General features: G+C 41.1%; 3 protein-coding genes across 3 annotated transcripts; all 3 read left to right on the forward strand.

The window, feature by feature from the left end:
• Window positions 1-3,476: 3,476 nt before the first annotated feature.
• On the forward strand, window positions 3,477-84,998 carry grm5b (glutamate receptor, metabotropic 5b). Its single transcript, XM_085371581.1, has 17 exons — window positions 3,477-3,632; window positions 4,175-4,603; window positions 4,804-4,918; window positions 12,608-12,682; window positions 13,102-13,276; window positions 67,393-67,628; window positions 68,405-68,526; window positions 70,332-70,456; window positions 70,549-70,717; window positions 71,017-71,143; window positions 73,943-74,060; window positions 74,159-74,345; window positions 74,520-74,678; window positions 75,363-75,488; window positions 76,199-76,381; window positions 76,955-77,121; window positions 83,909-84,998. Exons 1-17 carry the CDS (start codon window positions 3,477-3,479, stop codon window positions 84,996-84,998), a joined length of 3,759 nt encoding a protein of 1,252 aa, XP_085227707.1.
• Window positions 84,999-99,914: 14,916 nt separating this feature from the next.
• On the forward strand, window positions 99,915-108,677 carry ctsc (cathepsin C). The gene is made up of 8 exons (XM_085371687.1): window positions 99,915-100,243; window positions 100,585-100,730; window positions 101,442-101,596; window positions 103,052-103,207; window positions 104,225-104,343; window positions 105,966-106,097; window positions 106,699-106,931; window positions 107,449-108,677. The coding sequence occupies exons 1-8, from the start codon at window positions 100,084-100,086 to the stop codon at window positions 107,713-107,715; spliced, it is 1,368 nt and encodes a 455-aa protein (XP_085227813.1). The 5' UTR covers window positions 99,915-100,083; the 3' UTR covers window positions 107,716-108,677.
• Window positions 108,678-110,209: 1,532 nt separating this feature from the next.
• On the forward strand, window positions 110,210-115,879 carry rab38a (RAB38a, member RAS oncogene family). The gene is made up of 3 exons (XM_085371688.1): window positions 110,210-110,411; window positions 113,488-113,768; window positions 115,724-115,879. Exons 1-3 carry the CDS (start codon window positions 110,210-110,212, stop codon window positions 115,877-115,879), a joined length of 639 nt encoding a protein of 212 aa, XP_085227814.1.
• Window positions 115,880-144,179: the final 28,300 nt, after the last annotated feature.

A 144,179-nucleotide genomic window follows, 5' to 3' on the forward strand; every position in this document is an offset into this window, starting at 1 on the left:
AATGATGAAATGAACGTGGTGAAGCGGTTTTGGTGTGGGGGTAATGTGTGTCTGCTGTGCAGTGAAATTCTAGGGAGAGATTCTTCTATGAGGATTCTTCATCTTCATCTTTGTATTAACGTGTCAGTAGAAAGACAAAAGAGGAGGCCAAGAAAGAGACAGAGTTGCGTCACTGATGGAGAGGGAGCGCATGTGAGACAGAGCAGAGTTTTGTTTGATTTGTTCATTACTGGAGCAGCAGTTAGCCCTGTTGCCATCCTGACACTGTCACGTTAATTACGTACAGAGAGACTCTGTCCCCTGGTGCCTCTTTTTTTAATCGTTCATGCCTTCTTCTTCTATCCCCTACTCTGTCTTTGTCTTCCTCTACCTTCTTCAGCATACACTGTGTTTCTTCCTCCTCATTTCCTCTCCTTGCAGTGTTCCTCCATCTGCCTTTTTTGTTCGCTCGTTTTCTCTCTCTTCCCCCAAACAGCAGTCTGCTAACCGCCCGACATCCCTGCCACGACCTTGATCCTGTTTTGCATAAGCAGTGGATGCCATCCTCTGCTGAACTGTCCCAGCTCCCCTGCTGTTTACGGTCAATTAAATTTCTCAGTTGCAGTGAAGGAAAGTATTTGTGCAGCTTCGGGGTTAGGCAAATTACAAGTCTTACCCATTAATGCAGAGGGATGGCTACTTGAAAGTTTACCCAAAGGATGAAACTGATGTCCCCGCACTTGGCTGACTGTTAAACACAGGGCGCTTGGTGTACATCGCTTAGCTAGATATGTCCCATATGCTGTTTTGAATCATCCACTTAGTAGCTGACTTGCCCACGTCTTGCAAATAGGAATTCTTTACTGTTGCCTAAACTCTGCACTTCATTAAAGGAATCCTTTCTATAATTTATAATAACAAGACACATGGAGTACTCAGCGTTCTTTGCCAGAACAAAAGGAATACAAAATACCCCTGAAAGCACTGCTTTTTTGCCAGAAGGATGTATAGCAGTCTTGGTACAGTTCGAAAACAATTTAAATTGTAATGATAAAAACACAACAGGGGCTTAGTTTAGAGAGAACACCCAAAATTCACAATTAGAGTAATACCATTAAAGCAGCAAGAGAATTAGCTATAACATGCCCTCAAATTTGATTTGGAGAGAGTCGGGGGGCAGACACTTGAGAATTGACTTGTGGTATGCCATGTTAATGGTTTTACTTGGTACTCATCATTGGTTTCAAACAGTGCTGCTAATCTTCAAGGACCAAAAACATAAAAAGGAATTAAAGAGAAAAAAGGGACCTCTAATGGGTTTATGTACACTTGTTGGCATTGTGGTTGTTGTGCACTGTGTAAAACACCTCACAGCAGCTGTGAGGTGTGACACAGCTGCTGGCAAATGCAATGATCAATATTTTGATTTTATTTGCACAATTTGCATTTATATTAGCGACTAAATGATTAGACTGACAAAAAGTGAGGTAGAAAATACAACCTTAGGTGCTAATGTCCTGTTTTCTGGACTTTCCAAACAGTAGCTGAAAAAAAGCAGCAGCATCACTTAATATGATTCAAAAAATGCACTATTCAATCTGAGTTCTAGGGCGCCGAGCCAGTACTTGCATGTTCAGTGCTGTGAAAATTTGACCCCTTCCTGATTTCTCACGTTTTTGCTTATCTCACTTATATATTTTAGATCATCAACCTAATTTTTTATTAGACAAAGATAACCAGAGTAAATACAAAATACAGTAAATCATGATTCACCTGGCTCTGTGTAAAAAATAAAGTAATTGTCTCCCTATGTTAAATCGTAATTACATACCTTGAAAAGTTTAAATTCACAAGCCACACCAAGGCTTTTCCAGGCATCTGTTGGTCTGGAAAGGGTTACAAAGCCATTTCTAAGGCTGAATACTAACTTAAAATAACCATAGTGGGAGCTGTTATCCAAAATTGGAAGAAACTTGGAATAGTGGCGAGCCTTCCCAGGAGTGCCTGGATGACCAACATTACTCCCATAACTCATGCAGGAGGTCACAAAAGAACCCAGAACAACATCTAAAGAACTACAGGCCTCACTTGCTTAGGTTAAGGTCAGACTTATGGTTTAATAACAAGAAAGACATTGGATAAAATGGCATCCATGGAAGAGTTCCAAGGAGAAAACCATTGCTGACCAAGAAGAGCACAAAGGCTCGACTCACATTTATCAAATAACATCTTGAAGATCTCCAACACCTTTGTGAAAATATTCTGTGGACAGACGAGACAAAAACGGAACTTTTCTGAAGGTTTAAGTCCTGTTACATCTGGATAAAACTAAAATCATTTAATAAAAGAATACCATACCAGCTGTCAAAGACGGTGGGGGTAGTGTGATGGTCTGGGCCTGCTTTGCTGCTTCAAGATCCAGACAACAAGCCATAATTATGCTCTCTACCAGAAAACCCTGAAGAAGAATGTCTGGGTTATGTAGCAGAACATGGATCTAAAATATACGACCAAGTCCACCGTTCATTGGGTAACGCCCCCCCAGACATAACAAAGATTTTTGAGTCCAGACTTAGATCAGCTTGAGATGGTTTGGCATAACCTTAAACACGGTGTTCATGCCTGCCTTAGTTTTTAGGTTTAGAGGGGAATTACTTTTTGATATGGCTGTAGGTAGCTTTGGATGGCTTATTCCTTTTAATAAATCCAATCGTATATGTTACAAAGAAATGGTGCTGTCGTAAAGCAAAGAAATGTGTCGGCAGAGCTCCTTGGCCTAACCATTGTTATTTAGTGAAGTATGGCAAGTGTGGAGTAATGTATGTGTAATGTGTTTGCCAGTAAGAAGGCTGTAAAACCGACAATGATTCAGATCTCTAGGGTGAAATAAACAGTTCGGGCAACCACTCTCATGATGTGAAGCATTCTTCACTTTAACACAGTGCTTCCTGGTACAGTGAAAAGCTGCTATTTCTGTCCTTCTTCTGTGCAGTTTTCTCACTTTGCAAAACTATCCATTTGTACCAGGTTGGACCATTTTTGTCACCGCTGTTGTACTTTTATTTAACCACAAGTTTTATGAATACATATTAAAGACCCAGGTTATTATACGTGATGCTAAATTTCTAGCTAAATGTTATGACCATAGCTTTACATAAACATGTCTGTCTATCACCGATTCCTCTGCCTTTTAATTTGACGATCCAGGAGTTATTACAGTCAGTGGGATTTAACCCGAATTTTCTTTTACATTTCCCAGGTTGCACCGCTGCACCTATACCAGCCATTGCAGTGATGGTCCCACCTTGAAATCCAGACGGAGCAAAAACGAGTCAAAAGAAAGGATCGTTCTGAGATCTTCAGTTTTCGAAAACTCCTCTGTGCCATAAGCTCATGCCATGGCCAGGAAAACAGTTTCTCGGAAAAGTAGTTCCCTGTGACGGATCCACAATACAAAGTTGAGGTCTGCTTCTTCTTAGTAACCCAAAAGGACCAAGATGATGTTTTGGCTGCTGCTAGTTCTGTCCATTTGGCTGGGTCCCAATCAAGCCGACTCTGCTCAGTCCAATGAACGGCGAGTTGTAGCACACATGCCTGGTGACATAATCATCGGAGCATTGTTCTCTGTACATCACCAGCCTCCTGCTGATAAGGTAAACTGAAGTGGTTGTGTGGTTAATACTGGTATAAATGAATCATGTGTAGCTAAATTGATTACATTTTACTTCAACTGACCTTGTGTAATTATTGCTGGATTTCAGACAAACACCATGAAATGATATAGAAATTAATACTTTTAACACAGCGACAGAAAATTTATACATTTTGTCCAATCTCCTGTACCAAAGGTTATAATGTTGCTCTGGTTCTGAGACCCAAAGAATGCTTTCAATTTGTAGAATGGGTAGCTCTCTGTGAGTCCGTCGACATTTAAGTTCCATTAGCTGCCCCGGGAACCAGAAGTCACCCACTGACATTTAAGCTTTTTCCATCTCATTAAAGATAATTGCAAACAGGAAAAATCAGAACAAGGCAGCTATGTGAATACAAAACCAATATTATTCCAACAGTGAAGCACCTGTGTATTAAAAAGCACGGTCTCTTGCATTCATATGGGTAAAAATAACCATTTATAATAATCTAAATGTCACTTCACTTTGGCTTGATTCCTATCTCCTTTGTGTTGTCTAATCAGGTGCATGAACGCAAATGTGGTGCGGTGCGAGAGCAGTATGGCATCCAAAGGGTGGAGGCCATGATGCATACACTGGACCGCATTAATGCTGACCCGCACATCCTTCCCAACATCAGCCTGGGCTGTGAGATCAGGGACTCCTGCTGGCACTCGGCTGTGGCTCTGGAGCAGAGCATCGAGTTCATACGCGACTCGCTGGTCTCCTCTGATGAGGCCGAGGAGTGGGGCGGCGGAACTTCTTGGGGAGGCGGAGGAGGGACGCTAAAGTGCTCAGACCCCTCTGCCACTCCAATGCGGGGGAAGAAACCTATTGTGGGTTTAATTGGACCTGGCTCAAGCTCAGTGGCCATCCAGGTCCAGAACCTGCTACAGCTATTCAACATACCACAGATTGCCTACTCTGCCACCAGTATGGACCTCAGCGATAAGGTGAGCTCTGTTCCTTGTAGACGAATGCTACTGAAGCTCTACAGTTGCATACAAATAAATATTATATAAGAATCAATTACAGAGAAAATCTATTACTGCCACTTTTAATTATGCGAAGTTATTCATTACTCACCGAGTTGAATGCCCTGCATGCTCCTGCAAAACACAGCTTGACGCTCCTTTTGTTTCTGTTGTTCCAGAGCCTTTACAAATACTTTATGCGGGTGGTGCCTTCAGATGCCCAGCAGGCAAGAGCTATGGTGGACATTGTCAAGAGATACAACTGGAGCTACGTGTCTGCAATACACACAGAAGGTACGGTCACCCACGCGGACTCTTATGTTTTTCTTTTGTCCTTTTCTCTCTTTTTCTCTGTGTTTGCCTCATTATACTGTGTTCTTGGCTCCTCTTTATATTTATTTGCCTGAAATACCTTCGAACGCAGCCATGTCCAAGCTGAAAGACATCTGAAATCTGTGATGCCTCAATAAAAAAATAACAAAAAACCAGAACTTTCTCATAAATTCCAGCTAAAAAGAAAAAGAGGTAAAATTGTCTTTGAAACAAGGCAAGGAGTCTTATGAGCACAAGGATGTGAAGGAAGAGGGGAGTTGCAAATACAACTGACGAGATCAGCCACGGCGTAGCAACGCTGCAGCAGAGAGCGAAGGAGAAGTGGTTATTACAGAGATGAGGTTTCGGCTTATGAAAGGAAATGCGTTAAAATGGAATTACTGTAGATGGGTTAAAGCTACCTCTATGCCAAGAAGCTGATGGAGAGTAGATCAGAAGGTGATGACTGGAGGACAAAAGGGTCGTGAGAACTAAAAATTATGCTAGAGATCGAACTCTCAAAATAAATGCCTCCATCCTCAATGGAAAACAACAAGGGAAAAGCATGTGAAAACCCGGAGGAGGATTGTGTAGTACAGACAGAGAGAGTACTTGCAGGATTTGCGTGACTCATTCATTCACTCTCTCACCCTGAAGTTATCGGTGAGTTGAGTCACTTGGTTCACTGGTGGAAGATGCTGAAGATAGTGCAACAGCTACCTGAACTGCAGGACAATGAGTACCTCTGTGCCCGTTGAGAGAACAGCTATTGAACCTGAAAGTGTACGATAAAGAGCGATAAGCACACACACAAACACATATCAAGGACTGTTGATCCGGGCCTCTGGCTTTGCCTCCAGCTGCTGCAAGAGCTTTTGAATTTAGGTGTAATGAGTCTGTGTGTGTGCGCGTAGGTGTGTGTGTTAGTGGTGTGCAATTATCTAAGAGTATATATGTGTATATGCATATAGGTTTGTGTGTATAAGAGAAAAAAGTTTATGTGTGTATGTGAGAAACAGCAGATCTGTTCATTTGAAGAAATAAGGCTGCTGAGTGTTTTGTACCCTGAGATTTGCTAATAAGAGTGCCACAAGTCAGCACGAAGTAATTTGCGCTAGTGCACCCAAATGATTTTCATACACTATAAATTTCTCTCACAAACGCTTTCACTGTAGAGCTGTGCGATAATAAATGTTTAGTTAAAACTGATTGAGCGTGAGTGAGCATATGACTCACTGAACCCTGGTAACATGGATTGATTCTAGTAAAACGTTGTGAAATTAAATCCTTATTTGCTTTAATCCTCCTCCGGTGAAACTGAGAAAGGGATTTGTTCACAGATGTTGAGACATATTTATAAATTTTGTCTGAATTTGTTTATTTAAATGAAGAGCTACAGAAAGAACAATATAGTGCATATGTGTGACATTTTTGTTTTCTTTGTAATAAGAGTGTGCCTGTGGGCTTACCTATAATGTTATAACAGCATGTATACAGAACAGCTACAACATTAAAACCACTGTTGGTTGGATCCCTGGCTGTTCTGCATGCTTAATATCCTTGTGCAAGTCAAAAAGCACTAAAACATAGAAAAAAGTGCTCGTTTGGCTGTGAATGGATGATTGAGGAACATAAAGTAGGAAATTACTGTCTAAGCACTGTTTTGTGCAGAAGCCTTAGGTCCTGACATTCACATGGACATTATTTAGGTGTGTACAACTTGGCAGACTATACAAGAGCCTCTGATGGCAATGGTCTTCTCCAGCAGGACAGTGTGTGTCTCCACTCTTAAGCACAAGGCAGGGAATCCAACAAAATTCCAGCAAAACATTTATAAAACCTTCAAACTGCCTACACCCTGGATTTATCTAGAATCTACTGAATGGACTGTAATAAACCCACTTCACAGAAGCTCGACTGCGTGTTCCACAGGACCCAAAAGATTTTCTTCTGGCATCCTGGTGCCATACGATGCATGACACCACCAGAGTCCTGACACTTCTAGCAGCACATGAGAAATGTGCACGATATTATCAACATTTCTACAGAAATGTATGCCTTAGAGTATTTGTATTAGCTTAAATGTGCAGAAAATAGTGGTCTTTTCAATTACAAAGACTCAGCTTAACCTTGAAACAGGTTTTCAAGGTCAGATTCTGCCTTGTCAAATGCAAAACATGACAAAAACAATTAGTGTGACAGAGAGAATGAATTAAGATGAAATGTAATGGATGGAAAAGAAGTGGAGACTGAAGGGAGAGGACATATAAGGTGGGGGTGGGGAGAGAACTGTAGGAAAAAATAAGGGAAATGAAGGATTATTTTTTTTATTTATTATTTTTTTTAAAAGGACCAAGATAAATTGGGAATGGGGAACAAGGAGAGAAGAGAGAATGCAGGGAACCGATGATAATAATGCCAGAAAACGATAGAAGACAGAGTACAAGGTGTGTCTGTGTGTGTATTAGGATGTGGAGTGCTTGCAGTAGATAAGAGAGCGTACAGGAGCTGAAGATTCGGAACAAGATTGGTAGTGGTGGTGGTGCTGCTGCTGCTTCTGCTGCTGCTGGTGGTGGGGGGTGTTACAGAGACTCATTAATTCTCTGCATTAAAATTTTGCATCTGGAGGCAAAAGACGGGGGAAAGTGATATGCAAGATACTGGAATACATGGAATATCAGCAAAGTCATTACACTGAAGTAATGAAATACTGTATTTTTTTTTCACCAGGAGGATATAAGGTACATGCATGCAATATGTTGACGTTATTACTGTTTCTTGGTTGTGTAACGCAGACTGTCTGGGCCTGACAGAATATTTTTTCAGCTGTGAATGCTAAAATCAATGCCTGAGATGGACGTAAGAACTCTCGAGCCAAGCACTTTCTCACAACCTTTAATGCAAAGTAACAGGTTCTCTCTGTAACTCAGTTTTAATGGGTGCTTGTTCTTTCGTGAATATGTCAATGTCTAATCCTCAAACTTCAAACGTCACAGTACCTTATCAAAGGTCGATTTAAATGTATCACATAGGCCACTACTATTAACAGAGAATAAGTAGAATATCATTATATAGCCTTCCTTTGGTCACTTTAACCACAGACGCTGAAGGTGAATTATGGCAGGAACTGTAACGTAACACCTCAGATATATCGTGTTCCAAGACATTTGATAAAATAGCATCAAGAGAATTGAAAGGTCAGTTGCATGGAGCATATATATAAAAAAAAAAAATCATAAATGACCTTTTAATTTAGGTGATGTCTGTGGGACAGTGGCAGAAACACTGACAGTTCTTGGAATGAAGCCTTTGTAGAGCACCTTGGAGAGACCTGCTTGTAGCTGAGTATACTTATCTGCATCACTAAATGCTGTGGAGGGAAAGGGACCCTCTCTTTACCGTCAGCATTTTCCTAATGCACCATCACATGTGTTTCTACCACACGGTCTCACGCGATGATCACAATAGGTTGCGAGTCCAACAACTCACTTACTGTTCATTGTGTGACTTTAATCAGCCAGAATCATCATTATCATCCTCCACCACACCGAGTTTACCATTTCTTTGTTTCACTCTCTCTCTGTGGCCTTCCTCCCCCATTTCTCTCTGTGTTCCTCTGTTCACCTCAATCCAATTCAGCTGAATGGGATTTATTGGCATGATATTTGACATGTGTCACCCCAGCACGCTGAAACAGAAGTTGATCAATGTTTTAATAAATCAAGATGTCAACTTTCCCTCCACACTACCGTTTTGTCTTTTCTCATTTCTTTCTCCTGTTGGTCTTTATTGACTCATTTGATCCTAGCACTGCAGATTCTCCCTCTGCCTCTCATCCTCTGCGTTTTGTCTTCCTCTCTGTTCTCGTCGTCCTCCTTTCTGCCATTGTGTCTCACACTCAGACTCTGGGACAAAACATGGTCCTTGTCTATTTAACTCCTGTGCCTTTTTAGGATTGAGGAAGATGAAAGTAGGAGGGGTTAGAAAGGGCAGCGTAGAGAAAGGTTTAATGAATGGACAAGAAGGGAAAAAAGTGTTGCCTAAGGGTGAAGATTCAAAGAAGGACAGTTTCTGGATGGGTCCCCAAACAACAACAATGGCTTGTGGTTTAATGAGCATGGGGTCACAAGACTGCATCTCCTCAAATTGGCTTGTCCTCAGGTTTCAGAACTCATGTTCGGGGAATCAATTTAATGGCTTCTGTTAAGACAGATAGTAGTTTGCCAAACATCCTTCAGACCAGGCGCTAGAGGGACTAACTGCATGGTCATTATTATAGGGGAGACATGTCTGACCTATTGTTATGCTTTTAATGGGAATTAATGATTGTTATGTATGCAACAAAATGAAGCTGTGTATGAGGAAAAAGATGCATAACATTTCCACTGACCACAGGCAGACCTGCAGACCCAGATTCCTGATGAGAACAGCTTTTCCGCTTTCCTAGGTCGATTTTAAATGAGCTTTGGTTCTGAGAAAACACCAGTGTTCCTGGTTCATGTTCACATGTGGTTTCTTCTTTGCATTATAGAGCTTTAACCTGGAGTGTGGATGCCACAGTGAATTGTGTTCAGACAATGATTTCTGGAATGTTCCATAACAGAATCATCCCTGTTTTTAATGCAGTGGTGCCTGAGGGCCCAAAGATTATGAGCATTAAATATGGATTTTGAGGGGGTTTGTCCCTTGTGCACAGAGATTTCTTCAGATTCCTGGAATCTTTTGATGATATTATATGCTGTAGATGATGAGATATTATAAGTTTGTACAGATTTACTACTACTGTATATAGTATTTTATTTTATTCTATTCTGTACAGTTGTGTACTGTATTTATTCTTATTGTATTCTAATTTTTGCCTCATAACTTTTGCACTGTCCACTTCCTGCTGTGACAAAACAAATTTCCCACATGTGGGACTAATAAAGGTTATCTTATCTTATCTTATTTATATTGAAGATTATTATTCACAGTAGGCACAGCTGTTTGCAGATTGATGATCCTCTGCCCATCTTTACATCTGAGAAACCCTGCCTCTCTAAGATGCATTTTAATACCCGATCATGTTACTGAACTGTTGACAGTTAACACAAATTTTTTTTTTGCACTATACAATTTTTTGTTGCCTCTGTCCAAATTTGTGTTGCTGCTATCAAACATAAGCTCCATCACTCCATCAGAAGTGATGCTAGGCTTGGAATCAAAATGCATGCCAGTGATGGCCAGAAAGTGAACCAGTACAGAGGAAGAGAAGACTGCTACCAGTTGCAGCCCTTTTAAGCGTGTGGGCTGGCTTTTGTTTAGGAATGGTGGGAGCAAAAGTGTGTTTGTTTGACAGTGTGTTAGCATTGTTGAGTAGAACCGAGAGAGTGAGAGGCAGAAAAAGAGAGCTAAAGAGAACCACGGCAACTTTACTGAAAGAGAAAAAGTGAGAGAGGGCGAGATGTCTCACACAGAAATCCCTGTTGAGTCCTGAGTGAAGTAGGTTACAAGCTTTATCGATTTTGATGATGGTAGCTGTGTGTGTTTGTGCGTGTGTGTGTGTGTGTGCGTGCATGCGTGCGTGCGTGTGTCTGTGTGTGTGTCAAAGGATGGTCTGCACCATCTGTCTCCCACTCCTCTCACTGAGACACTAATTACAGGACTTTACACTTCACTCCACCACACTGACTGGCCTGACTGTAGACAGAAACACACACACACACACACACACACACACACACACACACACACACACACACACACACACACACACACACACACACACACAGAGCAAGATCCACAGTGGTCTGGGACTGTGGGACCGCTTCTAATTTCTGTATAATTTTTCTCTTCCTCATTTCTCCCTTGACCTCTTCTTTTTTCCTCCTCATCAATTTATGTGCTGCACAGATCAATGATGCGTAATTAGGTTGCATTCTGTTACAAACACACCGGAAGAAACAAACATTAGATAAAAAGAGGGGGGGTTTGATCTTTTCTTCAATCAACATTGAGAAGGGAAGGAGATAAGAGGGAAGAGGAGGAAAAATTAGAGAGGGGAATCCTATCATGTTCTTTGCCAGTGTGTACAACCCTTCATTAGCATAAATTCCAGGTCACCCACTTTCTCTGGCAAAGAAAGGGGTTCCACAGTGGGGAGATGCTTTCTCTGACACAAATTTCAGCATGCAGGCATCTATCTGTCTACAGTTAAGTCCACAATTTGTTGGACAAAGGCAATTGTTGTGATTTTGACTTTGTACACCACCACAGTGGATTTTAAATGCGACAATCAAGTTGTGAATGACAAAAGTGAAACTGTTTTTAATCAGGATGTAGCATCAGGCCAGTTAAACTAATGCAATATTTATCTGGTCAGTTAAGAAGGAGGGATAATTACTTTCAGCTGTTGGTGTTAATGAAATTAAGAGCAGGTACACTAGAGGGGCAACGGTGAGACAACCCCTAAAACAGAAAAGGTGTTACAGCTGGAGGCCACAGATGTTTTTTCCCCTGCACCTCTTTTTGGACTGGTTTATCACTAGTTTTAGCTTTTAGCTAGAGTCAGTGTCACTACTGGTATCACAAGGCAATACCTGGACGCTACAGAGGTTGCACAGGTAGTACAACAAAATGTCTTTGACCAACGAATCAGAAACGGACTTCATCCTTTAGGGAGCCCTGTACTCACTGACTGGCACTGTGGAGTTTGATTACCATTTGCATAGAATACCAGAAATGGCAGGTCCACCGCTGGTGCCCTGTGCTTTTCAAAGATGAGAGGAGGTTCACCCTGAGCCAGGGAGAAGTCGTGGAGAGCGTAACACCGTTCAGCATTGATGGTATATCAGTGATGGTCTGGGGAGGCATATCCATGGAGGGACGCACAAAACCTTTTCTAGCTAGGCAACGCTACCCTGGCTACCATTAGGTATTGGGATGAAATGCCTAGATCCATCGTCAGACCCTATGGTGGTGTAGCAGGTCCAGGGTTCCTCCTGGTGCACAACAATGCCCGGCCTCATATGGTGAGAGTATACAGGCAGTTCCTTGGGAAACCGTTGCTATTGACTAGCCCCCATGATTGCCTGACCTAAATCAATGTTTCAGTCTATTCAGTACCACTGGACTGGACCTCAGACTGGAACAGGGCACCAGTGATGCCATTATTAGTCTAAAAAGCCCAAAATAAACCCATCGGATAGACAGGAAAAACTTAATGAGTGGGAAAAATCAATAATCTGGTACATTTTTAAACAGAGGGAATGAAATGGCCAGCTCAGCAACATCAGGTCTGAAAGGTGCCAAACTCTGTCTTTCTGCTATTGAATCCGATATTAAGTGATCTTTAATCATCATTGATCTGCCAATTCCCTACCACAAAATCTGTGTGATGGCTTACTCTGTCCATGCAACCCATTATTTCACTTGGATTTCCAGTAGAGAGAAACTATCAGAAGTGGACTCTCAACTGCTGTGAGATAAATGTGAGAAAGGGCAACTTTGGGCAATGTCTAGACTTGATTCTCCTGACATTTTCCCAAGTTCCTGTGTGGAGTAGTTCATCTATCTCTCTATGTGCTTCCATCTGTCGACACAGAGACATTTTCCTCTCCTTTTGAAAAAGTTAAGTAATTCTGCCTCAAAACTGAACTAATTAAAAATGTCACCTTTTTTGTGTGTTTCTAGGGAACTATGGTGAAAGTGGGATGGGGGCGTTCAAGGACATGGCAGCCAAGGAGGGCATCTGTATCGCCCACTCTGGTAAGAGACGCAGGTCAAAAAAACCACAGTGAAGTCAACTGTATGAGTCATAAACATTGTTTAAAATATATTAGATCGGAAAAGGCTTGCTGGAATTTTAGTTAGTAAATAGTTTAGTACTGATTCAAAAGCAATAGAGCAGAAGTGCATTACCCACATAAAGTGCTGCTTAGCATTAGGAAGGGCATTACCATCTCTACTGTGTCGTACACCTAATGCTGTCAACACAAATAGCCTGTTAAACAAAAGTTAAAATTACTTTAAAGTACAGCTTAATTCTAAATAAACAGGAATAGTATTTTTTTAAAGAAGGTGAGATTGTAAGTCATTGTGTTGTTCATTTTTTAATTTCTTCTAAAATGCTTACATTGTGAGTACCACATGAGAATCACAGAACTGTGTTTCGATTTGTGTGACAGGGAAAATCTGGAGCAATGCCGGAGAGCAGAGCTTTGATCGGCTGCTGGAGAGACTGAGGGCCCATCTGCCTAAGGCCAGAGTAGTGGCATGTTTCTGTGAAGGCATGACTGTCCGAAATATCCTCATGGCTATGAGGCGCCAGGGACTGGTTGGAGAGTTTCTTCTCATCGGCAGGTTAGTGGGGCTAAATATGTACTCTATAACATGCAACTCCTCTGTGTTTTTGGTACTGGAGGTTTCAATTTGTGCGGTTTGTATGAAAATAAAAGCCTTAGGCCACAATGCAAGCTCAAATGAGAGTGATATTGTTTTTCATAGGCCTTTTAGGTTTATTTGCATTCACAAACTAACCAGTAGACTGATGAGGAATTTGTGAAAGAACTACAGGAAGGCTTAAAAAAGTATCTGTTTTCAGTCAGCAGAGTAGCCAATGGGTTTGCAGATTGCAGTGTTATTAAATCAATTAAAAAACATTAGCTGGAAAATAATGAAAAAAATCTGTCCTTACAAGGCAGATGCTGTGGCTTAGTGCTCTTCTCTAAACTAACCCTCTCAGTCTTTGAGAATTGCAGACACAGCTATTTAGTTGATCAGTCGATAACTGGATCAATGTTTATTTAAACATTTTGTTAAAAATAATATTTTAAGCACTTCTTTCTGGAAAAATGCTTAAAGTCTGTTTTTCATGAATTTGTTTCGTCTGCTGGTAAAAGAAGACATTTAGTGATTTCATGTTGCACTGTTGGATGGTTTTGAGATGGTTTTTGCATGTTTGGAGGTCAACTGACTGATGTAACTGAAACTAAAAAAAATAATCAGAAATGTAAGTGTCAATAACAACCATTATAGCCACACTTATGAACATTTAATAAGAACCCATCTGGTAAATATATACTTTCAGCTAGTCTCTGCTCTGTTTTTTGTTTTTGTTTTTTTGCATAAAATGTCCATGCTGCTGATGAATAGACTTCAAAGCCCAGTCTGTGCTTCAAAGTAGCTGGTTTTTGACTAGCAGTGCTGCACACATCCCCAGCTGGTTGTGACTGATTGAACTGTATTTGTTGGATATATCTATAATAATAATATTAATAATGATAATAATAATAATAAATGAATGTGTCTTTTGCAAACATAAGCTTAATGGACACACCAATTGCTGTAAACGGCTGAGCTGAGTTGGACAGATAAAGACTTCGTTATAAAATTCTAGAAACTGAAATAAAAACTGATGCATTTCATAAATGGAGATCTGTCTCTGCCACAGACGGGGGTGAAGGCTGCAGGAAATGATTAGATAATGTAACAATCATTTTCTAAGTCTTGTTTGAGGTATTCCTTAGAAAAGCTGCCTTAATTTTTAAATAAAATAATATCCGCAGTTAATAATGAATGAACGGACAAACTCAAAAAGCCAGTTTATGGAAAAGCTACATTTTTTGCATCAGGAGTGGTGATAAACACTCAGTATTACAACTAGAGACATTGTCGTGGTAGAGTATGCACTAACATTTGGTTATATGAGGTCGTTTTCACATAAAGCTCCATTTCTGTGTGGATGAATTGATATGCAGAAAGAAAAACTTTCCAAATCAACAGTTTTTACCTACATCTGTGTATATATGTGTGTGTGTGTGCGTGTGTGTGTGTGTGGCTACATACGTCTGTATGAAAGTTGCTTCTAAGCCTCTCGAGTTACGGTTGCCATGCCAACTGTTGATTAACATAAGATGAATAATGATTTTAGCACCTATGCCAGCCAGCATGCGAAGAGGAAAAACAATAGCTTTTTGCATATACTGGAAACAACATGATGGGATTGCCTCTAAAATGGCACAAGTGTGACTGGTTCCAATTCTGTTCTACTTTTCCCCCCAGTGATCTCTGCTGTTTCACTAAATCATCATGCCCTGCATCATATTTGTTGTCATCACCACCTTGATGCTCATTACCATCTTACTCATCATCATCATTATCCTCCTCATCAACATCATCATCATCATCGCTGTCTATATGAGGTAAAGTCTACTGTACTCAGTCTGCAATTAGAGATTGAAGTGAGAGAGAGAGAGAACGATCATGAAGTAGGCAGACATTTTCTGTCCTCACAGAATTAAAGGACTTAATCAGTCGTAACTTTGATGCACTGTCAGGGGAGAAGTTCTTTGTTAGGTCTGACTATGTATGATATAAAGAGTTTAATGGATAATTTCAACAGAACATCCAGGGGAAAAAATAAAATTAACAGTGACAAAAGGCCTCATTCACAAACTGTGCATGTGAACGTTTTACATACAAATTTGTGATTGATCCATGTTTCCTTGCCTGAATTTGGTCACACTCTGCTGGATATCATGAGTATTCACAAATGATAAAGTCAAGCTGATTCACGAAAAAGGCCTGAATTAAACCACCTTGTTACTAGTGCATTAAATAACAATGAAAATGACCCATTAATCCTAGCGGGATGTTGTGATTGTGACTATAAGATTTTGACAAATACCTGCTTACTGATGTTTGTCCAGTAACTGAAGAGATTCTGTTGTTTTTTTCCTGCATTGCGTTCTTTTTTCCTCATCTGTTTAAGTTTACTTTGATTCTTTTGTTTGGACTTGATTCACTGACATACAAATGGTGGTAAGAAGAAAATCATCTGGTGTGCACATGTCACAAATTTGCAGGTATTTTATGTACAAAAAACATATTTCTTTCCACATTAGTGAATGAGACCCATCAATTGCAATGCATAATGAAGTGTAGGAAAAAAGTCAGCTGTGGGACATCACTATGGTGTCACAATTACATCGTCGTCATCTCCGTTTTAGTAACGAAAACAGAAGAGTTATTCTTCACTCAGCAGAAGTTATCAGGACTAAAAATCAGCCAGTCTGTTTTGATTTGGTCAATTAATTAAAAACCAGCTTTCCTTAGGAATCACTATCATAAATGAACTGTAGTTGTAAATTGGAGATGGTCACGGGTGGGCGCCCTGCTAACTGGAGGTCTGTGAAAGGAGCTTCTGATTAATCCAGTTGGGGAGACAGGTGTATAATGCAGGATAATTAGATTACCGCAGAATCACAAAGATGATGATAAAGCAGGTTTATGGAGGGCAAATGAGCATGGAATACCACAAGATCTCTGGATCTCCAGGGTCCATATTTATACTGTTTAAATAAGCCAAGTGCCACATGAAATACAAGCATTTAATCTGAGTAAATTGGTGGTCTGTAATTTATCCCTCACTGTGCCCTTCACATTTTAAGACTATTCTACATCTAGGCTCAGCTCCTACATTAACAGTGTAACAGTGTTGCACGTGACATTGTATTTGTTACAAACTCCTCAGTTCTGTAGTTTTGCAACAACTTGAAATTTAGATTTTGCCGATTTTATGAACCCTCAATGGTTGCTTTGTTTAAGTGCTTTTCTGATTTTATATTTTTTATCTTCTTCCCTCTTGAAATAATCTTAACACCCAAATCAGGTCCTGGGGCTCACTATCACATCGCAAGAAAACTAATGTCTTACACACATACACCATAGGCAGCATAATGTAGACCCAGAGATTCTCCTTCCTGCATCTGAATATGTTTATTGCTTCTCTTCTATAATTCCTTATGGTGCCAGAGGGCTACAAGCCCATTAATGAATAGCTGGGCTGAGATAAATATCTATATCCACACGGGACACGTAGATACCCCCGCACACTCAGTGCAATAACATAAATGCAGGTTCTGTCATAGCATCAGTTTTTCTCTCTGTCAACTTAGTAGCCTCCTATTTGTCTTCAAGTGAAACACCATCTTCTTTATGAAGTCTGATGAAGTCTTTTTAGTGACAGCGAGAGATAAATCAGTTTCAGCCGCCACTTTAGTGAGATTTTCTGCATTTTATGGTCGGCTATTATACTTTGATATGTCTCCTGCTCAAGCACTGCTTCTCAGTTACCTGTTACGCCGCATTTCAGGGAAGTGTTAGTAACAATGTGCACATTATTTCTCACAAAGTAAATGTATTAAAACAGATAGAGAACATTGGTTAGAAAGTAAAAAATGCAAATGCTTCAACTACAAAATGTGTTTAAAACCAGTAGATGGAAATTTTTGAAGGCTTGCGGTGCTGCAGGGAATTACTGTGTCAGCCAACGTGTAACCAGTGCTGGTTTGTCTGTATTTCCATAAGAGGCAGACTCTCTGACTCTGCTGAAGAGACTCATATACTGCTGAATGAATTGAAAGTGAATAGTTTGAATCAAAAAGTCAAAAAGCAGAGTCTCTCTGGAGATCATCCCGCATGAGTCTGCACCCCTTCTGCCTGCTGTTGCCATGGAAATATCCCCAGCCATATTTGGATGAATCCAGCATAGCAGCTGGGGTGATATGTGGCGCAGGCGCATGTGTTTATGTGAATGGCTATGTGATTGCGTGGGTGCATCTATATATGTGTGTGTGTTTTGTGTGTGTGTTTGACTGTCAGTAAATGTGTTTGTATTCTGAGGTTTTCTGTGGCCTGACATCATCTCTGTTGGATGAAGGGCTTATATATATGTATTTATGGCTAATTTAGTTAATTTCTTACACACAATGCTTTGACTTCCATACATCTTTTGTCCAGATCTGTCCCCACAGGTCTAAATACTCTTTCTCCTTTCTTATCATCTCTCCATTCACTTATGACTCTATCTTGTCATCTCTCGCTCTCTGCTGCTTTCTTTTCTTCCCATGAATCCAGCTGCTTGCATTTTTCAGAGATTAACAGCGTGATGTATACCTGTCAAGCACAGCATTGTAACCACCTGCCCAATATTGTGTACCTCCCACTAGAGAACAACACTGACAGTGGTATCCTTTGATATCCAGCACCAGGATGTTGTGAGAGGCGTGCATGGTCTGCAGTCAGGTTTAGTTGGGTGCTGCATGGCGCTGGTAACACCAGGACCCAAGCTTTCAAAGCAGAACATTGCTTTGTAACAACATGATCAACTATAAAAAGGTTTCAGTGATTTTTATGTTGTGGCTTATCAGTGCATGGAGGCCCTGCAGTGTCGCACTTCACACCCCAGCTGTGGGTTAAGGCCCAACATGCCTGTGTTTTAGACTGAGAAAAATTGGAGAAAAAAAAATCTCATGGTAAAACGTTTGAGTGACTCAAAGCAGCCTGCCTTCAGAATTGGTTTTTAGTGGGTTGTGCACCTGTATAGTCATGAGATGAGGCCAAAGACATAGTGAGGGCAGAGAAAGAAATCAGACCGAGGAGGGGAAGAAGTAATTCAGAAAGAAGAAGGGAGACTGTGATTGAAGAGAGGAGAGATTAGCAGATCAGGGCAGAGAGCAGACAGTGTGTGTGTCACATTCGCATATCAGGGTATAAAAGATTTGTTGTCGCACATAAGAAGCAAACCTCTCAGTAGGAATGTAATTTACGCATCACTGCTGTGCTTTGGATACATCCGCACACATTTACATGTGGACACCCGCAGGTGCTGATCCTCACACTCATACCGTACAAGTGCAGGTTTCAGTCTGTTAGTGGTCATGGAGCTGTGTAATGTTTTCTAGTATCATGTTAATTAACCCTTGATTAAAACAAGAGCCGTTTCATGTAATTTAATTGGCGAAATGATAGAAATGAATTCTGCTGTTTCTTTTTAAAGCTTTGCAATAAAAGACGGATGACAATTAGGCACGAGGGAATATGTCGTAATGAATGATCGAAGGATGAAAATGGGGAGAGGGAGAGAAAGAGGGACCTTTTGTTTTTTCGTGTGATTATGCGTCGTTAGTGTTTATTTTCCTCCGCTGCGTGTAAATGTGCATGCGTGCAGCTGCGTGTGACAGTGAGTGATCTCAGTGTGGTGTACTGACGGTTTCCAGAGGTTCACTGATAGATGCATTTTAACTGAATATAACCCAGTGTAAACTGTTGGCATGGGTGCAAATTGGATTTAAAAATTTAACACTGGAAAGCTGTGCTAATGACTCAACATTCGAGGCATCAGGAGCATCTAGCTTTGAATTAATCTCTATCAGACACTTTTAATTAAAAAAATAAACTGTTCCTTGGAGCAGTGAAGAAGTCCATCTGTATAGGGCTGCTCAATTAATCGAATTTTAATCACGATTACGATCTGGGCTTTCAACGATCATTAAAAATGACTGAGCCGATTATTAGCCCCTCCCTCATTTATCCGCGACACCTTAAAGGCCGGTCCGTGAAAATATTGTCGGGCATAAACCGTCCGTGGCGCAAAAAAGGGTGGAGACCGCTGATTAAGAGGACCCGAGGGAAGCTCAGAAAGCTAAGCAGAAGTTATTTGGAGAGTGACTGCCGTTGGTTGAAAAGAGTTAAAAAAAAAACAAAAACTTCAGTGGTGTTGCACACTATTTTATATTATTTTTTTAAAGTCATTGTTAACCCTTTAAAGCCGGTCAGAGCAGCACGCTCCGTTTTGCGTAACTATTTTTAAATCCCTGTAGAACCTGAACCGTGTAAGCTAGCGCAATAATTTGTTTTGCATATGAAACCGGAGGAGTTGTACTTACATCTGATGCCATCAGCTTGTCCTCGGTCACGGTTTCGTTCCACATATAGCTTTGCAAAAACTGCATAAAAAGCGCTTGCAGGAACAAAAGCATAATATTCCAGAAACACGCTTTGCCGTTCCTATCAGCTGTTCGTAACACTTCCCACAGTGAAATGATGCACATGCTGTTTTCTTTGCAAATTTGCATCATAGGATTGTTTTTTGTTTTTCCTGCAGTATATAAAAATTGCTGTATCTCCAAAATAAAACTATGAAGACACTCAAAATAAATTTCCTGTGGTGGGAAACTATTTTTTGCAACTTTATTGTATTTAAAGTTTTGAGGGATAAACCTCTTAAATTTCTCCAAGTAGAAATATATGTAAACAAAACAAAAGCGATTTTCAATTTTTTTTGTAGTTTATTGCACTTTTTTGCAATTTATGTAATTACTATGCACTTAATGCATACATATTATTAAAATATGAGCTATAACAGTTGTATTGATGTATAGCAACTTGAAATGCTCCCACAAATGGCACTACAACATGTAAAAAAAATAAATAAAAATAATATAAGCTCTGGTGGACTTGGTTCTATAGTAGGTCTTAAAGGGTTAAATAAATATCGTCAAATAATCGTGATCTCAATTTCAGTGAAAATAATCGTGATTATCATTTTTGCCATAATCGAGCAGCCCTACATCTGTATATGAAATGTGAATCTTTAACCAGTGCTCTAATTTCAGTCATTTGAATTTGCAGAAAACACTAAAAACTTGTCTGTAGAGAGCTGAGGCCTGGTTCTCTCTTCCATTAATTTGTTATTTTATGCAGTTTGTTCTTGCTGAACATTCAGTTCAATAGGTTTTCTTAAAAAAAAAACAAAAAATCTGTGCATACAGTAATGTGTAAAAGTCTTGAGCCACCTTTCATTTCTTTATATTTTGCTAGGAAAACGAGAAATGGTTGCAGTGATTCATTGAAATACAGTAGATAAAGCAAAATAGAGATGTGGAATTCTAATGAGCTTGAAAGTCAATATTTGGTATGAACTTTTGTTAGACTTGGGAACATGGCGTTGTTTTTGTAGCCATTTTTCTAGTTTTAAGGTTTTAAAAGTGGCAGTTTTGATTTTCGTAAACGAGACGCTCTCATGACTCATGGAGTGACGCTACTGACCAGCCAATCGGTGGCATGCAGTCTGATGACATCACATTTTAGAACCCGTCACCTGTTGCCTACTGATGGTGGTCAGAGGGCCCGGTGGAACCAGTGTCCAACAGCCTTGCCTCTGTCAGTGCGCCCCAGGGCAGCTGTGGCTACAATGTAGCTTTCCATCACCAGTGTGTGAATGTGTGTGTGAATGGGTGGATGACTGAATGTAGTGTGAAGTGCTTTGGGGTCCTTAGGGACTAAGTAAAGTGCTAGATGCATTTTCTGTCCAGTTCTCGTGTAATGTGGCATAACTCAGTCTTTTCTCCCTGTTTCCCTTCCTTAAGAATGGCTTCTTGACAGCCACCCTTCCACTGAGAAGAAGTGGGAACAAATGAGGTGTTTTTGCAACAGGCTGCTAATAACAAACCTAAAGATATTATTTAATTTTTTTCCTCAGTTGTTTGTTATGTGCAGACATAACCCTGCTTCACCCCTCATGTCAGGTGCCTATTGTATTAAGAAAAAACTGCTGTCTTTGTGGCTTAACAAACTTTTACATTAACAGTAGCTAGCAATGGTTCAGGTCTAGCTAACAGGTATTCCTTTAATACCGCTTAAAAAAGGAATAACAACAATAATCCACACAGCTTGTTATTGGACAAATATGCACATTTGTAGAAACATCCTTCACGATATTTGAATTTTTTAAACAAGCACCCTGTTTTCATCACTGCTCCTGACATTCTTTTGTTGTACCACATCAAAAGTTTCCTTGTGAATTTGACAATGGAAGAAATTCACAAAGCAAAGAGCCTTGGATCTTTTCATTCAGTGGTGTCAAAAATGTCAACTACATATCAAAGAGCTCTGGCAGAAGGTGTATGACTTCACTTTATAAACTCCAATAAAACTCTGCCTTAGCTTCCATTTTCTGTTGTCAGTTTGGGTGAAGTCCGCTAAGACAGCCGATCAAAAGGCTGTTGCATGAAACTACCCGACATCACAGAATTCTTTATTCAGCTCACACACTGTTCCCTGTCTTTATCTGTCTGTCTCTACCTGCTTCTTCCCTTGGCCGACTTGCTTCCTTCCCTCTTTGTCATGCTCCTCACTTTTTGACACTTTCTTTGTGCCCTGCTTTTATATTCTCTGTCTGGGTCTTTCTCATGAATGAATTTTGTGAGTTGAGTAGAAACACTTAAAGCCATATCAGGGACAGCAGCTTCATTGTTGTTCAGTATGATGCTTGAAATTGAAAACCTACCATTCTAGGGACATTTTGCAGCCACAGACACACCCAGCCTATTTGCAGTTATTCGGCTGTGATGCAGGGTGATGCTTCTACAAAAACAAACTTGACAAGACTGAATTTTTACTCGTGAACTAATTCTGATTAGTGACAATCTACACTTTCTGCTTTTACCATTTCACCCACTGAAAATTACAGTCTGCACCTGCTAAAATCGAAAGCTGTCTGAAGACTTTGCACATCGCTAATAACAGGAAAAAACAGAAATTTACCACACTAGCTGATTTTCCAGCCAATGTGTCAAAACAGGTTAATTTACTTCTGCATACATTTTCACACTAACATTCAAATGTACAAAATTCTTGAAGTGTATAGCACAGGTGTCTCCAACAGAAAGAGAGAAAATATAGTGACATACCCTGAACGCACAACGTGTCTAACCTTGATGCAGGTGGACTAAACCAGCGGAAGACCACACCAAGTGCCCTTCCTATCAGTTAGAGGAATTGGATTAATTCAATAATGCAGACTATAATTCACACGGTCTCACCAAAATTAGACAATAGAAGATTGGAAAAATGTTGTCCTATCTGATGAGACTAAATTTCTGCTGCAGCATTCAGATGGTATGGTCAAAATGTGGTGTAAACAACATTAAAGCAGGTATCCATGCTGCGTTGTATGAACAGTTCAGGCTGCTGGTGGTTTAATTGTTTGGGGGTTTCTTGGCACCTTTTGGCCTGGTCTGTTCCAGCTAAGCATTGTTCAAACACCACAGCTATACAAGCAAATTTCTGGGGACCTTGTTGAATCTATGCCAAGAAGAATTAAATCAGTCCTGATTATAAAAGGTGGTCCAACCCAGTACCAGCAAGGTGTAACTAATAAAGTGTCCAGTGAGAATAAACTAATCAGAAATAAGAGCAAGACTAAAACCACAAAAACCCTTTAAAGGATCCCCAAGAGAGAAGAGGAAGTGAAAGAGGAAAAAGACCAAAGGAAGCAGCTTTTAGAATAGAATAGAATAGAATAGAATTCAACTTTATTGTCATTGCACATGTCACAGGTACAGGGCAACGAAATGCAGTTTGCATCCATCCATGATGGATCCATGCTTTAGCCATGATATAGATATATTACAATATATATTAGCAATAATATAGATATTGCAGAAATGGGTCTATTATGGTATGTTATAATGTACACAGTATGAAGTATGTTATGAATATTCTATAACTATAAGTATGTACAGGCTATGAACAGGATAAAAATATGAAAAACTATACAGAAATCTGAGATATACTGCTATACAAAAATGTGAACTATGCAAGTTATAAACAGTTGTAGGATTAAAAATTATTGTATGTACAGAATGATTATTTACACAGAGCTATACAGTAGTGCAGTTAAGATAAGTGAGATATGTGGATAATTTCTACAGAGGCTATATAAAGTGCTAGTGGTTGTGAGTGGTAGTTCAGTCCATGTTATTATTGTGTGTTTGAGGGTACAGTTGTCCATTGTGTGTGTAGGTGGTTGTGGGTGTGTGTATGGTGGGTGTGTGTATGTTCAGTCCATGTGTTAACGTGGGTCAGATGTCAGGAGGCAGAGTTCAGGAGTCTGACAGCTGTGGGGAAGAAGCTGTTCCGGTACCTGGTGGTCTTAGTCCGGAGGCTCCTGTAGCGCCTCCCAGAGGGCAGGAGGGTGAAGACTCCATGTGATGGGTGACTGGGGTCTCTGATGATTTTCCCAGCCCTTTTCAGACACCGCTTCCTGTAGATGTCCTTTATGGCAGGAAGTGGTGCTCCGGCGATGCGCTGGGCAGTTTTCACGACCCTCTGCAACGCCTTCCGGTCCGAGGCAGAGCAGTTCCCGTAACAGACTGTTATACAGTTGGTCAGGATGCTCTCGATGGTGCAGCGATAGAAGTTCACCAGGATGTCTGAGGACAGGTGGTTCTTCCTCAGAGTCCTCAAGAAGAAGAGGCGCTGGTGAGCCTTCTTGATCAGCTTGGAGCAGTTGGTCGTCCAGATGAGATCCTCGGAAATGTGGACTCCCAGGAACTTGAAGCTGCTCACACGCTCCACAGCCGTCCCCTTAATGTGGATGGGTGGATGTGGGCCAGCATTCCTCCTGTAGTCCATGATGAGCTCCTTAGTCTTCTCAGTGTTAAGCAGCAGGTTGTTTGTGTCGCACCACTCAGCCAGACGATCCACCTCCTCCGTGTAGGCGGCCTCATCGTTGTCACTGATGAGGCCAATCACCGTGGTATCATCTGCAAACTTAATGATGGTGTTGGAACCATCAGCAGGTCTGCAGTCGTGGGTGAAGAGGGAGTAGAGGAAGGGGCTCATCACACAGCCTTGTGGTACACCGGTGTTTATTGTGATTGTAGATGAGCAGCGGTTATTCAGCCGGACAGGTTGGGGGCGGTTGGTCAGGTTTTATTCATTTGTGGTAATAATCCATAAACATAAACCACATATTTAATGCATTAATTTAAAAATAGTAGTCTCTGACATTTCATCCAATTTAAAAGATACATAAGAGCGTGTTATGGGATTTGAGTAGAACATGGCAGCAGTTCTTCGTGGCAGTGTGACGGTATGAGGGATTAACATAATAGCAACTTGTTATTACCAGTAATAAAGAATTGAGTATCTGTGACTTCTGCATATGTTTCAGTTTTAGTGCAGCATTCATAGGCATTGGTGCTATTGGCACAGCTGTTATTGTGCTCACTCCCTTCAGGTCAGAGCCTGCAGTTAGATTTTAATTGTGAATTCTTCTTGATGTGATGTCGAGTTTGCTGAAATAGCATTACATCATGCATCACCAAAACCTGGTGCTACGTCTAATGCTGCACTGACCTTGTACCAGTGGTCCATGGCAATTTAGCAGTAGGTTATTTTTAGCAACAGAATTTACGGTGGCCCCTAGAGACAAAGCACGTACAAACTCCAAAACACTTACAAATTCCAAATAGCACGCACAAACTCCAAAACACGTACAAAATCCAAAACACATGCAAACTCCAAAACACGTACAAAATCCAAAACACGTGCAAAATCCAAAACACGTGCAAGCTCCAAAACACGTACAAAATATAAAACACGTGCAAAATCCAAAACACGTGCAAAATCCAAAACACGTGCAAAATACAAAACACTTACAAAATCCAAAACACGTACAAAATCCAAAACACGTGCAAAATACAAAACACGTACAAAATACAAAACACGTACAAAATCCAAAACACATGCAAACTCCAAAACACGTACAAAATCCAAAACACGTGCAAAATCCAAAACACGTGCAAGCTCCAAAACACTTACAAAATCCAAAACACGTGCAAAATCCAAAACACGTGCAAAATCCAAAACACATGCAAAATACAAAACACTTGCAAAATTGTTTTGGATTTGGGGTCTGCAGCCTTAAAGGCCGCATTTTAAGGCCGATTATGTCACAGCGACGCGACGAAGACTGTCCCAATTCAAAGGCTGCTCTACATGCGGCCCTCAAATGCGTCCTTAATTTCCCTGAATTTTAAGGATGGGTCGGTGTAGCCTTCATGGCCCAACATATCCCAGACTTCATAGCTCGGCGGTGGTGTGGATAATTTAAAAAACAGCGGAAGCGGAGCGGACGAAGAGTAAACTTTCAGAAGTAAGTACTGAATATTATGTCACTTATTTATGTGCAAATGTTTTTATAATGAAGAACATTAAACCATTATTGTTGGCCACATGTCGGGAAAGTTATGTGACATTAGTGACGTTTGTACTAACTTGGTTTTAAAGCCTTTACTTCAAAATATTCGCCGTTCAATAGCTGAGCTTAATCTTACAGAGAATGTGATGATTTTATGCATAATTAAAGTCAGTCATGTCAGTCAGCTGACGGTTCACTCGTTAAGCTGAAAGAAAGATGCTTTAATCACAGGAGTCATACGTGTCCACTGTACCATCTGGGAATTCTTCTTGTTTAGCACTCGTAATAACACAAACACTAAATCCTCCTTCTCGTGTGCTGTTTGTAGCAGTGTGTACACCTGAGACTTTCACCTGTCTGTCTGTCCTGCACTCGCTCTCTGTTTCTTTCTCTCTGATTGTGGAATAAAAGTATGAACATGTGTTTATAAGTTACACTTGTGTTTGAATCCTGCAGCTTATCACACATTTGATTTCTATGTGTGACAACTGCAAGTGTCCAGTGAGGACAGACTGAGGGACCCACTGCTGCACATCATCTGTGAGGCTTTGCACCCCTGATGATCCACCAGGACAAACTCAGCAGTGTGTGAGGAAGAGGAGGAGGAAGAGCCAGCAGCAGCTGACAGATGGAGAGAATAGACAGACTGTTCCCTGTTTGTGAAGGACTGCTAAAAAAGTTTAACATAACTAATTGTCTGTCCTGAATCAGTCTTATTAGGTAATGTTCAAATAATTGTATCATTCCAGTGTTTCCAGTGTGGGAGAAAGTACTCAGGACCTTCAAGTTACACACTATGAAAGGAAGCAACAAGTTTAATGTTCAGAAAAATAAAGTATGTATCAGCAGCAGAATGGAGCTAAAAATAAATGTTTGTTTCAGTTCTATGAAGCTTTGAGTATTTTGGATTAGTAGTACTGCTGTGTTTGTTGCATCATATTGCTGTAATTGTTTATATGCTTTATATATTCTGAGGTAAGTTGATCTATAGTGTTACATCATATTCTATCAGGATGTTATGTGTTTGTATACTTTCTGCCCAGTTTGACCCATTTAGCAGAATTCAGCCTGTTTAAGGCTCTGATATCTATTCTGTGTGACTTAAAGCAGTTATGACATGGTCTGATTTTCTCACCCAATAAAGGAATGTTTAATATATCAGTCTACTCTTCATTTTATCAGAAACAGTTATCACAGCTTGTACATTTTCTTTTTACACATGTATGTAAGCATTGAGCCAAATTTAGTAATGCCAACATACTGAAGGAACAACATTTGTCTCTTATATATGATACACCTATATATGCACTGTCAATATACATTTTGAACCAGCTGCAGATGTCAGAGTAACAACTGACGGACCCCCACATAAAGGGCGTTACAGTAGTCCACAGGGGAAGAAATAAAAGCATGGATCACGGTTTCAAAGTGCTGCCTAGGAAGAAAAGATTTCACTCTTGCCAGTCGCCTTAAATGATAAAAATGGACTGGTTCAACTTAAAACCAAGAGCAGTAACAACAGGTTTAAAATAAACTTCCAGGGGTTCCAAATGAAAAGAAGAGGACTCACAGGAGCCACTGGGTCCAAACACCAACAAATCTGTTTTCTTTTCATTCAAATTTAAAAAGTTTAGAGCCAACCAAGCTTTAATGTCATCTAGGCATGTCAAGAGAGGTTTTATTCAGATGCCATCCTTCTGCTTCAGTGGCAAATAAATTTGGCAGTCATTCCTATATACTTGTCTTTGAGTGAAAATTTAAGGTGGTAAGACATGTAAATAACTGCAACTTGAATCTGTACTGAAGCTCAGTATTTGACACAGAGTTCATGTTCACTGCTGTAATAGCTAATAATGACTAATATAATAACCATAATATTGGCCATATTATATTTACATTACCAAAGTGATATGACTTTAGTCTCATGAACAACATTAGCTAATTGTTATTTACTAGCTAATCTTAAATGACTGTTCAGTACAGAAATGAAGCCCAAAAATCATGTTTTACTGTCCTGTGGTCTCAGCCTCAGATACTTATCAAATCACACAAAGCTCTTGTAGAAACAAACAAACAAGTGAAAAAAATATGTTCTCCTTCATTTCTGTCAAACAAAGTTGTATGACCCGTTTCCAGCTATTAGTATCATGGTTGCTAGGCAACCTGGGAAGCACGACGGAGACTAGAGCCCATGTGTTTGCAACAAACTTGCCGTTTATTTTGCAAATCGAGCTCAACACTGCCCCTAGCGTCCTGGAGCACTTCCGTTGTGATTTGGAGTTTGCATGTGTTTTGGAGTTTGCATGTGTTTTGGATTTTGTACGTGTTTTGGATTTTGTACGTGTTTTGGATTTTGTACGTGTTTTGGAGTTTGCATGTGTTTTGGATTTTGTACGCGTTTTGGAGTTTGCATGTGTTTTGTATTTTGTACGTGTTTTGGATTTTGCATGTGTTTTGTATTTTGTATGTGTTTTGGAGTTTGCATGTGTTTTGGATTTTGCACGTGTTTTGGATTTTGCACGTGTTTTGGATTTTGCACGTGTTTTGGAGTTTGCATGTGTTTTGAATTTTCTACGTGTTTTAGAGTTTGCATGTGTTTTGGATTTTGTACGTGTTTTGGAGTTTGCATGTGTTTTGTATTTTGTACGTGTTTTGTATTTTGCATGTGTTTTGGATTTTGTATGTGTTTTGGAGTTTGCATGTGTTTTGGATTTTGTATGTGTTTTGGATTTTGTATGTGTTTTGGAGTTTGCACGTGTTTTGAATTTTGTACGTGTTTTGTATTTTGCATGTGTTTTGTATTTTGTACCTGTTTTGGATTTTGTACCTGTTTTGGAGTTTGCATGTGTTTTGGATTTTGTACGTGTTTTGGAGTTTGTGCGTGCTATTTGGAATTTGTACGTGTTTTGGAGTTTGTGCGTGCTATTTGGAATTTGTAAGTGTCTTGGAGTTTGTACATGCTTTGTCTCTAGGGGCCACCGTAAGAATTAAACTCCAACAACAGTAGGGAACAATGGGTGTAACATCAGAATCAGAATCAGAAACTTTATTGTCATTGTCACGAGAACAACGAAATGAAGAATGGTCCCCGCTCATTGCATCATCCCTAGCAATATCAAAATATAAATAAAACAATAAAATTCAATAAATAAAATAGATAGAATACTTAAAATACTAATAAGATGTAACAGTAAAACATTCACATACATTCCCACACACATGCTTCAGGCCGTGCATAGATTAACACAAGAGTAGCGTGATGGACATTTTTTTGTAGTATTCAGATGTGTTATTGCAGTTGGATAACAGCTGTGTTTGAGTCTATTAGTCCTTGCTCTGATTCAAATTCAAATTCAAATTTTATTTGTCACGTACACAGTCATACACAGTACGATATGTAGTGAAATGCTTGGACAACTGCTCGTGACCTAAAGAAAACAAAAAAGGAAAAGGCTATGAATAAGATAGGAAATAAATATGAAAAATTAAAAAGGGTGAATTTAACTAGGAAGGAATAAAATATAAATTAAGGTTAAAAATGAAATAACTGTACAACACAAATTAGAATGAAGGGTAAATTTAACTGGGAGAATAAGATAAAATATATAAATTAAAGTTGAAAATAAAATAACTGTACAACAAAATACACAATATAGAACTATATAAGAATGTATGAAGAAATATAAATAAATATATACACAATAACAGCAGCATATACACAATAACAGCAGCGTGATTTAAGTAATGAAGTGAAACAATGTCCAGAATGTCCAGTGTGTGTAAGAACTGTATGTGTGGGTCAGTACTGTGTGGTGGTGTGATTGAGAGAGATTGCCCTGTACCGTCTGCCTGAGGGCAACAGTTCGAACAGGGAGTGGCCAGGATGTGAGGTGTCTTTTATGATGTTTTGGGCCTTTTTAAAACAGTGGGCATTGTGTAGAACTTCTAGTGTGGGGAGAGGGCAGCCAGTGATCTTTTGGGCGGTGTTAATGATCCCTTGGAGTGCTTTCCTCTGAGCCCCTGTGCAGCTAGTGTACCAAATACATATGCAGTAAGTTAGAACACTCTCAATGGTGGCTCTGTAGAAGGACACCAGCAGTTTCTGTGTGATGTTATTCCTCCTGAGAATTCTCAGGATGTACAGTCTCTGTTGGGCCTTTTTCAGCAGCTCGGAGGTGTTCACACTCCAGGAAAGGTTCTCCTCTATATTGACTCCCAGGAAGCGGAAGCTTGCCACCCTTTCTACACAGTCCCCATTTATGAATAGTGGTTGGATCTCTGCTTTTTTCCTTCTGAAATCTATTATGAGTTCTTTGGTTTTTGAAGTGTTGAGGAGGAGGTTATTGGCCTTACACCATGACGTCAGCTGCTCCACCTCGTCTCTGTACGTAGACTCGTCTCCCTTGGAAATGAGCCCCACCACTGTGGTGTCATCTGCAAATTTCACAAAGATGTTGCTGTGGTGGCGAGGAGTGCAGTCGTGTGTGTAGAGAGAGTAGAGCAGTGGACTGAGCACACAGCCCTGGGGTGAGCCAGTGCTGAGACTCAGGGCTGAGGATGTGTGATGGCCAACTCTGACTCTCTGTCTACGGCCCGAGAGGAAGCTGTTGATCCACATGCAGGTGCTGTCTGGAAGCCCCAGGTCTTGTAGCTTGGCCACCAGTTTGTGTGGAAGGATGGTGTTAAAAGCTGAGCAGTAATCCACGAAGAGCATCCGCACATAGCTACCATGCTCTTCCAGGTGAGTTAATGCAGCATGGAGTGCTGTGGCTACAGCGTCTTCCGTGGACCGGTTTGCTCTGTAGGCAAACTGGTGTGGATCCAGGCTGCGGGGCAGGGCTAACATCAAGTAAACTATCACCAACAGTTGAATATTTGTGCCTATATTTTAGGTAATTTGCTTGTCTCACCTTCAGCCACCTTAGGTAGAAAATAATGGCTCTCAGAATTTAAAAAATGTTATATCCCATTTCAATCCTCAGGCTGCCATTGCTTTCAGTCACCACAATTTCAGGTGGTTCCCAAGACAAGTGAAAAGTGTCATTAAACATATCCCATGACACCAAGCTTGACATTGGTTAAACCAGTACAACAGCGTTAATCCACCCATGGTGCTCACTTGTTAAATTTTTTGCCCTCTTTCGCTTTTTAGTTTGAATTTTTAGTTTTTAATTGACTAAAAGCTTTTCAAATGCCAGATAAATCAGTCAGTTCAACTTAATCAAGTGTTCTTCAAAATATAACCTAAATATAAACTTTCCAGTCAACATCAATGTTTCTTCTACTATTTCTGGTTTCATAGTAGAAGTTTTGAGTGCATTAGACCATTCAGAGGCTTCATGTTTCGTATTTTCTTTTCTCTCTGATCTTACTGATTAATGACTGCTAATGATCAATGCACAGTTAGAAAAAAGAAAAAAAAGAAAAACATTAAAGGATTGAATACAAAGAAGAAAAAAACAGGAATTGCTGTGTTTTTCCGATACATTGCATCTCTTTCAAGCGAATGAAGAGGGTGGAGCTTTGAGCATGTTGATGCTCACACAGACACATCAAACATAACAGGACAAAACGATATTTCTGTCACAGTCTGGCGAGGGCAGACTGTATGAATTGAAAAAAGGACCCAAAATGCAGACTCCAAGGAACAGGGAACAAAACTTGAATGTTAACAAAAGGTGAGCCGTTTAATATGGCTGGTAGAAAAGGTACAAACAAAGGGCAAGGCAAACTGAAGCAAAATTAACACAAACCTAAACTGGGGAATCTAAACAAACAATAAGAAAAACCTAGACAAGAAACTTGGAAGCGAAGCGAAGCGAAGCATGGCATGGCATGGCATGGCATGGCATGGCATGGCATGGCATGGCATGGACAACAGACGACCTGACAATCACACACTGAAAACAGAGGACTTAAATACACAGGAGGTGATTAGGGGAAGTGGAGACACATGAGGAAACAGCTGACTAGGATAAACATAATGATGCACAGGCAAGAGTAAAACTAACCGCATGAGCACAGAACACAGGACCCCTTTTCAAAATAAAACAGGAAACATGCAGACTTAGACACGACAACCAGAACTTGACAACGTAAGACACAGACATGAAATGCATGAAGAGCAGGGGAGATTTAACATGGTTGGAAACGGAGGGGGAAATAATAAGAACTAGAAACACTTAGGCATGATAATACAAACTTGATAACATAAGGCACGCAGCATGAAACACGAAGGGTGAGGGGAAGCTTAAATACAGGGGAAGAAAACACAAGGAGTCTAATAACCAAATGAACTTAGATAACCTAATGAACAAAATAAACTCAAACTTAAAACGCTGGGTCAAAAGACCCAGGATCATGACAATTTCACGCATAAACAAGCACAGATGGACAGCTGTATACATAAACATCCTGTGTCAGTGGTGCATAGATTGACCAACATGTGCAACATACAAAAAACACACTTCTATGTACACACAGTCACAGGCATAAGCAGACACACAAAGAACACCTACACACACATATTCATCCTCTTATTGCTCTCCCATGGAATGGCCTTATCCTCTTACAGCACTCCAATGGGAAAAGTGCTTGGAATTAGAGAGGCTAGGAGGGGAAGACAGACTGACAGACAGGGGAAACAGGGAACAAGTGATAGTAGGAAAGGGAGGGAGAAAGAAGGTAATCCAGAGTTGATATATATCTGCCCTTGTGTGTGTGTGTGTGTTTGTGTGTGTGTATGAATCGGTGTGTTGGTGCAACAAACAGAGTTATTTGGGCTGTTAGTGTGTTATGAGCTCTCCGTTCTGTAGTTTGCTGCTCATTTCTGAGATTTACACCGAGGGATTAAACCAAGTGTTACATCACGTCCGCTCATGCACAAATACACACACACACGGGGAGGTCACGTGACACGCTTGGCTAAGATGGCTGCCTGAGAGCACACTGCGCCCAAACCCCCGTATATACTTCTGCTTAAATCGCAATCCAGAGATTTAAAATTGCACCATAATACATTGATAAGGTTTACCTAGTGCTAATATGCCAAATGTCACTAGGAACTCCGTTAAATCCAGCGCTGGAGCTGGGGCGAGCAAAATGTCTGAACCAGTTAGTGCTAGCTGTGTTAGCCAGAAGGCTTCACCTCCATACGAAGACACGGAAGAGTCGGAGCCAGCGTGGGGTATTCCCGGGGAGCTGGCGAAGGAATTGGCCCGACTCTCAGCACTTATAGTGGAAAAATCCGACGTCCATGATAAGAAACTGGAAGAAATACGAATCAGCACAAGCGCCACAGAGAGTAAGCTGGCAGACATAGTCAACAGGATCGGTCAGGTGGAAAATCGGCTTTGTTTCTTAGAAGACGAACATGAGAGACAAAAAGCTAACCCCGCGGCTACGGTGGACGAAGTTGCAGTACTTCAGCAGAAGTTAGATGACATGGAAAATAGGGAACGGAGGAATAATTTGCGTTTTGTGGGGTTCCCCGAAGGCTGCGAGGAGATGGACACGGGGAAGTTTCTGGAGGGAATCTTACCGAAGATTTTGAACCTGGTCCCTTTGCGGGGCCTGGAAATAGAAAGAGCACACCGAATTGGGGCTCCACCAAAGAGGTATGAAGGCGATCAACCTCCGCGAGCTAGACCACTCATAGCCAGATTCCTGAGATTTCAAGATCGTAATGGGGTCGCCGAGGCTGCCCGTCGCCTGGGGGATATCGTATGGGAAGGTCACCGTATAATGATCTTCCCGGACTACTCAAGGTTGCTGAGTGAGAAGCGGAATAAGTTCAATGAATGCAAGAAGCTTCTGCACAACAAACGTATTGGTTTCTCCTTAATCTATCCAGCGGTGCTTGTTGTGAAAGCTCCTCAGGGATCCCGTCGCTTCGAGGACCATAAAAAAGCAATGACTTTCATTCGCTCTATGGTGTAAAACCGGTTTGTTTGCTTGTTCGTTTTTGTTCTTTTTTGTTGCTTTGTTTTTTCTTTTACCTGCCGTTTCTGTTTAATTTCTGGGTAGTAATATTCTCCGGGTTTTTTTTTTGTTTTGTTTTTTGTTTGTTTTGTTTTGGGTTTTTTTTTTTCGGTGGATTCCGAAGTACTGGAACAGCTCGTGGCTCCTGGTTTTAATAATGGAGTTTTGATTATGTTTAGAGAGAGATACAAATGATGATTATTACGTGCTTGTTTTCGTATTAAGGACTATTCTGGAGGTTTACTCCTCTTCTCTAAACTGAAATGGACACAAGGTGGAGCGGTGAGTTCATACCCTTAGGGGATTTATTGTACTTTGTCCACTCTTAGTGTTCTGTTTGTTAAATTGTATTATAAGCATTAAACTAGAACAAAGTTTGGTTTGGAATGTATTTTTTTATAGATAAGACTGCAGATCCAGTATATTTGATTGAGGTTTTACTTATTTTATTTTATTTTTCTCCTTAGATTAAATTATCGGTTCAGCCTGGACTATCGGGGTATGGGAGAGCGGGGCTCAAGGCAGTGGTAGTTAAGTGTATGATTACGGACTTTGGTAAGGGGGGAATCATTGCCTGGGGATCCCCGGCATGGTTGAGGTATTGTTTTAATAGCTTTGTTTTATGTGGGGTTTTTTTTTTTCTCTTTTATTAATTTTTGATGCCAAATTTGCTAGTCATTATTACAGGTTTCTGAACATCCCGCTTTATATGTACCTTAAAATTATCTATAAGTAGAAATAATCTGAATATCATGAGCTGGAACGTCAAGGGCCTCAATAATCCTATTAAGAAAAACAAAATATTGTCCTTTATAAAATCTAAGAAGTGTGACATTGCATTTGTTCAAGAGACCCACCTGTTGCCTCAAGATTCTCAGACGCTATGCGTGGGTTGGGTGGGATATGTAGGGGCAGCCAGTGGTACTAGTAAAAGCAGAGGAGTGGCCACTTTGATTGGTAAACATTTACAGTTTAAATGTATCCAAAAGAGTAAGGATGACGCTGGGAGAATGATGTTAATGTTGTGTGAAGTTCAAGGGAAGGCGGTCATCTTAGCTAATGTATATGCTCCTAACGTAGATGATCCATCCTTTTTTGGACAATTAGAGAAAAAAATATCTGACATGGGGGATTACCCTATTATTATGGGGGGTGATTTTAATGAGGTTATGGACCCGGTACTGGATCGGAGTTCCAGATCAGTCTATGCTTCTAGGGCTCATAGGGCCCTAAAAGGACTGACTGAAGCGTGTGGCCTCATAGATGTGTGGAGGTTACAAAACCCCTCTGGAAGGGACTATACCTTTTTCTCCTCCCCTCACCACTCCAAAAAACCCGCTATTCGTCACCAGGTGTTTCATCGGATTCGAGGTGTTACCTCCTTTGACAGTATCACAGTATCAGCTTAAAGCACTTGTTGCAGGCTGCTGAGTTTGCATATTTTGCTGTGAAGTACAGCCAGACTTTTGACCGCTTCGCCTTGGGCATTTTTAATCTGCAGCTCTGCTCTAAAAGAACGTACGTACCTGGCCCCGCCTACTATCCTCGGAAACGTAAAACGATTGGCTAGAAGTGTATCACAGCTCCGGAAAAAAAAGCACCGAAATAAAGCACCGAAATGTGCGCTGCTTTTCGGTCTGGTTACTACCGTTTATGTCAGAACCGGTGCCATCATGGCACCGGACACCGGTACCCATCCCTACTTTTCACACTTCTTGTCACGATGACACAAATCAACACCAACAAAGATCTCACCGTGACACAAAAAGCACTAATGTTATCTCTCTGTATTGTTCATTCTCTCATAGTCTTTCATTTCTGCATATTTTTTTTGTTCTCTCTTAACTTCATTTCCATAATCAGCAGGAACTTTGTAACCTCCTCCTTTCTCTTCCCAGTTCACTTGCCTTTCCATCTATTCATCACACATTTGAAGGGCTATCTGTATAAGAATTACCTTCTATGTCCTGAAGTGCCTGGACAGGAAATTAATTGGCCCTTAATTTAGCTCAGACTCTGAACCAGGCAAAGGTAATTAAGAGAAATCTGAACTGAGATTTCTCTGAGAAATGGCTCCAAACTCTTGGTGAAATGGAATGTACAGAGTAATAAAACAAAATCTAGAGAAAGTGAAGCTGTTTAGTGTTTTGTGTGATATGACATTTCTTTTTTTTTCATGGTTTGTGTGAAGAGAATTTGAACAAATGAGAGCAATTAAAGAAACTGGACTGCATGACTTAATGCAGCTCATCCTTGGTATTTCATGAACTGTTCTCATCTCGCTTTTTATTCAGCTCTATCTCATATGTTTAGTGAAGCAGATGCTTGTATTGATTTACCACATTTGTCAGTTGGTTCCGTTGCCTAATGTGTTAATATGTTACAGCAAGAAATAAGCCATCAGATTAAATGGAACATTAACAGAGAGTGGGCTGCTTTGGCTGAGTAACACATAACTTTTGAAATGGACTCACATCAGCTTCTAATAAGACCACTGAGCTGAAATGGGAAAATTATGAACCAAAGCTCATTTTTTCGCTGAGTATTTGGTAAGCTCGGTATCCTTAACACTGATTTTTTTTTTTTTTTTTTGTGTGTGGGGGGGGGGGGGGGTCTCATTGTACAGACATCAGATGATGGTATGGCTCTGGGTACAAGGATACAAAGTATACAAAGTATTCTTGGGTGAGATACTGAACTGTGAGTATGTTGGGTGACTAAATGTGAATGAATGTCGTTGATTGTTATGACCTGGTAGCTCCCTGCTCTCTTTGCATTTCTGTTGCTGTTGAGCCATTAGTTACCAACTTAGTTGGACCTCCAATAACAAGAAGGAAGAGGGGGAGGTGAAGCAAAAGTACACAGCAAACCAACAAAATCCCTTTGGGAACACTGTTAGGCAATCTCCAGCCACTTAATGGATAAGCTCTAGGGTTGGGCCATCTTTTCCAATGTCCTATAGTTCCCCTGTGAGATTAATAATAACCTGTACGATTGCTAGTGGGCAGGATCAGAGGCTAACATGCGCTCGTTAAGGCAGCACTATTTGCCCTCCATAATGCATACTGTGTGACCCAAACACACAAAAATAGCACTACTTCTTGTAGTAAATGAAAGGCACACACCAGGATGTCCATTTCCCACTTCTGTCATAAAGACAGGGATGCCTACTTTATTACTGACCATGAGTGGTAAATGGTGTTAAATCACAAAATTGCCTGATTCTCCTTTTTGTTTTTTTTCTTAAGTGTTATACTGTAGTTATGTGTCATTCTAATACGTCACCTAATCCCGTTTTGTTGAAAAATGGTCTTTCTTTTCCCTCTTTGCCACAAGCTTCACAAACATGCAGTCTTTCGCTGACAAACAAACTCACGAAGTGAGACCAAAAAACCGAGGATAGCAGATCAACATTTTTACCCTGTTGAAACACTTTAACTTCTGATTTAAAATCCTAAGTACTGTAAATGTACGTATGAAGGAGACGGAAAAAATCAGAGAAAATGTGAACTTTACGTGTTGGTTATGGTGGTATGACCAGTGAGATGTATCTAATAATATTGATCATTCATTGCACTTATAGAAAAGCAAGCTAAGCTATGTGTTGGTAAGATAAGATTAGATAAAATAAACCTTTTTTGTCCCACATGTGCAAATTTTTCGGTCATGGCAGAAAGTGGACAGTATAAATTAAGAGCATTAAAAGTTAAGAAAAACCTCCCAATAGGATGGAATAAGATAAAATAGAATGGCATACTATACGAAATAGAGTAAAATACTTTGTTATATCAAGAAAATTGCACTTGGTAATATTGCACATCAGGGAGACAGGGCGAAAGTTACCATTGTGTATAGGTGTGTGTGTGTGTGTGTCTGTGTGCATGTCTGTGGTCATCTGTAAAGTCTTTGCTCTAGAGTCTGACAGCAGCTGGAAAGACCTATGAAATCTCTCCATCCCATATCGTTGGTGCCGCTGCCTACTGCCTAGTGATCTCATTGTTGGTGATTCCCAAAGTTGTCCATTGGCACAACTCCGATCAGCTGGCAATATCTGTATCTGCACCTGGCACAGACTGTTTCTCCTGTGTGGTGCTAAGACTGGATCCATTTTGCTGGACTATATAAGGGTTCTGTATTGTATCCTGATGAGCTGCCCATTCAGTGATCATTACTTTCTGAGGGGTTTAATGAACAGTTTTTATACCTGGAACAATTTGGCGCTATAAAATGAAACATGATGATAGATTTAGTTAATAACCTTAGTCTCAATATAGCAATGAACTGTTTTTTTTTTGCCTTTTGCTGTAACTGATTGTTATGAAGTAACTGTTGAATACATAATCTAGTGCCTGCAGAATAATAAGACCACTGACGTTCAGCTTTGTTCCCCACAAGCCTCTCTTTCAATATGCATGCCTGCTGAAATTCGACCTGACAAAAGAAAAAGAGCTCCACTTCAATGGACGGGGGAAAAAAGGTGTAGAAAGTGATCAAAAGTGAGGATAGAGAGTGTGAACAGGTTCCTGATGAATAAAGCTCCAGAATTGGACAGGGTTAAAAACTGGTAATCAGTTGGCTTTTTTTTCTAATAGATTGGTGCGTAACAAGGCCCTTTAATGTTTTAGATCAGAAAGTATGTTGCTGGAAGGGGTGAAGAGTGGCCTATTGCCACTCACTTTAATATGTCACTCTGCTTGGATCTAATTATCATTCTGTTTAGAGTGTCACCAATTACTGATAATGTACAGTCCAGTAATGATTAAGACAAGGTTAATCATACCATAATAAAGCAATCGCTATTATCATACATAATCAAGCAATATTTAAAGTGCTCTAAGTCATGAGCCATTACCGTGATCAACAATTACGCTTTTGTTGGCGGTCTTTATGAATGTGTCAGATGATCTGATTGCGCTCAATATCAAGCCTTTGTCAGACAGAAATCTGCAGGTGGTGGCCAGGTTTAGCATCAACCAAAGAGGGGGCCAGATTGCAATAAAGTTTGCAGTCATTACCTATTAAGCAGACTCCGGCAAACACGCGCGCCAGACCCTCATCGCCCATTTGTCTCTGTCTCTTTTGCTTTCCCCTCTCTTCCGGTGAGCTCAGTTCGATGGGTGTGATGTGTGCCGCATCATAGCCCCCGCACAGCTTGTTACCATGGCAACAAAGGAGACAGAAGGCAAGAAAATTATAGAATGGCAGAGACCGAGTGTGTGAAAGAGAACTTTGCAAGAAAGGGATCTGGATGTTTACTTGTGTACTATATATGTGCTTCCATCTGTGTCCAATTACTATAAGAAGAGATCTGACAGGCAAAGGTATGTAGTGTAGGGACAAAGCGACAGCTAACTGAAGACTTGTCCACCTTAAGAATATCAATCTGCAGTAAAAGCTCTAAATAATAATGATCTGCAACTTATTGCTCCAAATTCAGTGAAGCAGTGTGAATGCCATGTCATCAGAAAGTGCAAAAACTGAGACCCCAAAAGCCTGCTTAAATAAAAACTAGCAACTGAGACTGTTGTTACAAATAACACTGTTTTTATTAATACTGTAAACCAAATGCCCAAAGCAATACCGAGTCTAGGACTACACAGTATATGACAATTCTGCAACTACATTTTTATAAACTTCCTTAAGCACAGTGAAACACTATTTAATTATCATTGTAAGCCAATCAGTCATATCCATCACATTTTTTTACATGGCAAAAAGTGCAGCTAAACCTCTAAAGAGAATTGCAGGAGATATCAATAAAAACAAATGAAACAATAATGATAGCTTTTAATAATACTAAAAACACACATTTGACAGACACTGACATCTGGAAAAGTGTTAGAAATACATAATTTGCTTCTGCAATCCTCTTTCTACTCCCCCGGAAGTAATCCAGATTCTTATCAATGTAGCACGGCGCTTTTATATGGGAACTGCCATCCTCATTCTCAAGGGAGTCAATTGCTGCCATTTTGTTATAGTGGTGTGTTAGAGATACATACGAAATGGTCTTTGACATCTTTGTGGTTTGGTACCCAATAATGACACCAAGCTCCTATCATCTGGAAGCTTTTTCAGCAGCCTTTGGAATCACACAAGTTAATGTGCTATCTGTGAATCCAAACCAGATATTTTCCTAATCCTTACAAAGTAGTTTTGGTACCTCAACCAAAACCAAACAGTGGGTGAAAGTGGAGGTGAAATGGTGAAAAGTAACCAAAAACAGAGTTAAACAAAGTGCAAAACCAAGCTCCCAAATGCGACATAGATCACAGTAACCTGGCAGAGAAACTCCACTAAATTGCTGCCATTCTGTTTTTTTGTTGCTCTTTAAAGCAGCGCTGTTAGCTCACATTCTCCAGTATTGCCACAGTTGGTGTCTTAAGGCACCAGTGACAAAGGACACCTTTTCTCCAGGACGCCAGCGGCTTTTGACAGAATTGCAGTATTTGACACCCTTGGATAAAAAAGCATTGGCACTAAAAAAGCCAGAGAATGGCCCAGAGGCTAGTTCTCACACAACAGCAACACCAGCACTATACACAAAGAAACTGGCACTGGTCTTAACTTCTAGTTAAGAGTGGCACTTATTCATTTAACTAATAAAAATTCATAAACATGCACAAACACCATGGACATTATCTGGTTTTCTGTAAACTGGCTGCAGAAAAACATTGCTACCCAGAGACCAGACTTCTTAAATATTCATAATTAGGATATGAAGGATAAGCAGTTTACTCTACTCTGTTCAATACAAACAGGGCAGAGACTTAAGTAAACTGTGCACATGGATATCTGCATAAGCATACATACATAAACAATCTATGTTTGTTTGCACACTTACAGTTAGCTATTGATATTTTGCAGACACATGACTGCTAACCATGCAACATTAACATTATTGCTAAAGTTAAGTCCCACAGGCCTACAGACTGGTCAGTGAGCCCCCTTTTTTCCTACTAACCCACCTGTTACAAGGAAAAAATGAGTTTCCCCTAACCAGATGGGCAAAAACCTCCTTATGATTGTTTTGGACACTAGCATATTGCTGTGTTTGCCCATAGCTTGCATGGAAGTGATGGACTTGTATAGAAATACTGCGGAAAGTTGATTGTGGCTCAGAGTCCCAACTTTTGCATACAGCCCAAATGATTACCATCTCCGCTTTCTGTTTTACTTGGCCTGCTCAGCTAGGAGTTAGCAAATATATGCCGACAAACATGAAAAACTACACACAACTGTAGAAGTCTCCAGTGTGAGCAATCAACTACCAGGAAATCAGTTGAGCAATATACAGATTTCCGTAGCAACCAGTGGTGTCATGTCCAATATGGTGGACAAATCTTGAGCAATGTCTGCACGACCTTATATAAGAAACCTCAACATTTTCAGTTTAATAATTTTTCATTATTAGGTTTGTCAGCATTGTCAAATTGTTCAAAATGCTGGTTCAAATTTGCAAAAATGGCCAACTTCTATGAAATAAGGAAACAAAGAGGAGAGCACTGGTTATGGCATGGGGTACCAATGAAATGGGAGAAAGTCATTAAAATCCACAGTAGTGCAGCTAATTTACTGTAGATCCATCTGGTAATCTCTCCCTTCCCCTCTCTTTTTCTTTGATACACACACACATATGTGCACACAAAGACACACACACACACACACACACACACACACACACACACACACACACACACGATTCTGTGGGCGATAAGCTGGATGTCTCGTTACTGGGCATTAGCTGCACCTCTCCTCACTAATCCCTGCTGTCAAGCAGACAGACTGGTTGTGTATGTGTGTGAGCGCGTGCAGGCCCAACCAGTATAATTATCACCATCGTGTAAAGCAGCAAAAACTCTGACTACTGCGTCTAAGCCACAGGCCCATCATTAGGCTACACAAGATTGTCTGTTAATGGCCGTGTGTCCTCATGTGTGCAGGAAGGAGTGTGCATTTTTAGAAACTTGCAACCTCTCTTGCAGAGTGTACCTTAAATGTCGGTGTCTCAAATAAAGAACCACATTTAATAAATATTAACAAAATGAATGGGTATTGTATGTTAGACTGCTTTTATTTTTCAATGTAGTTAAATGTTATAATCCAGAAAAAATGGCATGTAAATCTAAGTCAATGTTCATGTTATACTCACAAGTCATATGTGCATTAAATTCCCTCAAATGGAGTGTTGTATTACTACTGTCTTTTACAATTTAACACTATTTCAATGCAAAGTCACTTCACGGTATGGTCTCTGGCTGGGCAATTGCTGTTAAAAGTCAGTTAAATTCCTTGGATTTTGCATAGATATCTTTAACGTAGAGCTGGAGACCTGGAGGGAGTGCTGAGGAATAAGAGAAAATGATAGAGAGGAGTTTGGAAGAGCAGAGACGGAAAGGGGATGAGAGAGCCAAAGACCAAAAGGCCACCATGGTGATAAAGATAAGCAGAAATAAGAAAGACGGAGAGGTGGGGAGGTGGGGGGAGTAATGTTACCTTGGTGGTGTATTACCTCAGCAGGTGATATTACAATGTCTGCGGTGCTGAATATGAGAGATGACACTTTTATGTGTGAAGCAATAAAAAGTGATGAGGTGAGACCAGGAGGAATAGGCAGAATATACAGCCTCTGTTTTTCCTCTATCTCTTTCACCCTGACACCATTCCCATATTTCTCGCTCCCTCCTTCTCCTTCTCTCTCTTTCCACCCTGCTCTAATTCCCAGGGACCCAAATTCTGCTGTTGTGTCAAAGTTGCTGAAGTCTGAAAGTCCTTTTGTCTTTAGTGCAGTGTTACGGGGTCACTGCAATGGCAAGATTGGTCAACTCATCACATATAGATGCTTTTTCAGAACTCTTGCTGTCACATTTGAATGCACTTTTTCAGGATGTGGGGTTTATTTTTAGAAGGCCTTACTCAAACCAAAATCTTCTTCTGAACCTTAATAAAAAGTAATTTGCAAGCAAAAACAAAGGAAATCAGACAACCTATGGCTTGCCACCTCCGCCTTTCCTGCCTCCCATGAAGACTTTGTTCCTAAAACAGGAATGCTGGTTTTCGGTATCCATGCTGGCAGAGAAACTCTACTGCCACTGCCTCTTCCTTGTACAGTGTTTAAAGCAGCACTCTTAGCTAATGTTATCCAGTACCACTGCTGCAGGTGCATCAGAACGCAAACACCAAAGGGCATCTTTGTATTTCTTTGATAGCTTCTCAAAAAATTGCAGCATTCGATGTCCAGGGATGAGACTCTCTCCACTGCACAACTAGGGATGGGTAAACGGTAGTAACCAAACTGAAAAGCAGCGGACATTTTGGTGCTTTTTTTTCGGTGCTTTTTTTCCTGAGATGTCATACACTTTGGATTTTAGCCAATTATTTTACCTTTCCAAGGACAGTAGGCGGGCCCAGGTACGTAAATTCTTTTAGAGCAGAGCTGCAGATTAAAAATGCCCAAGGCAAAGCGGTCAAAGTCTGGCTGTACTTCACAGCAAAAGATGCAAACTCAGCACCCTGCAACAAGTGCTTTAAGGTGATACTGTGCAAAGGAGGTAACTCCTCGAATCTGATGAAACACCTGGCGACCCATAGCGTTTTTTTAAAAGCTGAAAAATGCACCGTATTTGATAGCTTGCTGCGAGACCTCACACCGAGCACATCTACTGCGGGTGTGGTGCCTGTTATCGGACCCGGAGTTAGCAACATCCCCCAAGAACCCGAAGAGGAGAGTCCTGGCCCCTAGCCCTGCCAGTGTAGCAGAAATGATGACGGATGATGATGATGGCAGTAGCACCCGTTCTTCTCTGCGTGAGTAGCTTAATGTTGTCCGTGTGTAATTTACGTTGAGTAGGCTAACCACATTATTAAATTAATGCATGTAAGGTGAACTAGCAAACACCGTCGTAGTTACATGCGGCTGTCTTCTTGTTTGATGGCAGATACTCCCTTCACCCTGGCAAAAAAGACTAAAATGACCAAAGAAAAAGTGGAAAACAGCTAAACATGAGAGGTTTTTGGACAGAGTTTGTGTTTTTTCCATTGATTAAGCACTGCTTCCAGCCTAGAGTGATACCATATATGCCCTATAGCTGCAGAAAAGGCTAACATTGTTATCTGTTTTACAAAAAAGCAAATGAGAGGTTTTTGGACAAAGTTTGTGTTCTCCATTCTTTAAGCACCGGTTGAACCACCGTTTAAGCACAGTTTAAGCACTGGTACCGGTTTGGCACCGGTATCGGATAAAACCTAAACCATACCTATCCCTATGCACAACTCGACTGTTTTCACCTCAAACATTACTGCTCTTCTTCTTCATAACCTTGCAAAGCACACACTTATCCACCTTACAGAATGCTGCTAGCTCCTTTTTGATCCTCTTTTCCCTCCACTCATTCTAGCTCTTCCCTAGAGATCATATCTGTGTCACTTTATCCCCCCACCTCTCTCTTGTTCTCTTTCTCAGCTCAGTGGATTTTATTTTTTCACGCCTTCTGGTATTTCAATCATCGGTCTCATTCTCTCTGGTTTGCTGTTTATTGCTCCCTTGTACTTATTTTCCACGTTTTATCTTCTCTGATAAAGTTTGGCAAACAATACCGATTGACAAACAAGAAGTAGGTGATCATCCCAAATACTGAGATTTCCAAAAGTCTTTTTCACTCCTAGTTTCATGCATGCACACCTTTCACAGCAGATGAGATTTTTAGTGAACCGGTGACTATGTACATCTCTTGACCAACTGTGTGTGTGTGTGTGTGTGTGTATTGCTCTCACACCTGACTGCATCCAGACAAAGACCACAGCTGGAGGGGAATAATTTCTGTTATCTGCACTCATTTTCTAACCTACCTTGTACTCTCATTCTGTATCTGTCTCCGTTCATGGCAATGCTCAATTGCAAGTTATTTTCACTCTTTGCACCTATTTTCACTGGATGTTTTTTTCTTTTATATGTTTTTCTTCAGTGTTTCAGTTACTAGAGCAAAGAAAGGAAAAGATTCTTCTTCTTCTTCTCCTCCTCCTTCTTCTTCTTCTCCTTCTTCTTCTTCTTCTTCTTCTTCTTCTTCTTCTTCTTCTTCTTCTTCTTCTTCTTCTCCTCCTTCTTCTTCTCATTCTTCTTCTTCTTATTAGTATTATATGCGCGGCCACACCATGGTGCAGTGGTTAGTCCTGTAGACTCACAGCAAGAAGGTCCTAGGTTTTAATTCACTGGCTGGTTGGGACCCTGGAACTGGCTACAGGCTCCAGTGTGGACATTAAGCTGACTAATAGGAATCCATAGGTTCCATGGTTTAGATTACCTTAATAGTAACCAAACCGTGTAGCACCATATTAATGACTAACCTCACTTTGTGGATAAGTCATATCGGATGCTCTCTTTTTCATCGACCAAACATCCCATGTCGTATGATGGTATTTCAGCCTCAACAAATACTTTTAATAAGAAAAATTTAACCCTTATCCTTTAACTTCCCTGTGCTATTGTGCTTATAACCTAGTCATTGCTCTGTTTCTTTTATATGTAAGCTATTCCCTATATAGTTTTCCATTTTTGTTCACATCCAAAGTTATAGCAGCGTATTGTACTTAAAATCTTTCAGTTAGAACATGGTATTTCATATTTAGTTGGAAACTTGCTTGCTAACTTCCTCTCTTTTTCATGGATTCCTGGACTTTAAACTTAATTGCAACACTGGGGAGAGAACAGCCACACTGATCATTTTAATGAAACTGAAAGAATTTATACCAAGTCTAAGTGGAGCCTGAGTTTGTTTAATTTTGGGAAGTGAACCAGCCTTTGGACCCAGCAATAGATAATGAAGTCAGACTTAAACTAGCAGGATGAATTACAGTTAAAATTTGTACATATGTGGACAGAGACCACAGTTGAATCCAGATTTAAATATTCAAATTGTAATTATGATGATGTGTTGGTCCTTACACACACACACACACACACACACACACACACACACACACACACACACACTGTACTTAATTTCAAGAGTTCAGCAGAATATTTCTAAGAATTTAGGGCATTAGTAGAGTCATAATTTAAATAAAACTAAAATGAAGAAATTAAAGTAGGTATATAGAATGTCTGCCAGTATTTAAACTGAAGTACATTGTCTACTTAAATTTGTATTTGCACTCTGCAGCACAGTTAAAGTCAAGTAAATTAAATCAAAGCAAATTTGAGAAACCTTTTGTTATAATCACACAACAAAAGAGCTTGGTGGTGTTTCTGTTATTATTATTTTTGAGTGTAAATGCAAATGTGAGCTGTCATTTGAATTTTGTTTTTTCATGTTTATTCTGCACACATTTGTTGCATTAGATGGTTTGAGATTTAGTTGTCACCGGGGATACACTGATCAAAAATACACAAACTCGTAGTGGTGGATTTTGTGTGGTGCAGCAGTGGTTTGACCTTGTGTGCTGGGTTTTCGCAACACGATCAAAACATTTCTTCCTAATTGCGTGTTGTTTTATTTCTAAGGACAGCAACTCGGTGACAAACAGTATTGGAGTAAGTTTCAATAGGTCCAGATGGTCAGTGGTATTGTGGACGTTAACATGCTGGAAAATGGATGATACTGTCGTACTGCAGTAACAGATTTAAACATTCATTTTTCTCCATTATGAAAGTGCTTTTGGTTTGTTTCATCACTTCTCCTTCTGTCCAAATGACCTTCTCTGAGCTATAGTGGCTGCAGTGTGTCAGTCCAGAATGAATGAGAGTGAGCCAAATGGGCTGTCTGAACATCACTTTCAGGTTTTTTGTTTTTCTCTTTTCCTCTGTAAAAGCAACAATTGAGGCGTTATATGTCCAGGTTGTCTGTCTCCATGTCTCGTTCTCATGAACACAGTCTTACTTGAATGCATTGAGGGAATATGTTGCTGTGTCACACATCAAATCAAGGGAAAAATAATGTTGCAAAAATCTATATGCCTTTGGTGCTTTGTAGATATCAAAGGTAACTAATTATACACTGTCAATAACATAATATATAAAGCTGTGACCATTGTCTGCAAATGCAAATGGAGTCTATATATTTTTCTTTTGTTTATGAATATGAATCTTTTGTGCATGTGCTTGTATCTGTATCAGGCATTACTTAATTGCTTCTTCTAGAAAAATATTGGGAATAATCTCTCAATTTAAGTTTTATTCTTGTAAAAAAAATACAAATGCTATCAACTGAGAGAGTAGAATAAAATGGAAATGTGAGAAAAATAAATAAATTGTAGTGCTACAGTATAAGATTAGGATAAGTTGAAAGTCCACATGTAGTAAAAAAGGCAAACAGGAAAAGATGAGAGGCAAAAGAGTGTCAAAGAAACAGAGACAGAGGGTAATGAAGTGTGGCATCAATAGATGAGTAAAAGTGAACCTGCTGCCAAGATAAGCAGGTGTGTGTGTGTGTGTGTGTGTGTGTGTGTGTGTGTGTGTGTGTGCGTGTGTGTGTGTTATTGAATGATGGGCGTGTAAAGTGGTCCGATCAGTCTCAAAATTACACAGTTGGGCACACACATGGAGACTGGCCTCGCATCTTTCTCTTTGTCTCAAACACATAAACACACACACACACACACGCTCAGACTTTAGCGCCGCTGTGTCTATGTGTGAGACAGTTCTGACATTTGGCTTAATGAGTTTTGCTGTTGTAACTGTGAACCTTGACCTCCGTTTGGCTGAGGCCATTAACAGATGAGCCGGCACAGCTCAGGAGTGGCTACCGCTTTCAGTTGAAGTCATCAGAAAGACCAGCCAAGGGACGTCATCTCCCCAGCGAACCCTGGGTGTACCCCAGGCTCTCCTCCAAGTGAGACGTGTCTGAAACACCTCATTTAGCAGGCATCCAGGAGCCAGCCTAGTCTGACTCCTGAACCACCTCTACTGGCTCTATTCAACATAGAGGAGCAGTGTTCCTCCTCTGAGCCCTTCGCAAATGACTGGACTTCTTGTCCCCTCTATAAGACAGAGTCTAAAATGGGAAGCTTATTGTTCTTTTCTTATTCTATCCATAGTGACCCAAAGTTTTTAGGTCAGGTTATTAATGTAGATTGATGAGTAAATTAGCAGCTTCACCTTCAGGCTAAGCTCTTTTTTTCCCTTTTTTTCTACAACACACCGGCACAGCGTCACTGAACCAATCTCTCTCTTTCCCCAGCCTTTTCCAAGCACATGCAGGCTTTGTTGGTTAAACTCCCATTCGACTCCATGCCTCTTTGTTTGTTTGCTTTCTTCTTATAAATCATACCAATAATAATGGTGGAGTCAAAACTATACCTCTGTGGGGAAATTACAGCTATCTTGCATCCGCTATTTAAGTCCTCACACTTAAAACTTGACGTGAGAGACATAGCTGCTACTTTTGTGATTTTCCTGTTTGGTTGAAAAGTCTCAGATTGCTGTGTGTACTGACAGAAATTGACACTTGTTGCTGTGTTATTGTGCATGGGGAGCCTTCAGCTACAATAGCAGCAGCATTTTGAAAAGATGAAGCGGCCAAATTCAGTGACTTGGATCCTTTTGACATCTGCCTTGTTTGTATTCTTACTTCAAAATTAGTGAATGTAAGGCTGTCGGATGTTGGACCACCAGCTTCCGTTTTACAATTACTTTCCAGTTGTAAGCATCTACAGTATCTAGGTGTAGTCACGTGCTCGACTTGTCTGTCCAGCTAATTAAAGCTGTCATATGTTGCTGGTGGACCACTGATGTGGGTGTGTTTCTGTCTTTATGCGTGTGTGCACTCTTTATGGTTGTAAGCAGCAGATGCTCATCTAGAATCTTTGCCAGGTTGCCATGGCAGCTAGAGAGTGGGTGGGTTGGGGTCGCCAAAATCTCTGACCTTGTTTTCCTGAGCTAAACCAATTTTACTACAATGATTGGACTGATATCCAAATTTCTATATTAATAAAGTGAGACTGGGAATTAAATTCGGGCAAAACATCCACAGCTGTATCGTGACCAACTGCAACCACAACTGAAGTCAGGAAGAAACAATAGAATGGATGAATTTAAAGTTGTGGAATCACAAATGCTGTGTTCCATTTACTCATTTTAATTTGGATGAAGTGATTAACAAAGATATGTTTTGGGGTGCAATGATACAGCCAGGTATCATTGCACCCCAAAACAATGATACCTGGCTGTATGATACCTGAAACAATAGTTTCAGCTTTAAACCTTTCCAGTTTCACCATATCTCAGTGAGTTTGTACAGTTGTACAGTCCCTACAGTTTAGTGTACGGCTGCTCAATTATGGCATAAATGATAATCACGATTATTTTCACTGAAATTAAGATCTCGATTATTTGACGATATTTATTTAACAATAACAAAGTATTGAATAATGGCTTTGAAGATTGTCAAAATAATATAAAATAGTGTGCAAATACTGATAACAGTGCAAATGTTTGCAATATAAAAAATAAATGAAAAATGTAAACATCTATGTTTAGTTGCTCTGTGGTGCAGCTACGACACCGTAGCAAAGTTTACACACTATGTCTACTTGATCCACGTCTGACTCCACGAACCCATAATGTTTCCACACCACTGAAGTTGCTGAAGTGCATTCTTTCTTCAGCAGCCATTATCCTCTCCTCTCCAAATAACTTCTGCTTAGCTTTCCGAGCTTTCCTCGGGTCCTCTTAATTGTTGTGACGCATGTTCGAAACGCAGAGAGGTGCGCTCGATTTGCCACACAGAGCAGCGCGAGAGTAAAGCACGAGGGAGGTGCTTATAATCGGCTCAGTCATTTTTAATGATTGCTGAAAACCCAGATCGTAATTTAGATTAAAATTTGATTAATTGAGCAGCCCTAGTTTAGTGTAGAAGTTCATTCATCACACATGTTGTGTCATGCTACACTAAGCATTTCATTTCACCTTTCTGCTCTGGTGAAATCCTGTGACTTACACTCATGGCATCTTTGCTAATTATTATTGTCTGTTCGTAAATGCAAATATCAAATCAGCCAATCGTATCGCAGTAGCTCGGTGCTTGGGTAAAAACAATCCACTGAAGCTCCAAGTAAGCATTTCCTGCACATCTCTAGGATTTACAGAGAAACTGTCTGAAGAGAGTAAATATCTAGTGAGTGTCAGTTCTCTGAGTGAAAAAGCCTTGTTGAATTCAGAGGTCAGAGGAGAATAGCCAGACTGCTTTGAGCTGACAGGAAGGCAACGGTCTCTGAGATAACCACTTGTTACAGCCAAGGTATGCAGACAAACATTTCTGAGGGTCAAAGTTTGGCATAAACAGCATGAAAGCATCGACTCATCCTGCCATGTATCAACAGTTCAGGCTTCTGCTGGTTTAATAAAGTTTTGGATATTTTCTTGGCACAACCTGGACTCCTTAATACCAATTGATCACCATTTAAATGCCACAGTCTTATTGAGAATCATTGCTGATTATGTTCATTCTATTGTGATCACAGTGTAATCATGATGGCTGCTTCCAGCGGGATAAAATCCACCATGTCAGAGAGCTTAAATCATCTCAAACTGGGTGTTTTTAACATGAAAGTGAGTTTATTGTAATCAACTGGCCTCCACAGTCAAAAGATCTTAATCCAATAAGGAGATTCACATCATGCAAGTACAGCTGATTAATCTGTAGCAACTATGTGACGCTATCATGTGAATATGGAACGAAAGGAATCTTTCCAACACCCTGATGAATCTTTGAAGGCAAAAGGGATGCCATATCACAAAAGAACCATCTAAAATCTGTGATTACTAACCAGAAATTAATGACTATTGCTGTTTCGGGTGATTATTAGGTCATTTGTATCTCAAATGACCTAATAAAGATAATGGTTCAGGATCAAAATGGGCCAGATCATCTTGTCTTTCTTGCACATCTTTTCACATCTAAAACTGAATTGAATTTAAAAGATAAGAATGGCTGAATTGAGAGAAATCAAGATGCAACAGATGGAGACAGCAAGTAGAAACAGGTTTTTTCTAGGTGCAAGGATTACATAATTGTTGATCGTGCGTGCTGTATTTCTCTGTAAATATCCATATGGAAAAGAAACACAAATAATTTAGAATGAACTATATTTAAATTGTCTCACGTAAACATTATGTGTTACGTTACTTTGTTTGTTTTGGGGTGTGAACCTCCTGGTCAGCTGAGCCCCCCTTGTTCTCAGTCTGCCTTCATGGGTTTTCTCTGGTTTCCATCCACAGTCAAAATCATGCAGAATAGGTTCTTTGATCATTCTTCATTGACTGTAGATGTGGATATGAGAGTGTGGTTGTCTGTTTCTCTTTGTGTTTGACCTGTAATAGACTGGCACCCTGTCTAGCATACTCTAGACAGGGTGTGTGTCCCTCTCTCCTGCTTTATGTCAGCTGAGAGATGGCTTCAAGTTGATCGATGGAAGGGTAAATTGCTTTTCCACATGAGACTATTTTCATAAGAATGATTGTTAGTGTGATGGCAAGGGGGAATACATTAAAATCTTTTATTTTCATTTGCTCATTGTGCTTGGTCCACCTGGAAGACCTCGCCTGGAACTTAAAGAGTTGGAAACGCCTGGCTTAGATAGATTTCATAACCAAGAAAGAGCCGACTGAAAATTAATAATAATTTGCAAATGAGTTCCAGTTTCTATTTATACTCTGAATGAACAGAATGGAAAGGCAATTGCCCCAGGCCTCTGTATGTAGGATTGGTTTTTAAAAGTTCTGCTTAAGGTGGTGCAGTGGCCTACAACACTGGCATACTGTACGGTTATGCAAATAGCATTTCCAATATTGGTAGAGATGGGGTGCCTGATGTTAATTGAATAGTGAATAGAAAAGTGTGTGTGCGTGTGCGTGTGTGCATACACTTAAAATCCAGTGTGCTTCTAATGAGACGCAAAGTACAGACGGCAGGTTGAGCGTGGGCTGGAAACCATGGCGACGGCCTTCGGCTCCTAGACATGTGGAGAGAGGCAGAGCGAGGATGTCATGTAAAACAGCCATTGTGATCAAAAATAGAGTGATTGATCAGCCTGATGTATGATACTACTGTTTACAATTACTGTGTTTTTACAGATACATCTACAGGTATGCACATAATCAGTTTTTACTCTTCACGCACACACACACACACACGCATATATATATATATATATATATATATATATATATATATATATATAAAAAAACACCCAGCACGCCCCTGCGGGCGGTTTATCCTTCAAGCTCGGGTCCTCTACCAGAGGCCTGGGAGCTTGAGGGTCCTGCGCAGTATCTTAGCTGTTCCCAGGACTGCGCTCTTCTGGACAGAGATCTCCGATGTTATTCCCGGGATCTGCTGGAGCCACTCGCCTAGCTTGGGAGTCACCGCACCTAGTGCTCCGATTACCACGGGGACCACCGTTACCTTCACCCTCCACATCCTCTCCAGCTCTTCTCTGAGCCCTTGGTATTTCTCCAGCTTCTCGTGTTCCTTCTTCCTGATATTGCTGTCATTCGGAACCGCTACATCGATCACTACGGCCGTCTTCTTCTGTTTGTCTACCACCACTATGTCCGGTTGGTTAGCCACCACCATTTTGTCCGTCTGTATCTGGAAGTCCCACAGGATCTTAGCTCGGTCATTCTCCACCACCCTTGGGGGCATCTCCCATTTTGACCTCGGGACTTCCAGGTTATACTCGGCACAGATGTTCCTGTACACTATGCCGGCCACTTGGTTATGGCGTTCCATGTATGCCTTGCCTGCTAGCATCTTGCACCCTGCTGTTATGTGCTGGATTGTCTCTGGGGCATCTTTACACAGCCTGCACCTGGGGTCTTGCCTGGTGTGATAGACCCCAGCCTCTATGGATCTTGTGCTCAGAGCTTGTTCTTGTGCTGCCATGATTAGTGCCTCTGTGCTGTCTTTCAGTCCAGCTTTGTCCAGCCACTGGTAGGATTTCTGGATATCAGCCACCTCCTCTATCTGCCGGTGGTACATACCGTGCAGGGGCCTGTCCTTCCATGATGGTTCCTCGTCTCCCTCCTCTTTCTTGGGTTTCTGCTGCCTGAGGTATTCACTGAGCACTCGGTCAGTTGGGGCCATCTTCCCAATGTATTCTTGGATGTTCCTTGTCTCATCCTGGACTGTGGTGCTGACACTCACCAGTCCCCGGCCCCCTTCCTTCCGCTTAGCGTACAGCCTCAGGGTGCTGGACTTGGGGTGAAACCCTCCATGCATGGTCAGGAGCTTTCTTGTCTTTATGTCAGTGGCTTCTATCTCCTCCTTTGGCCAGCCTATTACCCCAGCAGGGTACCTGATCACGGGCAGGGCGTATGTGTTGATGGCCCGGATCTTGTTCTTACCATTCAGCTGACTCCTCAGGACTTGCCTGACCCTCTGCAGGTACTTGGTGGTTGCAGCCTTTCTAGCGGCCTCTTCATGGTTCCCATTTGCCTGCGGGATCCCCAGGTACTTGTAACTGTCCTCTATGTCTGCAATGTTGCCTTCTGGTAGTTCAATCCCCTCAGTTCTGACTACCTTCCCTCTCTTTGTTACCATCCGACTACACTTCTCCAGTCCGAACGACATTCCAATGTCATTGCTGTATAGCCTGGTAGTGTGGATCAGTGAATCGATGTCTCGTTCACTCTTGGCATACAGCTTGATGTCATCCATGTACAGGAGGTGGCTGACAACTGCTCCGTTCCGTAGTCGGTATCCGTAGCCAGTCTTGTTAATGATCTCACTGAGGGGGTTCAGGCCTATGCAGAACAGCAGTGGGGACAGAGCATCTCCTTGGTAGATCCCGCACTTGATGGTAACTTGTGCTATGGGCTTGGAGTTGGCCTCTAGTGTTGTACGCCACATCCCCATTGAGTTCCCGATGAAGGCTCTTAGGGTCCCATTGATCTTGTACAATTCTAGGCATTCCAGTATCCAGCTGTGGGGCATTGAGTCATAGGCCTTCTTGTAATCAATCCAGGCAGTGCACAGGTTGGTCAGTCTGGTCTTGCAGTCTCGGCTGATTGTTCTGTCTACCAGTAGCTGGTGTTTTGCGCCTCTGGTATTCTTGCCAATTCCTTTCTGTGTCCCGCTCATGTATTGACCCATGTGCCTGTTCATCTTAGCCGATATGATGCCTGACAGGAGCTTCCATGTAGTACTGAGGCAGGTTATTGGTCGGTAGTTGGAGGGGACCGGTCCCTTCTTGGGGTCCTTGGGGATCAGGACCGTCCGGCCTTCAGTTAGCCATTCCGGGTGTCTCTCGTTAACTAGCAGCTGGTTCATTTGTGCTGCCAGACGCTCGTGGAGTGCAGTCAGCTTCTTCAGCCAGTAGGCGTGAACCATGTCGGGCCCTGGTGCTGTCCAACTCTTCATACTGGAGACCCTTTCTTGGATATCTGCCACTGTGATGGTTACTGGACCCTGTTCAGGGAGGTCGCTGTGGTCTGCCCTCAGATCCACTAGCCACTGAGCATTGCCGTTATGGGTTGCATCCTTCTCCCATATGCTCTTCCAGTATTGCTCCGTCTCCAGCCTTGGTGGTGCTGTTCTCTTATTGTTCCCTTGCCACTGAGAGTACACCTTTGCTGGTTCTGTGGAGAACAGCTGGTTTATTCTCCTGCCTTCTATCTCTCTGGTGTACCTCCTCAAGCGGCTGGCCAAGGCTGTGAGTCTTTGCTTGGCAGTTTCCAAGGCCTCAGGTATGGACAGCTTGCTGTATTTCTTAGGCACCTTATTCGTCGCACCTTTCTGCAACTCCGTTAGTTGGCTAACCTCCCTCCGTGCTACTTTGATCTTGCCCTCTAGCCTCCTTCTCCATGGAGGGTACTGCCCCTTGTGGCTGTTCAACTTGTAGCCAAGCATCTCACTGATCACTGCTGCCGTATTGTAGATCAGCTTGTTAGTGTCGGTAATCGTGGTTGTAGGTATTGCCCGTAGTGCTGCATTAACATCATCTAGCAGACCTTCTGAGGGTACTTCACGTAATCTTGGTAACCGGCTACGGGGGATCCAGGTTTCAAGCTTGGCCATGATCCTATTTTTCAGGTCAGTTCCTCTCGCACTCAACGATCCTTCTCCTATCGCACTTGGGGCTATGTACCCAATCTCGGGTGGGGGTGATGATATCTCCCCCCTGACCTGGCGTCCTGACTCCTCCTTGCCGTAGCATTTGTGTTGTACCTCGTCAATCTCTAGCTGTGAGAGCAGTCCCTTCTTTCGAATGTTGGAACACTGAGCTACTAGTTGTTTCGCCGTCATTGTGGATGTTGGGTATCGAAGAATCCATAGGTCCCTCATCCTATTCATGTAGCCCCTTCCGCCGGGGTTACTTGCGTAGTAGCATTCCAACAACGCCCTGTTTTCGTCCCTTGCCCACCGATGCCTTCTTGTTCCAGTAGCCCACTTTTCGTCAGGGTGCCCTGGTTCCTCAACACCTGACGCGGACCTTGTTGATCCGGGCGACGTCCGAGCCGGCATGCCTTCATATTTATCTGTCTCGCTCATGTCTGCGGTAGGCTTGCTTAGCATAGGGGGTCTAGCCTTAGGACCCTTACTGGATACAGACGCCCCAGGCAGGAATCGAACTTGCGATCCTCTGTTCCAAAGGCGTGTAGTCTAACCACTACGCTATCCAGCTGCTTGCTGCTGCCATATATATATATATATATATATATATATATATATATATATATATATATATATATATATATATATATATATATATATATATATATATATATATATGTGTGTGTGTGTATATATATATATATGTGTGTGTATATATATGAATGATCTATTGGGGCTGGGGTCTATCACACCAGGCAAGACCCCAGGTGCAGGCTGTGTAAAGATGCTCCAGAGATAATCCAGCACATAACAGCAGGGTGCAAGATGCTAGCAGGCAAGGCATACATGGAACGCCATAACCAAGTGGCCGGCATAGTGTACAGGAACATCTGTGCCGAATATAACCTGGAAGTGCCGATGTCAAAATGGGAGCTGCCCCCAAGGGTGATGGAGAATGGCCGAGCTAAGATCCTGTGGGACTTCCAGATACAGACGGACAAAATGGTGGTTTCTAACCAACCAGACATAGTGGTGGTAGACAAACAGAAGAAGACGGCCGTAGTGATCGATGTAGCGGTTCCGAATGACAGCAACATCAGGAAGAAGGAACACGAGAAGCTTGAGAAATACCAAGGGCTCAGAGAAGAGCTCGAGAGGATGTGGAGGGTGAAGGTGAAGGTGGTCCCCGTGGTAATCGGAGCACTAGGTGCTGTGACTCCCAAACTAGGCGAGTGGCTCCAGCAGATCCCGGGAAAAACATCGGAGATCTCTGTCCAGAAGAGCGCAGTCCTGGGAACAGCTAAGATACTGCGCAGGACCCTCAAGCTCCCAGGCCTCTGGTAGAGGACTGGAAGCTTGAAGGATAAACCGCCCACAGGGGCGAGTGGGGAATTTTATATATATATATATACTGTATATTTATTAGTGGTGCAATGGATCAAAAATCTCACGTTCGGATCGGATCACGGTTTTAACTCACAGATCGGATCAATTTTCGGATCAGCAAAAAAAAAAGAAAAAAAGACAACATTTTAACATTTACTTATTAACTTATTTAAGTCTTTTTAGCCTATTAAAAACATTCAACTCAAGACTCATTCCACGCAATTATATAAAAACAAATTAAGGCGCAATATAGGGCAGTACAGGGCTTTGTATCTACCACTCCGCTGTGATATAACGAGCGGTCACAGTCCCGTGGCTTTCCGCTGACCTGGAGGTCCATTTGTAGTTGGGCAACAGAAGATGCCTGGGACAGTTCAGCCATAACTTTAAACTTTTCCTGCTCATACATGCCTGGGTACAATCTTGTCACTGAAGTGGATGCGGAACGAGATATCATAGCGTGGCTCAAGCACGTTCATCACAGTTTAAACCCCTTGTTTTGCACAACGGAATACGGCCTCCCGTCTGCAGCTAAACACCCAGTAGCTTTTGTAATAGCTTTAGCCCAGTCGGACTGGGCAGCAAAGGGCTGCTTAAATGCCGCAAACTCCTCTGCTCCTCCACTTGGGCCGCTAGCGCTGGCCATAACTATCGCTTGACAGACTGACCACGCACACCATAGACATACTTTTTTTCCTTCTTTTTCGAATCTTCGGATCACGTGCGTGCCGAACCGTGGAGTAGGATCAGTTTTGGATTATGGATCAACTGTGATCCGTTGCACCACTAATATATATATTTAACTATCTGTCTATCTGTCTGTCTGTCAGACACAGACAGACAGACAGACTTGTGACGTCACCTGTACAGTTGCATATCGCAAGTGCATCCTTGTGTTTTTGTTCAAAACTGTAGGCTTTAATCATTTTTTGGCAAGAAAGTAAAGAGTACAAAGCTTCTTTAAATACATAGTGATGACAAACCTCACACACCTTTGGTGGTTTTGTGATTGGAAGCATGCAGCTTGCCTGTTGTGCTCTCACAAATGAGGTGGGAACTGAAATGAATCAATTACCATACATTAGCAGTGGGTGTGCTGGAAACTAGTGTCAGTCATCGCATATCACACCAACTTCTCTCATGCTTTGTAGAACAGTGTGGTCCATGCAATGAATCGCTGGCACTTTGTACCTGAACAAAGTGAGTTCACTCTGTTAAAGGATCCTAATATCCTTGTTGAAGATGTGCAGGTTTGCTTCTTAGCATGCTGCAGCTCCTTAGTAATCAGGAATCCACAAATATTTAGCAGACTGTGAGTAATTTGTATTTGAAACATTCAGATTAACACATTAATTATATGTAGGTGCTGTACAGTCATTTAAAAAAGACCTATTTCTAGCATGTCCTTGTCCTTGACAACAACGTTACAGTTTGCAGTGTGAAAAAGAACCAAGATTCCACCCGACTGTGCCTCCGCCTACAGCCTACTTTAATACAAACAAGTCACCAAGATACCAAACAGGCAGTGTTACAAAAGTATCACTGCACCACAGCAAAATTGAACGTGACACATCTCACATGTAAGGCACCTTAAAGCAGTCTAATGCAGGCTCTGTATGTGAACTCAGTCCTTTATTAATAGTCCCTACTTTCAGATTAAAAAATGCTACTTAATAAATAATTAGCTAAGTGATATTGCATATTGTTTAAAGAAACAACAGTTTGCACATGAGCACAACAGTGAACTGCACGTGTGAACAGCCGTAAAATGTTTCAGTGAAAAACTAAAAATAGGAATCTGGCATTTGGATGAAAATGTGTTATTTGTGGAGACAACTTCCATTTTCCAAAATGTGTGGGAGTCATCTAGCCATCTGAGAAACTATTATTTTATTTATGCAAGACAGAGAACAGAGCAAATATCATTTGCAGCAATTGTACTGGAGAGCTCACAAAACATATTGCTTTCTGAAGGGCCCAATTAGAAGTTTGTTGATAAATCACTGCAGATCTTTGTTTTCTGTTTTTCCTCTGCAGTCATTAGTGTGAGTGTGAAGCCAAAAGTTGGGCTGGTAGAGCAATGAAAGGCTGGAAAAGTTGTGTTATCCTATTATTAACACGCGAGCAATGTGATTGAGTATTGGGTATGTAAAAGGACATTCATGAGGAAAGAATGAGTTTAGCAGTTTCAGGATAAAGTGTGATGCAAAACAGCAAAGAAATTTAAGGGTTTTCATGAATTACAGTATTCAAAATTCATATTTGAAATTCAGAACAGAACTCAGCACTGCGTTAAACCAAACAAGTTCACTCGTCAAAATAGTTGAAAGCAAGCAAACTTTTCATTTTACATTTTAGTTTTCCTCATTTTGGTGCTAGCAGATGCTAGAGCACATTTGCAGTAAACCATAGGAGTATGGAAAGCCAGAGATTTTCCATTTTTGTTTTGTAATACATGGAGAATGTGGACGGGTATTTTCTGGGCCAAATTAAAAGAAAAAAAAAGTTGTCATCTGGATGGCACCATACTTTGCCCCAAATCCTGGATTTATCATTCAGCATTAATGGGTGTGCTACCTATGCCGAGGGGCATTAATGCACCCCCCATACAATCATGAATGCTGCTTTAAAAATTTTCTTGCTTATAAATATGGGGTGTATAAAAGAGAATCATCTGATTTCAGCGATTTAATCCCACAGCTGAAGCACGTCCTCTTAGAAATAGGGGATGTAGCACTCTCGTGTGATGCGACGAGCTAATAATCACTCTCGATGTTAGTCCGCTGTAAAACTTTTAATGCGTACTCCAGCACATGACAAAACACACAGACCGCCCCGGAAGAACAAAACTCCCCCCACCATACTATTCCGGTTGGACTAGTCCCCCACAGTTATGGCAGGTCCGCACAAACAAATATTGCTTGGTGATCATTTAACCAATGATCTACATCCTCCCCATTTAGCTGGTAGCACCTAACAAAACTAATTCACTCACAAGTCTCTAAACAGTGCTTCTTAACACAACTTTAACTTACCGGTAACAATGTTTTTTTGCTCGGAGTAACCCCACACCTTAACATAACAGCAATTATGAAAAATGCAAATAGCAAGCATCATATTTCAACATACTGACAACAAACTGATTACACCTAAGGCATCCTAGTGTTTTCCATTTACGTGTATCTTGGGTTGGGTCTGCAGATGCGACCTGCACGTGTAGTGTATGGTGTCTGGTTCACAATGTTCTGGCCGGGCACCTGCACAGCAGGTTGGGGCTGAGGAGAGGATGTGTTTTGTGAATCTTCGTTTGAGCGTGTGTGTGATTGCGGTGTGAGTGTGGAACTGTCCATTGTAGAATGGTTAGTGTCCTGGCACTCAGGGTCATAGTCATGGAGTGGTGGCGGAGGCGGTTCTGCCACTGGGAGGATGTGGCGGCGATTCCTCCTGTAGGTTCTTCCACCGACCTGAATGATGTAGGATCGTGGCTCCTTGCTCTTCCTTTCCACAATTCCCAGCTTGTCGTAGCCTTTCTCTGTCTGCACGCGGACCACTTGTCCTTCTTGCAACGGCTGTAGCGTGCGACTGGACTTATCATAGTGACGCTTCAGTCCGAGTCTTTTGTCGCGAAGTCGGTCACGGATCTGTCCTGTGTCTTTTGCAATGGGTGCCAACAGCTTGCTGCACACAGGAATGCCCGCGCGTGTCTGACGAGACATGAGGCGTTCAGCAGGGGAGCCTAGTTGTGTGTCACGGGGAATGTTTCTAAGGTTTAGGAGGTCAAGAAACACATCGGTTCCATCTCGGTGAGATTTTTCCATGAGCTGTTTTGCACTGCGCACCGCTCTCTCAGCAAGACCGTTTGACTGTGGAAACTCTGGGCTGCTGGTTGAATGGGTGAAGTCCCACTGTTTTGCGAAATCAACAAACTGTTGACTAGTGTATTGTCTGCCATTGTCAGTGAGGAGCGTGTGCGGTGTGCCATGAACTGAAAAGTGTCTCTTTAGCTTGGAAATGACCGCTGCTGTGGTCAAGTCACGGAGAAGGTCAATCTCAATCCATCCTGAATAGGAATCTACAAGGACCTGGTATTGTTTTCCATGCCAGGTAAAAATGTCAGCAGCCACCGTTGACCATGGGAGGTCTGGAACAGGGTGCAGTTGTAGCGGTTCTCTCTGCTGATGTGTCTTAGTGCTGTTACACACAGTGCAAGAGAGCAGCTCTTCTGCGATGTCTTTTGACATTGCTGGCCAAAAAATTACACTCCTAGCTCTGCGCTTGGTTGCTTCGGTACCTGGATGGCCTTTGTGTACGATGTTGATGTACTCTTTGTGCAGGGACTGGGGAATGACAGTTTTGTGGCTTTTCATGATGATCCCATCCTCCATGCTGAGCTCATCTCTATATGGAAAAAACGGAGCCAGTGCGGGCTGGACTTGGCTCTCTCTGCTGGGCCACCCTCGCTGAATGACTGTGCTGAGCGCTTGTAGCACATCATCTTGTGCTGTGTGCTGTCTTAGCTCCTCCAGGCGAGCAGTGGAGATGTAGCTCACTGTCATCACTTCATAATCAGTGTGTTCGACCGGGCAGCGTGATAACGGGGCAAGCGGGGCTCTTGAAAGGGTGTCGGCTAGATACATGTATTTCCCCTTTTTGTAGACCAGACTGATGTCGTAACTCTGTAGTCGCAGTAACATCCTCTGGAGCCGGGCAGGGGCGGCATGGATTGGCTTTTTCATTATGGTCACCAGGGGCTGGTGGTCGGTTTCAATGATTGTTGCTTTGCCATAGACATAATCTTTGAACTTCGTGCAGGCAAACACCACGGCGAGGAGCTCCTTCTCTATTTGAGCATATCGCGTCTCTGTGTCAGTGAGAGCACGCGAGGCGAAGGCCACTGGTCTGCCATTTTGCAAACACGCGGCACCCAGCCCATAGCATGATGCATCACATGTCAGTGTGACTGGCTCCTTGACGTTGTAATACGCCAATACTGGCGGGCTGGAGAGGCATGATTTGAGGTGGTCGAAAGCCTCTTGGTGCTGTGGGAACCAGCACCACGCAGTCTCTTTGTGGGTTAGTTTCCTTAGGGGTGCGGCAATCTCACTAAGGTTCGGTATGTATTTCCCAAGGTAATTAACCATACCGAGGAAGCGCTGTAGCGACGTGACATCCGTGGGCACTGGCATTGCTCCTACTGCTGTGGTTTTGGAGGGGTCTGCTTTTAGACCGTCCCTTGTGAAGATGTGGCCCACATATGACACTTGATCTAGGCGAAATTTGCACTTGTCAGGGTTTAGCCTGAGTTTGATCTCTCGAGCACGTGTCAGCACTTTTTTTAGGTTGGCATCATGTTCGGCCACTCCGTGTCCTCCGATGATGATGTCATCCACGATGACAGAGCACGGGTAACCGGTAAACAGCTGTTCCATGGAGCGCTGGAACACCTCACTGGCTGAGTTGATACCAAAGGGCATCCGCAGAAACCTGTATCGCCCAAATGGGGTGCTGAATGTGGTCAGCATTGAGGATTTCTCGTCGAGCTTTATTTGCCAGAAGGAGTTTTTTGCATCTAGCACTGAGAACACTGTTGCTCCTGACATCTGTGCTGCCACTTCCTCAACGCTACGCATTGGGTGATGGGGTCTTTTCAGTGCTGTGTTGAGGTCTTTTGGATTTATGCACAGTCTGATCTCATGCTTGTCTTTCTTGTGTGCTGCCACCATTGAGGACACCCAGTCAGTAGGCTCGGTGACTGGTGTTACAACGCCGATGCGTTGCATGCGTTCAAGTTCAGCTTTGACTCTTTCCTGCATCGCGATGGGGATGCGGTGGGCTGGACGGACCACAGGCTGCACATCAGGGTCTAGTATCATTGAGTATGTGACTGGAAGTTCCCCCAGTTCATCTCTGAACAGGTCATGGTATTGTGTGAATATGTGGGAGCTGAAATCTGTGCTGCTTTCTGTGCTGATCTGGTGGACCTCAGGGCTCATTTTCACAATGCCCATTTCCATGCATGCTCGAAATCCTAGCAGCGGTTGCACTTCTCTATCCACCAAAAAGAAAGGCAACGTGTGACACTGCTTCTTTAAGCAACAAGGGAGTGTAACAGTTCCAGTGGTCTGAATTCTCGTGCCTCCATAGGCAACAAGGCTCACAGGATTCTCTTGTTTAACAGTCTGTCTTCCGCCATTCACTGTTTCGAAAGTCTTGAGTGACATGACGTTGCATTTCGCTCCCGTATCTACTTTCATCTCTGTGGGCACGCCATTTATGTGTATTGTGACAAATCCCTCATCTTTTTTATTAGCTTTAGCGTGGATGCAGTCAATCTGTCTGTCAAGCTCTACACCATCCACGTAAAACGTTTCATCTTGAAGTGGTGGCTCACTCACTGTTAATTCGTTCACAAGCCGCCTTGCAGTCTGTCTGTTAGGGGCTCTGTGATGGCTGCGTGGTTTAGACTTGCAGCAACTTTTGTAGTGATTCAGTTTTTTACAGTTGTGACACTGTTGTCCAAATGCTGGACACTTGTCTCGCTTGGCCGCGTGGCTGCCTCCACAATTGGAGCAATTGGTGACAGTCTGTGGGAATGAAAGGGGCTTCGGCTTGTGCTTGCTGTTCAGAATGGGCTTTACTGCGTCGACACTGGTAGCTTGTGTTGCTAGTGTCTTGCTGTTTTTTTCAGTCATTTCGTGTATTCGACACACCGAGATAGCTTTAGCAAGTGTTAGCTCGCTGTCTCTTAGCAGAGCCTTTCTCAACGTGTCGCTAATGACACCACAGACGATACGATCACTGAGCATCTCGTCAGTGAGGTCCCCAAAGTGACAACATTTAGCCTTGATCTTTAAATCACTGATGAATGATTCAAGTGTCTCACCTGGCTTCTGATTTCTGGTGTGGAATCTATATCTTTCCATCGTCCTGTTGTGTTGAGGATTGCAGATTTCTCGAAATTTTGCCTTCAAACACTCTGGATCCTCTCTGGACTCAGCAGCAGTGAGTATCTCTCCATCTGCACCAGCTGCGCGAACGGCAGGAGCATAAACGAACGAGCGTTCTCGTTCAATGGCGTCTGGTCCAGCAATATTCAGGAGAATGTAAGCCCTTGTCTTCGCCGGCTTGTCAGAGTGAGCAGCGGCGATGAAAATATCATACTCCCTTTCAAAAACACGCCAATTCTCGGCAATGTTCTCATCAAAAACCAGAGGGTCAGGTCTGCGAAATCCGTCCGCCATGATGGGGCGACTTCTTTTTTCTTTAGCGGCTAATCCGATACAGCGCACAATAAGCAGTGCGGTACCCCGACAGGGATATAAACATACGTGCTGGCGTGACGTCCGTACCGTCTTCTGACACCATGTAGCACTCTCGTGTGATGCGACGAGCTAATAATCACTCTCGATGTTAGTCCGCTGTAAAACTTTTAATGCGTACTCCAGCACATGACAAAACACACAGACCGCCCCGGAAGAACAAAACTCCCCCCACCATACTATTCCGGTTGGACTAGTCCCCCACAGTTATGGCAGGTCCGCACAAACAAATATTGCTTGGTGATCATTTAACCAATGATCTACAGGGGATTTGTGAGTTTCATGTGGTTGGCGGTAGGTAGCATAACAAGAACAGTGGCTGCACTGAAACTAGACATGCTACCAAAAGCATAGGGGAAGTTTGACTAGCTATCATGTCTGGATACATGCTGTGCACTCGGAGGGGGAGACATTGAGTATTTGTGAGCATTGTAAGTTTTGTACGCAAAAACCTTTAAAATACATACTTAATTATAATTAACCACAAGTTTCCATGTCCATTACTTAACATTGGAGGATGATTAATGGAAGAGTGTGCATGTTGCAAAATTTTTTTGGGGAGCTGCAGGTGTGACCTGGAAAGTTACCAAAGTGGTGGCAAGTTAAAGAAGGAAAGGAGGAAAGTATAATTGCTAAACATGAAGAATAATGAGAGAAATGTGCCTGTGTATTAACAAGTAATTATGTATTGAAAGTATGGGCGTTATCTATGGAAAGAAAAGTAAGAAAATGAAGTCGGTGAGGCAAAAAAGGCATAAAAAAGAGAGAGTGAGAGGCACATAATTACAGATGGCTGCAGTGGAATGTGACAGAGCCGGAGAATAAAAAAGAACAGGATAGAAAAGCAGAGCAAAGGGGCTCAAGGGAAAGCTGAAGGTGAGGCGATAATGAGAGGAGGCAAGAAAAAAAAGACAGATGAGGGGAAAAAAAACCTGTGTCAGAGAAAAAAGGAGAAACCCATTGATGAGATGAGGATTAGATGGTGCTGATTAATGATCATTGATTGTTTACCTCGGCATGTCTCTTTCTACTTCTGTGATTTCACTCGCCTGCCTGTCAGTCTCTTCTTTCTTTCTTTCTTTCTTTCTTTCTTTCTTTCTTTCTTTCTTTCTTTCTTTCTTGCTGTCTTGCTGTCTTGCTTTGGAACCTGCTGTGTGTCATAATGTCAGTACAACACTATGTTAAACAAAGTCCAGGAGGAAAAATCTCACATAAATATCCCAAATCCTTTCATTTCATGCCGCAGGGGAGCTGTTCATCGATCCCTCATCCTCTGCATGGCACCATAGACAAACATTTACTGCAGTCAGCGGCCAAAATTCAGCTCCACTGACTTTCACTTTTTATGGAGTTATTTTAAAGACACATGATCTCAAATCGAGTTAAAATGTGATGTTTACAACAATCTGGTATGAAATTGGTAGATATTCCATGGCTGGTTATTCTGTGTGTCACTGGAAGTTTGATTCATTTATTTATTCATTTATTTTGTTAAATGAAACCCATAACACCATATTTCAATGAAAATGGACATCAAACAAACATCCATTGTTCTGGTTAATTTCATATAACCAAAATAATAACTAGAAGAGCTATAATAAAAGCATTAAAAGAGGTTAACAAGCTTTCCTCATAGAAGCACATCAACCCCCAGCCCTTTCATGCCAATAGAACACCACACATTGCACCCTTGTGCACTTATATTTGTAAGTTTAATGTAATGGATTGCAATCTAGAAATGTTTCTACCTTGATTTATAACAACAGCCACATGGCAGGAGGTGACAGCAACAACAGAGAGAATAAAAAAAAGGGGGAATGCGCTTGATGGCAGACAGACACTGCAAGGAATGCTGTTGGAGAAAATGAGTTTTGTTCTCCGGAGGCTCAGAGAGAGAAAAAAATAAGAAGGGAAGAATGAAGGAAGGAAGGAAGAAAGAAAGATCGTTGTCTTGCTTGAGGCCTTGTTGGGTGTAGTTGTGAAAGGACGAGAGAGGATTTGTCATTCACATCCACTTCTCTCTCTTTATCTTGCTCTCTCACACACACACAGACACACTCACTTTGCCATCTGTTCCTCCTTGAGGAACAGTAAACCCAAATCTCCTCCAAAAAATGCAAAATGCAGCGATATGTCTCCACAGTTTATGTATGTGCATTGTGAGGAAGTTATATTCGTCTTGCTGGTGTCTGACGAGGCATTGCTGCTGAGCTGCAGCCAAAATACTCCATTTGACCTAGATCGTCTCTGAGCCCGGCTGGCGTATGCATGCGTGTGTGTTTATGTGTCTGTGCATCCTAGTTCTGTCTATTTCTCAGCAATAAAATGACTTTTGGACATTGTCCATAATGATATAAGCTTTCCCTGCCTCCCTGTCATCTGTCTCTCTGATAATCGTTGGTTTTGTGCCAGCTTTCACGGCAGTTCTCTTTTTTTATTTCTGTTTCTCTGACTTTAGTTTGATTTCCCATCACTCTGTTTCAATTTTTTTTTCTTTTCTTCCATTCCTGCAAGGAAACTGGGAAACTTACAAAGTAAATGTCATCTACAGTGTCTGCGTGTGGATGTGCGAAAAAGGGTTTATTTGTTACAGTGACATAGTGCTGACCCTGTGCTTTACCTCTCAAGCTAAACCTGCAAACCCCTAAGTGTTTCCTGTATTTTGAGCTGTGAAGATATAATAAAACTCGAATGGCCCACTTTCCTCTGCGGTTGCTGTGAAAAGGTACCTTGGATTTTAAGCAAACCCAGACAATCCCACAATTTGACCCTTCTTCCCACCTTAGTGAAAGCGAGAATAAGAATTTCCTCTTGACAGGAAGAGACCTTCAGTTGAACCACGCTCAGACATAAGCAGCCATTTACTGTGAACAGTCAGCGGAGAGAAGTTAGAGGCAATACAAAAACTGAAGGAGAGAGTAAACAAAATGAAATGATGCAGACTGAGTAGATGGGGCACATTTGGGAAGCTGACATAAGCTGTAAAAGACTGTACTGCAGTTTATTTGTTGGGATAGCATCTGGTGAAGTCAAAAGCCTATAGTGGAGGAGTTTCTATGAGGATTTCAGTCATGGTTCTATTCGGCATTAAAAACACTGGAGCTTGGCGCCAGTTTAGCTCTGTGCACTAAAATGGTGGCCACATGCCGTACGGCTAAGAGCGGCCGGCCTGGGTTCGAGTCCAACCCACAGTCCTTTGCTGCATGTCTTCCCCCTCCTCTCTCTGCCCCTGCTTTCCTGGCCTCGCCTCACTGCGTCTGACAAATAAAGCTGAAAAAGGCCAAATAAATAAATAAATACGCAGGAGCTCAACTACGAGGGGAAATAAAGGACCAGTACAAGATTCATTAGAAGCTTCCTTGATAGCACATGTATATACAGTTAGATTTATACATTTTTGGGCAGTGAGACTTGCCTCTGTACACCACCACACTGGATTTTAAAATCAAACAATCAGGATGTAACTGTGCAGTGCAGAAATGGCCATTCTCTGTGTGATTTAATGGAATTAGATGACATGAAAAACTGTCCAAACTCCAAAGTGATCGTGGGAAATAACTCTGTGGTAGTATTGTGATAATATCAACTACTGACATTATTTTCATTTCTCCTAATATTTCTCCTGCAGTCTTGCATACTTGAGCTGCATTTTGGCTGTCTTGGCACAAAAAAAATGCACCAAATGTGGAGATACTGTACTCTACAAGAACTCCTCCTCTGCTTTTGTGCAGTATTGTGGTGTTCCTGCAGGGCCTTCTTGCTTGTCTGTTTTGATTTTGATGTTTGACGTTGGTCTTCTCTCATATTATTGACATCTGTTACCCAAAAATTAAATCCTGTTTGGATGTGAAAAAGTGGAGCACAGATAATTGGACTGAATTAATTCTAGTCATCATTTTATTTGTATCTCTGCAGTGATGGATGGGCGGACAGGTATGATGTGACAGATGGCTATGTTAAGGAAGCGGCCGGCGGGATTACCATCAAGCTCCAGTCGGCTGACGTGAAATGGTTTGATGAATACTACCTTAAACTTCGTCCTGAAAACAATCACAGAAACCCTTGGTTTCCAGAGTTCTGGCAGCATCGCTTTCAGTGTCGACTAAAAGGTCACACCCAGGAGAACAGCAAGTACAACCGCACCTGCAGCAGTAAGTACAGACAGAAATAGAAATACAGTCAAAAATAGACTGCCGTTATTGCACTTGAACATTTTTAATGGTAAAGTTACTATAGTTTACATTAGGTTTGTTATTGGTCAAGTCCCTTTACTCACATAAGGGATAACACCAGAAATTTACAGCTGTGCTTGAATACTGAAAGAAAAGAGAGGCTGTATTGTTGGCAGACAACATATATTGTTTTGAGTCTGCATAACAGGCCACAGTACCAATCTGCATTTCTTTTGATAGGTTTTTGTAATGGCTGCTGTTAATGCAAATAACAAACAAAGAGAATGTGTGAACACACAGTCACACACCTACACACAGACCACATGGATGCACAGAGCTTTCCGGTTCATCTGCAGCCATCTCGTGTGGCTGTGAGTGAACCCACCCTTTATTTTCAGCTTCTATCCGCCCCCATGTCTTTCTCTCTCTGTTCCTTTCCCCCCATTCATAGGCAAAACAGTGTGTGAGCGTAGCATCAAAGGGACCCGTGTCTCATGTATTCTAATGAAATGGGACGTGAAATACAAATGAACAGGACACAGACAGAGACAGAAAGAAAATGAGACACGGAGGTGGAAAGTAACTGATGAGGAAGAGGAATGACAGCGGTCTTTGATGTTTGGCGGGGACAGTTTTTTCATAAAACCTAAAGGGGATATTAAGAGTTTCTCTGATATGTTTGCCTTTTTTCTACCTACTGTTCCTCACTAACCCAACTGTCCATTTCCCCCAACTCTACCCCTTCACCTCTGCAGAGCGAGAGTCACTTCGGCAGCAATATGCACAGGACACTAAGATGGGATTTGTCATTAACGCCATCTACTCAATGGCATATGGCCTGCATAACATGCAACGGTCACTCTGCCCAGGTTACAAGGTAGGTGCTGCTCTGGTGGATGAATAAGGAGGGGTACACTAAGACAATACTACAGACAAAATGAGGGTAATGAAGAGATGGAGAGGGAAAATAGCAGGACTTACAGAGCCTAAGTATTGATGCCATGGTACAGTTGCCACGCGGCCCATTTTTGACTTGTTATCACATTATGTAAGTTGGTATCCAAAAGTCTGGGAACACCAGTAAAGATCCTTCTCCAAGGTCTTGCTGAGATTTCTGAAGGGTTTCAGCAGTGCCTGTGGAGCAGTTACTTTACTATTTTCAGACTATTTTTTGAGCTCATTATCTGTGACAGCTGTTTTCCCCAAACATATATTTATTTCCGCTGCAAAAGTAAAACATGTTACAGGAGCTTTCACAAACTCCTGCAGGTTAAACTGGGCTGATCGAGCAGTTTCTATGGTGATTACATATAAGAGACTCTCAGCAAACTCACCAAAACAGACCACCAGCTTAGCAAGACTAATGGAAAAGGACGAAAGGATAAGAATTAGATGTAAAATGGTTACATTTTAGGTCCTGTCCTAGTTTGCATTTGGTATTTAAAGCTCTAAAGATTTGTGCAAATACATCCCATACTCTAACAGGTAAAGAAAATTAATTAATATATTAATTATTTCCTGTTTGCATCTCCACACACAGCACTGTGTTACTGTGATGAAGTTACTTTTTCATCTCTTAGCAAACAAAGCTTGTTGTGCTGATGTTCTGATGATGTCCTGATTGTGCTCTGAACAAGTCAAATGCCATACACCCCCTCTCAGACCTCAGGTCTAGCCATAATCTAATGCACACTTAGTCTTTCTTTGCTTACAATAACAGTTTGACGTCTGACGCTATCACTTAGTTCTGATGCCACGATTCCAACTTTCAGCACACTACTTAGTAAGCAATGTTTTGCTAGAAAATTGAGGCGCAGCTAATAAAAGGTGAAAAATGCAAGTGTATTTGCTTGAGCAAGCCTCTAGCTGTCATGTTTCAAAGAAAGGAAGGAACCGAACAAGGAAAGCTGACCTTTTTGTAAGATTTTATTTTGGGGCTCTTTTTAGGCTTTAGTTTTGACAGGACACTAAGTGGACAGGAGAGAAGGGAGGGAGACACTTGAACCAAGGCTCCTGCAGTAGTATTTCAGAATTTGGCACAGCAGCTCAAATTTGCGAGCTACATCACTACCCAAGAACTTTTTTTTAAAAAGAGGTTTACATGGAAATATAATAGACTTTGGACAACACTTTGCATTTATTCAGGAAAATGTAAATTAAAATGATGCCAAACACTGATAGTATATGTCAAACTTCATATTCACTTAGAAATTCAGAAAACAAAATGCTAAATTTTAAGTATAGAGCAGCACGATTCTGTATTTTTGGCACCAAACGCCGGTGCTGCTTCACCTCTACATACTTTGTGGGGATGACTTAAAATTCATTAATGCAAAAATGTCAACATGGGCTTAATTTTAACTAAACTTTATGAGATGATTGTGAAAATGTTGCACTGTTTGGCTTGCATAGAATAGGCACTGCATAGGAAACCATACTGCCACACTGTCCTCACTTTTTCTAGAATGTGGCGAGCCGACTCACCTCAACAGCTGATTGGTTAAATTTTATCTTTACATTGTGTTGCTTCCAAAGTACAGTGAACATGTTTTGAGAATAATAATTAATTGAAAGGCCAGTTGTACACAATTTACTTCCATAAAATTATGGAAATTTATGTTGTTAAAGTTGATGGTCATAACTGTTTTTCTGGGTGCAACATGACCATCTATGTGTTTTAAGGGCCTGTGCGATGCCATGCGACCCATTGATGGGGCTAGACTTCTGGACTTTTTGATGAAAACCAACTTCACCGGTGTGTCAGGGGAAGGAATCTTATTTGATGAAAACGGAGACTCACCCGGCAGGTAGGTGCTTTAAACTGTGCAGAGACGTCATAGATCTCTATGGAGTGCAAACAACCTCCCACTGTTGTTCAATGTGCACCTTTTGTTTACAGGTATGAAATAATGAACTTCAAAAAGATGGGGAAGGACTACCATGACTACATAAACGTCGGCAGTTGGGACAACAGAGGCTTAAAAATAGATGATGATGAAATCTGGCCCAGCAAAGAGAGCGTGATCAAGTCAGTCTGCAGTGACCCCTGTGACAAAGGGCAGATTAAGGTAAGATGAGTAATTTTCACACAGTAGACCCGGAATTAGATTAAAATAACTGAATAATAAAATTATTAGTATGATGAGTGTTTGAGGAATTTTCATTATCATCACAAACTGATTTGTATCATGTTACGTTACCAGCCTACACCTCTTTCACCTCAGCCTGTATTCTACTTTTATACCAGACCTCTTTGCTCCTCCTACAGATCATTTATGTGACATGACTGAAAGTAAAGCTTCACATTAATACAGTGGCTTCGTTTGAACTCTGCTTATGGCGTGAGTGCGTATTCTGTCTCCTTCAGGTGATCCGTAAAGGTGAAGTGAGTTGCTGCTGGACGTGCACCCCCTGCAAAGAAAATGAATTTGTGTTTGATGAGTACACCTGCCAAGCCTGTGAGCTGGGCTCCTGGCCTAATAATGACCTCACAGGTCGGTATCATAAAAGATATAAAGAATATTCACATGATGGATTTTTTTTTTCTTAATACAGCCTGTCAGTGTGTATTACATATTAGCATTGCACAGGAAATCCTGCACAAGTTACCCTAGAGAGAGAAAGTGAGAGGCATCCATTTACCATACCCTCCTCTTCCCTCCTCCTAGTTTCTTCTTCTCCACTCCCGTTTCCTCCCAGCCACTCCCTCTCTCTCATATCGTTAATTTGTTACCAACATGGTCACTCGTGTTTTAATTATTCTGCAACGAGAGCGGCTTGCCATGCAAATACACTTCAGTTGCAATGAAAAATTTTTTCCTCTCCATTGCGTTTGAAGAGGTTGCATATTGCCTTGTTGTTCTTTCAGCTTCTCATTATACTGCACGCTAGCTCCTCACCAAGCTCAATGATTAAAACATGAATTGAGACCTGCTGAAAATTCAGAGGGAGCTTCTCTGTCTGAGACAGAAGAATCTTTAAAAACTGAAACAGGGAGTGAATCAGTGCGAAAATGATCAGCAGAAAGCTGACACTGGAGAAAGAAGATAAAGGAACGGAGGCTTAATTGGGGTTATCCGTGTGTTCGTGACTGTGGGCTCAGAGTGTGTGACTACATGCATGTGTCTCGTTTCATCAACAATAAGTGCTGCGTGTCCCCCTGCGGGGCTATATGGAACAGTAATAATGAGGTGTAAACAAACTGCTTGCCCTGTTCCACCAGCAGACATTTTGATCTTTCTCCTTGAGGCCAAAAGAAATCTGAGGGAAAAAAATATATAAGATATAAAGGGGAGGGGGGAAAAGGTAAAGGAGCAGAGGGAAAAGGTAAAGCAAGGTCTCAGCTGACAAGGACAGAAGCAAAGTGGGAGTGAAAACCATTGAAAGGATATGGAATAGTTTTTCAGACAGCAGTGGAACAAAAACAAGAAAAGACTGGAAGAGGAAAAAGACTTAAAAAATAAAGTCATGGTGAAAGTGGGATAGAGATGAATAGAGGCTCCATCATGAGCAGCAGCAAGGGAGAGTGAAAGAAGGAGAAAAAGGGAGGATTAGCTATGGGATTTGAGCCTCTTCGCTGATTGGTAAAGTTCCACAGTCTGAGTCTGAGATTGTTTGAAAAACTTTATTGTGACTGCTCACTTCAAATGGTCACTCTTCCTTTCGTGCACCAGTTTGGTTTACACTCAAGCGTTGCAGCATTTCCTGCAGGTTCCATGAACTAACTAATTATCAAATTGCTGACTATGCAAATGCTTTCTGACTGCTCTGAGAAAGCCCACGAGGAGAAACACTGATCTGGGATTTCCCACCCAGCATCTAGATTAATTGGAGCTAAATTTCCACCCACCTCACGTTGTCATTAGTGGGTGGTCTTGAGCTTGTATGACTGGAAAAGACAGGTACTGTAGTTATTGTTTTTGAGTTTGTTTATTATGTGGAACAGCTGTATAGGTATAGATTTAACAGCATAAACATAACATCACAAATATTCTTAAGATGACAAAGAAACAGATACGGATACATTAAATTATTTTTAATTGTATTTCAGAAAGATTTTAATTTGTTTTCATTCCATTAATATTTCACTTTGGGCTTTTCAGTCATTTCAGTCTGAAAGTCCTGCCTGACTTTGCTTCTCTGTTTGTTTACTGGCCCTTTGGCTCCCATTTATGCTTTTGTTTACGCCCTTAGACCTAACCTCATTACTGATTTAATAAACTTTGTTAACCATGTTAAATACAAAGTTTATGGATTTCTTAAGTTATTTCTTTAATGATCTTTTTCTCTGTTTGCATGCAGAGAAAATGGAAGAAAAAAAGGTTAAAAAATAAAATATACAGGGGGCAGAAAGAGAATTAGAAAGAGACTATTTGCATTTCTTCCCTCTAAAGTATGTCTAGACTGACCAATAATTCAGCAAGCATTAAGACGGCTCGTAATTAGAACTGTCCCTTTAATTAATGACACTTTATCTCCTTGCCTATGAGGAAGACAGAGATGGAGGTAGAGAATTACAGGAGTAGGTGGGAGGTATGAGGATGAGGAGAGATAAGGAAGATATTCGGGGAAATAGAAGCGGGCAGAGTGATGGATGGATTATTACAAAGAAATGGTGAGCAACAGGAGACAGACAAGAAATGGTGAATGACAGGGAAGGAGGAAGAAAGACCAGGAGGATGGATAAGAAGAGGAAAGTGAAGTACAAAGACGTATTTGTAAAGTATTATTAGAAGTAGTATTCCAAATAGCAGTGAAGGAGGTGCAAGGGAAAAAAATAAAACTGTAATTTGTGATAAATAAAGGTCCCATAGTTCAATAGTGGAGAGATTTCATACTGTAATTAAACAGTCATCATCTCATTTGGGCACCTACACCAACAACCCCCTTCCTTCCTCCCTGTTTGCTTCTCATGCTTTTTATACTAAATCAGACCCACACCTGTATACAAAAGTTGCATACTTTGCAGGCAAAGCTCGGCACAACGGATAACTCGCAAGCGTTTCTTGCCTGGAGGTCTAACATGTACAACTCTAACCACGACCTGTGCAAGCTGTTGGACCTTTAGAAAGCAACCGAGACCAATTTTATTCAGAATGGTTAAAACTGGATATAAGAAAAAAGAAAGTGTGAGAATGAGCATAAAGTAAAGGCTGAACAATAGTTTGCTATTGTTACCTAAATCTTATTATCCATATATATTCCTGTGTGTCACATGTCAAATAAACTGATGATCAGTGAATAATCTTTTCTGAAAAAATACATTAACAAACTGATGTCCCCCACGTCCCCAGGCTGTGACCCAATACCAGTGGAATACCTTCGATGGGGAGACCCTGAACCCATTGCTGCTGTGGTATTTGCCTGCCTCGGTCTAATGGCTACATTTTTTGTCACTGCAGTCTTTATTAGGTAACATATCCCTTTTATTTCATTGGATTTTTGAAATTGTTTTCCTTCCTGTTTATTTAAATTCTTGCTTGCGTGTCTTTATGAATGTGGATATTCAGATTCCGGGACACTCCAGTCGTGAAATCTTCCAGTAGGGAACTGTGTTACATAATACTGGCAGGTATCTGTTTGGGATACCTGTGTACCTTTACCCTCATAGCCAAACCCCACGTCATCCATTGCTACCTCCAGCGACTGGGAATAGGCCTGTCACCTGCCATGAGCTACTCTGCACTTGTCACCAAGGTAAGGCCTGAGTGAAATGGTGGGTCCACAAGTTGTGAAAAGTGTGCAGTTAATGTGTTTTTCATTGATATGCCTGCATAACAACAGTGAGTGCTCTGTAGGAACGGAGAACGCAGATTGCAGCATATTCAGTATGTACTATATGTCCTGATGATGTTTGGAATCTGACCCCAGACAAACCGCATTGCTCGGATCCTGGCAGGAAGCAAGAAGAAGATCTGCACAAAGAAACCTCGCTTCATGTCTGCCTGTGCTCAGCTTATCATTGCCTTCCTCCTCATACTGCTACAGCTGGGCATCATTGTGGCTCTCTTCCTCATGGAGCCCCCGGAGGTAGGCTCTGTGTGTTTTAATAGAAAAAATATCATCAGAAGTAGGAGACAAATCAGAAGATTAATAAAATAAAACAAAATAAACAATAACCAGAGGATGTTAAGTTTGAAATATAACAGATTGCAGATTTGCCCTATTAGAAATTAGGAGAGTGTCTTATTGGATTTTTGTATTTTGAGTTCTGTTAAATGTGTTAAACTACTTCACCGGTTTCACATGTTTTTCACATTTGATTGTCAACAGAAATTTCACTGATTATAAATAATTGATTTGATTGGCAGATAAAAGGCAGTAAGAATTCAAACAAGACCAAAGCTTAAAATGTTAGTGTATACCCCTAAATGGATGTAGCCTAGCTGGATATTGAGACATCTACTTGTAAGTCTGTAGTTGTTCAATTTAAAATTTTCTGACAGCACATATAATTTGTAAAGTTGATTACCATCAAATTTGGTTCTTATCTGCTGAAATGCCTGAATTCATTTTCAATAAACCAATAAATATTGTACATCAGAAGTGGGCAGCATAATCATGAAATGTCAGTGAAATTACTTCCATAACTGTAATTTTACATGCCGCCATTGACTTACTACGGTCAATTCTTATTTGTATTAAAGACGTGACAGCAACAGTGTTGTCACACTTTGGATAACACGCATGTCACATTTCCTCTGGTGTCTGCAGGTCATCCACGACTATCCCAGCATCCGCCAGGTCAACCTCATTTGCAACACCACGAACCTCGGCGTGGTTGCCCCGCTGGGATACAACGGCCTGCTTATCCTTAGCTGCACCTTTTATGCCTTCAAGGTACGAGATAGTGTTTGTCACTTTTTCCCATTACCACTTCGATATCAAAAATACCTGTGACAATTTTGCATTATTTCTATAACACAGTATCGAACACGACTGAAACATGTTGTTACAACTGGCAAAGCTGCCAGTTAGAGAACTCTAAACGCTGTTGACATGCAATAAAAGTTCAGTGTGTTGTTATCCGTAGAGATACTCTGTATGAGTGTCTCTACATATGAGGAGGTTTACACAGACATAATGTGAAAAAAAATGATTAAGCCACTGTGGTTTTGCCTCTCTAAAATTTTTTGCCGGCAGTAAATGAAATTATGTTACCCCAATCAAATTATAAAGTCAATGTTGTGATTATCCATGACCAGCGGCCATCCATTTTCTGCGGAGTATGAGAGCAGAATTGTAAAAAGAGACAGAAGATAAATGCACTGCACTTCAAACAAATAAATTAACCGAGTTTTAAACACAGCAGCTGAGTAAACCAATTTAACTTTGCAGGCCAAATGCCTCACCTAATTCACTCGCACAGATCGGTGTGGCCAGCAATAAAATGACAACTGTAAGTGGTTAAGAGTGTGTATCGCTGTATATACTGTAAAGAATGTCTACATTTGCTTTATTTTTCTTGATCACAGCGAAATGCACAACAGCAATTGTGAAGGGAAATGAAGGAATGTTTACTTATGCTTCTCTTTCTTTTTCCCTCCAAGACCCGCAACGTCCCAGCTAATTTCAATGAGGCTAAGTACATTGCCTTTACAATGTACACCACCTGTATTATCTGGCTGGCATTTGTACCCATCTACTTTGGCTCTAACTACAAAATTATCACCATGTGCTTCAGTGTCAGCCTGAGTGCCACTGTGGCTCTGTGCTGCATGTTTGTACCCAAGGTAAGGTTGCTTTGCTTAAATTGCTTTTTATTTCATTCTGATTGCTTGTCTGTTGTTTTTATGAATATTACCTGAATCCGACTATAGTTGTTATCTAAATCTGTGCATAAACTACATTAAGCTTCAAATGACCATTGCAACAGAGCTCACTGTAGTTCCCCACCAGTTGTGAGAATTTGAGTCAAATATTTGAATAGATAAATGCTAAGATTCAAGAGAACATCTCTTTTGATATTTTAATCACAGATGTTTCAGCACTTGTAATATCAGGATCTAGATTTTCTCGTACAGTGTCACTACAGTAAAAAAAAAAAAAAAAAAAGCCTAAACAAGAAATTCAGTCAATCAAAAATACTTAGCAGAAGCTTCTTTTGAGAATTTTCTTTTTATAATATGTTTAGAATATTAAGGTGAGTCATGAGAGGCTTGATTATTATTCTAAAAAAAAAGATTAAAAGACCAATTTGTGTAGCCAACGCAATCAAAGTCTCTCCAGAAATTTGCATAGTGCCGTTAATCTTTGCAGTAAATGACAACAAGTAGTCACTGTTCATATCTAACCGTTTCCATCAGGTGTACATCATTCTGGCTAAACCAGAGCGTAATGTGCGTAGTGCCTTCACCACTAGCACGGTGGTGCGCATGCATGTGGGCGATGGCAAATCATCCTCAGCTGCCAGCCGCTCCTCCAGTCTGGTTAACCTGTGGAAACGGAGAGGCTCCACTGGAGAGACACTCAGGTATTTCTGCGTGTGTGGATTGTGTGTACCCAAGAGGCTTGTTGACCAGGTTAATGCTGGGTTGCTCTTCCGTTATATTCCAAGGCACCATTTCTCCAATAGCGCACTCTGAGACTATTTATGGTGTGTGCATGTACGTGTGTGTCGGTGTGTTTAAGCTCTTTAAGAGATTGATTCTCTGAACTCCATCGAGTCTGCCTGACTGTTCTTCTGACCCTGACATGAACTGCAGACAATTGCCTAATGGAGATGCAGCAAAGGAAGAGATTGGAATGAACTGAAGAAGGGTTAAGGAAAATACTAAAAAGAGAATTATAAATGGAGAAGAAGATGCATAGAGAGAGAAAGAGAGATGAAGAGGGGAAGTGATAAGAAAAGAAGAAAAGAAAAGGGTAAAGGAGTAGTTTGATCAAAGAGACATAATAGCTTTCACACCCTGCTTAAGGCCATCCACAAGTCATCTACAGTGACAAGGAACCGATCAAAAGACACAAAGGGAGTGACGCAAAGCCACTTGCCCGAAATGAAAAGGGGAGAAAAAATAGACAAGGAATATTTTTGTTTGTCAGCAGGTTCCTCCAGCACACCCCGCTTGGCAAGCAAGATTTCAATCACACTCTTATATGAAATGTCACAAGTGTTTCCTTCTTCATTCGCTTTACTTTGCTCTTCCCCTTTTCTCTTATGGTCCTGTCATCCTCTGTGGGCGGTGATAATTGGCAGAGGGCTGTCTGTCTCTTCAGTGCAGGGCTGGAAACTGTTGCCTTTGAGGTGCTGTCATTGTGTAAACTGAACAGACACATACAGACATGAGTCCAGCAAACCCGAGGAAACAGAAAAGACATGTTTGACTGATGTCTGAACTGTGGAAAAATACTGGATTTACCTTCAGGACATTCTCAGAAATTAAGGGAGTAAACAGACCTTAACAGGGTTCATCGACTTGTCCCCATACATGAATCAGTTTTGTTTTCTGGTGGAAACTTTTATAAATGTTCTACCTGGAATCTTTTCAGTGGGTTCTGATAAATAGTGATAAACCTGAAATCTTCAGTGAAAGGTTTAAAGTTTGGAAACCAAACATTAAAAGTAAGAAACAAATGTGATTTGAATTTTGCTCGTCTCATTTTAAAAATTGGCTCCCTTACATCACAGGGAGCCAAATCTGGCAGTGGCAAGCAGCAAGTGTGTTGTGTGGTCAAACTATTCCTGCCTTGTTCATTGCACTGAGAGCAGGTGCATGATGGCTTGTGGTGTTATGTGCCAAATGTTCTTCCTCGGATGCCCACAGATATCACAGTAGTAATATGTGTGGTGAAAGTGACTGTAGTCAAATTCAAGGTGATTATCCAACAAAAAGAAGATGAGTACATTCTAGGATGTGGTCTTTATCTTGTGCCCTTTCTTTGGAGGCTTGGACACAATGGACTATTCCAATATAAACTGCTGTTACCTCTGTGGGTAGTAGTGTGAGACCCAGCTCTCATCAACAAGCTGATTCCTTCATAAAAACAAAAAAGTCAGTTTCAGATAAAAGTTGATGTTTGCTCTCAATCTGTAATTTAGATTTAAATAAAATCTAAATTACCTTAATTCTGTGAAATTTCTTATCTTTCGTAACTTCTGTCCAGCCTTTACAGTTTTTTACAGACACTAGGACACATTTCTCAATACTTAGGTCACGTTTGCAAAACTCCTCACACAGTGAGCACAACAGAAGTCTATGTGGGCTAAACTGAGGACCAGTTATCATTGTTTTGGCACAAAATGCATCCAATGACTACATCTCTCAAATTTCATGAATTATTTTCTCACTCAGACACAACAACTGCCAAAAATCTTTGTACGGACAGGACATTTTGCATGTGCTTACATACTGTTTTCAAAACTGTTAAACTTATGGCCAAAACAATAACACAATGCAAAACTTAAAAAGACAGCAAAATTCAACAGCAATATTTTATTGAAACATATTTTAAATCTAAAAATGCAGTTTACAGTTTTTTCTGATTGCTTAAGCACATTTTTTGTAACTATTGGCTAATTTTGCAAAACTCTTCACACAAATAAGAAAACCTGTCACCCAATCATCAAAACATTGTAGTTCTCTTGCAAAAGCAAACACAGCTAGATTAACTCTTCACACCTTCGTAAAAATGGTGTTTCCGTATCAAACAGTACACACAAGCCATCATCTACTAAGCACACAATGCGCCAACTGCACACTGATGGTATGAATACAAAACACATCTGGCCTTTGCTTTCTCTGTGCACAAGGTAGGCTATGTCAGTTTGAGCTCATACTTCTGTCATAGATCCATAAGCATAGAGGGATCCAAACTTCAAGTACTGGTGTTTATTCAAACACATCAAAACAAACACAAGTGTTTATTTCCAAGTATAGGATTATTTGCAATCGCCATAATGACTATATGGGTTACTTGGTCTGCAGTGAACATGCTTCCTCTGCCCCAGCATCTGGTCATCTAGCAATTCTGTAAAGTAACAATTTCAGTATTTTTACATCAATGGTATTGGTGTGTTTCTCATTGGCATATGGCAGTGCTACAAATCTTTGTGCAAAGTGACTGTACTAACCGATTCTCATTTCAAGTCCTTATGATACTTGCTACAGTGTAGCGGCTCGAGTTAGGCTGGACCCGTTGGCCAGCTTCCCTCAGGGTCATTCCACGGTTGATTACATGGTCCACTATTGTAGCTCTGATGTCATCAGCAATTCTATTTCTTACTCTTCCTACCCTTCCTCTCCCCCCTCCTCATCTTCCTCTCCCCCCTCCTCGTCTTCCTCTTGCTCCTCCTTGTCCTTGTCGTCCTCTTCATCCTACTTCTTCACCTCCACGTCCTCTTCCTCGGCCTCCTCTACTTCTCACTCTTTCTGCTCCCTCCATTGTACTCCGCACACACAGCTTACCTGTATTATAGTGCTTAGGCTGATTGCAAAGTGAACTAATTATCTAAAAAAGTTTTCACATGTGAAAGTGTGCCAGACAGTTGGCAAATTAGTGTTAATGATAGCCATACATGTGTATACTTTTGCTAGGAGTGTGTTGGAAATTTGATAATTGAGTGTTGTGCAGTGAATTGTGCCTACAGTTTTGCAAAGTGTGTGTTACAAAATTGCAAACTGAGTGCAAAGCAGTTTTTGTGCTTTTAGTTTTGCAAACTCAGTGAGTGGTTTTGCTATAAGTCTGAATAGTTTTAGGAATTGTGCTACAGGAATCACAGTTAGGGTTTAAGCATTCAGAAAAAACTGTAACTCTTCACACCTTCGTAAAAATGGTGTTTCCGTATCAAACAGTACACACAAGCCATCATCTACTAAGCACACAATGCGCCAACTGCACACTGATGGTATGAATACAAAACACATCTGGCCTTTGCTTTCTCTGTGCACAAGGTAGGCTATGTCAGTTTGAGCTCATACTTCTGTCATAGATCCATAAGCATAGAGGGATCCAAACTTCAAGTACTGGTGTTTATTCAAACACATCAAAACAAACACAAGTGTTTATTTCCAAGTATAGGATTATTTGCAATCGCTATAATGACTATATGGGTTACTTGGTCTGCAGTGAACATGCTTCCTCTGCCCCCAGCATCTGGTCATCTAGCAATTCTGTAAAGTAACAATTTCAGCATTTTTACATCAATGGTATTGGTGTGTTTCTCATTGGCATATGGCAGTGCTACAAATCTTTGTGCAAAGTGACTGTACTAACCGATTCTCATTTCAAGTCCTTATGATACTTGCTACAGTGTAGCGGCTCGAGTTAGGCTGGACCCGTTGGCCAGCTTCCCTCAGGGTCATTCCACGGTTGATTACATGGTCCACTATTGTAGCTCTGATGTCATCAGCAATTCTATTTCTTACTCTTCCTACCCTTCCTCTCCCCCCTCCTCATCTTCCTCTCCCCCCTCCTCGTCTTCCTCTTGCTCCTCCTTGTCCTTGTCGTCCTCTTCATCCTACTTCTTCACCTCCACGTCCTCTTCCTCGGCCTCCTCTACTTCTCACTCTTTCTGCTCCCTCCATTGTACTCCGCACACACAGCTTACCTGTATTATAGTGCTTAGGCTGATTGCAAAGTGAACTAATTATCTAAAAAAGTTTTCACATGTGAAAGTGTGCCAGACAGTTGGCAAATTAGTGTTAATGATAGCCATACATGTGTATACTTTTGCTAGGAGTGTGTTGGAAATTTGGTAATTGAGTGTTGTGCAGTGAATTGTGCCTACAGTTTTGCAAAGTGTGTGTTACAAAATTGCAAACTGAGTGCAAAGCAGTTTTTGTGCTTTTAGTTTTGCAAACTCAGTGAGTGGTTTTGCTATAAGTCTGAATAGTTTTAGAGATTGTGTTACAGGAATCACAGTTAGGGTTTAAGCATTCAGAAAAAACTGTAACGAATTCTGCATGATGTCTGATTCATTCCAGTAACATATATTGAAATTATAAACAGAGATGTGTCCTTGTTTTACACAAGAAAACACTGTGTAATGCTACATGTTGTTAGTGTTTTTTAGGTCATTGTTTTGTGGGTGACAAAGTGTGTTTGTCGGCTGTCAACCTTTGCTAGTGTTCTGGAAGAATGAGTTTATTTGAGACCTGAATGAAGTGTTTTGGTAGTTGTAGTGCATTTTGAATGTGAAATGAACTGCTTTGCCAAGCTGACGGTCAGTTAGGAGGATTGTGTGAAGTGTTTTGCAAAAGTGACCTAAGTATTGGGAAATGTGTCCTAGCGTCTGTAAAAAACTGTAACAGATCAGAATTCATATGTAACAACTTGATCTGCGCCATAATCACACAAATGACATGCAAAAGTAATTAAAAAAACATTGTAGGGTTTTTGAATTTAGATTTCCTAATATTTCAGTGAGTGCAAAGTAAAGGGTTAATGATAGATGATCACACTTTTAGACAAATGTGTGAGTAAGTGTGTGAACAAACCTGTAAGGGTGTAGGTATTGATCATAATTGATTTGCAAATTCCAGTGGAGCTGCAAACCTTACTTGCTTCAGTGCAACATCACCACTGATGATGCTCCACTAGTTTCAAAGCAAATATTTGTCCTTTTGGTGGCATGGATGGCTCATACTTCTATATTGTTTTAGTAACTTCTGTTTATGATTCTTAAAGTGGTTTCTCTCTTCTTGTAATGGCTCTGGTAGAACCGTAGCCCCTCAAGAAGCCTTCCAAAACCCCTATTTCTAATAGGATCAAATTTAAGATAAGATAATCAACTCTTTCTTGGCTTTGTCAGGTTTGCTCAATCAACATGCATGGCGTATGGTTTGTGTGTGTGTGTGTGTGTGTGTGTGTGTGTGTGTGTGTGTGTGTGTGTGTGTGTGTGTGTGTGTGTGTGTGTGTGTGTGTGTGTGTGTGTGTGTGTGTGTGTGTGAGTGAGTGTAAGCATCACAGCCTGTGTGTGGGTTTGTGTGTCTCCAGAGTGATTTCAGTTCATTTCACTCCCAGCCATGGCGGTGTGACTTTTAATCAGGAGTTCAACTTTAGATTAACCACACTAATTAACCTGACAAAGGGATGGAGGTGGTGGTAAGAGGGTGGAAGCGCTGTGACTGATGTGAAGCGGGGAGAAAAGTAAGCTGGAGGAAGAAATAAAAGCAGGATGAAAGAACCTGACAGAACACTGAAGAACAAGCTACTGATTTTATAAGCTTTAAATTACTACGCTTATAAAGTCAAACTGGTTTCTTTGTCCGAGTAAAGGCTCCATTTGGATACGTTTTTATATATAGTATTAACTAACAGTACTAATCAACACAGACATGTGATAAAGAAACAGTCCTGTGAAGTACTAAATGCACTGTATGATTCAATCACTTTCTTTCACAAATTTCTATATGAGTTTTCTTAGATCGTCTTGTGATTTGTTCAGATGCAAGTTTGTAAAGTTGTGCTTCTATGTTGTTTTTAGAGAAGGGGCTTTCTCTTGGCAAACCCTTCCAAACAAGCTATACTTGTTCAGTCTGTTTCTACTTGCGGTGTGATTAACTTTAAAGGCCTCAATTAACATGTTAAATGTTAGAGTCTGAGATGTAGCTCTTGGGTTTTGGCACATATTCACCTCGCCAGGGCATTTATTCCTGGGAAGACTGACAATTGTTTTGAATGTCTGTTAGTTCTTCTTCACTGTGGAGGACTTTAAATTGTTTGAGAATGGTCTCTTTACCATCCCAGATTGAAGGGCACCAACAAATGTACAACTAAGAGCATTGTTGATGATATTTTCCTCCTTGGCAATGTGCTGCCAAGACTTCTGTTTTAAAAGAATTGTTCACAATGGTTAATGATCAGTTAATCAAGTGGATTTGATTAGCAACACCTCGCTGCTACTTATCATCTTAGTTCCTGTGGAAGCAGTAAGGGTGTACTTAGTTTCATACAAGATCTCTACCTTTCTTTTTCACACGACTGTTAACAAGAAAGACTTAAAATATTAATGAGCAGCATAATGAGTCGAACTGTAGGATAAACAAATGTAAAAATTTATTTAGCAGTACTATCTTGGGTTTGGAATGATATACAGTGTTGTGTGCCATACAGTAATAACAGAACCACAAGCAAATCCTCTGAGTAGAATATTAAAACAATACTTATTATTAATGCCAGAAAAATGTGTCTTCAGTTCAAAGAAGTAAGAGAAATGTTTGTAATCCTTTAGACAGCCTTCTGTCAAACTTGGTGCATGCACAAAATAAATGAAATCTTTCCCCATCACTCTCTTGTCTCTTTTTCATCCTTTTCTGTAGCTCCAATGGTAAATCAGTGTCGTGGGCACAGACAGAGCGCAGCAGTTCACGTGGGAACCACCTGTGGCAGCGTCTGTCATTCCACATCAAGAAGAAAGAGAACAATCAGACTGCTGTTATTAAGCCTTTCTCCAAAACTCCTGAGGAACATTACTGCAGTGGGGCTGACCTGCCACCACATGTCCCTCTGCCCTCACTCCCGTCCATGTCCTCTCTCCCCACTCATCCTGACAATGTCACCGACAAGACCCTGTATGAGCTCTCAGAAGCAGAGGAGCGCTACTCGATCACATACCGGCCACAGACGCCTTCACCGATCAGCACAGTCAGCCAGAGAATAGGAGCGAGTTCGGGAGAGGAGCCTCAGATGGGCAGTATTCCAAAGTATCCGAGCAGCATCTGCAGCGCCGGCAGCGGCAGCAGTTGCGGTCCTCCCAGCAGCGGCTCTATTGTTACAGGGAGTGACGGTAGATTGGTTATTGTGGACGATCGCCCAGGGGAGCCCCAGAGTTCACTGATGGATCAGATCAGCTGTGTGGTTAACCGCTTCACTGCCAACATAACGGAGCTCAACAGTATGATGCTCTCGTCCTCCCCATCACACTCACACATGCAGAAACACACACCTCCATCTCCTCATCCCGCCGACCCCTATCTGTTACCCCGTGAACTCCAGATGCCCCCGACCCTCACCACCTACGCTGATGTCCAGCCGCTTCCTCCTGTTGAATCAAGCTTTGGAGGCCGGGGTGGCTGTCCCATTCACTCTATGCCTCATTCACCTTACCCCCTGCCACCCCCTCACTCCCAGGCCTCCCAGGCCTCCCCGTCCCGCTCCCCCATGCGAGGGGGTCGGCTCACCTGCCTCACCGACTCCCCTCTGAGGAGGGCAGAGTTGGAGGAGGAGCTAATCGCTTTGACTCCTCCGTCACCCTTCCGTGACTCTCTGGCTTCCAGCAGTGGCTCACCTGTCTCTGAGACAGGTCTTTGTCTCCCTCCAGTCCCGTCCCACCCTCCCCCCTCACCCCCTTCGCCCAGATACACCAGACTGACACTCAGAAACTACAGCCAGAGTTCATCCTCACTGTGAGGCAGAGATGAATCACAGAAATGAAGAAAAGCACTCAAAAACAACACAGCTTGTAAACAGAAGAGATAATGGGTAGACAAATCCATTTGCCCGACAAATGTAGGACAAGTTTGGTGAAGACACCAAACTGTGTTTGTGTTTACATGTTTGCAGTGAGTTGCGAGTCTAAGAAACTTGCCCATGTTGTATTTTCTTGCCGTTTCTCACGAATGTGGATGGAAAACTGCAAAATTGGCCACTATAACTTTGAAGTGTTTTGGCACCAGTAAGGCCAGGGATCATTTGTGAGGGTCTGAGGCTACTCATCATTGAAGTTAGGGTAGTGGCCTTAAGGTAACTTGGCTATCAACTAATTAGAGACTGTGGATGTGTGTGTGTGTGTGTCTGTGCGTGTGTGCGGGGTAATGTGAGTGTATTTTTACTGTATCTTAGTTAATCAGATGTGATGGCAACATGACAGCAAACAGTATTGATGAATAAAGACTCCTTCAGCCTATAAGAATCGTCAGAGGCTATCAAGGGCACATACATTGGCTCGTAGGCACATTTACACAGGTGCACATTGACAAACACAACTGTGGGCACACTGATACAAATACAATGTAAGGGAAACACTGTAAATATGTATGAGGTTACAGATTTTTCTTTGATTATTAAATCCAACACGCTTCTGACAAAGTGCATTGCATCAACAGTGTTAACATATACAGGCACTATGTTAAGAACCACCTTTTCATTTATTCAGCTTCCCAATCTAAGCTATTTATGTCCCTGGTCCCTTTCTGTCTCACGGCTTTCTTTTATCCTGCGATCATTTCAGTATTTTCTACTCTTCCAATGAGTTTTCTTCAGAAGTTTGAATGTATGTTTTCTACATGACTCCTGAAGCTGTTGGGACCAAACCTTTTGTAGCTTTCTGTGTGTGACTTGAGAAAGAGGACGACAGAGGGACTGAAAAGACCAGGCCTTGTTTTACCATAAACATCTTAGTCATTAAATGAGATTCAGGTGGATCATTGGCAGACGTCTGATCTCAAAGCTGAATGTTGATGTGTGACATTTAACACTGCATTTTGCGAGGCTTAGCTGGATCCCAGTCATGACATTTTCTCTATACAATATGTCAGCAAGACACAGTCGTCCTGTTTCATCACAGACAGTGCTCTGAATGCGTTTAATTGAAATCACGGCAATCTATAATGTCAGTGGGTACAAATTGATAGATTCAAGCTGGGGAGCGTCCTCCTCAGCCACTATGAGGTCCATCTGTTGCTCAGGTGCTATGATTTTTATTTTATTTTTTAAACAAAGGTGGCAGAACAACCAAAGATGTTCACAAAAATTGAGCATTAGGTAGATTTTTTTAAATGTTAGGTTTACTTAATACACTGCTGCCACATTACTGTTAGTCTCACAAGACCATACTGGTTGACTGTTGATGATGACTGACATCCAGTATAGCCAAATAAAAATGTCAGTGATGCAGATCCAGGAAAACACAGACTTGAAAATTACCCAGACCTCAAGTAGTATTGACTTAAAGGAATACTTCCTTATTGTGGAAAATTGGCTGCGGTTACAAGAGCAGGCAATCGATACCACTCTCATGCTTTATCTGTCAGGTAAATGTAGGAAGTCTCTGTTAGTTGCCTGGCAACCGTGTGGTGATGACAATACTTCAGGAAGTCATGGTTAAATAGAAGCAAGATGCAAATGATCCCCTACGAAATAGCAATGTGTTTTTGAGATTTGACATTTTAATTATTGAATTAAGACCAAGACAATAAGGCTAGTTGTTTCTTTACCGCCTGTAGCTTCATGCCGTCAGTATTCTCACTTCAGTAAGAATTTAAGTCCATTGGTTTAGTCTTTAGAGTCTGGCTTCGTGCCATATATCCTAGACTGAGGAAAATGTGAGTGAACTCAAAGTGTTTGGCAACGGTAGTTCATATATTTGTAGGAGATTAGATTAGGCTTTTTAAGATTTTGGGTATGCCTTTAAATAGAGTGTTCTTATATATGTGCCAACGCCTGTACCTGGAGGAAAAATGTGCCACTGAATATATTTACTAAGATGCTTTTGAGAAACAAGGCCTTGGCTTTGTTTCAGCTCCTTCAACCGAGAAAATCAGTTGTTGCAAAGCAAAGCAAAAAACACAAATACAAAAAAAAATTAAAACCAGGAGGTTTTCATACACAACACGAGCAGTTTTTTAAATACATTTTATCTTCATGTGGCGTGTATACAGTGTGCACATACCATTAAAGCGATTACTAATTGGACCGTTGATAAACACAACACACCAAAAATCAGTGCTGCATTGTTGTCCATCATGATAGTCCACAGTCTGGTTCCTCCTTTTTGAGTTTACTTACGAATTTGTGCTCTACAGTAGCCAGCAAGAACAAACTCAGACAAAATGACTCTGTAAATACTAAGGGCATGCAATGACAGTTCTGTTTTGTTTCAGATGAAAGTACGTTTATTTACATATCAGCAAATGTTAAAAAAGAAAAAGAAAAAAGATCTTTTTGAGCTATCTTATAACATACAGTACCAATATGTGTTACGACTACAGAAACTGTGTTACTACTCTGAATGTGTGAGTGACCATTCCTATTCAGATGTCTTGTATACATACAATATAATAATATTAATATGACTATTGTGCCAAAGGGGTTAGGAAGGGTCTAGCTTACTCAGTTGTGGGTAAATACGTGGTTTCTTAAAAAAAGATTTAAATGTAAAACTATTTATATTGTTTTGGATATTTTCTATATAAATACTCCACATTTTCCAGTGTAAAAGCAATATTATCCATCTGTACACAAGGTGCACATGTTAAATCAAATCAAAACACTGTTTTCTGGTTCTTTTTCATCATTCTTTACTCTGTGGAGGACAATTGAACCAGGAGGAGGGTGGAGAGATTAGTTGAAAATTTTCTTTGCATTTTGTAATCTATATTGAATGAAATTAGGACATTTGTTGATTTCAAATAATCAACAAATGGGGGGTAATTTCCTATTTTTGCAGTGTTACTTACTCAGTTTAGAGTACAGTTTGTTTAAGACATGGCTGCAGATTTAAATCGGTAAGGACATTAACTGTTGGTGCCATCATTTGTTGTACTTTTTTGCTGCTTTTTGTGTGGGGTGAACAGGTTTATTAAGTCATAAACCTGATGTCGTGTCTCCTTAGTGGTATGCATCCAAGTCAAAACAAGAAAATATTTTTTTCTTTGGTTCCCAAATGGAAAAATACACACATGCACACAACAACAATCTCAGATTATTGCTCAGAGGTTTTTGTATATGAGAAAGAATAAATCATCTAAGATCTTCTGAATATAACGTCAGACAAAATTCGCCCCTCTTCTTCTGAAACTGCTGCATCACTACTGCTACAACTACTCATTTAATTTTAATAATCTGTGTCCTGACCTGTTGTTAAAAATTAACCTGCCCTATTGTTGAGCTATTATTTGGGAGGAGCCCATTAATATGCCGTATAATGCGGCGATAGAGTAACACGGAGCTTGCTTCAGCACTTCAACTGCGTGTTATCCACCCCCCTTGAAAAAGGCATAAGAGCTACCCCTGCAGAAAAGACAGGATCAGTGCTTGCATCAGTTGCTATCTTATTCTCTTTAAGTTCTGTGACATCACCTTAAATCTACAGACGTAGGTTTTAAGAGTATGTTGTAATTATTACACAGTAGGAAAAGTTAGCATCATGGGATTTTTTTTCCAGGTGAAATTGGGGAACTCTAATTCACAACAAATGCAGAGCAAGCAACAGAAAACCAGACCCGATCCTGCCTCCTGAATCCCAAACATGATGGCTCACAATAATCTAGCATGAACTCCGTTAATGATTGTTCTCTTGATAATGGTGATGACCATGTTCAGCAAAATCTTGATTTCCTGTTGATGTCCCCGCAAAATGTGTCGACTAAGTCTGATAAATGCACTTTATAGAATTGGACTGATAATCCCTGCGCTTAAAAATATCTTTTAATCCAGATGCGGTCAGCTGCCGATCAAAATGACACACAGTCATTTTTCATACCTTTTGGATGAAAATATAAAATCAGTCGACCTGTTATCAGGACGATTCCTGTTGCTTCTCAACCCATATATGCTGATTTAGAGCCAGATATAAATATATATAATAATCTCCTGCGATGCTTATTTTCCTCTGTTGATCATAATGTGAGGAAAGCCTCAATTTTAAACGTTTGCTACTCTACTGAATTGCTACTGAACAGAATAAGGTTTTCACTCTGAGGTCCAGGAGTGGTGCATTTAAGCTGACCCTCACCACTGACTCTTGCAGAGGGAGGCATGAGAAAAAGCATTATTTCTCCATTAGGGATGAGTTTGACTGGGAGTGCTGTGTGGCGGAGCAGCCTCTCTCACTGCCTTGCTAGCAATTTTATTTAATTTGGTAACAGGGGGAAAAAAAATGAGTAATGTTTACTATGTAAACACCACACAGACTTTTGGTTGTGTACTCTGACAGGGCATGTCCAGAGAGGTTTGCTTTGTCACTATAGCACTTATATTGTATCGTGATGACCACCAGTCTGAGTGCAGTTTAGTGGATGTTATAAATAATTTAACTCTTAAAAGTGTTGGTGAAATCTTTCGAGGCAGAGAGCAACGAAGCCCTCTTCTCTTTTTCTCACAAGCAGTTATATAGTTATAAGTAGTTCTATCTGCTCTTTATTTTAGCTTTCTTATTGGAAGTCAGAGATAGAAATTGATACTGATTATTTCAAGATAATTCTCAGGCCTGCAGTAGTGTTGCAAAAAAGAAACATTCCTCAATATGACTGAATGATCGACCAACTGAGTTGAAAGCTAGATTGCATTTTCAGGATAAAATAACAGCATTTAGACTCTAAACTGTGCTGTACAAAACATTACAAGATGAATATCAGCATCCTGAATGTTGGCTTTTTGGAAGCGTTTCATGAAACTACTTTTGCTGCAATCGGCTTACTGAAAACCGAAGCGCTGAAGGTGGTAAATTAGATGTCTTAAAAATCAGTGACTGTATTTTTGTATGTTTGTCTGAAGCTGCTGGTCTCATGTTGCTTTTGTTTGTTTGTCTTTTTTTGTTTTTTTTTACTGGAGGATGTGCATTTTGATATTTTGGTATTTAGGTAGTCAGTGTGGTAATGTTGTTCCGAGTATAGAGGAATAATTCATACTAAGAGGTTAGGTTGTAATATTATACTGATAAGAAATGAAAGAGAAGTTTGAGTATTTATTTATGTGGCTTAAAGATTTGTAAGGAAGTGAAATACATTTTTAACCAGGTCAGTGTTGTTTTTAGAGCATTAACGTTTCACATACAGAGCAGGAGGCTGCGGAATTTATGAAATATACTTCTTTACACCCAGAGAATTAAACCAAGCTCTGAACAGCACACCATGTGACGGTGACTTCCTCTGTAATTATTGTGTTTTTTATATTCCTCATTTGTGTCAATCTAAGCTTGGATCACCGCAGTGGACATGAAAACACAAGTAAAATCCTTGTTAATGCCCCTGCTTCAAATTCTGATGAGGTTCTATTTGCAGTAGAGTGCGTGACACTAGAGCGTTCGTGACATAAATAGGATGAATGTTGCCTACAGAAGTGACGTTTACATTTTTACTGCTCACTTGAGATAGTTGAGGCGTTGGTGTCTGATTGCTGACTGATCTGTTGTAGTGACTTTTTACAAGCTTGTAAGCCAGTATAAACATTTTGTGTTTTTCTGGAACACTGAGTCTGATATTCTGAGCAAGAAAAATACATTTCATTTATTGACAAAGGAAGCTCATCTGCATATAGATGAAGGGCCTGTGTTCATCATCATCCAGTCTCTTTACATCCCAGATTTATCAAAATCGTTATTCAGCCAAGCTCATTGGAGCAGTCTACTTTAAGCTTCATTTTGATAAAGAAAGATGATGGGTTATTATAAATCTAATTAAACAGAAGGAGCCGATTTATCTGTACTGAGTATGTAGAACCAAATATATTTTTTCTATATATACTGAGAGGTTTTTAGGTACTCAAGACGAAAACATAGCTACTAAAATTAAGATTTATGATGGATGTAAATGAGTTTTCTTATTTATTAACAATATATGAAGGAAAAGTTCAGCTTCAGTTGCAATGTAACCCCAGGTTCCTCACAGCACTATTCATTCGAGCTTCTCCACTCAGTGCCAACTTTTTCTCATTGTATTTTTTTGAATGGGTGGACAAACACTGAGAAAAATCTGACTGAACCACAGTTAAATCTGTTATTGGAAAAAAACAGCAAGAAAAGTTTTCATAAGCTGTGTACCTGTGCCAATATCTTGATATGATAACAGTGGATCAAACTGATCATCTCCTAATGGAAAATGGCAGTGTTTATCCTCCCATGTGGATTCGATTGTTAGTGGAAAACTTTTAAGTGTGACTTTATTTTTGCTGTTTTGTTTTCATTTAACTCGTGATGTTAAGAACTCTAGAATGTAATTCAATGCTATGTATGTAATGAAAGATGGTTTTATCTTTGGATGGTTGACTATCATTATTATTATTTTCATTCAGTTGTGTAAAGTGTCAAATATAAGAATATGTGGTTCAGGCTGTTTGGAAAATACAGTTTGTTTCTCAGTGGCTTTGTTGTGGGTTAGCGAGAAGTGATGTGAGGAGTTTGTTCGTGTCTGCTTACGGCAGATTTTATTACTCAATTAGTTTTAGCCCAGCCTCAGACGCAACAAACACAAAGGTCTGTGGGACTGGATTCCACACTTGTTTGTTGCTGACACTGGAGCTTTGTTCATAGGCTTTTTAAAGGATCCCAGAAGACCTGGAACAGATTTAGCCAAAGCGGAGTTTTTCTCATCTCCCAATTAATTCATCTTTATGTCTTCTTCCAATCGGGCTCACGATTACTCTCATGAAGGCCTTTCTCTGGGCTGATCTTTCACCACTGGGGAATAGAAAAAAAGAACAAGGAGAGTGGGAGTGTTAATCAGTTGTTTCTTGTTTTTTTTGTTTTTTTTTTAATAAAACAAAAGATTTTTCGTTAAAGGGTATAGCAAAAAACAAACAAACAATAAGGGAGGTCTTTTTCTTTCTTTTTTTTAAGAATAGCCAGGGGGAGAGAGGCTTCAAATTGACATCCAGTGTGGATGAATTTTGTTGTTGTTTTTGAGCAATAAAAAGCACAGTTAACATTGTATGATCGAATCATTAGCCAGTAAGTTCCATTTCAAAACCGCTTAAATTTGGCACAAATCTGGACACACCTCCTCAGAAATATGTTCACATTATAGGTGATCTGTGTTTTAAGAGCGCATGCATCGTCCTATGCCTCCAATTTTTCACTGCCGTTTTGCTCTGCTTACTTTTTTTTTCTCCTTGGTGCCATAAGTGGGAAAAGCTGATGAACAAAGATGAGTTGACAGGCAGGAAGTGCAGATGCATTAAAGGGATCACCGAACAATCACAAGCATTGAAGCCTGTGCTTCCGGGAAGCAACGTGAGCTCTAGCAGTTAGGTCAACACAAGGCAGCTGTAAACTCGCTGCACATCGACATACCAGAAAAATATCTCTTTACTTTTGTAACTGCGTCGGGTGATGATGGAACGTACAAATTCACGTTTTTGTTGTGCATATCTCCTCTCGGCAGAAACACTGTGCTGCCACAGTACTTTGGCATTAACTGGTCGATTTTTAAAAGTCACCAGTTTGACTCACTGTAGTCAAACGCCCACCAGCTGGGCACCAAGAGACAGCCTGAGTAGCCAGTTCAACATGGAAAAAATGCACAGAGCAGTCTTTAACTTGCACATATGAGTCACATATGGTTTGTTTGGTTTTTTCACTGGGCTATAACACATGTATTTTGGTACCTTTCAGAAAATGTGACCACCATGCAGCAGTGCTGTGGAGTCCAAGAGGAGAAGGGTTGTGTGGTTTGTGTGGGGGGGAAAAAATGACAAAAAAAAGTCTTTCTTTTTATGCCATTGATAATCATTGTGTAAGTGTACTACAAAGTACCTTTGAATCAATATTGAAATTGTTATTAAAAAATATGACTGACTTCCTTGTATCTTGACATTTTTTTACATATATTATTTTGGATTTACAGTTTGTACATATAATATGAAAAAAAATAGTTGTGCATTAAGTGAAATAATTACTTTTAATTAAAGGGGTCACTGCAAGATAAATAGTGAAAAGTCAGCAGGCCTGTTTTTGAATATAAAGTAATATACCAACAAATAGTTTTTTGTGTCTAGAAGGTTTGCACCGGCATGGTGCCTGTATGTTATGAGTGTGCATGTTGTTTCCAGGTGCTTTGGCTTCCTCCCGCAGTCCAAAGACATGCATGCTGGGCTAATTTAAGATTCTAAATTGGCCGTAGGTGTTGACGTGGACACAAATGGATGTTTAATCATATCGTTTATAGACTTACAATACTCACAGCAGTTTCATCGATTTTACAGGATTTGTTGTGAATGTGCAAAGTAATGAAATAAAAAGTAATGAATGAAATAAATGAATGATCTGATCAAATGGATAAAAGGACAGCAATAACCTCAGGTTTAATCTTCTTTAATATGAAAGGTGCACTAAAACTGAATCTCAGCATCCAGCAACTATTATGGAGCAAATCTATGACAAATAGAAACATATTAATATTATTATGATTAAAAGCAGAATGATGCAATATCAGTAGGTATTCTGACTTTGTTAAGCACATCAAATATCAGTCGTGACATAGTCAACAAACATTAAATAAAGGTCTTTGTTTTGTTGTTTAGTCACTGATTATTTACTCACGCTTGGCTGCCAACTTAGTTTTTAGGCAGCAGCAGTCCCAAGTCTAATGCAGTCTTACATAAACGTCCCTAATGAGTTCCTCTCGGTGAGGTTGTAGTTTTTAAATCTGGGGAAAATAGAGCACCGGTATTGGATCATTGCATCCCAACTTGTAAAATGACTCATTCTGTCTGCTCATTGCACTGCAGTCAAAGTATTAGGTAAATAATAAATATCATAACAATAAAACAGAAGAAGTAAGGATCCGTCTTAGCTTAAGTAGAGAAATTATTTGTTATAGTGCACATCTGAGTTGGACAACCAGAGTTTTTACCAGTCTGCATTAATGTGCCTGAACAGTTTGTGAGACTGGCATTCATTTTGAACCCAAACAGTGGAACCTGCTAGACAGCACCTTGACAGCTTCTGTGATATTTGCTTCCCCTTCCATATCCTTCAGTGTCACATAGCAGCCAGGATGGCTAAGTGACACAGTGCAGCTATGAATCAGCCTCCAAAAACATTTTATTCATTTAACCGAAGGCATGCAGGTCAAGGCAATGAAATTACCCTGCCATCTTTCATTCTTTCTCAAAATCTCCTCCAGATCTGCCCGGTTTTGTCCTCTGTATTTCCTTCTGTCACTCTTCTTCACTCTCCTTTTCTTTCCTTCTCTCTTGGCCTCTTAGCGTGGAAATTGTCTGTCTCCAAAATGAAATTTCCAAATTGCTGCAAATGGCTTGCTATTTGTGTAAATGGATGGGATGAAAAAGCAATAATAATAATACAAATACAACAGCCAAAATACAAAAAAATGGGCAAATGAAAATGGCCAAAAAAATAGATTATGGCTTGTTTTACAATGGAGGCAGTTTAGGCTGAGGCATGTGCGTAGTATGACAGCAAACACATTTGTGTGCTCCGCTCAGTCAAAGATGCTTTTAAAAAACTATCATGAACATTTCCTTCTATAAGCTGCTTGAGATGCTCTTATATGTGTTTACAATAATTACAAGTAATAAGTAAATAAAAGAATAAGTAATAAAAAATGAAATTTGAAATTATAGTAGACATACAGATGCAAAAACAGGATGCTGTCATGCCCATGAGAGCCTGTATTATTTTCTATATTACTATATTTTAGCTGCTCTCCTATTCACAGGGAGTCTCCACAGTGGATGGCTGTGGGGGTTCCCGATGGGATTTGTGTCTCCTCCAGGTCTCGACCAGGGGATCTTTCACGAGTTAGGGGAATGTGTAAACCACTACACGACACCATTATTAATAATATAGTGTTAATAAACTTGGAGTAGGGCAGCACGGTGGCACGGTGGTTAGCACTGTTGCCGCACAGCAAGAAGGTCCTGAGTTCAATTCCACCATCAGGCCGGGGTCTTTCTGTGTGGAGTTTGCATGTTCTCCCCGTGTTTGCGTGGGTTCTCTCCGGGTACTCTGGCTTCCTCCCACCGTCCAAAGACATGCAGCTTGTGGGGATAGGTGAATTGGATAATCTAAAATTGCCACTAGGTGTGAATGTGAGTGCGAATGGTTGTCTGTCCCTGTGTGTTGGCCCTGCGACAGACTGGCGACCTGTCCAGGGTGTACCCCGCCTATCGCCCTATGACAGCTGGGATAGGCTCCAGCGCCCCCCGTGACCCTGAAAAGGAAAGCGGAAGCGAATGGATGGAAACTTGGAGTACAGTAAGTGCATTAGTTTGGGCATGACATTAAAAGCAAAATAAATAAATAAATTTTAGTAAAGCAGCAAAACCTAAATTGACTGTAATCAGTGTTCTTAGTATATTTGATTTGGAGAGACAAGGATAACATTAGAAACAAGAAACAAAGCTACACTGAAACTGAAGTAAACCTTTGTAATGTGGAAATCTAGTGTAGTGTATTAATCTTTGAGTGCCGCATAATATTTTATTGAAAAAAAATCATGTTTTAAAAACTCAAAGAAACAAAGAAAGTGTTTATGTCCCCAATGAAAACAAACTAAAGCTTTTCCATAATTCATGCGACCATGACCTTTGACCTACGACCTTGAAGCGTTATATACCAAAACTGTGTATTTTATTATCTTAAGATAAGATAAGATAACCTTTATTAGTCCCACACGTGGGAAATTTGTTTTGTCACAGCAGGAAGTGGACAGTGCAAAAGTTATGAGGCAAAAATTAGAATACAATAAGAATAAATACAGTACACAACTGTACAGAATAGAATAAAATAAAATACTATATACAGTAGAATAAAATAAAATAAATATACAATAAGATAAAAATAGAGTACAAATACAAATACTATATACAACTGAGTTTTTACCCATATGATTGGAGCAGAATTAGCTGAAAGCTTTGGCTTCTTAAGTTGTAAAAAAACCTTGAGATTTTAAGATCCATTCATGCCGTGTGTGATTTTGTGAAACTTTATTTTGATGTCATATTGAAAAATAAAAACCATGTTGTACAGCTCTTGAAAAAATTTTCAAGGCCAACTTTGATCTTGAGAGTTAACAGTGACAGTCAAACTCAGATACTGTCACAAAAAACTGTCAACACTAGACTGCTGACAAACAGACAGACAGGCAGGAGGAAAAGCGGAACATCTCTAAGAAGCTTCATGGATGTGGTGTAGGAGGACATGCAGATGGGTGGCGTGACTGAGGAGGACGCTAGTGATAGTGTGAGATAGAGGCAGATGATCTGCTGTTGGAACCCCTAAAAGCAATAAGCCAAAAGCAGAAGAAGTAGTGACATTTTGTGGTTTCAGCTTCATGATTTCATGTGGTCCCCACATGAAATCTATATGGGCAGGGTGTCATGATAGCGTGTTCCTGTGTGTGCTTGTACATACAGACATTTGCTAAGCGTATGCATGTGTGGGCATGGACATATGCACTAGGAAGGTGGTAACCTGCTTTTGTGTGTAGGTGTGGTAACTGATTGTCAAGCCACTCCACAGGACTTGCAATCTAAATGCAAAGAACTTAACATTAACACCACCAGGCCTAAAAAGCTAATCCCACTCTGTGATGGGAGAGGCTCCACCCACACCTCCAAGTTAATGAAATGCTTTTCTTGCATCCTTTTTGTGACTCGGTATCAACGCACAAAAGCAGCTCTAAGCTTCTGCTAGACGCTATTAGACACAATATAAATAGTAAAACCCTCTTAGCTGATCAAATTATCATCAAGCTCCCATCAAGTGGAACTAAAACAGCGGTAACACAAGCAACATTAGTAGCCTAATAGCGTTCAAACAACATGTTAATATATAAATTAGGGAAACTCTATTTAGATGTCAAGGTACTTAACAGCTTCAGAAATGACTTAACCATTCTCAACTGAGAACTGGAGCAAACATTACATTTCAGAGTGTATATTTGCATAAATTTAGTATCAACTTTTACAGTAAATTTTAAAAAAAAGTAGGTCTGTGAGAAACGGTGCAGGGAATGTGATGAAAGGTTCAGCTCGACGCATGCATAGGCTCACGCATACTGCATACCTGTTAATACACACACACTTGCATGTGAGGCAGATTTCAAATAAACTAAATTATTGTTTATTAACTCTATTTTTTATGATATTCTGTAGTCAAAAAGAAAATCAGGAAATACACTGGAATTTTTTTTTTAAATGAACACACACAAGCACGAAGCATGTAGAGCAGCAGCCAGGGGACGAGAGCGTGAGAGCAACATACAGAGACCGTGAAGGCATGGCAAAAGAAGAAAAAACATGATCGAGGGAGCGAGGAAACCAAGCGAGCAGAGAACAAATTTGTGGGTGCCAATAAAGCAGAATTCTAAGTCACTTGAGTTTTAATTTCCTGCCAGGGGAAGCGAGAACAATATCAAGATTGAAACACGACTTTCAATGAGTCACTCTCAGAGGCAGCTCAGTGGGATCAGGCTGTTAACATTCGAAACATCATCCCTCCGTCTCTCTTCTTCCTGCTCCTCCATTTGCGTTATTGCATAGGCGCACATGCACACAAACACACTGGTATGCACCATCGCACATGGGCCCATAAATGTGATAGCGTACACATGAGCCCTCAGTAACACGCACAAACACACTCACACACAAACACAGTGCAATGGCACTAATGAGAGTGCATGACTAATACCTCTTCAGTCCTTTCTTCAGATGAGTGCTTATTATGGTCTGTCAAGGAGATGAATCAGTTTATGTCACGGTTACTATGGTGATCAAAGCCTCCAGCACTTCCCTTAAGTGCCTGCTAGCTAAAATAAGCAATTTTAACCCCTTTAACTACAGGCCTATCAGTGTACAGTGACACCCACACACAAACATATAAATAGGCGAGCTGACTCTCTGACCTCTCTGGAGACAAGTGAAAACCCCCCTGAGGGACTGTTTGAAACACACAACAGGCAAACAAGAACTAAAAAAAAACGACTCAAATTAAGGCAAAAATAAAAGATAAACATGATTTTATGACATAAATTAACCAAAAAAGGGTGACTTTCTGGAGCAATGCATTTTTTATTAGGATCACCTCAGAGATCAAACTGTCATTAGATGTTTTTAAACCTTACCAACTTTACTGCGAGTATGTGCAGCCATAAAATGTAAATGCATTGAGCAGACTTGACAATCCTATAAAATGTACCCAATCTGCATTTTTAATGGCAGGCACTTTTTTCAGAATCACAATGTGGTTAACTCATTCTCTAACAGCACTTCTGAGATAACAGATAATAACTAGTTTTATCAGTGCTTTCTGCTCATTTTATGTTTTGCTAGGCCTTTATTTAGTTCTTTGAGTTCCTCACTTTCTGGGATTCACAGATTGGATCTCGCTGTAGCTTTCAGAGTTATTATATTTTTTTATAAACTTTCTTTCTTGTATTTGTTGACAGGTGTTTGTGTTTAGGTTAAGATTGGTCTCCTCTGCTTATTTAATGTTTTACTTTGTGAGTTTGTTTTCAGTTGTATCTTCTTTCAGATTTACTTCCCGTTGGTCTAGCTTTGATTCCCTTACTATGTTCACTTGTTGTTTATTGTGTCAACTGTGTCTTGTTTAGCTGTTTGTTCAGTCCCTCCACCAGTGTGTATAAACAGTCCTGTCAATCCCTTTGTTCGGTGCTGTATATCCAAAGCTATGCCTTCTCTGTATTTTTGGTTTCATGCTCCTTGTGCATTTTAGAGTCTCTGTCTTTTTGTTTATGTGTGCTCACATGAATTCAAAGAGTTTGGACTTTGTGTTTATGCCAGATAATCAGCAATAAAAGCATGTACCTCTTCCTTTTATATCATCAAAAGCAAAGGGTCACAGATGAGTTATATTATATGGCAGAAAAGACCATTTTTTGTGTTCCATTACAATAAATATTTCTTTTTTAAACAACTCTTTTTGGGGGAGGTGAAGGGTTAATCAGTAATGTTTATGATTAAATCACCAGAAAGATGCATCAACTACTGTTTTTTTCTGCCTAATTAAAAAAACAAATGCAATAAACAAAACACAAATCAGGTTCTAACACAGAACGCGTCCTAAAACTGTGATATTATTTCTTGTCAGTGTTAAAGATTTAAGTAGTTTAAATATTTTTACCATGCTTTTATTTTATTACTTATCTTTTTAGCATATTTCTAATATTCAAGTAGCAATGTTATGAAAGCACAATTTTTAGCAACAAAAATAACTGTGTACTCACGTGGTTTTCCCCGCTAGTCTTTCCAATGTCCACTGCGCATGCTCTTAGCTAGGTCATATGACAAGGAAATCGAAACTAAAGAAGTAGACTATGAAGCAAAGATCAGTTGAGCGCAAGAGATTCACATGCCATCAGTTCCTTGTTTGTTAGACTAATTACGCTGTATTAAAGTCTCGATAAGCTACTCACAGCGTAATTACATCTTGCATGCGTGTTGGTCACATTGATAGAAGACGAGCTTATGTTTCTGGAATGTGTCATATGTTAGCATTGATCTAAAAATAAGAACAAACTAACATGTTTGTTTAACTTTAGCCGATTGGCTGTAGTGCTAGCTAAATATGCGCATGCGTATTGTGCTGATAGCAGAGAGCTATCTTGACACGACAAGTTATAAATCTGCGTCTGTGCAGAAGTTTCAGTGTGGATAGGTAGCTGTTTGGGGACTGGTTCGCAGACAAGTCGAAGTGGGACAGTTTGCAGTTAGTCAGGGTAAACTTTTATCTTTTTAAGAGCTCTAACTGCGTAGGTTTTATTTTTGTGGCCCGGAAAGCTAGCTGTGTTTGAAGATGAGGTTGAGTGGAGTGCTCGTGTGTTTGTTCCTGCTTTGTGTTGAGAGATGCTGGAGTGACACACCAGCAAACTGCACCTACGAAGACCTGGTGGGAACATGGGTGTTCCAGGTGTCCAAAGGAGGGCACGACAAGACGGTGAACTGTTCCGCTGAAGGTAAAAAACAAACAAAAAAAGCACACCATATCTAAAAAAAACCAAACAAACGGTCACACAATATGGGGGTCACATGAGGAGGAAATAAAATGGTTAGCTTTTTGGAAATCATGTGACAGTCTTATGATAAGACATGTGTTAAGTTCAAGGAAGTTGTACTTTGGTTAAATTGTATTTTTAAAACTTGCAGTATTCCACAAGTAAAACATGCTTTAAAGAAAGTAGTAAAAATGTTCCAACAAAAATTTGCCTTTGTTGTAAAGAGTTGATGAAGTCAATCTAAAGGTCGACTTTGTTCAGGGGATTTTTGCTGCCTTTCATTGTGTGCCGTTCCTCTACAGCTGTAGGTGAGAGCACTGTGACTGTGACTCTGCAGAAACTGTCTGTGGCCACAGATGAGCTGGGGCACACCGGCTTCTTCACCATCATCTACAATCAAGGCTTTGAAGTGGTCATTAATGGGTACAAATGGTTCGCCTTCTTCAAGGTAAAAGATGGCTGCGACTAATTTGTGGATTTGAGTGATGTCTTAAATGTCATGCCATGTTAGAGCTGCACATGCAATCTCCCAGCTTGCTGAGTTTTCCAACCATTATTGAAGTCGTGCTGTTCTTTTCTGAAGCCAGAGTGATAAAAGACTTGATATGTCAAAGTTTGACTCATCATTTAAAGCAATTAGAACTTGAGCTGTAAATGAATTTCAATCTTCGGTTAACCTTTTTCTAAATATCTAAGAGTTCACTCTGTCTCAATTTCCTCTTTCTTTATCTCATTTAATCTTTGAATTTCGTGTTATTTAAAAGCAGCAGCAGGTTCAGACTTCAGAATCGTGTGTGTGTGTGTGTGTCTGTGTGTGTGTCTGTGTCTGCCTTATCGGTCGCATGACAGTGAGCTCAGAGACGTGTCATAGCCACAAGTGTGGTCCACTTCGCTAATGACCATTATCTGGTTCTTGATTTTTATTCAGTGAAATTAAACAATCTACCGGTAATTTAATTTAACACTCTTGTACTGTATTTTCAAACTTTAACATCAACGGTTACCTGAATACTTAGTTAAACTAGTATAACTCATATTTAATTATCTGATTTTAATTCAGTTGCTTTTAAAAAGGTTCTTTTATATTGGAATAAAATGATTTGACTGAATTGTTCACACGATGTCCAGCTTTAATCTGCGTGTCTCTTCAAATTTTCAGTACAGTCAAGAAGGTCCTAAGGTGACCAGCTACTGTGACCAGACCCTACCAGGGTGGGTCCATGATGTCCTGGGGCGTAACTGGGCATGCTTTGTTGGAAAGAGGGTAAATCCAGTACCACCCCGAACAGAATACAAACCAGTCTTCGGCAGCAGGTACATAACTATACAAACCTTTTTTGTTGTTGTTGTTTTTTCTGTCACAAGATCTTTAAGATGATTGGGTATAAAAAGAAGTTGTCTGAGAGGCTGAAAGAAAAATTGGTGTGCAAATGGTTCAAAGTTTTAAGAGTGAAATTGCTAATAAATTGGATATGTCATCATCTTTGGTGAGTAACAACAAACCATTCTCAGAGTTGTAAGTAACCTTTGTATGGCAGAGACATGATTTAAAAACCAGTACAGCTATTTTGACCCGGCATTGAAAATGGACTCCACTCTGCGTTGTAAAATCACTCCCTAAAGCTGCTGTTAGTAAAAAGAGTTTGTCACTGAAAACTCTGTCAACCAAAGAAGTCCAAACCTAAACAAGATATAAACATGCAACTTCCTTCCTGAAAACCCTGCACAACTGTGCAGACACCAATAATTTTGAAAATTTTTTACCCTGAAGGGTGAAAATTAACCGACCTACATTTAATATTTATCACCCATTGGAAATTCAATTCAGTTTGGTGCAAATAAGCAGGTATTATTTAAAACTACAATTTTACTATTGTAATATTTTCAAATATAACATAGTGGAAAAATCATTAGGAAATTATTGCCTTTTTTTCCCTCACAGCCAGGATCCTTATGATCATGTCTTTTTACTTAGTAGTAGTTATCTGAGGGTAACAGGTTCTTCTATTGTGAAGTGAGTGATTTGAAACTTAATTGATCGTTTCCCACACTTATCACTGCCTTGCTCTAGTATGTGGAAGTGCTGGGGTTTTTTTGTTTTGTTTTTTTGTTTTTTCTTTTTTTGAGAGTTGTGTAACCCACCAACACAACAAGTCTTTATTTTGCAACTTACAGTTAAGCAACTTGGCTGAAGTGGCATAAAAAGACCACACTGATTGACTGCATCATTGAAAAAAACAAATTGATTCAGGTTATGAATTAGTAAAGATGCATATTTTGTTGAAATGTTATTGAGCAACAACATCCCATACAGTATTAAAATAAATAAAAAAAAAAAAACATCAGATCAACATTGTAAACTTCTATTTATAAAATGTGGTTGAATTCCACAGAACATGGACACAAACATGCGCAACGTTGCATAAACTAGTTTCCCTTCCTTTTTGTCAATTGCCTCCTTATTTAACAATTTAGTGTTGAGGCGGTCAGAAAAAGGGGAACAGTGACTGTAACAGCTGTCTGGTCTCCCCCTTCACTATACTGCTTCTGCTTCAGTAAAATTAGATATTTTTCAGCATTAATTACCAGATGCGAGCATTTAAAATAAATAAATAAAATCTGTACATTTTAACCAACTTCCTATCATATTGTGATTTTACTCAGATCTGTTTTAGTCAGTTTCTCTCTCTGTTTGGGGCTGAGGAATACCCTTGAAATCTTTTATATTTGTACCTAATTAATTGTAATGTACTTTTGTTATTTCTCCAGACTGCCACAGAAGCTCTACAAACACAGCATGGACTTTATTGATGTGATCAACTCTGTTCAGAAATCCTGGAAGGCTGCTCCCTACCCAGAGCACGAAATGTACACTTTACAGGAGCTGCAATACAGAGCAGGCGGGCCTGCCTCTCGTATCCCTGTGTGAGTATTTACTTGCACTTCCCGTTGTGTACTCCGGGGTCCGGACATAGAAGGAGACAAAAGATGTACATATAGGTAATATGTTTGCGATATTAGGAGCTAGTCTGTTGATTTGTTTGGGAGGTGTTTTCAAAGGGGGGGGGGGGAGAAAGGTTAGTACACATTTGTGTTTTGTGTCTAGTTAAGCCATGACTGCTTGTCTTTTGTCCCGTCTTCCTCCCATCACTCCCAACCAGTCGTGGCAGAGCAAAAATTCCCTTCCTGTAAAAGGGAGTTTTTGCTCCCCACTATCACCAAGTGCTCGGTCAAAGGGTGTTGTTTGATTGTTGGAGTCTTCTCTCTGGTATTTCGGGGGTTTTAACATGTAAAATATAAAGCTCCTTGAAGTCACTCCTGTTTTGATTTGGTGCTATAGAAGAACACTCAACTGGATTTACGTGTGGACAGTCCCCGCACCCTTATCTTGAAAGGTCGGCACTACTAAACTAAGGCTGTTCAGTGTGTCATTGTGGCAGTCCTCCATAGCATTCAGCAACCCATCCTGGGAGTTTCCACCCCTGCAGTCGTTTGGACTCCAACACACCAGCTGAATTTATTGTCATGATTTAATAAGTCAGTAAAGACTTTTCTCCTGCAGGCAAACTTTACAAGAACCGTCATAAATAGTATATAATTCTCTACCACAGAGGGAGGATGTCCTGCCACAATGACGAATTGAATTCATCAGTAGTATATTTCCTCACACTTTTTTTTTTTGTCCTTTTTTTTTTTTTTTTTTGGTCTAGTAGCAAGTTAAGAGTTATTTTAGCAGTTTAGTTCTAATCTTTCCTCTTTATTTTGGACTGTCTCCTCCTCTAAGTGGATTTCAGCAAATTGTGGTACAAATATCACTTGGACTAACAGATCCATCTTACTTAATGTGGATTTACACACATTACATTTCCATAGTTATGGTTTTGTATAGGACTGCTTTTCAGTGCAAATGTGTTAAGTAAAATTACCCCTTTTACATTTTAGGCGCGCTCGCCCTGCACCTGTGAAAGCTGACGTAGCTAAGATGGCATCAGCTCTACCTGAGCAATGGGACTGGAGAAATGTTGACAGGGTTAACTTTGTTAGCCCTGTGAGAAACCAAGGTATGCAATATAATAAATTTAATACAAAGTTCACTCAATACGATATAGAAAAGTTAAAGGGTCAGATTCAGACAAAGCCATACCTTTCCTTTTGAGCAGCTGTCACTAAGTCAGGCACTGAACAACTGCTCACCAGCTACCCTGCTTCCCTCTTTGCAAGCCAGGGTGTCCTTTCTGCTTTCCTCCCGTGTTTCTGCACAGCCTAGTGTGTGAGTGGAGAGATTATGCATGCTTAGTACTTTAAGTGTCTGAGAGGGCCTCTGTAGGATGGGGTTTAAGGAGCTGGAGAGGGTTGAAGTGTTTCAGTCAAAGCGCACTCAGCCACTGTGCAGAGTTGCAGAGCTTTTTCTGCTTCAGTGTTATAAGTCAGGTGGATTCTTAAGGTTCCATTTCAGTTCACAAAAATTGGCAGGCTTGAAAGTAAATTGGTGTGGGTGGTCTGGCAGAGGGTGCAATGCAAGGAAAGTGCCCATACACTCAATCAGAGCCCCCATTACTTTGAAATGCAGTGTTTTAGTGTATTGTCGTCACCCCGATGGGCGGGCAGGTGACGTGGACACCCAAGTTTGTGAATGTGAGAACTCAAGAACTAAAAGACATAGGACTTTCAAATTTATAACATGGGTGTATCTACTAAATATCTCAGATGAGTTTGAATCTCAGTGACCTCGACCTCGAGGTGAAGGTCAGAGGTCAAGTTTTCTGAAAATCTTGCGAATGCGATAACTTTAGTACAAGGTGACAATGGATTCATACAAAAATGTATACAATGGGTGCATCTAGCTGGAGGCTGAGTGCTACCTCCGGCCGCTGACGGTATTTTTAAAATTTATTATACAAAGTCAGTATTTTATAAGGTGCCTGATTTATCACTGGGAATTTACCAGAAGTAGACATTAGTTGGTTGAAAAATTGCATATAAATGTTAGCAGTCTTCCATCTGTGGGTATAGTTAATGGTGTTGTAGAGGAACATGGTAAATGGCCTGCATTTGTATACTACATTCAGTCATTCACCCATTCTCACACACATTCACACACTGGTGATAGCAAGCTACATTTTAGCCACTGACAGAGGCGAGGCTGCTGGACACTGGTGCCACCAGGCCCTCTGACCACCACCAGTAGGCAAACATGGGGTTAGTATCTTGCCCAATCGAACAACTGACCTTTTGGTTAGTGGTCGACCTGCTCTGCCACCCGAGCTGCAGCCACCCCACATGATTAGTGTTCCTAATGTTAGAGCGTTTATGACTCTTTATTAATGTTGCACCTGGATCTCCCTTGCGTGTCAGCACTGGAGGATTGCAGGTGCATGTTATTTTAGCAAAGTACAGATTTATTAGGTCCTGTGAAAAAGCTTTAATTTTTCTCTCTTGGTCATACAAATGTTTGTCATCACAAACTAGACCAGCAGACGTTTTTCCACTACCGTAGGAACAAAGCGTTTGTATAAGAATTAAAATTAGGCCCGTTGTAGCTTTACAAGTTGCCATAGTTTGCTTGGAAACCAAACGAGAAAACAACAACTATCACAAGTTTTGCAATGTTGGGATTTATTGAAGTGCTGCTGTGTTTCATAGTAGTGTTTTCTTAATGGAAATTTTGGATTTTCTGTTTCAGCATCATGCGGAAGCTGCTACTCCTTTGCCACAATGGGAATGCTGGAAGCTCGTATTCGAATCCTCACCAACAACAGCGACGCGCCCACCCTCAGCCCTCAACAAGTGGTCTCTTGCTCCGAGTACTCTCAAGGTAAACTAACAGTAAATCTGTGCGTTTGTTATTTGACTCCCAGTTCAATTAATATTAAAACAGTTATTGGCTATTGCACATTTATGCTACAAGTAGAAAATTAACAAAACAGTGAAGAATATTTAGTCAATGTAAATATCAAATATCTCAATACACTGTAACGATGAAAAATGTTTGTATTGAATTTTTGTTTGTTTGTTTGCTTTGAGGGGGGGGTTGCCTTCAACCCTAATCTGAACTAATATTGCTGAAGTATTTTAATAGCGTGTACAAAGTGGGATCAAGATGTTCTGTAAAGTATATGAAATCACAAAAGGATTTCTAGGGTGCAGACTATGAGCAAGCATGTTAAAAGAGGTCTACAGGTCCAGAAAAAAGACTTGACTGGTCAAATGTAAACTGGGTACAGGTTTTGCAAATGCTGTAACTCCTTTTTGAAGAATCTTTTTGCATTTAGTATCATCGGTGGCTTTATAAAGTCATATTAATGCATTTTCAGTAATGCCCCCCCATCTTGGATCACATTAAGTTTTGCCCTTGAAAGGTTTTTGACAGGTTTAATATGTTCAGCAAACCTTGTTTTTCTCCTCCTATTTTTAAGGCTGTGATGGCGGGTTCCCATACCTGATTGGGAAGTACACACAGGATTTTGGCATTGTGGACGAGTCATGCTTTCCGTATGTTGGAAAGAACACTCCGTGTGGTGTTCCTCAGAACTGTAGGCGCATTTACGCAGCAGAATACAACTATGTTGGTGGCTTTTACGGCGGCTGCAGTGAGGCGGCCATGATGTTGGAGCTGGTCAAGAATGGACCTATGGCAGTAGCTTTCGAGGTACAACAGCTTCTCCCTGATCTAAGGCTTGATCTGTTAATGCAAATTCAACCCTCAGCATAAACTAAGAGATAAAAAGAATTCTACAGACCAGTGTTTTTGAAATGGGGGGGAGAAGATCAAAATCAAATGATCATACTTGCTGTTCACAGATCTTTAATTTTCTTGAGTTTATTACTTTGTTTGGCGTTGGACGAGGCTGTCCTTGAAGGGTGGCTCACCTCACCTATAAAACACTGACTGAAAACCCGATTCAGCAACGTCTCTTAAGGGTTTATAATGTTACAGATTTTCATGAATTTTCTAAATTGCATTGTTTCAAATCACCATAATCAATATAAACGGTCTTCTAAATCTTTCTAAGCACAGGTTTAAATTATTTTCTTAATCCCAAACATATAAGTAAGCCAGCAGACAGAGAGATGAGCAGAGCAGCAACCCCTTGAACTCTATATCCTTTATATCGGAGTGTATTTGCTTTCCAGTTAAAAATAAAATGATCCCATTCTGTTCACAGGTCTATCCTGACTTCATGAACTATAAGGAGGGCATCTACCACCACACTGGCCTTGCAGACCCATTCAATCCCTTTGAGCTGACCAACCATGCCGTGTTGCTGGTGGGGTACGGCCGCTGCCACAAGACTGGGCAGAATTACTGGATTGTCAAGAACAGCTGGGGCACCGGCTGGGGCGAGGAAGGCTACTTCCGAATTCGCCGCGGAAATGACGAGTGTGCCATCGAGAGCATCGCTGTCGCAGCCAACCCTATACCTAAACTGTAGAAGCTGAAACGTCAGAATTGACATAATCAATGATGATTGACATAACCAATGGTTATGAGTCACAGATTTTAAAGCACAAATGTTCCATGGTTTTTATCAACATATGCATTGGAGATTGACAATTTAAAGCTAAATGTATAACTTTTCACAAAAGAATTGAGTCACAGGGTGGCACTAATGAGCAGAGCAAGATTAATTAAATGAAAAATTATGGATTTGCGCTGTAATGGCAACCTCCAAATGGATATGCAATTTGTTTAAAAGGGAAATCAATCTGAAATCTTAACATTGTTCATTTATACTTTTCATAAACTGCCAGCTCTCAGATCAGGAAGTACGGTGCATACAGTAGGTTATCCCTATTATTTCATACGTTGCTGGGATTTTTAGTTTTTGCTCCCAAATGTAAAAATTTAGAATTTGGGTATGAAGGATTTTATGTTTGTATGAATTACACATGTTTACAGCTCTGAAAATGGATTTTTAATTTAAGGGAAACAGTAATGCTGCTCTTTTGATGCCACTCCCCAACACCACCACTTTTTTATGTTTGCTGATTTAAGCAGTGACTGATTAGCTGCCTTTTGAATATTCAAGCTCTAACTGCCAATAAGTACTTGAAATCAAGTACCTACCACTGTGGATTAGGACATACTGCTTATCTCAGTATGTTCTAAAGTTTTACTTGTCACATTTAAAGGGAAATCCAGATGTGTGTTTTGTTCTTTGACTCAGGAATGCACTGAACAGAGTAGAAACCTCTTTTGTCCTTGCTACATCGAAACCAAAACTGCCACGTTTTCCTGTTGGATGATTTGTAAGAGTTTCCCAGTGAGCTGTTATTGCTGCATCAGTTAATAAAGGGATGCAAATTGATTGTAGTGCCTCTTACTCCTCCTCTATACCCTTTCTATTTCAATTTGGAAGTTTTGAAATTATTTTTTTCTGTGTGTGACAAAATGTAATGCAATTTTCTATAAATGAAATAAAATAATTCGAAAAAGCATAATATAAAATTTAAATACTTCCACTGGTCACTTTATTAGGTACATCTGGCTAGTACCAGGTTCTTCCCTTCGGCACTGCCTTAAGTCTTCATGGCAAAGACTCAATAAGATGCTGACAGATGCTTGGTCTATATTAACATGATCACGCAGTGACTATAGATTTGTCGGCTGCACATCCTTGTTTTGTTCCACCACGTCCCAAAGGTGCTCTGTTGGGTGTAGATCTGGTGACTGTGGAGGCCATCTGTGCAGAGTGAACTCAGGTGCATTTTATCCTCCTGGATGCAGCCATCATAGGATTGATGTGCTGAGGTCATAAAGGAATGGCATGGTCAGCAACAGTACACTGATAGACTGGTGTTAAAATGATGCGCAGCTGGTAGGGAACAGAGTTATGTCCTTACCATCTTAATGTCGCAGCAGAAGAGATGAGAGTCATCAGACCAGGTAACATTTTCTAGCTTTCTGTTGTCCAGCTTGTCAGTCTGTGATAATTACAGCCTCAGTTCTTCCTGTTTTTAGGTGACAGGAGTGGCAGTCAGTATGAACATATGCTGCAGTGGCACATCTGCTTCAAGGCGAACTTGAACTTCAGCAGGTCGTCTTGACCACTTTTACAAACCTAAATGTGATGAGTTGCTTGCATGCAATTGGCTGATTTGTGTTAACCTCCTAGGACCTGGCGTCCACATATGTGAACATCACATTTTGGGTTATTTAGACCAAAATACTCAATTTTGCTCTACAAGGGCCTGATATCCACTCACGAGGACATTATATTGCTAAGGTTCTATCAAAACTTTAAACGAATATCCTCATATGTGTCTCTCATTTTTATTAGAAACAAAAATACGGTAAAAATAAATAATTAAAAAAAAAATCTGGTAAAACTTTGTTTTTACATTCATCGGGCCCCAATATGCCCAAATATCAAAGAGAAATTAAAAATAAATGCCGTGGAAGAGTTTGGGTCTTAGGAGGTTAAGGAGCCTATGAACACGTGTACCTAATAAAGTGGCCGGGGAGTGTGTATAGGCCATTCCGTTCTTGCGCTCTGCTTCGACGAGCTGCGAAACCAAACAATGTTACCAGTGCTGACGTTTCGGTAATGATAATTCAGTTTACATAATGCAGACCTGTGGCAGGCACTGTTATGCCCCATCTTTTTTTCATTTCCATAAAGCAGGTTACATTTTGCTGACTGCTTTTATCTAAAATAAAGTAGTCTGCAAATACAAAACAAGCAGTAGTAGTCAGCTAGTATAAGAGCAGTGCTGCCTCTCCAGCTTGGAGCTGCCCATCGTGAGTCACAAGGTCCAGACGTCTCTGCTTCGCTTCCCTCTGTGGGCCAGGGCGTACCTTGCCGCCCCTTCTCATTCCCAGCTCTCCCCAGCTCTCTCTGCGCTGTCCTGTGCGTCTCCCGCTATCATCCCCAGGTCTTCCCAATACGGTGGATTCATGCTCGACTCTCGCCCTCCTCGGTCGCCATGCAGAACAACCACCATAAGGAGCATCTCTATAAGATTCTTGTGATAGGCGACCTCGGGGTTGGGAAGACCAGTATCATCAAGCGATATGTCCACCACAACTTTAGCCCCAACTACCGAGCCACCATCGGCGTGGATTTCGCACTCAAAGTGCTCAACTGGGACCAGGAGACCGTGCGCCTTCAGCTGTGGGACATCGCAGGTAAACCAACTTTCACCCACCGCTCACATTAAATAGGAGGAGGTGAAACAGTTCGATAACACCGCGGGGATTGTAAGAAACGAGGATTTGTGCGATTTGTTTCCTTTTTGCCTAAAAGTGTTTTAAGTATGTTACATTTAGAAGTTATGCAAAGCAGATTATTATCAATTTATAACTTCTTTGGAAATGTGTGATTTTCTTATGCAGAAAACATGCTGGAGAGGGTTAATTAGTCTTTTAAGTGAAATTACCATAACATTTGAAATCTCTTTAATGAAAGTGACAAGCTATAATCTAAAGAAATTTCAGTTTACAATTATTTAGCCCGTTATGTCTTCATTAAATGACACACAATCACACAATGATTGTCGTTGTAAAAACCACCTCGGTAAGTGCTGTGCTAAAGCTTTCCAAATAATTAATGAAATACTTATGAGAGGTTGGCTGCTCCAGTAGAAACGACATGTTTTGTAATTTCAGGAAAATGTGTGAGATGTCTGACTATGGACTTTAAAATTATTGTTTATTTTACATTAAACAAATCATAGGTTAATAAGGAAACAAAAGCACACCAGTCCAAGATAGTTTTTTTCTTTTTACAGTTCACCCTTGTTTTTAACACACACACACACACACACACACACACACACACACACACACACACACATTCTTGTTCGTCATTTGTACCAGCTGACTCCAAATTCCTGCCTTCCAATCGCTTGGCTATGCACTCATACAATCACATGTTAAAAAGGTTAAAGTCATATATAAGATGAGCTTTTGCGCCATGTGACCTTGATGAAGGAGCATCATGATGCTCTCATGATAAATCAGTGTCGTCATAGTAACGGCGTGCCACTCTAAGATTGTTTCGAGGCTTATGCAAAACCTTCTGCACCAGCTGGTCTGTTGAGCCAGAAAATTAATAATCTTATCTAATTTGGAACGAAACATTGAGCTCATGTTCCAGCTGATGACATAATAAAAGCATGTTTATTATATCACCTTTATAATTTGATGTCATGCGGTCCCCAGTACGGAGTTTTTTTGCTCTAAATGCAGCTGTCTTACACACACACACACGCACGCACGCACACACACACACACACACACACACACACACACAGTGTAACTAAACAAAGTGTTTTCACATTTTTTCCCCGAGTAGATCCCAAGTATCACACGCCTTCACTATACTTTGTAAATGTAGTAGTATATAAGTTGAATAGTGTAAATTGTCGGTAGGTGTTAGGATGCCATGTCATCAGGGACGAGGAATGGAAGTTTTTTATTTGCTTTAAAACCAAAAGTTATTAAAATAGAAATTCAAATATGTTTATGTGTCGGTTTTCAGTTTTTAAATTGCTTCTGGCGATGACAGATATCAGAAATAATACCGGCTTTTGACTGGGGTGCTGTTGGTTAAGATGACAGAAAGACTACAACAGCCTCATGTCACATGAGTGTCTGCTGAGGTTTAGAAGAATCCTCAGACCTGGTGCTCTCTCCCCTCCTGTGCGCTCTCTCTCCAGTAAGCGCAAGCAGTCATGTGTCTCAAACTCATGTGAGGGAGATTTGAGGCCCAAGCTCCTGTACACAGAAAGCTTTTTATTATGAGCCAAAGATGAGGGTCTCCCTCAGAGAAAACTGCCACAGGTCTTGCACTGTACTCATTGTGCTTCTTACACTCACCTAAAGGTTATTAAAGCCTTCAAGATGGAAGATTATCTCAAGTAAATACGCTACGTACAACCTTTTCTTGAAATATTTATGACTGCGTCTCACTTTTATGAATCTAAGAAAAAACTCACCTAGCTCTGTTATGGGATTTGGTAATGAGCTACAGTTTTCTCATGCAACTCGCTGTTCTGTGCATTTACCAAGATAAACAACTTCGACCTTTTTATCTTTGTCTCCCATTTTTCTATGCCATGCTGCCAGTGTAGCAGAGCTAACTTCACAAGCCTAGATCATGTACACATAAGAGGAAAAACCTTTAGGGTTTTGTTTCTTTGTCTTTGACTTCAGATAATTTTCAGTCTTTTGAACTTTCGTGGATTATGTTGAACTGCAGACTTACACTATTGCTGCCTTTCTATGAGCCTAAAAGGCCCCTAAGTAGTACCTATTTTGAGGAGTGAGGTTAAATATTAGCAAAGATACAATATTTGCAAACAGCTACACAGAGACATAAGTAGAAACACCCAAAGATACCTGATCTGATCTGTTGTAAAGAGATACTTAAGTTTTCTAGTGGGGCTTTTTCAAACATCCTCTATAATGTACTTGCCCAGAAAGCAGTGTGTTTGAGAAGGCCAGGGGCATAATTTTCTGCTCGACATACTCCAATGGCCGACCTGTTTCAACAAGCATCTGCCCCTAGATAAGTCCTTGAGCAAACCTTTCTGCCTCCCACCTGTTCTGCATCTGACCTTGTGGTCTGATCCATCTGTTCAAAAAAAAAACCAAAAACCCAAAACACTGCTGTGGGACTCAAAACCCTTTTTCTTGGCATCTTCTCTTGGATGCCACGATGAGTAGACCAGTTTGATTTATGGTTATTCCACAGTGTGGAAGTGTCTTGATTTTATTCTGCGGCTGCGCAGCTGAATCTGATGGTTCTTCAGCAGAAATTATGGATGGGAAAATGTGTGTGGATACAAGATTCCAACAGGGCTTATCAAATTAATTTGACCCTCAGGAATTTTTTTTTACAGACAGTTTCACAAGCAGGCACGCACAGACTCCAGAGCCATGTTTCTTTCTCCCATTCTGCCTCTTTTCCATCTGTCCCTGCTTGTCTTGTAATGGAATGGAAAAAAAATTGTGTGTCTGAAGTATCGGATGCAGGTGAAATATGTAAAGAACGCATCCATAAATACACCCAAAATGAGAAAATGGTAACATTGTTTATGTTTGCTGATAAGGTGACAGCTTTGATAGACCATTGTTATACTGATCTGTCGAAAATTTCATGATGTGCTTTAATAAAGTATGAAAAATTTAAAATGCATCACAGTGACAACAAGCAATAATATTATATGTGTGTGTGTCACTTTGTTTGCACGTCTTTCAGGTCAGGAGAGGTTTGGCAACATGACCCGTGTGTATTACCGTGAAGCCATGGGTGCATTCATCGTGTTTGATGTCACACGGCCTGCCTCCTTTGAGGCTGTCACAAAGTGGAAAGAGGATTTGGATTCCAAACTGACACTTGCCAACGGGAAGCATGTAGCCACTGTTCTTCTGGCCAATAAATGTGACCAGGGTCGGGATGTACTGACCAATAACGGAATAAAGATGGAGCAGTTCTGCCAGGAGAACGGCTTTGTGGGATGGTTTGAGACTTCTGCTAAGGTGAGAAAGATGACAAACAGACACACACACGAATACACGTACACACACAGTGTTTTAACTACAAGGAAACAAAGAGCAGCCTTCAACAGAGCTCTGAGGTTCAATCCCCGTGTGTCAGCAAGTCTCCTCAGATGTCCTTGGGAAGCAGCTGACTCCTTGACTCTATCAGACCTAGCACCTGATTACCCTGTGGAGATGCCACCACAGAGGCACATTCAGGATGTGAAGAGATCCTTTAAAAGTGCTGAGTTTAACAGTCCCAGTCTGTTCAGTATTTGCATATCAATCACAGAGCCCTGCTGCTTTTGCACAAGAGTCTCACAGTCGACGTTCCTTCTGTGTTATTCCAGGTCAGCTGCACTTGCATCAGGTGCTCTGTTATCCAGACAGGATGTCCAGGAGTGTTGAGGGAATATACTGGCACACTTTTTTCCACTGACTGCACAAACCATAAAAAAGTGCTTATTCTTAAGCTTACAGAGACTGTGATGCAATTTATAAAAATTATATTTTTAACCAAAACGTAACTTTCAGCTAAAATACCTAAACTGCTTACAAAATATACTTTGTTACGTTTGCTATATTCAGTCAGTCTGAAGCCTTTGTAACAAAACTTAGACTGGACTGACAGCATAGCAATAATATTTAAAGATGAACAGAAGAAATGGGATAATATATTTAAATACTGAGCACAAATAAGAAATAAAAGACAGTAAAAGTTTGATTCAAGGCTCACTCATGACGACAGAAAATAAAAATGCGGTGGGTGTATTCTGATTGTGAAATGAGCAACACACAGTGACACAGTAACACACTCAGACCTGAGTATGGCTGCTAGGAATCTCACAGCTAGGTGGTAAGAGGAGAAAATAGACTGAGGTGTGAGAAAGCTTAGCCATATACGGCACTGAAAGTTCAAATAAAACTTAACAAAAACAATCAGCCACTTAACCATATACAAAATCTGTTCTCACTTTTGTTTCTTTATACAAATATTTGTACAAATCTGTGAGGTCCACAGCTGCCACAGGCCTGAAATAGATTATACTCAGTATTCTCAGCAAAGCATTATTGTCCTCTATAGTTTTAGTTGTTGTATAAATGCCATTTATACCATTAGAAAACAAAATACAATCTCTAAAATATTGTAATTGTTTTTATTAGAGACCTCATTTGACTACGATGACATTTCCTTTCTGAGCTACTGCAGTATCCATCAATCACACACTGTGTCATCACTGAGTTCATCTAGGTTTTTTAATTCTTTCTAAGATTAGGATAGAAAGACTCTAATGTTGAGAATTTATATAAATTAGAATTCAGGCCTGCATAATGCAGGTCTTTCTTGCATATGTAAGTGTTCCATACTGTGCAAATTGATCATTCCAGTTTTTACCTATTCCAGTATTTTTGCAATCATCTCCGATTGTTTGGGCTTTCTCTGTTTTCTCTGTATTATTGTAGAGTATTTACTTTGCAATACAAAGTGCCTTGAGGTGACTGTTGTTGGTATATGGTGCTGTATAAATATATTACATTGAAAAAAATATATATTTTTAGTGTACTCACAGGTCTCATTAGGTTTTGCTGTGGATGCTTTCGTCGTCATTTTTTTGTGTGTAAAAGAGAGATGCATTGTCATTTGTCAGTGTGTCAGACCAGAGGCAACCACTCAGAGTAAATGCAAAAATCTCTTTCCAGCTTGTGTTCACATCATTCCTGCTGACTGTTTTGTTGTGTTTCTTCCACCTCTTCAGTTTAGTGACGGACCATTTGATTCACTCAATTAACTCCACAGGTTTTTCTTCCTGCAGGCGCTTTTTTCTATCTTGTTTAGTGCCTTATAACATTGATTGATCTTCTACCTTTTCATATTCTTTGTCTTTCTTTCCCCCCTCTCCTCTATCACCCCCCCCCCCCCCCCCCCTTTTTTTTTCTCCACTCTCTGCTTTCAGGAAAACATAAACATCGATGAAGCAGCCAACTGCTTGGTGAAGCACATCATTGCCAGTCAGAAAGACATGCTCCAGTCAGAAGTCCCAGACACCATCACGCCTCAATTAGAAAAGGACAAAGGTGGGACATGCTCCTCGTGCTTCAGATCCCAGTAGGACCTGGTAGTTGGATTCTCATTACACACAGTGTTCAGTTTGTGTGTGAGAAAGAGAACAAGGAAGAGCTCCTTTTGGCTCCTTTCGAGGTAGACGGTGTGGGTGCCAACTCCTTTCCAATCTTTAAGCTTGGGTGGGTTGGGTGTGGGGTTTGAGTGGACAGAGAGGCAGCTGGCTCAGGAAATGGATGGATTTGAGCAGAGGCAGAAAGAGAGATGGGTGCAGCTGTGTGCTCTTGTCAAAGACAAGGTCACCCTCTGGGTGACTTCAGGCCTCGACACTGCCACTTCGGCTACCATGGAGACGGAGTTAATGAACACATGCACAGAAAGGTTGTGGCAAATCACAGAATATCTGTGCTGGAGGTGTGTGGAAGTAATCACTATATGGAAGCCATGGTCGCTGCTCCTCTTTCTCTCTTCTTACTGTCGTCTCTGTTCTTTTCCTCTGCTCTCATTTTTCTCCTCTGCTTGTTTGTAATTCCTAACCCGTACCTGACGGCACGTTTGGTTTGTCACATTTTTCATGCTTCTTTCACAAGCAAGCAGAGAAAGCAAGTTAAGAATTTTTTCTCACCGACTCTCTCCCAAGCAATTCCTTCTCAATGCTAATAAGACCACAGCCACATTACATGGCTCCTTCAAATATGGCTTCATTTATTTTTAACTTTTCATGTCCATCCACTATTTCCAGTGAAGCACTGTAAAGCAGATTATTGCAATTAAAGTGCCTTTTTTAAAGCATTTTATTTAATATCTGCAGTAGAGATATTCACTATATATTATTTACAAGCCCTCTTAATGGTGCACATTTCTCTTTCTGTTCAGCCCTAATTAAGAATTGAACTCATTTCAATTTCAGCACTTTTAAAAATAATGCTGAATGTGTGTTAATGCCCATTGTATCCCTTATTTCTATCCAGTGGTTTTCTATTAAATTTCTATCCCACTGTGATTTCTTTTATTTGTAATGTTTGTAATTATGGGATGAATGCAAACATGTATACAACTATGTACATATTATATACAGCAAACTGAGGCAGATTATACAGTAGAACCAAAGATGTATCCAGTTTTCAAAATGTTCATGTGAATAAACCGTGGCTTTACTGACGACTAGCTGTTTGTCTTCTTATTATAACATTAAAAAGTCTGTATACAACAACAAACATGGTTTAACATTCATTCTATGCACTATGATCAAGGTATAAATGACTGGATCCTAACAATTCAATAAATTAAGGATCGTGAGGGAGATGTCAGTTAAGAAGTCTGCTCATATGCTTCGCCGTGCAGTCCTGGGAGGAGGTATAACCAGACAATACAGGTTTCTGGGTTAGGTGGCAGTAACCTCTTGTTGGCAAAACAAGAAGCCTGGGCTGTGTCTAAGCAGCACATCTGACAAACCATCACTGTCAGCCTGCAGCAGTGTTTTGCTGACTATTCACACAGCCAGTGTCCTCTGGTCTGATGTGAAAAAGGGTAAATATTTGCTGTGCCACAAGAAGAATCACTCATCAGCACTGGTGATACTTGTCTTTACTGACAACAGTGGACATTGAGACTCCCCCCATCCTGCTCCACAAGGCTCTATCCTTCCTCTAATGGAATACAAAAAAAGGCATGTAGAAGAGAATTTGGTGAACGAAGTGCAAATAAAGTCACTCGGCCCAGATCAGGAGGCCTTTAAAGGCCAAGCTTAATGTAGTTTTTCTTTGTGTTTATTCTTTAAAATGGCAGATACTACAATGATTGACATGAAACCAGTTATTCAGAGTATCTGGAATCAGAGCATGCTGTAATAGATCACCGTGCACTGATTCCACCGGAGCCTATCCCAGCTGAAGTCCTATCAGGTCGCCATCTGAAATTAAATATAACAGCATGACAAACCTGGTGTCAAGCAACTCCAGGATTTAACTGATGATACAAATTTGTGATTGCATTTACTCCCCTTTGTATCATGTCTTGTAGTAAATGAAAAAGAGAATTATTGGTCATGCAAAAACCACACCTGTACTTTGTGTGTCATTCAGTTCTTTTGGTTTTAACAGTTTCATGCATTATGCTCATCTAACAGAAAAAGAATATTTTCCCAGACATCTAATGCAGATTTTATACTAGAAAAACTGGGTTTACATTTACAGAACAGCAGCTAAGGCAGGGCTTCATAGGACAGCAAGAAAAAAGAACAGAACTTCCTTTAAAACATCAACTAATGAGTTTATATGCCATTTGACTACATGATTAATTAAAGCTGATGTACATTCTTTGTTGTTCATTTGTACTGCACAAGGAACTGAACTCTGACAGCAGTTTTCAACAGCATAGCATTTTAAATTCACATGTTTAGTGTATCAAATCAAATCAGGATCACTGATGCAGTTCAAGCATACCTCATAACTATGCTTTGAATTGTATTTTTCACACTTTAACAGGAGATCACAGACATTTCTTTTGGAGCAGGGATTTTCTCACTGTTTATGTAACACCCTGTGATAAGATTTCACAGTGAAAAGTTCAAACTGGTACATAATAGTTCTCGTGCATTGTTTTTGACCCATCATGTGACTGCTGCATACACAGAGGATTCCAATCCTCAGAGACGTTAAAGAAACAGTTTTTAATCAGATTACAGCATCTGGTCAACAATGGGCAAAGAAGGGCACTGATAAGAGAACCCTCAAAACAGAGGCGTTTTTATAAATGGCAGTCACTGACATTTCCTCAACTTTTCTTGCTTTTTTCACTACTTTTTGAATTTTCTGGGGCCATTTTAACTACTGGTAGAATGATGTGAAACCTGGATGCTACAGAGATAGCACACATAGTTAAACTCCAGGATGTTATCATCAACATGTGCCATTGTCAGATGGTTTGCTGTGTCACCCAACACAGTCTCAAGAGCTTGGAGGAGATTCCAGGAGTCAGAAAGTTACTCTAGGAGAGCTGGACAAGGCTGTAGAAGATCCTTAGCACGACCGCTATCTGCTCCTTTGTGCAAGAGGAACAGGATGAGTACTGCCAGAGCTAAAAAAAATAACCTCCTGCAGTCCACTGTTGTGAATGTCTCTAACCAAACAATGAGAAACAGACTGCATGAGGGTGGCCCGAGGCCTGATGTCTTTAAGTCCTGTGCTCACTGCCCACAACTGCAGAGCCCACAACTGGTATTTGAAATAGAATACTACAATTGGCAGGTCCACAGTGTGCCACAGATGAGGACAGGCTCACCTTTAGCATGTGGCAGACGTAAAAGTGAGAAGCCGTGGAGAACGTTATTCTCCCTTTAGCATTGTTCAGCATGATTGGTTTGGTGGTGGGTAAGTGATGATCTGGGGATATCCATGGAGGGACACAAAGACCTCTACAGGCTAGGCAACAGAACCCTGACTCCTAAGTAAAGCGCTATACAAATACAGGCCATTTACCATGAGGAAGAACACCTCTGGACATTATGTTTCAGACCATCTGATGCTACCAGGCTGCGCCTTATTTCCTGATTACTGCATGCTGCATGTGACTGTATGGGAGTTGTTCTAACCCACTTTAACCCCCTTGGCCATGTAGCTTGTGAAACATTTGCTTATATCTTATTAAATTCAACCGGAAAGCCAAAAGAGCAAAAAGGGAACATTTTACTAGAGCTCACAACACAAGTTGTTTGGTGACTTATTTCTAAATGAGCCTTTAACCCCACAAATCTAAGCAACCATAGAGTTGATGTTTGTGGTTATTTTTCATGAATTCATTTTTCAGCACTTTTCTCCTGAAACTCACTGTCTAATTATCTCCCTCTAAAGATAACATTTTGAGCCTCGTTTAACACTGTGGTTTCTTCTAATCCTTGGGAGACAAAGACGCCGTCTGTTGTCTAGCGCTTCTCTCTCCATTGCATATTGGTTTAGAGGTTAGGCCGCGCGCTGCAGGAAGATGGTGTCACTTTCTAATTTTCAATAATTAGATCGGATTTTCAGCGTTGATGTAATAATTTGAGAGAGAAACCACGAGGAAGCGGAGGGGAGAGGTTAGGCGCAGGGTAGAGTTGTGTGCGAATTTTTTTCTTTTCTTCTGACTCAGAAGCCAACCCCTTCTCTGTACACCCACACAGACACTGTCTTCTCTCTCTCACACAGTCAAACGCACACATGCCCAGATGATCAGAAGATTTCACAGCTTTATCTCTCGCTTTCTGCTAGTCTCTAAGGCAACAAGCTACCAAGAAAGTCATAGCTTTGTTTCTCTTTACAGACTGACTCTGCCCTTGTAGTTCTCCTCTATTTCTTTTCCAATGTTACACAAAAAGGAAAAAGTAGAGGGAATAAGGAGGAAGGGATGAGGAGGAAATGGGCTGCATGTGATTTCAGGTTGGCGTAAAGTCTCTCTTTAGTCGTGTTATTTACACACTCACTAACACAAACATGCACGCTCTATTTTCACACCAATACACCAACCTGCTTCAAAAAAGTAGTGATGCTGTGTCAACTGCATGCAAAACGAGAACGCAAGAAGTTGCATAACATATATACGTATACAATTTCTAAACGGAGATTGATTTATATAGTTAGTTTGTTAGTTTTGCAAAACGTGCTCGTTCTGGATTAATTGCTGGAAAATGTTTGGGCATGTTTGCCACCGTGTTACATCACTTCTTTTGTTAGCAAGCCTCTGTAAACATTTGGGAATTAAGTTGAAGTTTTGAAAGCAAAACATTTTCCCATTCTTACTTGATTTCAGCTGCTCAACAGTTTCAGACGTCCTTTTTGGTGTTTTCCAGTTGGTAATGTTCCAACTGTTTTCAGTGAATGACAGGTGAGGTCTGACTCTTCTGCTACAGAGCCATGCTGCTGTCAGCAGGATAATGAGCAGAATGTTTTTTGGTGTTGCCTTGGCATGCATTAATGCACACATATATTGTCATGGATAGTCCAAAGGATCCACAATTTGGACCCTGAGATTTTTTTTTTTTTTTGGGGGGGGCGGTATTTTATTTTGTTTTACTTTATTATTGTTAAGTGTTTGTATTGTAGCCTCTAGCTTAAGTTTACAGGAATTTCTTCTTCGGCTTGCAAAGCAACAAATCCCACAGAGGTGTAAAAAACTGATGTGCATTCAACTTGGCAACGTGTTGTCAGGTGAAAAATCACCCTCAAGAGATAAAGGATATTCATACTGTATACAGTATAAGTATAAATAAATTATAAATGCTGCAATAAAGCAGCCACAGAAAAAATACAGGCATAGAGCTCAGTTGTAGTGCTACTACATAATCGATAAACACTGAGAGAGGTGTTGGAAGTGGAGGCTGTGGCAGGCTTACTTTGGCTGTGAATTAAACACACAGTAAAAGAAAATCAATAGTAGGAGCCAGGAGAGACTCTGGATGAATGAAAATAGTGGCTGCACCTCCAGCTCTGATCTTTGTGTGTTTCTCTCTCTCTCTCTGTGTGTGTGTGTGTGTGTGTGTGTGTGTGTGTGTGTGTGTGTGCCCGTGTCTGTGTGACCTCACAGTAGCAAAAGTTTCAGTGAATTTAAAATATAGTGCTATGTGGACTCTCAAAGACTTGCTCCGAATGACTAATCATTCACAACCAGTTCAGCCTGAGAGTGAATCTGATTCAATACTAGACTTAGTGCACTCTCCCTGTGTCTCTCTGTCTCACACACACACACACACACACACACGCACACACACACACACGCACACACGCACACACACACACACAACACAATTGATTAAACTTGAGGATTTGTTTACACATCATAGGATAGCAGATCCTATTTGAAATGTCTGCATGAGGTTTGTCTGCGCTTTTCCTCGCCAGCACTCGTTTCAGTGCTTTTAGAATTGATGGCATTTTTAAGGAGCTGTTTTGTTTGCTCTTCAGAAGAGCATTCGTATGTCAGTGAAAATCAGAGGATGGCCTCTTAGAAAATTGTCATTTGTGCAGCAAATGAGCTGAATTGATTCATCTGACATGGTTGCGTTAAACCGAAGCTATGAAATGAGTCAAGCAGTTGGGGAGAAAGCTTTTGTCTGCACACAGGGTAAAACAGTGGTAACGTGGAGAAATGCATTTTCTGTCTGTAGCAGTGGAGCTGGCTTACTTGTTGGTCAACTGCATCATCGGTCCACAACAGCATACTCAGACAAATTGCTGCACTCACTACACAATTACCTGGCAGCATGTTTTGGAAAATGTTGGGCTTCACATTGTTGCTCTGCTCCCTTTGTTGAGATAAGAAGTAAAGGCCACTTAAATGACAATGCACACAAGCACAGCCAGAAGTACTGTAGGAATTTTTAGTTTGTGTGACTTTGCAGCTGGTGAAATACAGAAACAAAGCGTCTAATATCGAGCCAGCTAGGCCAAAAATAAATAATGCATAGATAAAGTTATCCATGCCGACCAGTCTGTAACTGAATAGAAAGCTTGTTCAGACTGCAAACAACTGCCCACCGAAGGCTTCTTTTGTTAGAGTCATAAACCTGGACACTTACAGAGGCCACAGAGCTCTGTCTTAGCAAGACAAGTGCTCAGATTGTGAGTACAGCAAGCACCACATCAGCCAGTGAGCAGGTCACCTCTATACATGTTATGAAATATGAGATTTTTTTATACTGTCACACCAATCTCTTTTAGCCTCCTTAGACCCCAACTCTTTCATGGCATGCATTTTTAATTTCTCTTTGATATTTGGGCATATTGGGACCCGATGAATGTAAAAACAAAGAATTACCTGTTTTTTGGGGGTTTTTTTTCCTGATTTTTGTTTCTAAGAAACTATGAGGATATTCGTTTAAAATTTCGATCGAACAGTAGCAGTATAATGTCCTCATAAGTGGATATCAGGCCCTTGTAGAACAAAATTGAGTATTTTGGTCTAAATAACCCAAAATGTGATGTCCACATATGTGGATGCCAGGTACTAGGAGGTTAAACATCACCATTTATTGTTTTACAATCTGTGGCTTGAAACAACAAATATTACTTTTGCTGGTCTCTTCTCAGACAGCTTACTATGCAATTGGATCAGTGCCTGGTTTGGAAAGCTGACAATTTTCTCTAAGATGCAAATTCTGTCTGCGATCCATCCTAACTCAGAGATCACCAGAGGGACTGACAGAGCCTTTGTGTTTAAAAAAAAGAGAAGCTTTGTAAAGTTGCTCAGAGATTAGGTTGGTCAACCCACACCAAGAAAAAAATGAGGTCCTTCTTGTGCTGATTCAGCATTGTCCTCATGTTTCTACCTACGTTTCCCTTTGATACTCCATAGTCAGGTAGAATGGCCTCTCTCTACAGCCCACACATGCGTAAATGTATAAGGCGATGCTGCCTTTGTAGATTACTGACTTCTTCTGGGTATTTTGTTGCCTTTATTCCCAGCATACACTGTTTCTCACGCGGAGAAGAAGATTTATGGGAGAAAATAACGCTTTCAAGGATATTTGTTTCTCATCCAGAAGTGCATTAGTGGAGTGATGACGTGTCCGACGTGTCTCATTAATCCCGGAAAAACAAAATAAAAGAGAGAATAAAAGGGCCCCTGATAGTTCTTGCTAAAAATAAATGCATTGTACATGCATGGCTGCATTTTAAGAGGCATTAGTGGTGTTCAAGACAAGTAAGTTATATATTGCCTTTCCCTGAGATAGATTTGCCATCACTGCATATGGTTCTGTTACGCAGAATTTACTACTCCACAGGCAGTCCGAAATCAGCACCTTGGACAGCAACCAAGAAACATGGGGCTGTCTGATAGTGATGCTAGTACATGTATTATGCTGTTATGATGTATTAATTTTAAGTATAATAGCAATTTAGTATATAAATAAAGTGTTTTTGTTCCTTAAAGTTCTGAAATGTCTTTAATTTATGTCAGAATAGATTTATTGCTTTTCTCTTATAATTGCAGGAAGTTAATTGCTGCTGCTGCTTATTGTCCATCAGATTCTTCTCTCTGCTGCTGCATTTGTCATTCAGTTTTTGCATCTCAGTGTGTGTGTGTGTGTGTGTGTGTGTGTGTGTGTGTGTGTAGCTGCAAAGTGTTTGCTGTCTGTCTTTGCCTTGGCAGGGAAAAGACTAGGTGGAAAATTGGTCAGCAGTGCCCTTCCTCTCTGTGCCAACTGTGTCTCCTCTAGTGGATGTGTACAGAACAGCATGTGGACAAAATCTCCACATTAATGTCACCTTGTGCATATGTGTGTGTGTGTGTGTGTGTGTGTGTGTGTGTGTGTGTGTGTGTGTGTGTGTGTCTGTCTGTCTGTCTGTCTGTCTGTCTGTCTGTGTTTGTGTGTCTGTCCATATTTTTACATGCATGAAAAACTCTGTTTATAGTTGTACTCTGGAGTCACTGTGTATGTCTGCAGACAGAGTTCAACAGCTGCGGTCCTCTCTGGTGCCTTACAGCGCTATCTAGCAGTGCATGTGCAGCACTGCATACCAACAAGCACACTCCCAACTCATGGATTAATCTAACGACGCAAAAATGCAGGCATACACAAACAGAAAGGAAGCCATGTTAATAAAAGGGTTATGGCTGTAAAGGTTAGGGAATTGAGCAAAACAAAGAAAAGAAAAGGACATTTAGCACTTGACATGTATATCTGATATTTCAACCTAAATTCTTAAAGCATGGAAATGACTCACTTGATCTTCTTAAAGGTAGCAGACAGAGTACAAGGAAGCGCAGATGTTGATGTGATAGAAGGTGGACTGCATGGATGGACGGATGGATGGCGAGTGGGAGGATAGAAAGGAGGGAGGTAGGTGGATGAGAGGTAAGTTGCCAGGCCATGTTTAAGAGTTGTGTCTGTAAGCAAACGTGTGTGAGTGCATGTATGTGTGTTTGTGTGCGTATGTGTGCGATTTCGCTCTGTGTGGGCGAGCGAGCATGGGACGAAGCGATGGCTCACAGAGAGGCAGTTGTCATGGCAACAGAGGATGTCGTCTTGTTCTGCGAGATCTCAGCTGTCCCAGAATCAAACAGACCTCGCTCCTCTCTTTTCTCTCTCTGCAATACTTAATCTGTTTCTCCTGTTTTTGAATACTTTATTTTTATTTAAAAAAAAATGCCAAAACACCCACTCTCTCCTTTCTTCCTTGCCCTCCTCTTATCCCCTTCTCTCTTCTGTGACGTTCTCTATATCCCTTTTTCGCTGCCTCTTGCCCCATTTCCCTGCATTCTACAGTCACTAGTTCTCCTCCTCCCACTCACTTTCACTCCTCCTCTCCCACATAGCCGTAACAGATATAAATAGAGGTAATAAATTGCAGTGAATGTGCTGGGGTGTGCATTTATGTGTGTGTGTGTGTGCGCTCGTGTGTGTACTGAACTCTATACATGTTGCACACATGACACATTAATTTACAGCCATGCTGATTTCCAATTACCAAACAAAAAACAACAGCAGCAAAAAATAAAAAATAAAATAAAATAAATACTGATGGAACTTTACTCAATCTTAAATTTCACTGGTTTTTCACTAAGGGGCAAAAATACTGCACATATAACAGTAACAATTTAAAGAACAAAAAAACATCAAAATGCTGTTGGGTTTCCTTACACAAACATAAAAATACCACACATACATAAATTATTAATATTATATATATTGGTAATAACTTTATACCAATTTTGTGAGAACTTGGTGGAGACCAAAACAGAGCTGAAAAAAGACTGATTGTGATGTGTGTATTGATTGCACCATGATTTTGTGTAAAGGGACAACTGGAAATTGGTACATTTGGCTCCTCCCTTATTTCCCAAATTTCCACCCCAGTAGAGGATGCATTCATTTGATATAACACAGATGTGAGATGCCCTCACCTTTATTTGGACTTGGGATTTTTGTGTGTCCTTCCAAGTGTCATTTTTTTGTATGAACAAAAGAATCCACGTGGGTTGCCATTATCACACCAGAGGCAACTATTATTGCCCTCAGACCAGCCAGAAAAGCCATTTAAGTGCATACATGCATGCTGACTGTATCAGCTTAAAGACTAATGTTACACAAACTACACTTCAGTATTCACTTTTAATGATTCACTGGTTTATAATTATACTATATAAACTGAAAGAACACACATACATAAAAAACAGGGGTGGGAGAGCTACAGGGAGTGAGAAACATAGTGGATCATGGTCATATTATCTGTACTGTGAATTACATTTAAGGTCAAGGACTGTACCTTGGTCAGTTAAAAGATCGAATCTCTTCAAAGCCTTATCTTTTATAACTGATTTGTAAAATATTTGTATGTGGATCTGTTACTTGTATCCACATTAAGATGAATGTTTCAGTTTTTCATGATAACCTGAATGTGACAACTCTGAAAGTCCACAAAAGTCCTCTCACAATTGTGCAATGGCACAATTAGAATAATACTGCACTCTGTATACAACAGGATTCTTTTGATAAAAATCACAAAAGGTAAAAACATTCAAAGGAACTTGTGTATCTTTAACAGCATAATTGAGCATTGTGATTGGGTGGCGAGAAGCCAATAAGAGCAAGAGGGGGCAAACTAAGGAGTCACAGAGTCAGACAGCAATTGAAAATTATGTTAATTTATTTAAAATAAATATTAAATTCCTGCCCACTAAAACACGAATCTTATCAAAAAATAACAAATAAAGGTTTTTTTGGGTTTTTTTTTTTTTTGGGGGGGGGGGGGGGGGGGGGGGGGGGGTGTTACTGCCCAAGGCAGTAAAAATACAAAAATAATGAAAATAAAATTGCACAATGTCCCAGAGTAAAACCCATCTCAGCAGCTCAGCAGTGTAACAGCAGTACGCTCAGTCTTTCATGTTCAGTTCTCTATCTTTCTAAATCATCTATTACTGTTGGCTCTGTCTCCTCCTCTTGGCCAGATGCTCATCCTGAAGAAACAACTCCATGACCTCCATTTCCAATTGAAGATTTCCATTTTCTGTGGCCATTAAGCTGTGCCTCTCTGCCAACCCCTTGCTTTGCTAGTACGGTGGCCTCCTGTCTCCATTTAAACACAGTAGACTAAGCATTTGTGAACTGTTTTATTAACTTGGAAGATGTGTGTACGAAGTAAAATGCCAAAAATTTTTAAAAATGTAAAACATGCAAAAAAGTCCACACCAATAAAACCAAACAATAAATCACGGGATAAAATACAAAAATTGCCTCTGCTGGGTGACACGCATAACTGCAACTGTGCAAAGAAAAGGTCTCTAGGAAGGTGCGGATGTGATCAGATTCCTCTCTTAGCCTTAAAGTACAAGCACAAAATAGATCATAAAATAATTAATCAGTATATAAATGACGACTAATTAATGTTAGACATTATTAATTAGTCATGATATTAATTACTAATAAAGTAGTGCAGCCACCATGACAGTAAGTTCATTTTTATACCACTCTATTCATCTTTCATTTACACTGTATTTAGTTACACAGCGTTTTTATTGAAAAGTTTTGGGAGACATCCACATCCTTGCCACATGAGCTACATCCTATGACAGCTGGGACAGACTCTCTTCTATCCAATCCTTCTAATCTCTTCTAAAAAAAAATGGATGAATGTACTTAGGAAGCAAGACAAATAAATACTTCTGTACAACCTGTTTCCCACATTTACTTTTCCCTGGTGGCTCTTACCTTATGTATTTCTTAATCACCTCTCAGTCCTTTACTCACACACAGAGGCAAGTAATATGCCATGTGATTTATGGTTTTATTAGCATCAGTATGTGTCCCTGGGTGTGGAAATAAGGTGGAAAAACAGAGCAAACAAATGAGCCCAGCTGAGACCTGACCCTACACTCATCTGTCCATATCCATTGGGGGAAAGAGATAGGAGAGATAATAGAAAGGCATTAGAAGATAAATGTGAAATATATGACAATTTCTAATCAGAGCTTATCAACACAAGACAGGAATTCCCAAGATTTATCTTAAAAAGACAGCGCTGCCAACTGAGGTGGTTTCAGGTTGCCATTTATGTCCCAAGGTCACTCTGTCTAAAAGGTTAGAGGTCGTACCTGAAGACTGGAATATGACCACATCACGTCTATCAGTACTTACAAGTGTTAAGCATTTCATTGAAATCAACATGTACATAATGAATGTGTATCCATACCATTATCGTAACTGCCTACACAATATCATGGTCAATGTTTTCGATCAGCTACAAACAGAAAAAAAAAAAAGCTGCATTAATGTGAGTATTTAACCCTGTAGAAGAGGCTAGTAAAGAGAAATCAGTGAAATGGAGCCGCAAGCTGTGAGCAGTTCTAGAAGAATAGTGAAGCTGAGGTGTGATGAGGATGTGACGAAGAGATAGTGATGATGATGATAAATGGAAAGGGGAAGAGAGAGTACCATTGGGGGAAGGTTGGATGTGCTTTGAGAGCTCCAGTGTGTTGGTATGGCCTCTCCACACATCTGTCTCCTCATCCCATGGGGGGGCATTGCAAAAGCAGTTGCAACAGGGCATGTGTGTCCTCACCTCTCCCCTCCAAACACAAACATCTGGCTCATCACACAGGCCATATGCCTTGTAAGCCCTTACTCATCTCTATCCTCCTGCCTCACTTTCATGTCCTTTTCTCTTTCTGTCCCCCATCTCGTTGCCTTTGATGAAGTGCCAGGAGCTGGCACATGCTCTTTCTCCACAGCTTTATGGGCACACTGTCTCCCTCCGTAACTGTCCACACTTACACACACACACACACACACACACACACACACACACACACACACACACACACACTGAGGAGACAAATTAGCTGTCTAATATGGTTTTAAGGACCTTTAAAGCATTTATTAGAGTTGGATGTCTCGAGACCACTTTTACGTGGTCTTGGTCTTGTCTTGGTCTCGCTGTCTCAGATCGACATAGTGGTCGGGAGATTTGGAGTCGACAGTATCCATGACACACAATGTAATGTTCGATAATGTGTCATGCACAAAAGCTTCAGCTCTAAAAGCCGTGCTTAGAGAATGCTTTCTAGTGAATCAGGAGAGTCGACTGATAATTATTTGCCATGCGTTTACATGCGTTGTTATGGGTTAACTGTCCGTTGCCATGCCTTAACTGTCCGTTGCCATGCGTTTACATGCGTTGTTATGTTTTAACTGTCCGTTGCCATGCGTTTACATGCGTTGTTATGTTTTAACTGTCCGTTGCCATGGGTTACCGGTCCGTTGCCATGGTAACCGGTCCGTTGCCATGGTAACCGGTCCGTTGCCATGGGTTAACTGTCCGTTGCCATGCGTTTACATGTGTTGTTATGGGTTAACTGTCTGTTGCCATGCGTTTACATGCGTTGTTATGGGTTAACTGTCCATTGCCATGGGTTAACTGTCCGTTGCCATGCGTTAACTGTCCGTTGCCATGCGTTTACATGTGTTGTTATGGGTTAACTGTCCGTTGCCATGCGTTTACATGCGTTGTTATGGGTTAACTGTCCGTTGCCATGCGTTTACATGCGTTGTTATGGGTTAACTGTCCGTTGCCATGGGTTACCGGTCCGTTGCCATGGTAACCGGTCCGTTGCCATGGTAACCGGTCCGTTGCCATGGTAACCGGTCCGTTGCCATGGGTTACCTGACCGTTGCCATGGGTTAACTGTCCGTTGCCATGCGTTTACATGCGTTGTTATGGGTTAACTGTCCGTTGCCATGCGTTTACATGCGTTGTTATGTTTTAACTGTCCGTTGCCATGGGTTAACTGTCCGTTGCCATGCGTTAACTGTCCGTTGCCATGCGTTTACATGTGTTGTTATGGGTTAACTGTCCGTTGCCATGCGTTTACATGCGTTGTTATGGGTTAACTGTCCGTTGCCATGGGTTAACTGTCCGTTGCCATGCGTTAACTGTCCGTTGCCATGCGTTTACATGCGTTGTTATGTTTTAACTGTCCGTTGCCATGCGTTTACATGCGTTGTTATGTTTTAACTGTCCGTTGCCATGGGTTACCGGTCCGTTGCCATGGTAACTGGTCCGTTGCCATGGTAACCGGTCCGTTGCCATGGGTTAACTGTCCGTTGCCATGGGTTAACTGTCCGTTGCCATGCGTTTACATGTGTTGTTATGGGTTAACTGTCCGTTGCCATGCGTTTACATGCGTTGTTATGTTTTAACTGTCCGTTGCCATGGGTTAACTGTCCGTTGCCATGCGTTAACTGTCCGTTGCCATGCGTTTACATGCGTTGTTATGGGTTAACTGTCCGTTGCCATGCGTTTACATGCGTTGTTATGGGTTAACTGTCCGTTGCCATGGGTTACCGGTCCGTTGCCATGGTAACCGGTCCATTGCCATGGTAACCGGTCCGTTGCCATGGGTTACCTGACCGTTGCCATGCGTTTACATGTGTTGTTATGGGTTAACTGTCCGTTGCCATGCGTTTACATGCGTTGTTATCTTTTAACTGTCCGTTGCCATGGTAACCGGTCCGTTGCCATGGTAACCGGTCCGTTGCCATGGTAACCGGTCCGTTGCCATGGGTTACCTGACCGTTGCCATGGGTTAACTGTCCGTTGCCATGGGTTAACTGTCCGTTGCCATGCGTTTACATGCGTTGTTATGGGTTAACTGTCCGTTGCCATGCGTTAACTGTCCGTTGCCATGCGTTTACATGCGTTGTTATGTTTTAACTGTCCGTTGCCATGGGTTACCGGTCCGTTGCCATGGTAACCGGTCCGTTGCCATGGTAACCGGTCCGTTGCCATGGGTTACCTGACCGTTGCCATGCGTTTACATGTGTTGTTATGGGTTAACTGTCCGTTGCCATGCGTTTACATGCGTTGTTATCTTTTAACTGTCCGTTGCCATGGTAACCGGTCCGTTGCCATGGTAACCGGTCCGTTGCCATGGTAACCGGTCCGTTGCCATGGGTTACCTGACCGTTGCCATGGGTTAACTGTCCGTTGCCATGGGTTAACTGTCCGTTGCCATGCGTTTACATGCGTTGTTATGGGTTAACTGTCCGTTGCCATGCGTTAACTGTCCGTTGCCATGCGTTTACATGCGTTGTTATGTTTTAACTGTCCGTTGCCATGGGTTACCGGTCCGTTGCCATGGTAACCGGTCCGTTGCCATGGTAACCGGTCCGTTGCCATGGGTTAACTGTCCGTTGCCATGGGTTAACTGTCCGTTGCCATGCGTTTACATGTGTTGTTATGGGTTAACTGTCCGTTGCCATGCGTTTACATGCGTTGTTATGGGTTAACTGTCCGTTGCCATGGGTTAACTGTCCGTTGCCATGCGTTTACATGCGTTGTTATGGGTTAACTGTCCGTTGCCATGGGTTAACTGTCCGTTGCCATGCGTTAACTGTCCGTTGCCATGCGTTTACATGTGTTGTTATGGGTTAACTGTCTGTTGCCATGCGTTTACATGCGTTGTTATGGGTTAACTGTCCGTTGCCATGCGTTAACTGTCCGTTGCCATGCGTTTACATGCGTTGTTATGTTTTAACTGTCCGTTGCCATGGGTTACCGGTCCGTTGCCATGGTAACCGGTCCGTTGCCATGGTAACCGGTCCGTTGCCATGGGTTACCTGACCGTTGCCATGGGTTAACTGTCCGTTGCCATGCGTTTACATGCGTTGTTATGGGTTAACTGTCCGTTGCCATGCGTTAACTGTCCGTTGCCATGCGTTTACATGCGTTGTTATGTTTTAACTGTCCGTTGCCATGGGTTACCGGTCCGTTGCCATGGTAACCGGTCCGTTGCCATGGTAACCGGTCCGTTGCCATGGGTTACCTGACCGTTGCCATGGGTTAACTGTCCGTTGCCATGCGTTTACATGCGTTGTTATGGGTTAACTGTCCGTTGCCATGCGTTTACATGCGTTGTTATGGGTTAACTGTCCGTTGCCATGCGTTTACATGCGTTGTTATGTTTTAACTGTCCGTTGCCATGGGTTACCGGTCCGTTGCCATGGTAACCGGTCCGTTGCCATGGTAACCGGTCCGTTGCCATGGGTTAACTGTCCGTTGCCATGCGTTTACATGTGTTGTTATGGGTTAACTGTCTGTTGCCATGCGTTTACATGCGTTGTTATGGGTTAACTGTCCGTTGCCATGGGTTAACTGTCCGTTGCCATGCGTTAACTGTCCGTTGCCATGCGTTTACATGTGTTGTTATGGGTTAACTGTCCGTTGCCATGCGTTTACATGCGTTGTTATGGGTTAACTGTCCGTTGCCATGCGTTTACATGCGTTGTTATGTTTTAACTGTCCGTTGCCATGGGTTACCGGTCCGTTGCCATGGTAACCGGTCCGTTGCCATGGTAACCGGTCCGTTGCCATGGGTTAACTGTCCGTTGCCATGCGTTTACATGTGTTGTTATGGGTTAACTGTCTGTTGCCATGCGTTTACATGCGTTGTTATGGGTTAACTGTCCGTTGCCATGGGTTAACTGTCCGTTGCCATGCGTTAACTGTCCGTTGCCATGCGTTTACATGTGTTGTTATGGGTTAACTGTCCGTTGCCATGCGTTTACATGCGTTGTTATGGGTTAACTGTCCGTTGCCATGCGTTTACATGCGTTGTTATGGGTTAACTGTCCGTTGCCATGGGTTACCGGTCCGTTGCCATGGTAACCGGTCCGTTGCCATGGTAACCGGTCCGTTGCCATGCGTTACCTGACCGTTGCCATGCGTTAACTGTCCGTTGCCATGCGTTAACTGTCCGTTGCCATGCGTTTACATGTGTTGTTATGGGTTAACTGTCCGTTGCCATGCGTTTACATGCGTTGTTATCTTTTAACTGTCCGTTGCCATGGTAACCGGTCCGTTGCCATGGTAACCGGTCCGTTGCCATGGTAACCGGTCCGTTGTCATGGGTTACCTGACCGTTGCCATGGGTTAACTGTCCGTTGCCATGGGTTAACTGTCCGTTGCCATGCGTTTACATGTGTTGTTATGGGTTAACTGTCCGTTGCCATGGGTTAACTGTCCGTTGCCATGCGTTTACATGTGTTGTTATGGGTTAACTGTCCGTTGCCATGCGTTTACATGCGTTGTTATCTTTTAACTGTCCGTTGCCATGGTAACCGGTCCGTTGCCATGGTAACCGGTCCGTTGCCATGGTAACCGGTCCGTTGCCATGGGTTAACTGTCCGTTGCCATGGGTTAACTGTCCGTTGCCATGCGTTTACATGTGTTGTTATGGGTTAACTGTCCGTTGCCATGCGTTTACATGCGTTGTTATGGGTTAACTGTCCGTTGCCATGGGTTAACTGTCCGTTGCCATGCGTTTACATGCGTTGTTATGGGTTAACTGTCCGTTGCCATGGGTTAACTGTCCGTTGCCATGCGTTAACTGTCCGTTGCCATGCGTTTACATGTGTTGTTATGGGTTAACTGTCTGTTGCCATGCGTTTACATGCGTTGTTATGGGTTAACTGTCCGTTGCCATGCGTTAACTGTCCGTTGCCATGCGTTTACATGCGTTGTTATGTTTTAACTGTCCGTTGCCATGGGTTACCGGTCCGTTGCCATGGTAACCGGTCCGTTGCCATGGTAACCGGTCCGTTGCCATGGGTTACCTGACCGTTGCCATGGGTTAACTGTCCGTTGCCATGCGTTTACATGCGTTGTTATGGGTTAACTGTCCGTTGCCATGCGTTAACTGTCCGTTGCCATGCGTTTACATGCGTTGTTATGTTTTAACTGTCCGTTGCCATGGGTTACCGGTCCGTTGCCATGGTAACCGGTCCGTTGCCATGGTAACCGGTCCGTTGCCATGGGTTACCTGACCGTTGCCATGGGTTAACTGTCCGTTGCCATGCGTTTACATGCGTTGTTATGGGTTAACTGTCCGTTGCCATGCGTTTACATGCGTTGTTATGTTTTAACTGTCCGTTGCCATGGGTTACCGGTCCGTTGCCATGGTAACCGGTCCGTTGCCATGGTAACCGGTCCGTTGCCATGGGTTAACTGTCCGTTGCCATGCGTTTACATGTGTTGTTATGGGTTAACTGTCTGTTGCCATGTGTTACCGGTCCGTTGCCATGCGTTAACTGTCCGTTGCCATGCGTTTACATGTGTTGTTATGGGTTAACTGTCCGTTGCCATGCGTTTACATGCGTTGTTATGGGTTAACTGTCCGTTGCCATGCGTTTACATGTGTTGTTATAGGTTAACTGTCCGTTGCCATGCGTTAACTGTCCGTTGCCATGCGTTTACATGCGTTGTTATGTTTTAACTGTCCGTTGCCATGGGTTAACTGTCCGTTGCCATGCGTTAACTGTCCGTTGCCATGCGTTTACATGCGTTGTTATGTTTTAACTGTCCGTTGCCATGGGTTACCGGTCCGTTGCCATGGTAACCGGTCCGTTGCCATGGTAACCGGTCCGTTGCCATGGGTTAACTGTCCGTTGCCATGCGTTTACATGTGTTGTTATGGGTTAACTGTCTGTTGCCATGCGTTTACATGCGTTGTTATGGGTTAACTGTCCGTTGCCATGGGTTAACTGTCCGTTGCCATGCGTTAACTGTCCGTTGCCATGCGTTTACATGTGTTGTTATGGGTTAACTGTCCGTTGCCATGCGTTTACATGCGTTGTTATGGGTTAACTGTCCGTTGCCATGCGTCAACTGTCCGTTGCCATGCGTTTACATGCGTTGTTATGTTTTAACTGTCCGTTGCCATGCGTTTACATGCGTTGTTATGTTTTAACTGTCCGTTGCCATGGGTTACCGGTCCGTTGCCATGGTAACCGGTCCGTTGCCATGGTAACCGGTCCGTTGCCATGGGTTAACTGTCCGTTGCCATGGGTTAACTGTCCGTTGCCATGCGTTTACATGTGTTGTTATGGGTTAACTGTCCGTTGCCATGCGTTTACATGCGTTGGTATGGGTTAACTGTCCGTTGCCATGGGTTAACTGTCCGTTGCCATGCGTTTACATGCGTTGTTATGGGTTAACTGTCCGTTGCCATGGGTTAACTGTCCGTTGCCATGCGTTAACTGTCCGTTGCCATGCGTTTACATGCGTTGTTATGGGTTAACTGTCCGTTGCCATGGGTTAACTGTCCGTTGCCATGCGTTAACTGTCCGTTGCCATGCGTTTACATGTGTTGTTATGGGTTAACTGTCTGTTGCCATGCGTTTACATGCGTTGTTATGGGTTAACTGTCCGTTGCCATGCGTTAACTGTCCGTTGCCATGCGTTTACATGCGTTGTTATGTTTTAACTGTCCGTTGCCATGGGTTACCGGTCCGTTGCCATGGTAACCGGTCCGTTGCCATGGTAACCGGTCCGTTGCCATGGGTTACCTGACCGTTGCCATGGGTTAACTGTCCGTTGCCATGCGTTTACATGCGTTGTTATGGGTTAACTGTCCGTTGCCATGCGTTAACTGTCCGTTGCCATGCGTTTACATGCGTTGTTATGTTTTAACTGTCCGTTGCCATGGGTTACCGGTCCGTTGCCATGGTAACCGGTCCGTTGCCATGGTAACCGGTCCGTTGCCATGGGTTACCTGACCGTTGCCATGGGTTAACTGTCCGTTGCCATGCGTTTACATGCGTTGTTATGGGTTAACTGTCCGTTGCCATGCGTTTACATGTGTTGTTATGGGTTAACTGTCCGTTGCCATGGGTTACCGGTCCGTTGCCATGGTAACAGGTCCGTTGCCATGGTAATCGGTCCGTTGCCATGGTAACCGGTCCGTTGCCATGCGTTTACATGCGTTGTTATGGGTTAACTGTCCGTTGCCATGCGTTTACATGCGTTGTTATGGGTTAACTGTCCGTTGCCATGCGTTTACATGCGTTGTTATGGGTTACCGGTCCGTTGCCACTCTTCTCTTTCTTTGCTGTCTTAACAGTAGGAGTCCCAGGCTTCTACCTTTCTACCTTTAAAACCCACCACCAGCCAAATGGCTGGTAGCCAAGTGGAAGCTAAATTGGCTAGTCATTCATATGTAAATTAGGTTGTTAGCTGGGAATTCTGGAGGGAGGGGAGTGGGGGTGTGTGGATGAGGGGGTGGGGGAGCTGCTAAAAGCTGTGAACTTCCTTTTGTGTTTCATCTTGATGCATTCTCAATCATCCAGGGAAATAAATCTCCAAAAGTCACCAACTTGGAGTGTTTCAGTTTGCCATCTTAGGGAGAAATCAACACACATGGGTGTAGGTCCTTTGTTGCTGAGATTTATTGATAAAAACAGTACAAAAAACCAACCATTTGTACACATATTTACAAATAATAATAATAATAATAATAATATATTTACAAATAATAATAAAAAGTGAGTCGACTCCCATTGAGCGAGAGCCAGCTTCTCACGTCATTTTTTTTCGCTGCTCAGCTCTCACGCAGTGGCTCCAATCCCTCCATATTGTGGCCAATCACATGCGAGGATATAGGATAATATCATTATGTGAAAAACTGAGATGGTGAGAGATGCGACAGTCAAGTGGAGCGTCTGTCTGTCCTCTCAGTGAGTGAGACAGTAGACAGCGGTGAGGAGGGCAGCAAAAACACATAAATATGCCTCACACCCGTAAACGAAGCAGCATCTGGCTGCAGTTTAAAGACTTTCTTGTCTCTGTCTCGGTCTTGGTCTTGACTCGGTCTGTCTTGGTCTTGTCTTGGTCTCGATACCCTCTGGTCTTGGTATTGTCTTGGTGTTAGTTTAGGTGGTCTTGACTACAAGTCTAGCATTTATCTCTTACTGCAGGTAGCAGCATACCCTAATCATTGTCTCACTGACAGATGAGAGAATACTACTTATCACTATAGTTAACTAACTAATGTAGACCACATTAACAACAACAGTCTCTTCCACATCGATATAAAGCAACAGCTTGAAGATAAAGAGGTTGGTAGAATTAAAAACATGAGGCTTCTTTATCAGTAACTCAATTTGCAGAGTAAAATCTGTTATGCTGTTTTTCACTCAGTACGGATTTACTCAGTTGCTAGATTTTGTTGTATACTCACAAGGATACATCTACATGTCCTTTTATACTTTTCAAAAATATATTATGATGTTTATGTGAGACATCACATTAACATCAAATTTATTTGTTAGCTGAATTTATTGAACATGTTTTTATCAAGGCAGTGTCCTCACTTGACTTCTTTGTCTTTCATCCCCTCAGAGTCACAGCTCATTGCTGCAACCAAACAGCTAGATCAGGGGTGTCAAACATAAGGCCCGGGGGCTAGAATAGGGCTACCAAAGTCTCCAATTTGGCCCACTGGACGACTTTGGAAAATGTGAAGGAGGGGGTAAATTCGAGACTTTGAAATGTATTGTCACAAGTCCAGCACCTTTTCCTACTGATAAAGACACTACTTCATGGCCATTCATAATAACCAGATGAATTAGGTAATAGATAAACAACTAAATTACAGAAAATGACTTTTACAGAGGGTTTAAAGTAAAAGAAAAAAAATCTGTCAGTTAACAAAAAATTCAGTGCTTGTTCCACCAGGAGTTAACAGATATTTTTTTTCTGTAATTTTACACATTTATTTCTTGTTGGTTGGGCCCAAAGCAGCATCTTTATCATGTAGAAAAAATGAGATGTATTGATAAAATTGCACTTATATTAACATATTTCCAGTAATACATACATAGTTAAACTTCTTTACACCAACAGAAGGTTGATGTAAAACGTGGTCAGACTCACTTAAGATCAAATCAGGCTGTACTTGGTTGACATTCTTGCTCTAAATAAAGCAGGGTTTTTTCCGACCCGGGACTTCTACCTGTGATTCGATGTGAACACGTTTCCTGTTATTTTCCACAAATCCTCACCCAGTTGTGTGTTGTGAGCCCATTTTTAATGAATTTAAGAGGAAAAGCGGATTGGTTATATAACTGAGAGTTTTGTGAATGAACAAAGACAGTAAGCTCAGTGCATGGGATCACTCAAACAGATGAGTAACAACAGTGAGCTCACTGACGGTCACAAGTTCGTCTCCAAAACAGAACACTTCTGTGTTAATGTGCTTAACGGTGTCCAAAAACATTGTCGGTTTGTGGGCTGAAGTGTTTTAATACCAACATACTGTATGCCGTTCTGCTGCTGAAATGTCAGGCAGACTAACTTCATCTGATCATGCAGAAATACACATTGCACCTGCTTGTTAGTTTTTGTAGTTACTGGTGGCCAGTTTTACTCTGCGTGGGTTTTGCTTTTCCGTAGTTACTTTTAGAATGGCTCATCAGTTGTATGCATGGACTGCAAAGTTCACATCTAATTAAAAACAAAACAAAAGAACAACAACAACAAAATTGGCTCACAAAAATGGTATAATCAGTGTGAGCTTTAAATATCATATGTGTGAGAGCTTTTCACACCTGAAATTAGCTCTCCTCCTGTAATGCCTGATGGAATAAATTATACCACTCAGATGAACAAACATGCAGACACATATTTATCAGCAGGCAGATGGACATGAAGGGAAAAATGAAGATGTGCTTGAGCACACACACATCTCTTATATATCTCAGGAATCGATCTAAGCCATGTACCTGTCTAAAAGAGGATTTAAACCACAAGTCTACAAGCAGTCTGTCACGCTGCACTGCCCAGCACACAGACGTGGGCACACACACAAACACTCAAACTGTCTATTCTTTTCCATCATCCACATTCATCCATAATGCATGAAGCCTGTGTCTGGTTATTGGAAGTAGAGAGAGAGAGAGAGAGAGCGTGTTTATCCTATCCTGTGGGTGTGAGCCTGTGCGTGTTTGACAGAAAAAGGCAGCATAACAAGAAGAAAAAGTTTCACTCGTCTTAAACGAGAACTAGATATACCTCTACTACGTTCACATGCACTCTCTCTGGCTCTCTGTTGCGCACACAATCTTTCAGTGACTGCTTCCTCCTTTTGTCCTGTCACTCCACCTGTCTCCTGCAGCGGTTTCCCTGGGGACCCAGCCAGCAGTGACCACTAGAAAATACAGTGGGGCAAAAAAGTATTTAGTCAGCCACCGATTGTGCAAGTTCCCCCACCTAAAATGATGACAGAGGTCAGTAATTTGCACCAGAGGTACACTTCAACTGTGAGAGACAGAATGTGAAAAAAAAAAATCCATGAATCCACATGGTAGGATTTGTAAAGGATTTATTCGTAAATCAGGGTGGAAAATAAGTATTTGGTCAATAACAAAAATACAACTCAATACTTTGTAACATAACCTTTGTTGGCAATAACAGAGGTCAAACGTTTACTATAGGTCATTCACCAGGTCCCCCCGTGTGGTTCTGGGATCTTTGCTCACCGTTCTCATGATCATTTTGACCCCACGGGATGACATCTTGCGTGGAGCTCCAGATCGAGGGAGATTATCAGTGGTCTTGTATGTCTTCCATTTTCTGATGATTGCTCCCACAGTTGATTTTTTCACACCAAGCTGCTTGCCTATTGTAGATTCACTCTTCCCAGTCTGGTGCAGGTCTACAATACTTTTCCTGGTGTCCTTCGAAAGCTCTTTGGTCTTGGCCATGGCGGAGTTTGGAGTCTGACTGTTTGAGGCTGTGGACAGGTGTCTTTTATACAGATGATGAGTTCAAACAGGTGCCATTCATACAGGTAACGAGTGGGGGACAGAAAAGCTTCTTACAGAAGACGTTACAGGTCTGTGAGAGCCAGAGATTTTCCTTGTTTGAGGTGACCGAATACTTATTTTCCACCCTAATTTACGAATAAATTCTTTACAAATCCTACCATGTGAATTCATGGATTTTTTTTCACATTCTGTCTCTCACAGTTGAAGTGTACCTCTGGTGCAAATTACTGACCTCTGTCATCATTTTAAGTGGGGGAACTTGCACAATCGGTGGCTGACTAAATACTTTTTTGCCCCACTGTAGATTATATCCTTAACACTTTCCCTGCCAGTGACTCAAGACCTCCCAGAATTTTCTTGTTCAATACGTACACATAGGCACATTGAAAGAAATTTAGAGTTTTAACACCACTGCATGGTGTGAAATTACTCATTGCCAGAATATGTTGTCATCGATGGGGATAGTGTTAACCAGCCACGATGAGAAGATGGGAAGAAAACTGAGATTGAGAGAAGAGCGAGCAACATGGCTGAGATGGAGGGACAGGATGAAGCAAGTGTAGGGGAAAAGGTATAAAGGAAATATCAGGTGAAAAGAGGAGCAAGAAGAGTCCTCAATGAAGAAGTGGTAAAGGTCTTAAATGGTTCATTAAAACTAGCCTGAACTGTGTTAAAATTGGGGAAAGACGAATGTGCGAATGAGAGAGAATGAGCAGAAGAAAAGTGAGGATAAGGGAATAGTCAATACTGAAAGTGTAAAGTTAAGGAACCATAATGTGGTCACTTTACCTTGTGATACTAAAGAGCTCCACTGTCATTTGTAATATTGCTTTAGGGCTACCAGTATTATAGCTAAAAATGTAAAGTTTGAGGGAAACAGGCCACGCAGCCATTAAACATTAAACAAAAAAACATTTATATAGATGAACCATGATGTGGACGCATCTTTCACGCTCTCCCTCCCTTATCTTCCCTGCTGCTGCTTCTATGTCTTTGTCTAGTCTAGTCTCGTCTAACTCTAACCCTAAAAGAGTTTCTCAGCCTTGGTCTCTAAAACCTAAAGAATTATGGATTTGATCAACTGGTCCCGTAATGAGATTCACACCTTTCTGGGCTTGGGAGAGCCCGATTGTCCTGTGGAGACGTTTGCTGCCGGACACTCGATGGTCGGTTGCGTTGTGTGTCTGGCGACACTCTCGATGGAGGACATTGAATGACATCTACCAATTCAGAACCACAATAACAAAGTTCTGGCTGATTGGAGCTGACTCGGACCTGGCTTATCTAAGAACAAGAAGCGGCTACAGCTGTTCAAAACCCCATAAGGCTGGCCGACATGTAGATGTTGGGCAGGACTGTGAGTACTCAGACTGTATTTTGAACGCAATATGGATAAGATCTTGGAGAAGAAGAACGGGAATTGAGAGAATTGGTGACCAGTGATGGACACTAGACCAACTGTTAAAATTGGATGCAGTTGTTCGCGCTAAACCCAAACATTCACCATCTTCACTCATGCGGCTATCCCACTGGCGCCAGCTGAAGGCCTGCCAAGGTCGAAGCTGACTGGAACAACAAAAATTCTCCATGATAACAGGACTGTTGTCAGAACTCGTTGTACCTCCTTCAAGGCCACCTGGGTCCACTGGAGACTGTTGATCTTTGCTTAACGTGGAGACACTTTCTCTCAGCTGAACACGGGATACACACCCACACACACACGAAACATGTAGACTGATACTGATACGCCCTCACTATCACCACCCCTCCCCCGAATCCAACGCCTCCACCCATGCTTACCTCCCGTCCGATTTGGACAGCGGATCAGCTGGAGGCGCGATTGAAGATTGCAGCGGTCCCAGATCAGCTGTACACACTGGAATATTCTCCCATGTTGCTTGTCTGTGTTTTGTTGTGTTATGGTGTGTTGATATCTGTGCATTCCTGGATTATCCTTTTGTGTTACACATTTCAATGTTTTTTTTTCCCTTGCTACGTAGCCTGACCTGTCTCCCAAAGTGATGTTTGTGTATTTTATGTATGGTCGGCAAGGTCTGTCATCTCGGTTGTGGGCAACTGCAACTGACAAATAAAGGCTATCTCATCATCTCATCTCGAAAAGTCAGGAGATCACCAAAAAAAGATGAATCTTATCCTGAAAACTTTTAATAATTTGTACAAAATGAATGACAAACATGCAGATAACACCTACAATATACAATACAATATACAAGACTACACTGAGAGACAGACAGAATATAACACATGGAACTCAATGCTAAACATGAGACACAAATCCTGAAACACAAATAAACAGAAACATGGAATCCCAACAGTAATAATAATAATAATCATAGCACCCAAAAAACACAACAATCATTCAAAAATAACCAAAACATCAGAACTCAAAATACTGACCCAGAACCGTGACAGACATTTAAGGCAACAGTAAACATTAAACTGTTTGCCCATCATATGTATGAAAAATGGATGAAGCAACTTTCAGAAATTTGTTTCTGGACTATTATTTTGAAGGCTCGCGTGTGGTTTTTGGTTGTTACTATGTTGATTTTTTTAAACTGCTCTGTTATTGAGTGAAGACGGGCTGATGCTGCTGCTAGCTACTGTAGCTTGCATGTTAATTCTAGCTGCATCTATATTAGTGAAAACTGAACAGCTGACTCCAGCATTACAATTGGATGTAGTAGCAACTCTTCAACCGCAAAGTAACTCTGCTATTTAAAGTAGACTCCAAATGTGACCATAGTTTACAAATAAGTATTATCCAGTTTTGAAGAAGAGTTGGAATTAGCTTTCAAAACCACAAACTCATCAGGAAAATGCTTACCGACTCCAGTGATACAGTGGCTAGCACTGCTTAATGGCAAGCAGGTCCTGGGTTTGAATTCAGAAATTGCCTGGGACTTTTCTGTGAAGGGTTTGCATGTTCTCCCCATGCAGTTAGTGGGGTTAGGTTAATGTGTGAATCTAAATTGCCCATGAGCATTAATGGTTGTCTGTCTCTCTGTATTAACGCTACTGCCAACCTGTCCAACCTCTCACCCTGTGGATGGCAGCTGGGATAAGTTCCCCAGTAACCCGAATTAGATATGCAGAAGCGAATAGATAGATGGATGACTAAAATCCAGTGAGGAATGGGTATTTTTGTCATGGTTTGTGTAGGATTGATCCCAATTTTCCATTGGAACAAATGCAAGTTTAAGACACTTTGCAATTTTTGCAGTTTTAAAGACCTGGAGTCTTTATTTCATATCCAGTCTATGGCTCATCATAATATGTATTATGTTTTGCAAGCATTTAAAGATAGCGTGACTAATTAAGAATGACAATCAATGTCTATTGTATTGAATGTACAGAATAGATTTATAAGAGAAATGAGAAGTAGCTTAAATATAAAAGAAAAGGCATGATGTGCTTGTAAATGGGTATGTGCGTTTGTCTCTATGCATCCATTTTTGTTCGAGTGAGTGAAAGTAGGTTTCTTGACATTTTACTTATACTGACATTAAAGACTTGTCTGACATTTAAATTTCCCATTGATTTTTGCAGACAACTCCACCGCTGCTGTACAATAAGACTGATCACCCACCTCAGTATGTGCTTTTGCTCTTAAATGCATGACAGCGATTATGTATACCTACAGAAGGCCAGAACCAGATATAAGAGTGACCTAATATGTAACGTTTATTGTTGCTTCTGCTTGTTAATGTTTTCAATCCAGTTGCATACATGCGTGTGTTCATCATACTGGTGAATGATATTCAAACTACTTATTGCTTTCAAGATCATACCCTTAACTTAAGTTAAGAAGAAGAAAATACAGTTTTAGTTTGACAGAAGGATGAGGAAAGCATCTACAGAGTTTGAGCAGAACAGCATTAGATGAAGCAGAATATGATGGTGAACATGGTCACATAAACTGGCTAAGAGGACATTGTATGCACTTTGCTCTGTGGAAAAGTGCCTACATGCAGAATGTCATGCTCAGCGTGCTACTGCTGGACCACACAGCACTGGTGGTTTATAAATGCAATTAGTGCCAGAGCTCCTTGAGCTGGTGATTTACTTTGCAGTGGTTTAACAACACCTGAAGCCATATGTTGTGGACACAGGCATGAATCACTGTAAGAAATGTGTAGCACTTTCCATTGATCACCCTTTGGTGACGAGTCAGTTCAGACAGTTGGGAGGCTTCAGGTTGGAACCTATCAGCGATTTTAGAATGAATGAGCATGTTAATGTTGGGGATTTATTCATCTATGTGGGTTTCATGAAGCAGACACTACTGTACATCCAACAGATGCTCACTTGTTTTTTTGAAGATGTTATACACCTGGGTTATTTTGTGAAGTTCAAATAATATACATTAGAATTCGTTCATATCTATAGACTATTCATATGTTTGTTATTCTTCCTGTATTCTTTGGCCATTTTCTCAGCAAGAATAACTAACATGCTGCTGCAAATTCAGCAGTGTCAGCGTCTATATCAGAGAGCTGTCAGCATTCCTGTATTTAGATGCTGCTACCAGATAAACCCAAACCAGGAAAATGCTAACAAACTGAATGATTCTCATGGAAGTATGTTAGTATTAAAAAATGAATAAAAAAAATAACAATGATGAGGGAATCCATTATTAAATCTAGGCTGAGTAGTCAGTTAAGTGATTGGTGAAATCTATACATTATTTGTTTAGGTAATACTTAGTTTCATGTATGAACTAGTCTCCACTCATGCACAAAAAAAAGACAAATAT

The sequence above is a fragment of the Diplotaxodon limnothrissa genome, linkage group LG14, assembly GCF_057381915.1.
Source record: "Diplotaxodon limnothrissa isolate DT_005_m linkage group LG14, D_limnothrissa_male_GT1.1, whole genome shotgun sequence".
NCBI classification, from domain to species: Eukaryota; Metazoa; Chordata; class Actinopteri; order Cichliformes; family Cichlidae; genus Diplotaxodon; species Diplotaxodon limnothrissa.

Excerpts from the sequence above, each read along its gene's own strand:
- grm5b (XM_085371581.1), top strand. The coding sequence starts at position 3,477 with ATGATGTTTTGGCTGCTGCTAGTTCTGTCCATTTGGCTGGGTCCCAAT. Across the intron at positions 3,633-4,174 it reads ACCAGCCTCCTGCTGATAAG|GTGCATGAACGCAAATGTGG; the intron begins GTAAACTGAAGT and ends TTGTCTAATCAG. Across the intron at positions 74,346-74,519 it reads ACTCTGCACTTGTCACCAAG|ACAAACCGCATTGCTCGGAT; the intron begins GTAAGGCCTGAG and ends ATCTGACCCCAG.
- ctsc (XM_085371687.1), top strand. The coding sequence starts at position 100,084 with ATGAGGTTGAGTGGAGTGCTCGTGTGTTTGTTCCTGCTTTGTGTTGAG. Across the intron at positions 100,731-101,441 it reads AATGGTTCGCCTTCTTCAAG|TACAGTCAAGAAGGTCCTAA; the intron begins GTAAAAGATGGC and ends TCAAATTTTCAG. Across the intron at positions 106,932-107,448 it reads CTATGGCAGTAGCTTTCGAG|GTCTATCCTGACTTCATGAA; the intron begins GTACAACAGCTT and ends TTCTGTTCACAG.
- rab38a (XM_085371688.1), top strand. The coding sequence starts at position 110,210 with ATGCAGAACAACCACCATAAGGAGCATCTCTATAAGATTCTTGTGATA. Across the intron at positions 110,412-113,487 it reads TCAGCTGTGGGACATCGCAG|GTCAGGAGAGGTTTGGCAAC; the intron begins GTAAACCAACTT and ends CACGTCTTTCAG. Across the intron at positions 113,769-115,723 it reads GGTTTGAGACTTCTGCTAAG|GAAAACATAAACATCGATGA; the intron begins GTGAGAAAGATG and ends CTCTGCTTTCAG.